Source organism: Triticum urartu, chromosome 1A (assembly GCF_056163025.1).
Source record: "Triticum urartu cultivar PI428250 chromosome 1A, HENAU_Tu73, whole genome shotgun sequence".
Lineage (NCBI taxonomy): Eukaryota > Viridiplantae > Streptophyta > Magnoliopsida > Poales > Poaceae > Triticum > Triticum urartu.
The window spans coordinates 444,286,162-444,430,340 of NC_141873.1; the positions used below are offsets into that span (position 1 = coordinate 444,286,162).

The 144,179-nt window shown below is 45.6% G+C and overlaps 2 protein-coding genes and 1 pseudogene across 3 annotated transcripts; all 3 read right to left on the reverse strand.

The window, feature by feature from the left end:
- Nucleotides 1–21,652: 21,652 nt before the first annotated feature.
- LOC125527798 (cell division cycle protein 48 homolog) lies at nucleotides 21,653–73,118 on the reverse strand (annotated as a pseudogene).
- A 2,899-nt stretch (nucleotides 73,119–76,017) lies between these two features.
- Nucleotides 76,018–89,448, reverse strand: SCY2 (SecY protein transport family protein). Of its 2 annotated transcripts, XM_048692306.2 has the most exons (13): nucleotides 88,888–89,447; nucleotides 88,674–88,762; nucleotides 86,772–86,851; nucleotides 86,577–86,666; nucleotides 86,138–86,229; nucleotides 84,642–84,725; nucleotides 83,839–83,980; nucleotides 79,551–79,670; nucleotides 79,354–79,483; nucleotides 78,311–78,434; nucleotides 78,126–78,232; nucleotides 76,708–76,843; nucleotides 76,018–76,610 (listed from the first exon to the last, which is right to left on the reverse strand). In XM_048692306.2, exons 1-12 carry the CDS (start codon nucleotides 89,327–89,329, stop codon nucleotides 76,754–76,756), a joined length of 1,590 nt encoding a protein of 529 aa, XP_048548263.2. In that variant the 5' UTR covers nucleotides 89,330–89,447; the 3' UTR covers nucleotides 76,018–76,610; nucleotides 76,708–76,753. The 2 variants fall into 2 exon arrangements, with proteins under 2 accessions (XP_048548263.2, XP_048548264.2); XM_048692307.2 differs by lacking the exons at nucleotides 86,138–86,229; nucleotides 86,772–86,851 and having other exon boundaries at nucleotides 88,674–88,715; nucleotides 88,888–89,448.
- A 4,179-nt stretch (nucleotides 89,449–93,627) lies between these two features.
- Nucleotides 93,628–94,760, reverse strand: LOC125535163 (CASP-like protein 1D1). The gene is made up of 3 exons (XM_048698213.2): nucleotides 94,437–94,760; nucleotides 94,177–94,303; nucleotides 93,628–94,079 (listed from the first exon to the last, which is right to left on the reverse strand). The coding sequence occupies exons 1-3, from the start codon at nucleotides 94,655–94,657 to the stop codon at nucleotides 93,858–93,860; spliced, it is 570 nt and encodes a 189-aa protein (XP_048554170.1). The 5' UTR covers nucleotides 94,658–94,760; the 3' UTR covers nucleotides 93,628–93,857.
- Between the last annotated feature and the right edge of the window lie 49,419 nt (nucleotides 94,761–144,179).

Here is a 144,179-nt window from a genome sequence, read left to right on the forward strand (position 1 = left end):
TATAACCCAACCGCGTAAGGAACGCAAAATCCGGGAAAATAACACCTATATGACAGAAACTAGGGCAGCAAGAGTGGAACAAAACACCAGGCATAAAGCCGAGCCTTCCACCCTTTACCAAGTATATAGATGCATTAATTAGATAAGAGATATTGTGATATCCCAACAAGTAAACATGTTCCAACAAGGAACAACATCTCCATGTTCCAACAAGGAACAAACTTCAATCTTCACCTGCAACTAACAACGCTATAAGAGGGGCTGAGCAAAGTGGTAACATAGCCAATCAACGGTTTGCTAGGACAAGGTGGGTTAGAGGCTTGGTTCAGCAATATGGGAGGCATGATAAGCAAGTGGTAGGTATCACAGCATAGGCATAGCAAAAGAGCGAGCAACTAGCAAGCAAAGATAGAAGTGATTTCGAGGGTATGGTCATCTTGCCTTAAATCCCGCAAGGAAGAAGAACGAGTCCATGAAGAAGATAAACAGACGAAGTTGAATGGATGCTCACAAACGGGACGTTATCGGAACTAACCCGAAGAAGCAACACCGGAAAGAAGCAAACAACATAGTAAACAACCCACAAAGACATGGCATGATGCACAACCAAGTATGATGCATGTCCGGTTTTAACGAGGCATGGCATGGCAAAGTGCACAAACAAAACTACAAGTTAAGTGGAGCTCATTACGCATCGGGATGCATATTGACAAAACACCACATTCCATTATTTAGTTCTCTCTCGGTTAGGTACTCAACAATATTAAATGTTGTTACCATGGCAAGAGGGTGAAGCATAATAAAACTAACTAACTAGGCAAGTTTAAATGAGGCCGGAAACAACGAACAACAAATTCCGGTAAATCCCCATATGCATATTTTAGATTTGGTGATGTTCTGACCTAAACACAATTTTAGACTTATTAAACATGCAAAGTAAAGCCATCATGTTAAACTAGGCATTTTTCTACCTCATTTACATATAAAGATTATTTAGTTCGGAGCTACGGTTATTTAGTTATGAATTAAAGCATTTTAACATGGCATAGGAGTAAATTTAACCAAACATCATTTTAGACATTTTAAACATGGATGAAAGTGACATATTAATAAACTAGACAAAATTCTGAGCAAGTTTCATATATAAATCATTTTAATCCGATGCACGAATTGTGAGTTATTATATGCATGAACATGAGGGTCTTTTCTGTAAAACTGTAGTCTCGGGATAAATGGCTAAAACGCAGATCTGAAAAAATACAGGAACTGGGCCGAATCTGGCCGGCCCCAAAAGTGCACAAGAGCGGGGGCTGCTCACCCTGGGCTGAGGCCCACTACGGAGAGGAGAGGGACGCGCTGGGCCTCGCTGGGTGGCGCTGGGCCGGAGGCGTGGCTGCGGTCCACGTAGGTGAAGGAAGGGCGCGGTCAACGGTGACGGACGAGATCCTCCCGTCTGAAGCAGAGGCGGGAACAGGCATGGCTGCGGCGGCCTCGAACGGGTCCGGGGCGGCGGAGCATGGGAAGATTGGCCGGATCCCGACGTGAACGCTGAGAGGGGGCGGATCCGCCGGCCGGCGCCTTGATCTGAAGCAAAGGAAGCCATGGCCTGGTTCTCTAGCGATGCAGCAGCGACAGGGAGGCAGCAACGGAGGGCGACGGGGTCCTGACGAGGACGGAGTGCTCCAGCGAGGCACCAGATCTAGGATCGATGGAGATGGCGGGGCGTCTCCATGCGACGGCGGGAGTTGGTCGGCACGAGCGTCGAGGAAGGAGCTCTGGCCATGCTCCATGGTGCTGCGGCTCCTGTGCGAAGAAACCAGAGAGAGAGAACCGGGTGAGAGAGGGCAACGAGGGAGAGAAGGGAAGGAGAAGGCCGGAAGGGAGGCAGGGCGCGCAGGGTCCTGCTGCAGGTGGTCGCCGGCTATGAGGGGGTTGGTCCGGTTAGAAATTCGAGGAGGATTTTGGATTTGGGGAGGATCCTGAGGTGGGAGATGCTGGTGGCGGTGGGATGGGACAAGGGTCCTAATTTTTAGGGTTTGTCCAAATAGACTAGGAGTGGGGTATATATATACCTCACAGACTAGGTTAGGGGCTACCTCGTCCCTACGATCGCAACCGGACGATCGCGGATAAAATAGTTAGGGAGCCCAAATAAGAAAACGATAACATTTTGTAGATGTTTGGGGATGATCCGGACACAACGGTGGCGACAGTCCGGGTCGGGTTCGGGGAAGTTTCGGACTAGGTTGCGAGGGGTCGATGCACTGTGCAAAGAGGGGTAGGCATGGGCCTAGGTGGATTGTGGAGAGCGGGTTGGTCTGAGAGAAGAGGGGAGAGATGCAGCCCGGCACGATTTCTGGAGACCGAAAACGTCCGACGAAAAGACCGGCTATACTGCCGCTATAGTTAATCGTTTGGGCTATCAAACGAACTCCGAATGTGATGAAACTTGACAGGTGATCTATCTACACTAAAATAAGACTGCACGCCAACTTTCAACCCATTCCAAGAACATTTTTCCAGCCACTTATAAAATACTATTTCGGACATGCCGCAGGCGCGTGCAAGTGTGGTTGGGCTCAGAACGGACAACGGACGGAATTGGGGGAACCCGGACGGATGCAGGTTTTGAAAACATGATGATGCAATGCACATGATGAAAAATAACACGCAAGCAAAAGACAAGGCAACAACAACGAATAACTGGAAGACACCTGGCGCAACGGTCCGGGGCACTACAACACTCCACCACTACGAGAGGATCTCGTCCCGAGATCTAGAATGGCACCGGAGGGAAAACGGAAGAGAAAAGAGAAGAGGTAAAACCAAGTTGCTTCTTTGACAAACGAGTGAAACCAAAGAACCTTGAGAAGTTAAACAAATTGAATGAAAGAATGTAATGGAGATGAACGAAGTTGAAAACACTCCGTTAGAAAAGAGGAACAAGGAAGAACAACTTCGGCAGCACTTAGATTGGAAAGAAAAGGAATTGAATAAGAACTTGGTAAGATGAGAAGATACTTGTTGAAATCACAACACACTGCCTCCGGAACTATTGAATGAATGGAACAAGGGGTAAGAAAAAAATCTCAGACAGCACTCCGGTTGAAAAGAGATGCAAGGCTTGATAAGGCGAAAAGAACTTGAGCAGAATGGCAGCACACTCCGGTTAAATGGATAGGCATGAAAAGAACATGATATTTGAGCAAACGAGATGATGGGTGAATATAGCAGGAATACAAAGCCTCCGGAAGAAATGAAAGAATAGAAGTTGGATCGTCGGAACAAAAGAACGGAGAAGAAAACAACATCTTCTACCTCCGATGAGCTTGAAAAGCATTTTAAAAAGAAGGGTCGCACGGAGTTGTTGGAAAACCAACAACGAAAAGAATAAGCTTGATATGGTCTTAAGGAATACATCTCAAATTATGAGGTGACAACCTGCCACTCACGAGAAAAGTATTGGATCGATAAGAACAAGGAGACGAGAAAGCTATTTCACCGGGAGGATAAAAGAAGAACTTGGGTCATTTATAAGCACCATAATAGCAACAAACCTTAGAGAAGGATTTATGTGAAATAGAACCCAAGATAACTCCAATGACGAGATTGATGGATTTAAAATACCTCATTCATGACAACATGTGAATCATGAAAGATGAATTAAAATTATCAAGAATGACATAATACCACCTCCAATGATACGGAAGAAAGAATTGCACTCCGGATTACAATATGAAGAAAGCTTCAGCTTCTTAGAAAAATCTCGATGAAAAACTTGGAGAAGAAATAACATCATTTATGAACCATCATGTAGAACCTTCATGAAGAACTCCGGTAACAAAAGGATGATCAAACAAAAGGAAAAAGAAGTTGAAAACACAAGGTGAAACCTTGTAATGTTTTAGATGGATCTCCGTGGTGATATAATTGCGAGAGCTTGGAACTCCGGAAAAGAAAAGATGAAACAAGCGAAACCGAGAATTTGAAGAACCTCCGGAATAGGGAATTAATCACTTGGATGAACAAGAATAAGAATTATGTTATGCTTGTCCTTCACCAATTAAATTGATGATATACCATGGATTTGGCACACTACTTATTCTCGTAGAAAGGATTAAGATAGATATGGAGCAAACTTGAGAAGGTCTTCAACAAGTCACCGGTAGGATTGAGAAGAACGAATTAATATATACGATAACGACTGACGAGAACTCTTGCATGAACCACTGTTAGGATTGACAACGAATAAATAGATATGATAGCAAGGAAGAAAAATCCTGAATAGCCACCGTAAGAATTGGAAATGAACAAAGTAAAGGGATGAATCACTGGTAAGAATTAGCAAATGAACGAAGATGCTTGAGGGAATTTAGATGCAAGTGAGCGAAAAGATCACGAGCTGATTAGAGGATATTTGATTGATGCACCGGTAAGATTTGGAGAATGTGAGCTGCCAGCTGAAATGAGTAATGTTTGAAAAGATGGCCTTCGGAGGAAAGAAATGGAAAACAACTCATGAAATGCTCCGGATGGGTGAAAAGAATTCTCATGATCAAAACAATTATGAGAGGATGGCCTCGAACTAGAACCATGAATCTCTGAGAGAGCGGATAAGATATGGAGGAAAAACTCTTCTTCGGTCATCAAAATCTGAGAATTACGACGAGAAACACCACCATGAATTATTTAGACACTTCGGAATGAAGAATGGAAAGGTTGAGCCAACGATGAAAAGAATTTGAAATATCTTGGAGAAACCCTCTGACTGATGAAAATTCGTTCTTACGTCACACTTCAAAAGATTTGAGAATAGCTCCGGTGAAAATAAGAAGAGTCAGGTAAGATCCTGGGAAAGACCTGTGGGTTAGGGCCCACTGAAAAGAAACACCGTTGAACGATTGCTTGAAGGAGAAATTGCACCAGTAAGAATTAAATGGCTTTAAAGAGATAACAACCTCGAAAAGAGCTTGAACGAAAGCAGAGTGGAAACACGAATCTTCGGGATATCTTGAGCACTCCGGAACAAATGAATAGCAAGCGAGGAATGATTATGAGCTGCACCGGCATAAGAAAAGCATTGGGCAAAAAGAAAAGACTATGCTCAATACCAAAGCTTGAATTGAATCCACCGGAGAAGAAAACGAGTGAAGAGTGACGAACTTGAAGCTCCGTTAGAATCTTCATGAGAATCACTGGGTAAGAACATGAAGGAAAAGAATGGAGAGGCTTCACATGAATCAAAGGATACTTGATTAAGAAATCTGAGTCCTTGAAGAAAAAGGGTGGGTGGGCGGGAAACAAAGACAACTTGGGGGTGGATGAAACGAGCACCGTTGAGAGAACTTAGAATTGAACTTGGAATGTTGAAGTGATCGGATCCACTTGAAGAGAAACACGCTAGTGAAAAAGATTGACAAGACAATCTCGATCATCAAGAAGGATTGGTGTCCACATCGGAGTATGAGAACACCGTTTGGGGAAGGTATGGAATCAACATTTGACTTCGAAGCAACTCGAATACCACAACTCAAAACAAAACAAAGGATTAGCTTGCAGAATAAGCCGGAACAAACATATGATAGAGATTTCGTCCGAAGTTTTCGTGGTGGGGCCTACACGGGCTCGATCGTACAGCACCGTCATGTACAGGGCAGTGCACATGACATACGAAGCATCCCCGAGTCGGCATAGCCAAGGACTCTTTAAGACACAACGAGACCACAGTAAAACCAACCGTGGATAGGCGGACCACTAGACGTTGAACCCCAATTTCATATCATACATCTGTCGGAAAGATATCCTAAGAGCTACTTGAATTCTCACCTATGAAACTCCTGAAATTTTCCCGGTTATGCAATCAGGTGTTGGGGATACAGGGGAAGCATAATATCTCACCCAAAACTAGCAAATCCTACATCCAGCTGTATCCATCCTTCAACACATAACCAAGAAACCTTCGGAAATCATCTACCTCAACCTTCAAAAGGATCCGTTATACGAGTTATGGCAATACTCCCGAACTCCCGCCCCAGTACTGAGTGGCGTCGAGGTTATCTCACCAAGAACTGCATAAAAGAGATTTTCGATGTCGGCGAAACTAAACTCAGGTATTCCAGAACTGCAACGATAAAATTGTGACGACAACACCTCGGAGCTCAACTCCCCGGGACACTGCCACAACCCCTAAATGTCAGGAGGCACCAAGAACAATGTTCTCGTCACAAAACCATCGGAACGATTCCAAGATACCCGTGTGATCCTAAAAAAATTTAGTGAAATTTGAGAAGAGAAGAGTCAAAACTCTACGTCAGGATGCCTTACCAGAGCGATGAGGAGACTGGGAAGTAAAAAGAATTCCTAAACTCTCCGATATATAATTTCTAAAATACTCAAAACATTTTTCTAGACTCAACAATGGCTGCTAAAAACGATCAAGCAATGGGGGATCCTAAGGTCGGGGAAGGCTCTGATTACCAACTTGTAACGCCCTCGATGCGGCTATATCTCCCACGTGTCGAAGCATGACTTAGAGGCATAACCGCATTGAAAGCAATATCGCAAGTGAGGTAATCTTCACACAACCCATGTAATACATAAGGGACAGAGATACATAGTTGGCTTACAATCGCCACTTCACACAATTACATGTATAAAGCATTACATCAACCAGTTACAATCAAGGCCCGACTACGGAGCCAAAATAAAAGAAGAACCCAAAATGCGACAAGTTCCCCCGATCGACCCCAACTGGGCTCCACTACTGATCAACTAGAACGAAACAACACAAAGGACAAGATCTTCATCGAGCTCCTCCTTGAGCTTGGTTGCGACATCTGCATGGTTCAACGGCACCTGCAAGTTGGTTTTGGAAGTATTTGTGAGTCACGGGGACTCAGCAATCTCACACCCTCGCAATCAAGACTATTTAAGCTTATGGGTAAGGTAAAGGTATGAGGTGAAGCTGCAGCAAGCGACTAGCATATATGATGGATAACCTATTCGCAAAAGAGAGCGAGAAGAGAAGGCAAAAGCACGGTCGAGCAACTATGATCAAGAAGTGATCCTAGAACAACCTACGTCAAGCATAACTCCAACACCGTGTTCACTTCCCGGACCCCGCCGAGAAGAGACCATCACGGTAACACACACAGTTGATGTATTTTAATTAGGATGAACTTCAGGTTTTCTACAACCGGACATTAACAAATTCCCATCTGCCCATAACCGCGGGCACGGCTTTCGAAAGTTCAAAACCCTGCAGGGGTGTCCCAACTTAGCCCATCACAAGCTCTCACGGCCAACGAAGGATATTCCTTCTAGCGGGAAGACCCGATCAGACTCGGAATCCCGGTTACAAGACATTTCGACAATGGTAAAACAAGACCAGCAAAGCCACCCAGATGTGCCGACAAATCCTGATAGGAGATGCACATATCTCGTTCTCAGGGCACACCGGATGAGCAAGACGTCGGGTAAGCCAGCCCAGAGTTACCCCTGGTAGCCTCGGACATCGCTCAGTTGGACCAACACTTAGAGAAGCACTGGCCTGGAGGGGTTAAAATAAATATGACCCTTGAGTCTGCAGAACCCAAGGGAAAGAAAAGGCTAGGTGGCGAAAGGTAAAACCAATGTTGGGCCTTGCTGGAGGAGTTTTATTCAAGGCGAACTATCAAGGGGTTCCCATTATAACCCAACCGCGTAAGGAACGCAAAATCCGGGAACATAACACCTATATGACGGAAACTAGGGCAGCAAGAGTGGAACAAAACACCAGGCATAAGGCCGAGCCTTCCACCCTTTACCAAGTATATAGATGCATTAATTAGATAAGAGATATTGTGATATCCCAACAAGTAAACATGTTCCAACAAGGAACAACATCTCCATGTTCCAACAAGGAACAAACTTCAATCTTCACCTGCAACTAACAACGCTATAAGAGGGGCTGAGCAAAGTGGTAACATAGCCAATCAACGGTTTGCTAGGACAAGGTGGGTTAGAGGCTTGGTTCAGCAATATGGGAGGCATGATAAGCAAGTGGTAGGTATCACAACATAGGCATAGCAAAAGAGCGAGCAACTAGCAAGCAAAGATAGAAGTGATTTCGAGGGTATGGTCATCTTGCCTGAAATCCCGCAAGGAAGAAGAACGAGTCCATGAAGAAGATAAACAGACGAAGTCGAACGGATGCTCACAAACGCGACGTTATCGGAACTAACCCGAAGAAGCAACACCGGAAAGAAGCAAACAACATAGTAAACAACCCACAAAGACATGGCATGATGCAAAACCAAGTATGATGCATGTCCGGTTTTAATGAGGCATGGCATGGCAAAGTGCACAAACAAAACTACAAGTTAAGTGGAGCTCATTATGCATCGGGATGCATATTGACAAAACACCACATTCCATTATTTAGTTCTCTCTCGGTTAGGTACTCAACAATATTAAATGTTGTTAGCATAGCAAGAGGGTGAAGCATAATAAAACTAACTAACTAGGCAAGTTTAAATGAGGCCGGAAACAACGAACAACAAATTCCGGTAAATCCCCATATGCATATTTTAGATTTGGTGATGTTCTGACCTAAACACAATTTTAGAGTTATTAAACATGCAAAGTAAAGCCATCATGTTAAACTAGGCATTTTTCTACCCCATTTACGTATAAAGATTATTTAGTTCGGAGCTACGGTTATTTAGTTATGAATTAAAGCATTTTAACATGGCATAGGAGTAAATTTAACCAAACATCATTTTAGACATTTTAAACATGGATGAAAGTGACATATTAATAAACTAGACAAAATTCTGAGCAAGTTTCATATATAAATCATTTTAATCCGATGCATGAATTGTGAGTTATTATATGCATGAACATGAGGGTATTTTCTGTAAAACTGCAGTCTCAGGATAAATGGCTAAAACGCAGATCTGAAAAAAGACAGGAACTGGGCCGAATCTGGCCGGCCCCAAAAGTGCACAGGAGCGGGGGCTGCTCACCCTGGGCTGAGGCCCACTACGGAGAGGAGAGGGACGCGCTGGGCCTCGCTGGGTGGCGCTGGGCCGGAGGCGTGGCTGCGGTCCACGTAGGCAAAGGAAGGGCGCGGTCAACGGTGACGGATGAGCTCCTCCCGTCCGAAGCAGAGGCGGGAACAGGCACGGCTGCGGCGGCCGGGAACGGGTCCGGGGTGGCGGAGCATGGGAAGATTGGCCGGATCCCGACGTGAACGCTGAGGGGGGGCGGATCCACCGGCCGGCGCCTTGATCTGAAGCAGAGGAAGCCATGGCCTGGTTCTCTAGCGATGCAGCAGCGACGGGAGGCAGCAGCGGAGGGCGACGGGGTCCTGACGAGGACGGAGTGCTCCGGCGAGGCACCAGATCCAGGAGCGATGGAGATGGCGGGGCGTCTCCATGCGGCGGCGGGACTTGGTCGGCACGAGCGTCGAGGAAGGAGCTCCGGCCATGCTCCATGGCACTGCGGCTCCTGTGCGAAGAAACCAGAGAGAGAGAGAACCGGGTGAGAGAGAGAGGGCAACGAGGGAGAGAAGGGAAGGAGAAGGCCGGAAGGGAGGCAGGGGCGCGCAGGGTCCTGCTGCAGGTGGTCGCCGGCTACGAGGGGGTTGGTCCGGTTAGAAATTCGATGAGGATTTTGGATTTGGGGAGGATCCCGAGGTGGGAGATGCTGGCGGCGGTGGGATGGGACAAGGGTCCTAATTTTTAGGGTTTGTCCAAATAGACTAGGAGTGGAGTATATATATACCTCACAGACTAGGTTAGGGGCTACCTCGTCCCTACGATCGCAATCGGACGATCGCGGATAAAATAGTTAGGGAGCCCAAATAAGAAAACGATGACGTTTTGTAGATGTTTGGGGATGATCCGGACACAACGGTGGTAACAGTCTGGGTCAGGTTCGGGGAAGTTTCGGACTAGGTTGCGAGGGGTCGATGCACTGTGCAAAGAGGGGTAGGCATGGGCCTAGGTGGATTGTGGAGAGCGGGTTGGTCTGAGAGAAGAGGGGAGACATGCAGCCCGGCACGATTTCCGGAGACCGAAAACGTCCGACGAAAAGACCGGCTATACTGCCACTATAGTTAATCGTTGGGCTATCAAACGAACTCCGAATGTGATGAAACTTGACAGGCGGTCTATCTACACTAAAATAAGACCGCACGCCAACTTTCAACCCATTCCGAGAACATTTTCCAGCCACTTATAAAATACTATTTCGGACATGCCGCGGGCGCGTGCAAGTGTGGTTGGGCTCAGAACGGACAACGGACGGAATTGGGGGAACCCGGACGGATGCAGGTTTTGAAAACATGATGATGCAATGCACATGATGACCTGATGAAAAATAACACGCAAGCAAAAGACAAGGCAACAACAACGAATAACTGGAAGACACCTGGCGCAACGGTCTCGGGGCGTTACAAATACATAGAGCTTGCAAGTACACACCAAATAGGGAAGATAGATTTTGCAAGAGGCATAAGTATTTGGAAACTAAATGGTTTCAAGAAAGGCTAGATGTTTGTGCTGAAAATTTAAAATTTCTTTGCCATCCTTGTGAACTTTGCAATGAGCGTGATCATTTAAATACCCAATGCAAATTGTTTCATGATCGTATCATGTCCAAAAATTGTGATGACTTGATTTCCCTTGCACATCATAATGAACTTAGTTTGCTTTTGGGTTATGAAGAAATGAAACGTATAACTAAGGATATGCCAGAATTTGTCCTTGATAAAGTTCTTGATTTTGATCTAGAAGAAATTTTTATGTATTGTGCGGTGAATTGCATTGAAAATCCTTTTATTGCCAATTACATAAAGACAAGAAAACAAATAGAAGATGAAGATAATGTTGATGAAAGGGAAGAGACTTCCCAATATCCTCCTATTATTTCTTATGATGAATCAGGTAACGAGGAGGAGCCTTCTAGTCAACAAATCTCATTAATAAGGAGCTCCAAAAAGATGATTAAACCCACGCATAATGTGAAGAAGAAAAAGAAAAGATGGAGAAGTAAAGGTGAAAAGGTATCCCTCCCAAATGATGTTACTCCTATTACTCATCGTGATGATGATAATTGCTATACTATTGGTGCTATTCATACTATTAATGATGAGAGTGATTATGCTTATGATATGAAAAGGCCCAAGCTTGGGGATGCTATGTTTAATGAAGATGATATTTTTAGCCTCCCAAGTTTTGATGAACAGATTTATTATGATGATAGCATGCCTCTATCATCATTCTGGGAACGGGGGTCCCCAGACTTGCCTGCCTGCGGCCCACGGCGCGACTGTGCTGCAGGCCTGTGCGGCCCATCTTCATCAACAAGGCATCGAAGACCCTCGCGAGGCGGACAATGCAAGACCTCCTCAGGAGCGGCCTCACCAGGCTGCCTCGCAAGGAGCGGAGAAATCAAGGCAGGGCAAACCTCACGAGGCTCTCGTGACGTGAGCCATGACGATCAAGATCAGGCGGGCGCTAGCGTGCGCAGCGTCCTTATTTCCTCTTTGGTGCTAAGGAGGCAAGCGCAGGCGCGGAGTACTGAGGCATCAAGCAAAGGTTTCCATATCAGTGCAAGGAGACCAAGACCAGCAGGACGGCAGGACGAAGGTCACCATGGAGCCCAAGACGGCGTCACCACCAGAGCCTTTCGCAGGCGAAAACCGCTTTTGTCAGGATAAGTTGTACTAGTTGTTCCCTTTCAAATTGGCCGTTGTTGGCTCCCTTCCCGCTCAATATTTGGGGAGAGAACCAGGGGCTATATAAGTAGAACTAGACACCACAGTAGCGGGCATCTGATAACCCATTGAGAGGCATCTCACCCACGCAAGCTCGCAGATCACAAGAACACCTCAACCTCAGGAGGTTGTTCTTCCCTTTGTAGTGTTCATCATCAGCCCAAGAGGCAATGCACCACCACCACACAGGAGTAGGGTATTACACCACAACGGTGGCCCGAACCAGTATAAATCTTGTGTCTTTGTGTTGCGAGTTCGCCGATTTCGTCCGCGAGATCTTAGCGAGCTAGGGCGTGGATCAGTAGGGAGGAAATCTCCGCGTGCACCCCAGTGTTCGAACCTTGAGGGTTTTGTCGGAACCCGTGATCCGCCATTTGGCGTGCCAGGTAGGGGTGCGCTGGAACTTCCTTTCCGTCGTTTCGCGTCTAGTTGCTCCGTTGTCTCCATGGCGGACGCTCGTCGTGCTCGTGCTGAGCGTCGGGCTGCCCTAGCCACCCGCGTCGCTCAGACGGCTCCCATCGATGGGCCACCTCGTCGTTCTCCGTCTCCTGCCGCCAACGCCGCCACCGGCCCGGCGGGGAACAAGCAGCAAGCATCCTCGTTGCACCCCTCGGTGCGACGGGACGGCCGTACCGCCACTCCATCCCTCACCCGGCCGGTTCCTCGTCCCATGCTCATCGCGCTCCCATGGACGCATGGGCCGCGCTCCTCATGGCGCACGAGCTCCTGCGCTACCACCCGAACGACGACCTCTATGAGGACTGGCTCGACCGCATCACCGAGCTCGTCCGCGCCGTAGGGGGCTCCCCTGCGTTGTCCCTCTCTCCGCCTCACCCTCCGCCAGCTACAGGAAACGTAGCTCACGGAGCGCCTCCACCACCTCTGCCCCAAGACGGCGCCCTGGCGCCAAGGCGCGTGGCTCCATGATGCGACCCGCCACGTCCGACGCCCGCGCATGAAGAAAGAAGCTGCCAAGAAGTCCCTCGACCGCAAGAGAACGCTCCGCCACTCCTCGCACCGCCGCGCCAGGATCGTCTGCCATGGCAGGGGCCCACGCCGCTCGCTGTGGCGGCACGTGGGCGTCAGGACCAAGCTCCACCTCCAAGACGGCCCCCGGCGACCACGACCAGTTGTCGCGCCTTCACCCCGAGCTACGTAGCATCGCCTGGCCGGGCAAGTTCAAACCAGATCTGCCTCCTCGCTATGACGGCACCCCCGACCCCGTGGAGTTCTTGCAGCTCTACGAGCTGAGCATCGAGGCGGCCAACGGCAAAGAGAAAGTCATGGCGAACTGGCTCCCTATGGCACTCAAAGACGGCGCCCGTTCGTGGCTCCTGAACCTGCCTCCGGGCTCGATCTCCTCCTGGGACGAGATGCGCGACCGTTTCGTCGCCAACTTCCAGGGCACTCGCGACCGCCTGCCGACCGCGGGTGACCTGCGCCGCACTAAGAAACAACCAGGAGAGACCCTCCAGAAGTACATCCAGCGCTTCAACAACATTCGTCTCAAGATCCCCAAGGTGACGGACGAGGCCATCATCTCCGCGTTCTCTGATGGCGTCTGCGACATCAAGATGAAGGAAGAGCTCGCTATCCACGAGGAGCTGTGCACATCTCAGGAGCTGTTCAACCTGGCGACCAAGTGCGCAAGAGCTGAGGAAGGGCGCCTCTCCCTCCTCGAGCTACCAGCTGCGGACCTGGAGGAGAAGAAAGCCAAGGCTAAGGACGTCAAGCGCAAGGGAGCAGCCGTGCTCGCGGCGGAGCCGGACACCAAGCGAGGCAGAGACCAGCCCGAGTCATCCAAGAGCAGCCGACCATTCTGCGCCTTCCACAACCTGAATGCCCACAACACTAGCAACTGTCAAGAGCTCAGAGCCATTCGTGAAGGACGCTTCGGTCGACGCCCCGAGCGCGGCGACCGGGGCTACGGCCGAGGAGGAGGACGTGGTGGCGGGCGCTGGGACGACCGTGGCCTGCGCCAGGAGTGGCGCGACCGGCCTCGTGAGGACCGCTGGCAGGATCATCCTCGCGAGGGCGCCTGGAGGGGCCAGCCTCGTGGGGATTGTCCTTAGGGCAATGCCAGTCTTCCGCCGCTACCACCACCGCCAAGAAGGAATGATGACCACCATCAGGACGAGGGGGCTGGGGGCTTCCAGGAGCCGCACGCTATCGCCTGCATCTTGGGCGGAGCCCAGGCCCCAGCCTCGCGGTGTATCTTCAAATAGTTTGCTCGTGAAGTGAATGCAGTCCTCCCCAAGCTTGAGGCCACACGTCCGCTCAGGTGGTCCTAGTGCGCCATCACCTTCGACTCGGTAAATCAGCTCAAGTGCGAAACCACCGCTGGCGCCCTCCCGATGCTTTGCTCCCCAGTCATCAGCAACGTGCAAGTCACCAAGACCCTCATCGACGGCAGTGCAGGGCTCAACGTCCTGTCCGTCGACACGTTCGACAACCTCCAAGTGTCGTATGACCAGCTCCAGCCTACCAAGCCTTTCTCAGCAGTGACCGACGGTTCCACCACACCGATAGGGCAGGTCCGCCTCCCTATCACCTTCGGAGAACGCAAGAACTACCGCACTGACTCATCGACTTCGACGTCGCGCACATCTGTCTGACATACAGTGCCATCCTTGGGTATCCAACCCTGGCCAAGTTCATGGCGGTGACCCATCACGGCTACAATCTCCTCAAGATGCCAGCAAGCGGCGGAATCATCACGGTCCCATGTAAAGAAAGAGATGCGGTGTGCTCCCTCGAGCGTGCCTTTCAAGCTGCAGCAATCGACGACCCCGACAGCAAGGGCGAGGGCCCTCCAGAGGCCATCCCCAAGAAGAAGAAGAAGTTGTGTCATGCCGGGCCTCAGGAGGGTGGCGTCGCAGCTGGAACCTCGTCAGGATCAGCGCCCGCTCCAGGGGCGCCTCCCTCCATCGCATAGGAAGACGCGCCCAGCGCCCTCCTTGGGCAGGGTTCGGGAGCTCTCTTCTGGAGGGCCTCAGACCTTGCCAACATCCGAAACCGATCTGGAATTGATGCAGCCCCAAATTCCCTGTCGTGTTCTTATTTTGTTCCCACGATTTTTGTACAGTGATTTTTTTCGATGGAAATAGGGTCTTTTATTCCAAACTCATAGAATTACAATCCTTAGCAATAAATTCAGAAATAAAAGGAGGGGATTGGTTAAGCCAGCACGTAGTGCTATCCCCAGATCTACCATAATTTGCTAAGCAATGTGCAACTTTGTTTTGATCACGAGAACCTTTAACACGAACAAACACCCGATTCTCCAGTAAACCTTTGATTTCTGCCAAGAGATGACCATATGTTGATCTGTCCAGTGAATCATTAGACAGTGCTGATAAAGCTGCCAAACAATCAGATTATAGCTGAACTGGTCGATTCGACCATTGAATTGCAAGACTTACTCCTTCCATAATCGCATGTAACTCCGCTTCCAGCGCCTCATTACAGTGATAAATGTGCCGGTAAGCCGCAAAAATAACACCACCCTTGTCATCACATAAAACCATACCTGATCCTGCAGCTCCGTCTTCCGCACAATAAGAACCATCAATAAAGAGAGCTACCCAGCCCGGCGGAGGAGCCAGCCAAGGAAGGCATGGCGATGATGACCGAGTTTTCTCGATCATTGGTTCCATCAACATTGGAACTTTACCTTTGATCACCTCTTCCACAATCCTAAGGTGGTCGCAATCGCCTGATCGAACGACAAGATATATCGGGAGCCTGGAGGTAGCGCACTCAAAAAGGGGCCGAGTCGATCGTGAGGATTGTGATTAACTGGTATGACTTACTATTTTGCCTTTTTAATTATTTTTTTGGAATTACTACACACACACGCATGAATCAGGTTTAAGGTGTTTGTTATTTTAGAGCTCGATACCTTTTTGTAACTTGTTGCAAAATCCACCTAAATTTGATGTACTTGTGATTGTCCTAGTCACCCAAATTTACATGTACCTTTCTACTCCCTCTGTTCCTAAATATAAGTCTTTCTAGAGATTCCAACAAGTGACTACATACGGAGCAAAATGAGTGAATCTACAATCTAAAATATGTCTAAATACATCTGTACGTTGTAGTCCATTTGAAATGTCTAAAAAGACTTATATTTAGGAATGGAGGGAGTATTTGTTAGGAGAGTGTGATGCATCGACTTAATCATGCACTAATCATACACGCAAATGCGGATGATTAAGATCATATACTCATGGGAAAATATCACAACACAACTTTAAACACAAATTAAAGTCATAAAAACTTTATATTACAAGCCAGGGGCCTCGAGGGTTCGAATACATAAGCTCTAATACAAACGAGTCAGCGGAAGCAACAATATCTGAGTACATACATAAGGTAAACAAGTCTACCTTAAGAAGGCTAGCACAAACATCAACAACGATTGAAAAGGCAAGACCTCCTACCTCGGAGCCTCCTAACTACTCCTGGTCGTCAGCGGCCTCCACGTAGTAGTAGGCACCCTCGGGGTAGTAGTAGTTATCGGTGGTGGCATCTGGCTCCTGGGATCCGTCATCTAATTGCAGCAATCCGGTATAGGGGAAAAGGGGTAGCAAAGCAACCATGAGTACTCATCCAAAGTACTCGCAAGACTTACGTCAAATCTAAACTAAGTATGCATCAGTATCAAAGGAATGGGACTATATCTTTAGTCTGGACTGCAGAAATGCCAGAAGAGAAGGGAAAGCCTAGCCTATCAAAGACTAGCATCTTGAAGCATCTTGTAGCATTAGAAGAGTGCAGACTAGCATAACATAAGTATGTTGTAACATTAATGCCCAAAGATCTTTTCTTGACTCCCTATGAGAAAGCAATCCCGGAGCCACCATATCCATTTAACATCTCTAGTATCCGGTTCTAGTTGTATCGATCAGGATATAACTCTGAGCATCCGTTACCATGGACACGGCTATTAGAATATATTAACTTCCCTGCGGGGATGCACAAACTTATCCAACACGCCCGATTAACTCCGGTCAGGCATACCATCAGATCATACACGGCCCCGGCTGATCGACACACCGTAGTCCTACATAGGCTCAACAAAGAGGCCAACACGCCGGTCTACATCCTAAGCGCGCAGGGGTCTTGGGCCCATCGCCCTTTGCACTCCTGCACATTGCGTGGACAATCGGGATCAGTCCTGGCTACCACTTTATACAAAGCAGATGCTTACGCAGACCACCCGAGTGCGTGCCGCTCAATCGCTGACGTCCAGAGAGCTTTCGGAGAAATGTACGGCGCAGAGTGCCCATACTTATTCCCGCATGGTGGTTAGTGCGAAAAGGCCAGAGGCCTACTCAGATCACATATCCAAACTGTGAGTGTCTTGGGAGCGCGCTGTAACGATCAATGATCCATGATATGTGGTCCTGTCACCCCGTCTCATGGACTTACGGCAAGGGCTAAGAATGCCCGGCCGTGCCGCGTAGTTATCTCGCGGGTACCCTCCAAGTCAACCTGACTCCACATCACTCACAGGTACCCTCACGGTCAACCCGACTTCACATTTCTCTCACAGGTACCCTTCGGGGCCGACCCAACTTCATCATGGTTCTGGGGTAAATTCAAAGTAACTGTGTGTCCATAACACCAAGGGAAACCCAAGGAATCACCCTCGATGGATTCCACTTGATGTAAACATCAAGGTGAACTTGGAGGAATCACCCTCGAGGGTTCACTCTTGATGTGTTGCACAACAGAGTCATTATCGAGAGTGGTGAAGGAGGAATCACCCTCTGTAGACCACAACTGATTAACCACACTACAGAGATCTCATAGGAAGTGCTATACGAGGTATTACCCTCGCCACTCGATAGTAACCCTGCAGTGTCGTACAACTAAGGGGTGTGATGTGATGTGATGTGTCAAGCTCTGTACATCGATCACATTGATCAAGTCATCGGTGGTAAAGCGGGGCCAACAGGGACAAGGTGAGGGGCCACTGGTGGATCACTAACCAACCTATACTAAGCATATATAGGATAAGAAGGTAAGGTAATAATAGAGGGTTACAAAAAAGAGGCTATGTATCAGAATAGGATCATACAAATACAGTAGCAAAATCTAATGCAAGCATGAGAGAAAAGGAACTGGGCGATATAGGAATTATCAAGGGGGTTTTGCTTTCCTAGAAGCTCTGTGAAAAGGGGTTGATTGTCAGGAGTGTAGTCGATCTCGGGAGCAGCGTCGGCCTTGGTGTCTACCGGAGAGAAGAGGGGGAAGAAACAATAAATATAAAGCAAACAAGTGCATCACGATGCATGACATGGCAATATGCAGTGCTAGGGTTGACCTAACGCGGTACTATACGTTATAGACGAAGCGGGAAAATATCTGGCAATGTTTTCCCGGCGTTTGGCATTTTTCGGACACATAAATCGGAGGGGAATGATCCATGTTCATCATTCTATAGGCATGTGAGAGATGAATGGATTGCATATTCGTATTCATTAGATTTTTCTGAGGAACTTTCGTATATAAATTATTTCCATCTGACTTATAGAATATGTTTATATGTTTTTCAAAGATGTAAACATTTTCTGAAATTATTATTATATAAAATAATTCGAAATTAGATTTACTGTGTCAGCATGATGTTAGCATGACGTCAGCAGTCAACCCAGCTGGTCCAGGTCAAACCTGACAACTGGGTCCCACATGTCATAGATAGAAAAGTTAACACAGTTTAATTTTAACTAAACTGGTTAATTAGGTAACTGGGCCCACCTATCACTGACTAATTAAGTTAATTAATTAATTTTAAATTGTTTTTTAGTTAATTAGGGGGTGGGCCCCACTTGTTAATGGCTGGAGCCGCCGAGTCAGCACAGTTGACTGGTCAGGGGACCCACTGGCAGTGACCCAGGTGGGCCCTAGTGGTCGGCCACATCAACGGGCAATGCCGGAGCTGCGCCGGCGGGCACAAAACGCGACAGAGGGCTCGGCTAGCGGGGAGATTCGGCTACGGGGTGTCTCCGGGCCCGTGGCTAGGGGCGTTCGATCGTGGGTGTCGAGTTGCGTCAAATCGCGGCGATGGCTGGGCTGGGGGTGGCCGGAAACGATGGCGGTGGGCGACGAGGGCGGCGGACGGAGTCGAGCGCGGTGGTGAACGGGGCACAGTTTTGCGTGGGGTCTGGCGCGTTCGAATAGGGCGATGAAGCCACGTCGAATGGAGGTGGTGGCGTCACCGGAGTTGGCTGGAGCTGGCAGCGGCGAGCGCAACGGCGATGGCGGGTTCGACCATGTCGTCGGGGGCGAGGTACGGGCACGCAGAGGGGAGATGGCGCGGGGCTCACCGCAGTTCTGTAGGCGAGCAAAGCGGGCGCGGGGGAGGCTCGAGGTGGCCCGGATCCTTGACAGCGTGCGGCGGACCGAGGAGGAAGACAGTGGCGCTGCGGGCGCTTCGGTGGCTCCCGGCCTGCGTGGGTGGTCGAGGAAGACGAAGCGGACGACGGCCAACGTGATGGACACGACAGCGCGGCTCGATAAGCTCAGTGGCCGCGGTGGGGTGAGGTGAGAGGAGGCAATGGCGCTCGGGCGAGGCGGATCCAAGGAGGGGAGAGGGAGGAGAGGGCGAGCGAGTGGGGAGAGCAAGCGGGGGCGAGTGGGAGAGAGGACCAAGGCGTCGGAGGGGGCGGCGTCCTTATCCTCCCGGCGGGGATGGCGAGGTGGTCGGGGGCGACCGCGGGTGCCCGGTCGGTCGAACAATGGAGGGGGGAAGACGACAGGGTGAGGTGCTGGGCCGGGCCAGCTGGCCTGTCCCTGTGGCCTTAGGCCCAGGGGCAGGGGGTGCTTTCCCTTTTTTTCTCTTTTTCTTTTTGTTTACCTTTTATTTCTAAAAGCAAAATAGTTTTATAAAATACAAAACTTGCTCCTAAATTAGTGTTATTGACTGCCACAAAAAGTTTGGCACTAAATAAAATAGTTTATTTTTTTAATTTAAAAATCATTTAAATTATTGTTTTGGCCCCTGTTTTAAATATTTTAGGGCAAACCAACACTTTACAAAATGTTGGTTTCTTCGCAATAAGTATCTATGGATTATTTGCCACATTATGAACATTTTAATTTTCATGTTTGTGAATTTATTTATTTTGCGAATATGTGAATTTTTTTATTTCACTTATGATTTGAATTTGAATTCAAAGTGGAATTTGAAATAAGATATTGAGACAGATGATCAAGCACTGTTTAGCAAATGAGTTAGCTTAATCAAGAGGGTTACTGTAGCTCATTACATAGGGGTGTTACGGAGAGGGACTTAGATTCAGACAAGTAAAAACCTGCACCTCTCCTTGTGTAGATTCAGATTGTTCTTTTTTGAATGTCCTATAGATTGCATGGCATTGTAATTAACCATTTCTATGTCCTTGAAAGAAAATCTGTAACTCGTGTTTTCAACCAACTTATTCTATGTTGTTCCTACATACAATTTTCTCCACTCCTTTTGCAGCTACGTAGTTAGTAAGCGACAAAACAAACATCGGGAAAAGTGGAGAGCGCATCCATAGCTCAAAAAACATCACACAAAGACAAACACAACCCACAAGGCCCAGACTAATGCCCAAAAGGGGAAAATACAATATTCGACAAGGAGGGCCGGAACAGGCTTACCCACATGCATAACATCAGCCGATTGAGACTTGATTTAGCCTGACTGTATTGAGTCCTAGCCACACCCATATTTTTATGCCATGTAGACTATCCACAAGACCACAAGCTTTTTTGGACTTTGTTTTTTTAATCTAATCTAGCAACCTACAACATCATAGCTCAATTTCAAATAAAAGTTGATTGCCACACATTTGTGGGCTGTCCTTAAGCTTAATGACTTATGGTCATCTCCCATGGTGTATAAGGATTTCCTGTAATGGTGCGGATTATCAGGGCATGGTTCTAGGCGCACCTGCTAAGCCATATAATTCTGAAAAATCTATTAAAAATCATACATTTGTGAAACTTTTTTTCCTAGCAAACATGGTTGAGTGTTCTACTCATGCATGAAGTTTCATGAAGAAATGACTTTGGTGTTCTTCTAGGCAAAAGAATATAAAATTTCAACTTTCAAAAAACTTGAGTACTAATTTTTATATATAACCAATTTTGTGTTCTCTCGCACAGAAGAACGGAAAGTCATTTCTTCACGAAACTTTACACGTGGGTATGACACTAGACCATATCCGTTACAAAAAAGTTTTACAATTGTTTAACTCTTTTTTGCTATTTTTAAATATTTTCTAATGTGGGTGTGCATAGACCCAGGTTCCATTGGATAGTTTTGCTGCCCTTGGGGGTACTTTATTGCTTATGGACAGCCTTTTTGCACACTGTGGATATACACTAACAAAGAACTTTCTGCAACTAAGACTTTTGGGATCCACAAGTTTTAGACACATTCACTAAGCACTGCAAGAAGTATTTGCCTTCATTCTTTAAAGTTCAATAAGAAAAGTTATCATGCAATTGTTTTGTGGCCGTTATATTAATCAGAAATTAATAAGGCCACTCAATTAAGTAAAATATTCAAGCGTATAAGTGTCCGAGAAACGAAAATAATAGAGGATCTTTCAGATCTTGTGCAGGAGCAGAGGGACGGTTCAGTTAACAGAAAAATAAGACGAAATCATGTACACTTTCTTTGCCAGAAGAAGGAGATTCTGATTTCACGAATTGTATTTGTATGATGTAAGTTCTTAGTTCTTACAAACGAAAATTATATACGTGAATGAAGGGATTCAACAATAAAAAGTGATCAACAAAGAGGAAGCAGAACAAAAACAGAGTCTATAATAATGTTCTAGTATTTCAGTTTCTATTAATATTCAGTTAACGCTTAGGCTAGTTTTCAGAGTCTAGGAAAGCACAACAAGGACCTTATTATTTATATGATGTATGTAAATTCTTATAAACAAAAATTAAATATACATGTAATGAGTGATGGACGAGAGGAAACAGAACAAAAACATAGCCTATAATATTTTGGCACTTCATTTTCTAACAATGGTTACTGGATCACTTGTACAGATCGTCTTCATCCTCATCAGATGCTACGATAGTGTCGGCAGGAGCTTCTGCTGCTTGTGGCTGCGCCGGGAAGTGGAACTCCGTACCAAACCCCCTAGATCGCTGCAGCATCTGCGCGAAGGCCTGGTACTTCCTGATGTCGGTGTCGCTCACGCTCCTCCTTGCGTACTTCATCGACTGCTCAAAGTGAGGCGCCTTTATCTCAGCCACCTCCTCCTCTTCCTGCCCGCCGTCCACCTCCATGGTGTCTTTCCCCATCCTCTGCCTCTCCATGTCCTTTTCAATGTCTTCTCTGATGGCGTACTTGCACGCCCTCTGGCAGATCTCCGTGATGTCGGCACCGCTAAAGCCGGCGGTGAACCTTGCGAGAGCATCGAGGTCCACGTCCTTGGCCATGGGAGACTTCCTGAGGCAGGCCTTGAAGATCTAGTGCCGTGAGGCCTCGTCCGGCAAGGGGATGTAGATGAGCTGGTCCAGGCGGCCAGGACGGAGTAATGCCGAGTCAATAATGTCCGGCCTATTGGTGGCGCCGATGATGAAGACCGTCTTCTTGGCGTTCATGTCGTCCATCTCGGTGAGTAGCTGGTGTCGTGGTTCTGAGTCTGACAGTAGAATAAGGGTAGGGATGTAGAGGCAAGATCCTAGCTATGGAGGAGTTGTACACGCGAGTTTTACGAGTTCATGCCCTTCTAAGAGGAAGTAACAGCCCTACGTCTCGGAGCCCGGAGGCGGTCGACTAGATTATATGCGTGTGTGTTACAGGGGGTGCGAACCCTTGTCCCTGAGGAGGGGGTGGCTTATATAGAGTTCGCTAGACCCCTCTCACCCTCAGTTACAAACGGTTTAAGGTACATAAATATGGAGACGTTACTGGTAATGCATGTATTTAGGTGCTATAAATGACAATTAATCCTACAAGTAAATGCTCGACCGTTGTTCGTGCAGAGTGACTTTAGCTCTTCTGCCCGTCGAGCCACTTTTGTGACGGTCGAATGAGATTGATTCTTCCGAGTGGAACATCTATGTTCGAGTGGATGATGGTACTCTTTGAATGATCCTGTCTTTAGGGTGCTGTCCTAGGGGAGGATGTCTAGGTCAGGTCCATGACCCTACCCTAGGTATATAGCTTCATCATTAGCCCCCGAATGGTTCAGGGTTCAAGTGGAGAAGGAGTTGATAACCCCTCCGATTCAGCCTTTGTGCTTTGAGAATATCTCGCCCAGAGGTCGAACGAACCTTCATGATGGCTTCAATTGCTTGTTCAGTCGCCTTGATCCATTCTTGGTTTTGTCGAGTGAACTTTTCGTTGTTAAGTTTCGAGTGTTGATATGGAACAAATCTTCCGTCTGGCAGGTTGTTCTGCCGTGTGCGGATTTCACGGGATTCGAATTTTTGGAAGCGCGTCGGGCGGGGGAGGCCGCGGTAATCGGGACGGATTAGGAAGGTCGCCTCAATTCCCGCGCCACCTTTTTTGCCACGTATCGCGCGCGTGACTGTTGCGGGATTTGATAAGATCGCCGGGGCCTACAAGTCAGTCACTCGGAAGTGTCCTTATATAAGGCACCGAACCAGGGCTTTTGAACAGTGCGCCCTCATTCCCCTTCCTCTTCCTCAGATTTCTCCGCTGCACCTGCTTCTACTCTCGGCGCCGTAGCTCCGCTCAGACTCGATTCGCTACCATGGGTAAGGAGAAGACAGTGGTGTTGGAGCGTGCGAAGAAGGCGACGACGAAGGCGAAAGGGAAGAGGACCAGCCGGGGTGGATCCTCGTCGAGGTCCGGCCTGCCGCCTGGCTGGATCCAGGGTGACTGGATCTGCTCGACGGTCAGACAGGATGACATCGACGATCTGGTTGAGGGGCGACTGATCCCCCACGAATCGGCGCGGCTCTCAGGGAACGAGACTGAGCCGCGGCCTCAGGAGGGTGAGTGCGTTCTCCTCGCCACTCATGTCGACCGCGGATTTTCTTTGCCTCCCCACCCTTTCTTTCGTGGTTTCTTGAACTTCTACGGGGCTCAACTCCACCACTTTACTCCAAACACCATCGTGTACCTTGCTGCTTTCGTGTCCATGTGCGAGAATTTCTTGGGCTGCCGACCGCACTGGGGTCTCTTCAAGCACATATTCACATGTCGCTCCCAAACGGTCAAGAAGGCCAACCCGAGTGACGAGAAGACGCACGTGATACATATGTGCGGGGGTCTTGGAATTCAAATGAGGAACAAGAGCACCTTCCCAGCTATGGTCCTACCCGACTCGGTCCGGGGCTGGCAGTCGACCTGGTTTTACTGTAAGGACCAGCCAACCCCGGGTCAGTCGACTGGACTTCCTCCCTTTTCCATGGCTTGAGTGGAGAAGCCCTTCTCCTTGAGAGTGATCCCGAAAGAGAAGGTGTAGGTGAAGGTGTTGGTCGAGCGGGTCGTCCAACTTGTCCGTGACGGAGTGACTGGCATGGACCTGCTGGAGGTCTTCCTCAGTCACGCATCCAACCACTCCAAGCTCGTGACCATCCGATGTGGATGTACTCGGGACTCGAGGATTCCACCGGATCCACCCAGAGGATGTTAGTGAGGACACAGTGGAGAAGTGGCTGAGAGGTATTACCGGCAACAAGGATAATCCCCGGGGGTCCAGGAGGGTGGTTCCATTCGACCATTCGCGCCAGCCAGAACAGGTACGATTCTACATTGTCGAGTGTCTTCTTGTTTTATTATGTAACATCTTGTTGACAGTCGACTGTCTTTATTTTGTTCATTGTCTTTTCAGGCTCTTATTGATATGTACTCGATGCCCAATGGAGTGCAGGAGCAAAATGTCAAGGAAGGGGCGAGCATCGGCGAGAGTGGCGAGTGGCACTCGGATGTAGAGGAGGACGAGGAGAGCGACGACCCGAGTGACAAAGAAGAGGTCGACTCGCCTCCTCGCAGGGAAAGGAGGTCCAAGCACGCTCACGACCCAGCAAACACCCCTGACCTGGTGGCTGCACCGACTGGGCAGTCTTCAAAGCGCCCTCGGACGTCTTCTCCGGTGACGATTGAGAAGGGACCGAAACAGCTCAAGACTACGCCGCCTCCTGCGCCGAAACTATTGAAGGCCACATCCTCCAAACCGCCGAAGGCTTTGCCCAGAATCAAAGTGACCATTCCCACCATCTCCGGGTAATCATCTGACCCGCTCTTTTGGTCGACTCGAGCAATAGAACTTAACCGACTGAAAGTTGACATTTGTAGTGCTGCTACCTCTAGAACTTCTTCCCGCTAATACCGAGACGAGGAAATGGAAGATGCAGTTACCTCCAACCCAGGTAAAATTCTCGTGATCTTGTTCTTGATTATTTGGTCGATCAGATTCTAGCGATTCACTTGGGGTCGACTGATTTATTTGCAGCCCCACCCAACGATATCGAGCTTCCGGATGATGATGAAGATGTGGCTCCGAGGCCCAGAAAGAACAAAAAAGTAGCGGCTGGCAAGACATCTCAGCCGGGACTGACGACGGAACTAACTATCCAACAACATGAAGATGCAGGTGGGGCCTCTGTGACTTTTGTTGTCCCATTGTCGAGTGAGCACCCTGCATCGTCGATTGTACCAGTGTTTCCTTCAGCCGCCCAACCCCATGCCTCGGAGCTCCAAGCTGCCGCATCTGGGCCGTCTGCCCCTTTCTTCACCAACTATCATGTTCCGGAAAGCCAGTCGGACGCCACCGCGAAGGCTATCCATTAGGCTAACGTGATGATGGAGCGGATGAAGACGGTGCACGAGAACAGCCAGGCTGCTTACGATGCCAGCGCGGCTCTTCGGGCCAGTGTCCAGGTAAGTTGGCTTTCGACTGACCTTGTTCTATTATGATATGCTACCTGAAATATTTTCTTTCATACAATATCTTATTGTTTGCGTCGAATCTGTCCACCCACTGGGTGTTTTGTTGTTTTTCGTATTTGCGCTCTGTCACTCGGCCTGGGCGAGTGGGATCTGAACCGGTGGGGGCACGCTAAGTGCACCCACTGGGTGTAGTCCCCGAGACCGCAGTCGACTGCGGGCAGTCGACTGGGGTCTGAGTACTTTTCAGTTTCCTTTCTTCTACTCGACCCGGGCGGACCGGCTGAGTGGGATCTGAACCAGTGGGGGCACGTCAAGTGCACCCACTGGGTGTAGTCCCCGAGAACGCGGTCGACTGCTGGCAGTCGGGCAGGGTCTGAATAGTTCTTCTCTCTTTCTTTCTTTTTTTTACTCGACCCGGGCGGACCATTCGAGTGGGGTCTGAATCAGTGGGGGCACGCCAAGTGCACCCACTGGGTGTAGTCCCCGAGACCGTGGTCGACTGCGGGCAATCGGCTGGGGTCTGAGCAAACTTTTAAGTTTTATTCAGTCGAAAGTAAATAATCTTTGATCTTGTCGATTGACATGTCTTTTAACTTCTGCAGAAATCTTGTACTCTCATTTCTAAGTTCACCGAATTTGAGGGGAAGCAGAGGCAACTTAACCTTGACTTGGAGCTGGCCCAACCAAAGTTGAAGAAAGCTCAAGATGAAGCTGCTGTTATGGAAGGTAACTGTAACGCCCCGAGACCGATGTGCCAGGTGTCCTCTAGTTATTCGTTGTTGTTGCCTTGTCATTTCTTGCATGTCATGCATTGCATATCACGTCATCATGTGCATTTCATTTGCATACATGTTCGTCTCATGCATCCGAGCATTTTCCCCGTTGTCCGTTTTGCATTCCGGCGCTCCTATCTCCTCCGGTGGTCATTTCTACCTTCTTTTCATGTGTGCGGGTTAAACATTTCCGGATTGGACCAAGACTTGCCAAGCGGCCTTGGTTTACTACCGGTAGACCGCCTGTCAAGTTTCGTATCATTTGGACTTCGTTTGATACTCCAACGGTGAACCGAGGGACCGAGAAGGCCTTGTGTGTGTTGCAGCCCAACACCCTTCCAAAGTGGCCCAAAACCCACCTAAACCTCCTCCATCATCTCAGTCGTTCGATCACGATCGCGTGGCCGAAAACCGCACCTCATTTGGACTCTCCTAGCTCCCTCTACCTATAAATATGTGTCCCTCCCAGATTTTGCATGCAGATGAAACCCTAAAGATTTCCCCGCACGCCGCTGGACATGTCCGCGCCCGCAGGACATGTCCGCGCCCGCCGGACATGTCCGCGCCCGCCGGACGCGTCCAGCCGCCACCTCACTCCGGCGAATCACGTCGCTACACGTCATCACCACCGCCTCCCACCTCCAATCATGCCTCGCCACCTCATCCGGCCGGCTCCTCTCTCTCTTCTCCGCCGCCGCGGCCCTGCGGGCCCAGGCGCGGCCCGCCCGGCCCGGATCTCGCCGGCCGCACCGCCCGGGTGCCCGAGACGTCGCGCCGCCCATCAACCGCCGACTCCGCCACCGGAGCATCGCCAGACTCCGCCGTCTTCGCCGAAGCTGCTCGCCGCCGGCCCCCGCATCCCGCCGCCTTGCTCGCACGCCGCCTTCGCGCCTCACCCCGGCCGCTCGCCGGAGCGCCGCAACCCGCGCATCGCCCCGCCCGCACCACGGGCCCCCTACTCGCCGGAGTGCTTCACGCTCGCCGGAGCGCCGCGGACTGCCCTCATCGGAGCTCCGCCATCCCGCCGCTGCTCGCCCACGGGGCCCGAGCGCCACCTTCTTGGACAGATCCGGACCCGGGGAGCCAAGCCCCGCCGAACCCGCCGCTCCTTTGCCTTCCCTGCCTCGCCGGAGTTCCTCCAACCGCCTCGCCGGAGTCCATGCCTCGCCGGAGAAGAAGGTGGACCGGATCCACCGGGAGTCCAACCAAACGGCCTCCCCGCGTCCCGATCCATTCCGTCCCGGATCCCTCCGTCCCGCGTTGACTTTCGCGGAGGTATAATTTCACTAAGTCCCCGAGATTTCCATGTTTCAAATGCCCTTGTTCATCATGTCGTAACTCCACATCCGTAGCTCCGTTTTGGGCGTGTAGCATTTGGGGTAGTCTTCTTTTATTTTGGTTCTGTAGTCGGACCTTGATTGTATTTGGTTGATGTAATGCTTTATTCATGTATTGTGTGACGTGGCGATTGTAAGCCAACTATGTATCTCTTTCCCTCAGTATTACATGGGTTGTGTGAAGATTACCTCTCTTGCGACATTGCTTTCAATGCGGTTATGCCTCTAAGTCGTTCTTCGACACGTGGGAGATATAGCCGCATCGAGGGTGTTACAAGTTGGTATCAGAGCCTTCCCTGACCTTAGGAGCCCCCACTGCTTGATCGAATTAGCTGACGTTGTTGAGTCTAGAAAAATGTTTTGAGTCAATTAGGAATTATATATCGGAGAGTTAGGAATTCTTTTTACTCCTTAGTCCCTTCATTGCTCTGGTAAGGCATCCTGACATAGAGTTTTGACTCTTCTCTTCTCAAATTTCACTAAAAAAAATTTAGGATCACACGGGTATCTTGGAATCGTTCCGATGGTTTTGTGACGAGAACATTGTTCTTGGTGCCTCCTGACATTTAGGGGTTGTGGCAGTGTCCCGGGGAGTTGAGCTCCGAGGTGTTGTTGTCACAATTTTATCGTTGCAGTTCTGGAATACCTGAGTTTAGTATGCCGACATCGAAAATCTCTTTTATGCAGTTCGTTGGTGAGATAACCTCGACGCCACCCAGTACGGGGGCGGGAGTTCGGGAGTATTGCCATAACTTGTATAATGGATGCTTTTTGAAGGTTGAGGTAGATGATTTCCGAAGGTTTCTTGGTTATGTGTTGAAGGATGGATACAGCTGGATGTAGGATTTGATAGTTTGGGTGAGATATTATGCTTCCCCTGTATCCCCAACACCTGATTGCATAACCGGGAAAATTTCGGAAGTTTATAAGTGGGAATTCAAGTAGCTCTTAGGATATCTTTCCGACAGATGTATGATTTGAAATTGGGGTTCGATGTCTAGTGGTCCGCCTATTCACGGTTGGTTTTACAGTGGTCTCGTTGTGTCTTAAAGAGTCCTTGGCTATGCCGACTCGGGGACGCTTCGTATGTCATGTGCACTGCCTTGTACATGATGGTGTTGTACGATCGAGCCCGTGTAGGCCCCACCACGAAAACTTCGGACGAAATCTCTATCGTATGTTTGTTCCGGCTTATTCTGCAAGCCAATTCTGTGTTTTGTTTTGAGTTGTGGTATTCGAGTTGCTTCGAAGTCAAATGTTGATTCCATACCTGTTCCTAAGCGGTGTTCTCATACTCCGATGTGAATACTAATCCTTCTTGATAATCGAGATTGTCATGTAAATCCTGTTCCATCGGTGTGTTTGTCTTCAAGTGGATCCGATCATTTCAACATCCGCAAGATCAAGTATCAGTTCTTCTCAACGGTGTTTGTTTCACCCGTCTCCAAGTTGCCTTTGTTTTTCCCTCCCACCCACCCTTTTTCTTCAAGGACTCAGATTACTTAATCAAGTATCCTTTGATTCATGTGAAGTCTCTCCATTCTTTCCTTCATGTTCGTGTCCGGTGATTCTCATGAAGATTCTAACGGAGCTTCAAGTTCGTCACCCTTTACTCATTTTTTCTTCTCCGGTGGTTTAAATTCAAGCATTATTGATCATATCTTTCTCCTCGTTTCAAATACCTTCTCATACCGGTGCACCTCATAATAATTTACTTCTCGCTATTCATTTGTTCGGGAGTGTTGAAGATATCTCAGAAGGCTCGTCTTGTCTTTCAAGATCAGTTCAACCTTTCTCGAGGTTGTTATCTCATTAAAGTCTTTTAATTCAACCAGTGCATTCTCTCTTTTAAATTGTTCAATGGTGTTTTTTTAGTGGCCCCTAACCCACAGGTCTTTTCCTAGGATCTTACCTGACTCTTCTAATTTTTCCCGGAGCTAGCCTAAATTCTTTCGAAGTTTGACGTAAGAATGAATTTTCATCAGTCAGAGGGTTTCTCCAAGATCTTTCAAATTCTTTTCATCATTGGCTCAACCTCTTTGTTTCGATTCTTCCGGAGTGTCTAAACAATTCATGGTGGTATTTCTCGTCGTAATTCAAAATTTGAAGACCGAAGAAGATTTTCTCTCAATCCTGCTCCATTCTCTTCAAGATTCGTGATTCTAGCTTATTGCCATCCCCTCATAATTGTTTTGATTATGAGAATTCTTTTCACCCATTCGGAGTAATTCAGGAGTCTTTTCAGTTTGTTTATATGAAGGCCATCAATTCAGGATTATTCATTCCAGCTTTCAGCTCTCATTCTCCAAATCTAACCGGTGCATCATTCAAGTATATTCTCTAATCAGTTCATGATCTCTTTGTTCTCTTGTATCTAAACTCTCTCATGTATTTTCGTTCATTCTCAATTCTTACGGTGGTTCTTCCAAGATTTTGTCTTCCTTCGTTCATCATATCAATTTATTCGTTGTTTCAACCCGACCGATGGTTCATGGAAGACCTTTCCAAGTTGACGCTATATCTATCTTAATCCTTTCTACGAGAATAAGTAGTATGCCAAATCCGTTGTTTGTCATCAATTTAATTGGTGAAGGATATGCTTAATATAATTCTTATTCTTGTCCCATCCAAGTGATTAATTCTTTTTTCCGGAGTGGTTCATCATATCATATTCTCAGTTCGAGATGCTTTACCTTTTTCTTTCCCGGAGTTCCAAGATCTATTTATCACGAAGATCCATCTAAATCGTTACAAGGATTCAACTTGTGTTTTCAACTTCTCTTTCCTTTCGTTTGACCATTCTTTTGTTTACCGGAGTTCTTCATGAAGGTTCTACATGATGGTTCATCAAGGATTTAATCCCTTCTCGAAGTGCTCATCAAGATTCTTTTCAGAGGAACTCAAGCATTCTTTATCTGGCATTTTAAAGTGCAATTCTTTCAACCGTATCGTTTGAGGTGGTATTATGTCATTCTTGATAATTTGAGTTCGTGTCTCATTATTCACATGTTGTTAATAATGAGCTATTTTAAAGCCATCAATCTCGTCATTGGGATTATCTTGGGCTATATTTCACCTAAAACCGTCCCTAAGGATTGTTGCTATTTATGGTGCTCATATAAGACCCAAGTTCTTCTTTCATCCTTCCGGTCAAATAAGTTTCTCGTCTCCTTGTTCTTATCAATCCAATTCTTTTTCCCGTGAGTGGCAGGTTGTCACCTCATAATCGGAGATGTATTCCATAAGACCATATCAAGCTTATTTTTTTCATTGTTGGTTTTTCCAACAAGTCCGTTCTAGCATTTGTTGTAAGCGTGCTCCCTCAAGATCCTGTTTCCCTTCGCTCATTCCATTCCATTCTATTCTTTTGTTCCGGAGTCATGGTGATGTTTTCTCTCTTCTCTCATCATCTTGGATAGTGTTCTTTTCGTGCCTATCCATTTAACCGGAGTGTTGTGCCATTTTGCTCAAGTTCTTTTCGCCTTATCAAGCCTTGCATCTCTTTTCAACCGGAGTGCTGCCCGAATTTGTTCTTACTTGTTCCTCTTTCTTAACGGAGTGCTTTCAACTTCGTTCATCTCCGTTGTATTATTCTCCCGGAGTGGCTTAACCTCTTCAAGGTTCGTGCTTTCACTCGTTTGTCAATGAAGCAACTTAGTTTTACCTCTCCTCTTTTCTCTTCCGTTGTTCCTCCGGTGCCATTCTAGATCTCGGGACGAGATCCTCTCGTAGTGGTGGAGTGTTGTAATGCCCCGAGACCGATGTGCCAGGTGTCCTCTAGTTATTCGCTGTTGTTGCCTTGTCATTGCTTGCATGTCATGCATTGCATATTATGTCATCATGTGCATTTCATTTGCATACGTGTTCGTCTCATGCATCCGAGCATTTTCCCCTTTGTCCGTTTTGCATTCCGGCGCTCTTATCTCCTCCGGTGGTCATTTCTACCTTCTTTTCATGTGGGGGGGTTAAACATTTCCGTATTGGACCGAGACTTGCCAAGCGGCCTTGGTTTACTACCGGTAGACCGCCTGTCAAGTTTCGTATCATTTGGACTTCGTTTGATACTCCAACGGTGAACCGAGGGACCAAGAAGGCCTCGTGTGTGTTGCAGCCCAACGCCCTTCCAAAGTGGCCCAAAACCCACCTAAACCTCTTCCATCATCTCGGTCGTTCGATCACGATCGCGTGGCCGAAAACCGCACCTCATTTGGACTCTCCTAGCTCCCTCTACCTATAAATATGTGTCCCTCCCGGATTTTGCGCGCAGATGAAACCCTAAAGATTTCCCCGCACGCCGCCGGACATGTCCGCGCCCGCCGGACGCGTCCAGCCGCCACCTCACTCCGGCGAATCACGTCGCTACACGTCATCACCACCGCCTCCCACCTCCAATCATGCCTCGCCACCTCATCCGGCCGGCTCCTCTCTCTCTCCTCCGCCGCCGCGGCCCTGCGGGCCCAGGCGTGGCCCGCCCGGCCCGGATCTCGCCGGCCGCACCGCCCGGGTGCCCGAGACGTCGCGCCGCCCATCAGCCGCCGACTCCGCCGCCGGAGCATCGCCGGACTCCGCCGTCTTTGCCGGAGTTGCTCGCCACCGGCCCCCGCATCCCGCCGCCTTGCTCGCACGCCACCTTCGCGCCTCGCCCCGGCCGCTCGCCGGAGCGCCGCAACCCGCGCATCGCCCCGGCCGCACCATGGGCCCCCTGCTCACCGGAGTGCTTCACGCTCGCCGGAGCGCCGCAGCCTGCCCTCGTCGGAGCTCCGCCATCCCGCCGTTGCTCGCCCACGGGGCCCAAGCGCTGCCATCTTGGACAGATCCGGACCCGGGGAGCCAAGCCCCGCCGGACCCGCCGCTCCTTTGCCTTCCCTGCCTCGCCGGAGTTCCTCCAACCGCCTCATCGGAGTCCGTGCCTCGCCGGAGAAGAAGGTGGACCGGATCCACCGGGAGTCCAACCAAACGGCCTCCCTGCGTCCCGATCCATTCCGTCCCGGATCCCTCCGTCCCGCGTTGACTTTCACGGAGGTATAATTTCACTAAGTCCCCGAGATTTCCATGTTTCAAATGCCCTTGTTCATCATGTCATAACTCCACATCCGTAGCTCCGTTTTGGGCGTGTAGCATTTGGGGTAGTCTTCTTTTATTTTGGTTCCGTAGTCGGACCTTGATTGTATTTGGTTGATGTAATGCTTTATTCATGTATTGTGTGACGTGGCGATTGTAAGCCAACTATGTATCTCTTTCCCTCATGTATTACATGGGTTGTGTGAAGATTACCTCTCTTGCGACATTGCTTTCAATGCGGTTATGCCTCTAAGTCGTTCTTCGACACGTGGGAGATATAGCCGCATCGAGGGCGTTACAGTAACTGCATGTCAACTGTTCACATCGATCTTCTTTTTTAAAATATTTCTTCGATCTCTTGTTTGATCCGATTGCTTATCTTGCAGAGAAAATGAGGTTGGCTCTTGAAAAGAAGGACTTGGACCTTGCGGCTGCGCAGAAGGAGGCTCAAGATAAGACTGCTCTTGCAGACCAGTAGCTGGCTTCGGTCGGAGTGCTGGAAGAAGTAAGCAAGCTGAAGTCCTCTCTCACTGAATCCAACCGAGAGGTAACTCGTCTGAAGAAGGATAAGATGGCTCTGAATGAGAAGTTGGAATCTGCGACTCGCAAGAGAAATGACGTGGAAGCTTATTTGAGAACTCTTGCCAAGAAGCTCTATCTTATGCTGGAAGGTACTCCTTTTAATCCGACTGCTTTACTGCTTGCGAGTTAATCCTGTCCAGTCGACTCACTAACTCTTTGACTACAGAATTCTGCCAAAACTTTGATGAGGAAACTGGACGGATCGAGACGGGTTTAGACCCTATCGTTTCTCCAGTCGGCGATGAGGTTGCCATGAATGTGCTTCGACTGGAATCCCGTGTTGCTAGTGTCACAAGTTACCTCGCTCGTCTGAAGGTGGCAGTTTCACGGATCGACTCCTCACTCTGGCCAAGGGCGACGCTTCAAAATGACCTCGAATCTCTAATGACTCGGCTGAACGAGGTTCCTGGTCGAGTGCAAGAGTGGAAGAAGTCCTCTGCCCAGTGTGGTGCTGACGTGGCGTTGTCCTTGGTAAGAGTCCACTGCAAAGAAGCTCGCGAAGACAAGCTGGCGGCGATCAAGGTCGCCAACACCAAAAGGCACGATTTCCAGTCCTTTATGGAGACTTTCATAGCTGCCGCCACTCGGATTGTAGATGGAATCGACTTGGACGAATTCGTTGAACCTACCAGCCCTCCTCCTGCCGAATGAGCAAACTTTGAGATTTAAACTTGCCTTAAATTTGCCTCGGGATGCCGAGTGGTTGATGTAACCATTAAACTCCTTCGGGCATGATGCTCGAATACTTTTGATCCGTCGCCTGGAATTTTTTGGATCTATCTGAACTTGGTTTATTTATGAATATGTTTGTATTTGCCTTCGCATGGAATTTGCTCTTTGGGATGTACCTGAAGTGGAGAGTTCAATCGACTTGTGCCTCATCGTCCCTGCGGGCAGGGATGGGTCGCACGTTGTATTTGTGGCGTAGCTCGGAGAAGAAGGTGCGGTCGACCTGGACCTCGTCATCCTTGCGGATGGGGATGGAGCGTTCGTTGTACTTGTGGCGTAGCTCGGAGTAGAAGGCCGCGGTCGACCTGCACCTCGTCGTCCTTGTGGATGGGGATGGAGCGTACGTTGTACTTGTGGCGTAGTCCGGATTTTACAAACTTAGGCGAGTACTCGACTGCAGCTAAGCCCCCGAGTGAGAGGATTGCTCACCACTCGGTAGGATTTTAAACTTAGGCGAGTACTGGACTGCAGCTAAGCCCCCGAGTGGGAGGGTTGCTCACCACTCGGTAGGATTTTACAAACTTAGGTGAGTACTGGAATGCAGCTAAGCCCCCGAGTGAGAGGGTTGCTCACCACTCGGTAGGATTTTACAAACTTAGGCGAGTACTGGACTACAGCTAAGCCCCCGAGTGGGAGGGTTCCTCACCACTCGGTAGGATTTTACAAACTTAGGCGAGCACTGGACTGCAGCTAAGCCCCCGAGCGGGAGGGTTGCTCACCACTCGGTAGGATTTTTTTTAAACTTAGGCGAGTACTGGACTACAGCTAAGCCTCCGAGTGGGAGGGTTGCTCACCACTCGGTAGGATTTTACAACCTTAGGCGAGTACTGGACTGCAGCTAAGCCGCCAAGCGGGAGAGTTGCTCACCACTCGCTTGGATTTTTTTTAAACTTAGGCGAGTACTGTACTGCAGCAAAGCCTCCGAGCGGGAGGGTTGCTCACCACTCGGTAGGATTTTAAACTTAGGCGAGTACTGGACTGCAGCTAAGCCCCAGAGTGGGAGGGTTGCTCACCACTCGGTAGGATTTTACAAACTTAGGCGAGTACTGGACTGCAGCTAAGCCCCCGAGCGGGAGGGTTTCTCACCACTCGGTAGGATTTTACAAACTTAGGCGAGTACTGGACTGCAGCTAAGCCCCCGAGCGGGAGGGTTGCTCACCACTTGGTAGGATATTTTTTTAACTTAGGCGAGTACTGGACTGCAGCTAAGCCTCCGAGTGGGAGGGTTGCTCACCACTCGATAGGATTTTACAAACTTAGGCGAGTACTGGACTGCAGCTAAGCCCCCGAGCGGGAGGGTTGCTCATCACTCGGTAGGATTTTTTTAAACTTAGGCGAGTACTGGACTACAGCTAAGCCTCCGAGTGGGAGGGTTGCTCACCACTCGGTAGGATTTTAAACTTAGGCGAGTACTGGCCCGCATCTAAGCCCCCGAGTGAGAGGGTTGCTCACCACTCGGTAGATTTTTTTAATCTTAGGCGAAACGGATTCGCAGCTAAGCCCCCAAGTGAGAGGCTTTCTCACCACTCGGTAGGATTTTCTTTTGAACTTAGGCGAAATGGATTCGCAGCTAAGTCACCCACTGGGGGATTTCAGTTGCAAATAAAAGCAACAACAATTGTTTAAGAGGACTGTAAAGCTCTTGTCTTTGATAAACAAATTACTAAGGTATTTCTTATTACATTTTATTCGAACGAGTACTTAAGTATAAAAGGGGTGGAGCAGCTCCGCATTCCAAGCCCGTGGCTCGTCCTTCTTATGCTCGACATCATAAAGGTGGTATGCTCCATTGTGGAGCACTCTGGTGACAATGAAGGGACCTTCCCAAGCCGGGGCGAGCTTGTGTGGTTTCTGTTGATCCACTCGAAGAACCAAGTCACCCTCTTGAAAGGCTCGACCCTTCACGTGTCTAGCATGGAATCAACGCAAGTCTTGCTGATAAATGGTCGACCATATCAAAGCCAGCTCCCTTTCCTCCTCTAGGAGGTCGACTGCGTCTTGCCGAGCTTGTTCTGCTTCATCTTCAGAGAAAAGCTCAACTCGTGGTGCATTATGAAGCAAGTCACTCGGTAGAACAGCTTCAGCCCCATAGACCAAGAAGAATGGAGTTCGACCAGTCGACCGATTGGGAGTTGTCCTCAATCCCCAGAGAACTGATGGAAGTTCATCAACCCAGGCGCCTGCTGCATGCTTGAGATCTCACATCAGTCGGGGTTTCAGTCCTTTGAGAATCAGGCCATTTGCTCTTTCCGCTTGTCCATTCGACTGGGGATGGGCGACTGAAGCATAGTCAACTCGTGTGCCTTGTGAGGCGCAAAAGGTTCTGAACTCATCAGAATCAAAGTTCGATCCATTGTCAGTGATGATGCTATGCGGAACTCCATATCTGAATATCAACTCTCTGATGAAGCTGACAGCAGTATTAGCTTCAAGATTCTTAATAGGCTTGGCTTCGATCCATTTGGTAAACTTGTCGACTGCTACAAGCACGTGAGTGAAGCCACTCCTACCAGTCCTCAGTGGACCAACCATGTCCAATCCCCAAACAGCAAAGGGCCAGACGAGTGGAATGGTCTTCAGGGTTGATGCAGGTTTGTGTGACATATTGGAGTAGAACTGGCAGCCTTCATATCTGTCGACTATATCTTTCGCCATTTCATTTGCTCGTGGCCAATAAAATCCAGCTCGATATGCTTTAGCCACGATGGTCCGAGAGGACGCATGGTGACCACAGGTCCCCAAATGGATTTCATCGAGGATCACTCGGCCTTCTTCTGGTGTTATGCATTTCTGGCTGACCCTAGTTGCACTTTCTCTGAACAGTTGTCCTCTTATTACAGTAAAGGCTTTGGATCGACGGACGATCTGTCGAGCCTCTTCTTCATCCTCTAGGAGCTCTTTCCTAAGGATATATGCAATGTATCGCACTGTCCAGTCAGGAGTGATGACCAACACCTCCATGATCAAGTCGACCACGGCTGGGACCTCGACTTCAGTCGGATCTGTGGCACTCTTAGGCTGCGGGGGCTCTTCAGCGAAGGGATCTTCTTGAACTGAAGGTGCATGCATATGCTCCAGGAACACATCACTGGGAATAGCTTCTCTCTTGGAGCCTATCTTTGCTAAATCATCTGCTGCTTGATTTTTCAGTCGAGGTACATGATGGAGCTCTAACCCCTCAAACTTCTTTTCCAACTTCCTCACCGTGTTGCAGTAACCAGTCATGGCTGGGCTTCTGACGTCCCACTCCTTTATCACTTGATTGACTACCAAATCTGAGTCGCCATAGACCATGAGGCAACGGACGCTGATGAAGGAAAGATGCCCTAGAGGCAATAATAAAGTTATTATTTATTTCCTTATAATCATGATAAATGTTTATTATTCATGCTAGAATTGTATTAACCGGAAACATAATACATGTGTGAATACATAGACAAACAAAGTGTCACTAGTATGCCTCTACTTGACTAGCTCGTTAATCAAAGATGGTTATGTTTCCTAACCATGAACAATGAGTTGTTATTTGATTAACGAGGTCACATCATTAGTTGAATGATCTGATTGACATGACCCATTCCATTAGCTTAGCACACGATCGTTTAGTATGTTGCTATAGCTTTCTTCATGACTTATACATGTTCCTATGACTATGAGATTATGCAACTCCTGTTTACCGGAGGAACACTTTGGGTGCTACCAAACGTCACAACGTAACTGGGTGATTATAAAGGAGCATTACAGGTGTCTCCAAAGGTAGATGTTGGGTTGGCGTATTTCGAGATTAGGATTTGTCACTCCGATTGTCGGAGAGGTATCTCTGGGCCCTCTCGGTAATGCACATCACATAAGCCTTGCAAGCATTACAACTAATATGTTAGTTGTGAGATGATGTATTACGGAATGAGTAAAGAGACTTGCCGATAACGAGATTGAACTAGGTATTGGATACCGACGATCGAATCTCGGGCAAGTAACATACCGATGACAAAGGGAACAACGTATGTTGTTATGCGGTCTGACCGATAAAGATCTTCGTAGAATATGTAGGAGCCAATATGGGCATCCAGGTCCCGCTATTGGTTATTGACCAGAGACGTGTCTCGGTCATGTCTACATTGTTCTCGAACCCGTAGGGTCCGCACGCTTAAGGTTACGATGACAGTTACATTATGAGTTTATGCATTTTGATGTACCGAAGGTTGTTCGGGGTCCCGGATGTGATCACGGACATGACGAGGAGTCTCGAAATGGTCGAGACGTAAAGATTGATATATTGGAAGCCTATGTTTGGACATCGGAAGTGTTCCGGGTGAAATCGGGATTTTACCGGGTTACCGGGAGGTTACCGGAACCCCCCGGGAGCCATATGGGCCTACATGGGCCTTGGTGGAAAGGAGAAAGGGGCAGCCCAAGGGGGCTGCGCACCTCCACCCTCCCCTAGTCCTATTAGGACTAGGAGAGGTGGCCGGCCACTCTTCTCCCTCTTTCCCCCTCGGGGAATCCTAATTGGAATAGGATTGGAGGGGAGTCCTACTCCCGGAAGGAGTAGGACTCCTCCTGCGCCTCCCTCCTTGGCCGGCCAGCCTCCCCCCCTCTACTCCTTTATATACGGAGGCAGGGGGCACCTCTAGACACACAAGTTGATCCACGTGATCTATTCCCTAGCCGTGTGCGGTGCCCCCTGCCACCATATACCTCGATAATACTGTAGCGGAGTTTAGGCGAAGCCCTGCTGCTGTAGTACATCAAGATCGTCACCACGCCGTCGTGCTGACGGAACTCTTCCCCGACACTTTGCTGGATCGGAGTCCGGGGATCGTCATCGAGCTGAACGTGTGCTCGAACTCGGAGGTGTCGTAGTTTCGGTGCTTGATCGGTTGGATCGTGAAGACGTACGACTACTTCCTCTACGTCGTGTCATCGCTTCCGCAGTCGGTCTGCGTTGGGTACGTAGACAACACTCTCCCCCTCGTTGCTATGCATCACATGATCTTGCGTGTGCGTAGGAAAATTTTTGAAATTACTACGAAACCCAACAGTGGCATCCGAGCCTAGGTTATTTATGTTGATGTTATATGCACGAGTAGAACACAAGTGAGTTGTGGACGATACAAGTCATACTGCCTACCAGCATGTCATACTTTGGTTCGGCGGTATTGTTGGACGAGACGACCCGGACCAACCTTACGCGGACGCTTACGCGAGACCGGTTCCCTCGACGTGCTTTGCACATAGATGGCTTGCGGGCGACTGTCTCTCCAACTTTAGTTGAACCGAGTGTGGCTACACCCGGTCCTTGCGAAGGTTAAAACGGAGTCTATTTGACAAACTATCGTTGTGGTTTTGATGCGTAGGTGAGATTGGTTCTTACTTAAGCCCGTAGCAGCCACGTAAAACATGCAACAACAAAGTAGAGGACGTCTAACTTGTTTTTGCAGGGCATGTTGTGATGTGATATGGTCAAGGCATGATGCTGAATTTTATTGTATGAGATGATCATGTTTTGTAACCGAGTTATCGGCAACTGGCAGGAGCCATATGGTTGTCGCTTTATTGTATGCAATGCAATCGCGATGTAATGCTTTACTTTATTACTAAACGGTAGTGATAGTCGTGAAAGCATAAGATTGGCGAGACGACAACGATGCTATGATGGAGATCAAGGTGTCGCGCCGGTGACGATGGTGATCATGACGGTGCTTCGGAGATGGAGATCACAGGCACAAGATGATGATGGCCATATCATATCACTTATATTGATTGCATGTGATGTTTATCTTTTATGCATCTTATCTTGCTTTGATTGACGGTAGCATTATAAGATGATCTCTCACTAAATTATCAAGAAGTGTTCTCCCTGAGTATGCACCGTTGCGAAAGTTCTTCGTGCTGAGACACCACGTGATGATCGGGTGTGATAGGCTCTACATTCAAATACAACGGGTGCAAAACAATTGCACACGCAGAATACTCAGGTTATACTTGACGAGCCAAGCATATACAGATATGGCCTCGGAACACGGAGACCGAAAGGTCGAGCGTGAATCATATAGTAGATATGATCAACATAATGATGTTCACCGATAAAACTACTCCATCTCACGTGATGATCGGACATGGTTTAGTTGATTTGGATCACGTGATCACTTAGAGGATTAGAGGGATGTCTATCTAAGTGGGAGTTCTTAAGTAATATGATTAATTGAACTTAAATTTATCATGAACTTAGTCCCTGATAGTATCTTGCTTGTTTATGTTGATTGTAGATAGATGGCTCGTGCTGTTGTTCCGTTGAATTTTAATGCGTTCCTTGAGAAAGCAAAGTTGAAAGATGATGGTAGCAATTACACGGACTGGGTCCGTAACTTGAGGATTATCCTCGTTGCTGCACAGAAGAATTACGTCCTGGAAGCACCGCTGGGTGCCAGGCCTGCTGCTGAAGCAACACCAGATGTTATGAACGTCTGGCAGAGCAAAGCTGATGACTACTCGATAGTTCAGTGTGCCATGCTTTACGGCTTAGAATCGGGACTTCAATGACGTTTTGAACGTCATGGAGCATATGAGATGTTCCAGGAGTTGAAGTTGATATTTCAAGCAAATGCCCGGATTGAGAGATATGAAGTCTCCAATAAGTTCTATAGCTGCAAGATGGAGGAGAACAGTTCTGTCAGTGAGCATATACTCAAAATGTCTGGGTATAATAATCACTTGATTCAATTGGGAGTTAATCTTCCAGATGATTGCGTCATTGACAGAATTCTCCAATCACTGCCACCAAGCTACAAGAGCTTCGTGATGAACTATAATATGCAAGGGATGAACAAGACAATTCCCGAGCTCTTCACGATGCTGAAAGCTGCGGAGGTAGAAATCAAAAAGGAGCATCAAGTGTTGATGGTTAACAAAACCACTAGTTTCAAGAAAAAGGGCAAAGGGAAGAAGAAGGGGAACTTCAAGAAGAACAGCAAGCCAGTTGCTGCTCAAGAGAAGAAACCCAAGTCTGGACCTAAGCCTGAAACTGAGTGCTTCTACTGCAAGCAGACTGGTCACTGGAAGCGGAACTGCCCCAAGTATTTGGCGGATAAGAAGGATGGCAAAGTGAACAAAGGTATATGTGATATACATGTTATTGATGTGTACCTTACTAATGCTCGCAGTAGCACCTGGGTATTTGATACTGGTTCTGTTGCTAATATTTGCAACTCGAAACAGGGGCTACGGATTAAGCGAAGATTGGCTAAGGACGAGGTGACGATGCGCGTGGGAAACGGTTCCAAAGTCGATGTGATCGCGGTCAGCACGCTACCTCTACATCTACCTTCGGGATTAATATTAGACCTAAATAATTGTTATTTGGTGCCAGCGTTGAGCATGAACATTATATCTGGATCTTGTTTAATGCGAGACGGTTATTCATTTAAATCAGAGAATAATGGTTGTTCTATTTATATGAGTAATATCTTTTATGGTCATGCACCCTTGAAGAGTGGTCTATTCTTATTGAATCTCGATAGTAGTAATACACATATTCATAATGTTGAAGCCAAAAGATGCAGAGTTGATAATGAAAGTGCAACTTATTTGTGGCACTGTCGTTTAGGTCATATCGGTATAAAGCGCATGAAGAAACTCCATACTGATGGACTTTTGGAACCACTTGATTATGAATCACTTGGTACTTGCGAACCGTGCCTCATGGGCAAGATGACTAAAACACCGTTCTCCGGTACTATGGAGAGAGAAACAGATTTGTTCGAAATCATACATACCGATGTATGTGGTCCGATGAATATTGAAGCTCGTGGCAGATATCGTTATTTTCTCACCTTCACAGATGATTTAAGCAGATATGGGTATATCTACTTAATGAAACATAAGTCTGAAACATTTGAAAAGTTCAAAGAATTTCAGAGTGAAGTTGAAAATCATCGTAACAAGAAAATAAAGTTTCTACGATCTGATCGTGGAGGAGAATATTTGAGTTACGAGTTTGGTGTACATTTGAAAAACTATGGAATAGTTTCGCAACTCACGCCACCCGGAACACCACAGCGTAATGGTGTGTCCGAACGTTGTAATCGTACTTTACTAGATATGGTGCGATCTATGATGTCTCTTACTGATTTACCACTATCGTTTTGGGGTTATGCTCTAGAGACGGCCGCATTCACGTTAAATAGGGCAGCATCAAAATCCGTTGAGACGACGCCTTATGAACTGTGGTTTGGCAAGAAACCAAAGTTGTCGTTTCTTAAAGTTTGGGGCTGCGATGCTTATGTGAAAAAGCTTCAACCTGATAAAGCTCGAACCCAAATCGGAGAAATGTATCTTCATAGGATATCCAAAGGAAACTATTGGATACACCTTCTATCACAGATCCGAAGGCAAGACTTTTGTTGCTAAATTCGGAAACTTTCTTGAGAAGGAGTTTCTCTCGAAAGAAGTGAGTGGGAGGAAAGTAGAACTTGACGAGGTAACTGTACCTGCTCCCTTGTTGGAAAGTAGTACATCACAGAAAATTGTTTCTGCGACACCTACACCAATAAGTGAGGAAGTTAATGATAATGATCATGAAACTTCAGAACAAGATACTACTGAACCTCATAGATCAAACCAGAATAAGATCCGCACCAGAGTGGTACGGTAATCCAGTTCTGGAGGTCATGCTACTAGATCATGATGAACCTACGAACTATGAAGAAGCGATGGTGTGCCCAGATTCCGCAAAGTGGCTTGAAGCCATGAAATCTGAGATGGGATCCATGTATGAGAACAAAGTATGGACTTTGGTTGACTTGCCCGATGATCGGCAAGCAATTGAGAATAAATGGATCTTCAAGAAGAAGACTGACGCTGATGGTAATGTTACTGTCTACAAAGCTCGACTTGTCGCAAAAGGTTTTCGGCAAGTTCAAGGGATTAACTACGATGAGACCTTCTCACCCGTAGTGATGCTTAAGTCCGTCCGAATCATGTTAGCGATTGCCGCATTTTATGATTATGAAATTTGGCAGATGGATGTCAAAACTGCATTCCTGAATGGATTTCTGGAAGAAGAGTTGTATATGATGCAACCGGAAGGTTTTGTCGATCCAAAGGGAGCTAACAAAGTGTGCAAGCTCCAACGATCCATTTATGGACTGGTGCAAGCCTCTCGGAGTTGGAATAAACGTTTTGATAGTGTGATCAAAGCATTTGGTTTTATACAGACCTTCGGAGAAGCCTGTATTTACAAGAAAGTGAGTGGGAGCTCTGTAGCATTTCTGATATTATATGTGGATGACATATTGCTAATTGGAAATGATATAGAATTTCTGGATAGCATAAAAGGATACTTGAATAAAAGTTTTTCAATGAAAGACCTCGGTGAAGCTGCTTACATATTAGGAATTAAGATCTATAGAGATAGATCAAGACGCTTAATTGGACTTTCACAAAGCACATACCTTGACAAAATTTTGAAGAAGTTCAAAATGGATCAAGCAAAGAAAGGGTTCTTGCCTGTGTTACAAGGTGTGAAGTTGAGTAAGACTCAATGCCCGACCACTGCAGAAGGTAGAGAGAATATGAAAGATGTTCCCTATGCATCAGCCATAGGATCTATCATGTATGCAATGCTATGTACCAGACCTGATGTGTGCCTTGCTATAAGTTTAGCAGGGAGGTACCAAAGTAATCCAGGAATGGATCACTGGACAGCGGTCAAGAACATCCTGAAATACCTGAAAAGGACTAAGGATATGTTTCTCGTATATGGAGGTGACAAAGAGCTCACCGTAAAAGGTTACGTTGATGCAAGCTTTGACACTGATCCGGACGATTCTAAATCGCAAACCGGATACGTGTTTACATTAAACGGTGGAGCTGTCAGTTGGTGCAGTTCTAAACAAAGCGTCGTAGCGGGATCTACATGTGAAGCGGAGTACATAGCTGCTTCGGAAGCAGCGAACGAAGGAGTCTGGATGAAGGAGTTCATATCCGATCTAGGTGTCATACCTAATGCATCGGGTCCAATGAAAATCTTTTGTGACAATACTGGTGCAATTGCCTTGGCAAAGGAATCCAGATTTCACAAAAGGACCAAACACATCAAGAGACGCTTCAACTCCATCCGGGATCTAGTCCAGGTGGGAGACATAGAGATTTGCAAGATACATACGGATCTGAATGTTGCAGACCCGTTGACTAAGCCTCTTCCACGAGCAAAACATGATCAGCACCAAAGCTCCATGGGTGTTAGAATCATTACAGTGTAATCTAGATTATTGACTCTAGTGCAAGTGGGAGACTGAAGGAAAGATGCCCTAGAGGCAATAATAAAGTTATTATTTATTTCCTTATAATCATGATAAATGTTTATTATTCATGCTAGAATTGTATTAACCGGAAACATAATACATGTGTGAATACATAGACAAACAAAGTGTCACTAGTATGCCTCTACTTGACTAGCTCGTTAATCAAAGATGGTTATGTTTCCTAACCATGAACAATGAGTTGTTATTTGATTAACGAGGTCACATCATTAGTTGAATGATCTGATTGACATGACCCATTCCATTAGCTTAGCACACGATCGTTTAGTATGTTGCTATAGCTTTCTTCATGACTTATACATGTTCCTATGACTATGAGATTATGCAACTCCTGTTTACCGGAGGAACACTTTGGGTGCTACCAAACGTCACAACGTAACTGGGTGATTATAAAGGAGCATTACAGGTGTCTCCAAAGGTAGATGTTGGGTTGGCGTATTTCGAGATTAGGATTTGTCACTCCGATTGTCGGAGAGGTATCTCTGGGCCCTCTCGGTAATGCACATCACATAAGCCTTGCAAGCATTACAACTAATATGTTAGTTGTGAGATGATGTATTACGGAACGAGTAAAGAGACTTGCCGATAACGAGATTGAACTAGGTATTGGATACCGACGATCGAATCTCGGGCAAGTAACATACCGATGACAAAGGGAACAACGTATGTTGTTATGCGGTCTGACCGATAAAGATCTTCGTAGAATATGTAGGAGCCAATATGGGCATCCAGGTCCCGCTATTGGTTATTGACCAGAGACGTGTCTCGGTCATGTCTACATTGTTCTCGAACCCGTAGGGTCCGCACGCTTAAGGTTACGATGACAGTTACATTATGAGTTTATGCATTTTGATGTACCGAAGGTTGTTCGGGGTCCCGGATGTGATCACGGACATGACGAGGAGTCTCGAAATGGTCGAGACGTAAAGATTGATATATTGGAAGCCTATGTTTGGACATCGGAAGTGTTCCGGGTGAAATCGGGATTTTACCGGGTTACCGGGAGGTTACCGGAACCCCCCCGGGAGCCATATGGGCCTACATGGGCCTTGGTGGAAAGGAGAAAGGGGCAGCCCAAGGGGGCTGCGCACCTCCACCCTCCCCTAGTCCTATTAGGACTAGGAGAGGTGGCCGGCCACCCTTCTCCCTCTTTCCCCCTCGGGGAATCCTAATTGGAATAGGATTGGAGGGGAGTCCTACTCCCGGAAGGAGTAGGACTCCTCCTGCGCCTCCCTCCTTGGCCGGCCAGCCTCCCCCCCTCTACTCCTTTATATACGGAGGCAGGGGGCACCTCTAGACACACAAGTTGATCCACGTGATCTATTCCTTAGCCGTGTGCAGTGCCCCCTGCCACCATATACCTCGATAATACTGTAGCGGAGTTTAGGCGAAGCCCTGCTGCTGTAGTACATCAAGATCGTCACCACGCCGTCGTGCTGACGGAACTCTTCCCCGACACTTTGCTGGATCGGAGTCCGGGGATCGTCATTGAGCTGAACGTGTGCTCGAACTCGGAGGTGCCGTAGTTTCGGTGCTTGATCGGTTGGATCGTGAAGACGTACGACTACTTCCTCTACGTCGTGTCATCGCTTCCGCAGTCGGTCTGCGTTGGGTACGTAGACAACACTCTCCCCCTCGTTGCTATGCATCACATGATCTTGCGTGTGCGTAGGAAAAAATTTGAAATTACTACGAAACCCAACAGCTGAGTGAGATGGCCATACGCAACCCATACAAGAGTGCTTCATATTCTACTTCGTTATTGGAGGAATCAAAGTCAATCTGCAGGACATATCTGAGCTTGTCTCCTCGGGGGGATACCAGTACCACCCCAGCACCGGAACCATTCAGCATCTTGGAACCATCAAAGAACATGGTCCAGTGCTCCGAGTGAACTTGGGTCCGCAGTTGTTGTTCAATCCACTCGGCGAGGAAATCCGCTATTGCTTGGGACTTGATAGCTTTCTTTGCCTCGAACTTGATATCTAAGGGAAGGAGTTCAATCGCCCACTTTGCCACTCGACCAGTTGCATCTTTGTTGTTCAGAATCTCTGATAACGGAGCGTCACTAATGACTGTAATGGAGTGATCAGAGAAGTAATGTGAAACCTTCTTCGTGGTCATATAAATCCCATAAACAAGCTTCTGATAATGTGGATATCTTTGCTTTGATGGAGTCAAAACTTCAGAGACATAGTATACTGGGCGCAGAACTTTGTAGGCTTTTCCTTCTTCCCGCTCGACGGTAAGTACTGTACTGACGACTTTTCCAGTGGCTGCAATGTAAAGCAGTAAAGGTTCTTTGCTGATTGGAGCAGCAAGCACCGGCTGGGTGGAAAGTAGGGCTTTGAGCTCTGCAAATGCTGCATCAGCTTCAGGAGTCCACTCGAACTTATCTGACTTCTTCATCAGTCGGTAAAGAGGCAGTGCCTTTTCACCAAGGCGAGAAATGAATCGACTTAGGGCGGCCAAACAACCAGTAAGCTTCTGGACATCATGCACACGCACAGGGCGTTTCATCTGGAGTATGGTACCCACTTTCTCTAGGTTAGCGTCGATCCCTTGTTCGGAAACGAGAAAACCGAGTAATTTTCCGCCTGGAACTCCAAATGTGCACTTTGATGGATTGAGCTTGATATCATACCTTCTGAGCTTGGCAAAGGTTTCAGCAAGGTCAGCCAGTAGGTTGGAACCTTTACGTGACTTGACCACAATGCCATCCATGTATGCTTCCACATTCCGACTGATCTGAGTGAGCAAGCACTTCTGAATCATCCGCATGAATGTGGCTCCAGCGTTCTTCAAACCGAATGGCATAGTGACATAACAGAAGCACCCAAATGGGGTGATGAAAGCTGTTTTTATCTCATCGCGTCCATACAGACGGATCTGATGATACCCAGAATAAGCGTCCAAAAAGGACAAACGCTCACACCCCGCAGTCGAGTCGACTATTTGGTCAATGCGAGGGAGATGAAAGTGATCTTTCGGGCAGGCCCGATTGATATGTTTGAAGTCGATGCACATGCGAAGTGAGTCGTCCTTCTTTGGGACCATGACAACATTAGCTAGCCACTCGGAGTGGTAAATCTCTCGGATCAACTCAGCTGCCAGAAGCCGAGTCACTTCTTCACCGATTACCTTCCTCTTCTGTATGGCGGACCGTCGAAGATGTTCTTTGACTGGTTTCACTTTTGGGTCGACTCGCAAACGATGCTCAGCCAGTCCCCTGGGAACACCTGGCATGTCAGAAGGTTTCCATGCAAAGATGTCCCAGTTCTCACGAAGGAACTGGATGAGCACTTCTTCCTATTTGGAGTCGAGTGTTGTTGAAATGTGAGTTAGAGCAGCATTGGGATCCATTGGATGAATATGAATAAGCTTCGTTTCACCAGATGATTGGAATGCTAAATCTGTGGCAGGCTTCTTAGCTCGCAACAAATCACTTGGATCTGCATTTTTTGATACTCCTGCAACTCCACTACTGCCATCTATGCATCTGCGATCTTTGAGCCCTTCTGGAAGCACTCTTCTGCCTTCTTTCGACTGCCAGTGATAGTGATCACCCCTTTAGGACCAGGCATCTTCAATTTGAGGTACACGTAACATGGTCGAGCCATAAAACGTGCATAACCTAGCCTGCCTAGAATAGCATGATAAGCACTCTGGAAATCCACAACTTCAAATGTCAACTTTTCTTTGCAGTAATTCTTGGAATCACCGAAAACTACATCAAGGGCGATCTGACCGAGTGACGCAGCCTTCTTGCCAGGAATGACTCCATGGAAACTCATATTACTTTTGCTGAGTCTGGACATCGGAATGCCTATTCCTTTCAACGTCTCTGCATATAGTATATTCAGACCACTGCCACCATCCATCAGAACCTTAGTCAATCGAGTGCCTTCGACTACTGGGTCGACCACTAACACTTGCCTCCCAGGGGTGGCTATGTGCACTGGGTGATTGGATTGGTCGAATGTAATGGCAGTCTGAGACCACTTCAAATAACTGGGTGTCACCGGAGCGACCATGTTCACTTCTCTGTTGATGACTTTCAGTCGACTCTTACTCTCAACGTCAGCGAAAATCATCAGAGTGGAATTGACGTGGGGGTAACCATCATCGTCCTCCTCCTCATCCTCAACTTTGTCTGCTTCCTTCTCCTTTTCCTTGGGTTGTTTCTCTCGGAATTGCAAGATTAGGAGTCGACACTGTCGAGTGGTATGCTTCGGGTAAATGAGATTACCCTCTTCATCTTTTTTGGTGTGAATGTGGCATGGTAAATCTAGCACATCATTTCCATCTTGATCTTTTACTTTCTTGGGGTTCCACGGCCCTTTGGGCTTCCCTTTGAACTTTCCTTGAGTCACGACTAAGGCTTCACCAGGAGTGGCTGGCTCGGCTTTGCGCTTCTGCTTCTGATTGGAGTTTCCTCCTCCGGTTTCATGGGCGACTGTTTTGTGCTTGCCACTCCGGAGTCGGTCTTCTTCTTCACCATTGGCGTACTTGGTGGCAATCTCCATCATCTGAGTCAGAGTCATATCTCCTGTCCGACCGAATTTCAGAATCAACTCCCGATACTTGACGCATTCTTTGAGGGCACAAATTGCCTGGTGATCAGACACGTTCTCCACTATGTGGTGCAATGTGATTCATCTCTGGATATAATCCCTCAAAGTTTCATTCGGTTTCTGAATGCAACACTGTAATTCTGTCAGCCTTGCCGGCCGTTTGCAAGTACCTTCAAATGTTCTGACAAATACTCGGGCAAGATCTTTGTAACACCCCAGATGTAATTTACCTTATATGTATTCCAACTCTTGCCGTTTCCGGCACTAAGTTATTTCATTTTGTCGTTGTCGGGTTTTTGCCTCCGTGTGTTGTTGTCTTTGTCATGCATCTCATATCATGTCATCATGTGCATTGCATTTGCATACGTGCTCGTCTCATGCATCCGAGCATTTTCCCCGTTGTCCGTTTTGCATTCTGGCGCTCCTATGTCCTCCGGTGGCCCTTTCTACCTCTTTTCATGTGTGGGGGTTAAACTTTTTCGGATTGGACCGAGACTTGTCATGCGGCCTTGGTTTACTACCGGTAGACCGCCTGTCAAGTTTCGTGCCATTTGGACTTCGTTTGATACTCCAACGGTTAACCGAGGGACCGAAAAGGCCTCATGTGTGTTGCAGCCCAACACCTCTCCAAACTGGCCCAAAACCCACCTAAACCTATCCCATCATCTAGAGCGTTCGATCACGATCGCGTGGCCGCAAAACGTGCTCAATTTGGAGACTCCTAGCTCCTCCTACCTCTATAAATAGATCCCTCCACAAAAATTTCGGATCCCTACACACCCCAAACCCTAGTCCCTTCTTCCTCCGCGCGCCGGACAAAGTCCGCCGGCGCCGGACGTGTCCGCCCGCCGCCGCCGACCAATCCGCAGGTGCCACCTGTCCCGGGCGGGACCGCATCGCCGCCGACCGTGTCAGGCCCGCAGGGCCCGGAGCCGGCCCTCCTGGCCCGTTCCTTCCGCCGCCCGCGCCTCGGAGGCGCGCCCGCGACGCTCTCTCGCCGGCTCGCCGGCGCCGCCGCCCGCCATCGCTGCCGACCAGAGGCGTCCTCGCCGCCGCCCGGCCGCCGCCACCGCGTCGCCGCACCACCACCGAGGCGCGCCGCCCCGCCGCCTCTTCCTCTCCTCGCCGGCGCACCTCCGTCTCCGGCCACCTCCTACAGCTCTGGCGTCGTCCCCGTCTCCGACGAACCTCGGGAGTCGTGCACAGCTACAGTGCCCCGGCCAGATCCAGATCTGAAACCTCCCTCGGTTGACTTTTTCGTCCCTAACCCTAGCATTTTTGCATACTTTGGCATGCCAAAACTCTGCATCCGTAGCTCCGATTCATGCGTGTAGCATATCAAAATGTTTGTCTCGACGAGTACATCATTTCATCGCATTGCATCATTTTCATTTGAGCTCATCTTGATGCCTGAAATGCTGTTGGAAGAGGGCTATGTGAGGAATATTTCAGATCTGTTTCAGCAAATGGCCTTTTGTCATTTTTCCATGATTAATGTGTGCATGCTATGATCCAGAGCTCTACATGTGTTTTGATGAATGTCATATTATCTTTACAGAGGTGCTTGCCATGTATTTTTGTGATCTATGTGGTGACTATCACAAGCATGCAAAGTAGCGTAATCGTTGATGCTGATTTCAGGGACTTCGTTTTTCACTAAGTCCTTGTCCTGCTTTTGTTTTTATGTCATATGTTCATGTTGTTTCCTAGTGATCCGTGCCTCTTTTGAGGATGATCAGTAAGGATGTTTTGTTAACATTGTGGTGCTCTATCCATCCATGTCTTTGTTTGCAATTATGGAGCACCCTAGCTTGAGTCAATCGAGTTCTACTTTTGCTATAAAATGATCCTAGCAGATTGTTGACATGTTTAGCAATTTTGCCGGGGATGTTTCTATTGATCTGTACATGCTATGTTGTTGTTCTTGCCATGTCTAGCTTCTATGCCATGTCTTCTTGATGGGTGTATGCTTAGTTTGTCATGTCATGCTCTGTAGTGAGTGCATCGAGCTCGTAAACATGCGTACTTCTTAACTGTTTTGCATGCTCCAGTTTTTCACTACCTATGAATCTGTTTATGTTTTTGCTATGTTCACATGCTTGCAATTGTATTTTCTGATCCCTTTTGGCTCAAGGTCACTAAGGGACTTTTGTTATATGCTTAGAGTAGCTTCATGCCATGCCTTTATTTTCCATGATATGTTCTTGTAGCATGTAGTTTTCGTGCTCTAAAGATGGCTTCCTGATGATAAATTCCAGACTTGTGTTAATTTCACTAAGTCTGAAACCTGTTATCATTTGCACTTTTGCCATGCTTGTTTGAACCTGTTAATGGATGAATTAGCCGTAGCTCAGTGTTCTTATTTTGTCAAGCTTCATGAGTGGATCCCTTCCATGTATGTTGTTGTTATGTTTGAGTGCTGTAGCATGTTGTTCTTGTTGCATTTAGATGGCTACTTGCTGATTATCGCAGACCGGTGCCATATTTGTTTTGCTTGCCATTTCCAAACCGTGCATCCGATTCCGGTGATCTTTATATCGATTTCAACCGAAATCAACTCACCTTTCCATTGGCACTCTTGGTTTTCCAAGTTGAGGCCAGGTTCAGTCATTCCTTTGCAAATCTTGCATATGCATCACATACCGCATCCCGCATATCATACCATGTTGCATCATGTTGCTCGAGCATTGCACGTGGTTGATTGTGCTCCTTTTGCTTGTTGTTCTTGTTTGGGTAGAGCCGGGAGACGAGTTCGTGAACGAGGAGCCCGTTGAGTTCGCTTACGAGGATCAAGGCAACTCGGAGCACTTTACAGGCAAGATGACCATACCCTCGAAATCACTTCTATCTTTGCTTGCTAGATGCTCACTCTTTTGCTATGCCTATGCTACGATACCTACCACTTGCTTATCATGCCTCCCATATTGCCATGTCAAACCTCTAACCCACCCGTCCTAGCAAACCGTTGTTTGGCTATGTTACCTCTTTGCTCAGCCCCTCTTATAGCGTTGCTAGTTGCAGGTGAAGATTGGAGATCGTTCCTTGCTGGAACATTGTTTATTGTTGGGATATCACCATATTATCTTGTTTATCTTAATGCACCTATATACTTGGTAACGGGTGGAAGGCTCGGCCTTATGCCTAGTGTTTTGTTCCACTCTTGCCGCCCTAGTTTCCGTCATATCGGTGTTATGTTCCCGGATTTTGCGTTCCTTACACGGTTGGGTTATAATGGGAACCCCTTGACAGTTCACCTTGAATAAAACTCCTCCAGCAATGCCAAACCTTGGTTTTACCATTTGCCACCTAGCCTCTTTTTCCCTTGGGTTTCCGGAGCCCAAGGGTCATCTTTATTTAACCCCCCCCCCCGGGGGCCAGTGCTCCTCTGAGTGTTGGTCCAAACAGAGCCACTTGCAGCGCCACCTCGGGGAAACTTGAGGGTTGGTTTTAGTTGTACGTAGTGTTCATCTGAGTGTGCCCTAAGAACGAGATATGTGCAGCTCCTATCGGGATTTGTCGGCACATTCGGGCGGTGTTGCTGGACTTGTTTTACCATTGTCGAGGATGTCTTGTAACCGGGATGCCGAGTCTAATCGGACTGTCTTGTGAGAAGGAATATCCTTCGTTGACCATGAGAGCTTGTGATGGGCTAAGTTGGGACTCCCCTGCAGGGATTTGAACTTTCGAAAGCCGTTCCCACGGTTATGGGCAGATGGGAATTTGTTAATGTCCGGTTGTAGATAACCTGAAACTTAACTTAACTAAAATGCATCAACCGTGTGTGTAACCGTGATGGTCTCTTCTCGGCGGAGTCCGGGAAGTGAACACGGTGTTGGAGTAATGCTTGACGTAGGTTGTTCTAGGATCACTTCTTGATCATAGTTGTTCGACCGTGCTTTTGCCTTCTCTTCTCGCTCTCTTTTGCGAATATGCTAGCCACCGTATATGCTAGTCGCTTGCTGCAGCTCCACATCATACCTTACCTTACCTTTAAGCTTAAATAGTCTTGATCGCGAGGGTGTGAGATTGCTGAGTCCCGGTGACTCACATATTCCTTCCAAAACCAGATGCAGGGACCGATGATACCGTTCCAGATGACATGACCGAGCTCAAGTGGGAGTTTGATGAAGACTCTCGCCGTTACTACGTGTCTTTCCCAGATGATCAGTAGTGGTGCCCAGTTGGGGCGATCGGGGACTTTGTCGCATTTGGGGGTTGATCTTTATTTTGGTACCGTAGTCGGACCCTGATTGTATTGGATGAATGTACTGTTATTTATGATATTTGTGTGACGTGGCGAGTGTAAGCCAACTATGTACCTTTCCCCTTTACTTATTTACATGGGTTGTTGTGATGATTACCTCACTTGCGACATTGCTTTCAATGCGGTTATGCCTCTAAGTCGTGCTTCGACACGTAGGAGATATAGCCGCATCGAGGGCGTTACAAGTTGGTAATCAGAGCCTTCCCCGACCTTAGGAGCCCCCTGCTTGATCGAATCATTGGTGTTGTTGAGTCTAGAAAAATGTTTTGAGTCATTTAGGAATTATATATCGGAGAGTTAGGCATTCTTTTTATTCCCCAGTCCCTTCATCGCTCTGGTAAGGCATCCTGACGTAGAGTTTTGACTCTTCTCTTCTCAAATTTCACTAAAAAAAATTAGGATCACGCAGGTATCTTGGAATCGTTCCGATGGTTTTGTGACGAGAACATTGTTCTTGGTACCTCCTGACATTTAGGGGTTGTGGCAGTGTCCCGGGGAGTTGAGCTCCGAGGTGTTGCCGTCACAATTTTATCGTTGAGATTCTGGAATACCTGAGTTTCGCCGACATCGAAAATCTCTTTTATGCAGTTGTTGGTGAGATAACCTCGATGCCACCCAGTACTGGGGCGGGAGTTCGGGAGTATTGCCATAACTTGTATAACGGATGCTTTTCGAAGGTTGAGGTAAATGATTTCCGAAGTTTTCTTGGTTATGTGTTGAAGGATGGATACAGCTGGATGTAGGAATTGCTAGCTTTGGGTGAGATATTATGCTTCCCCTGTATCCCAACACCTGATTGCATAACCGGAAAGGTTCGGGGGTTTCATAGGTGGGAATTCTTGTAGCTCTAGTTCTTCTTCCGCGGATATTTGGTTTGGGATTTGGGTAATCCTCACCAAGTATTTGTTCTTGTCCGTACCTTGTTTTATATTCTTCTACCTCAATTCTAAGTGGCTTCTCAATTTATGGAAATGTGATCGTTTCAATTGGAATGCATTCATTCATTTTGTTCGGATGTGAAGACTTTAAGTTGCAATTTCAATCCATTTGATTCAGCTTGAATATTTGTCTGTCAATATACTAACGGATGTCACCCTCTTCAGGATGGCTCCTGCTAAGGGCAACAATCAGAATCAGGATCCGCCACCACCACCTCCACCTCCAGAGGCATGGCAAGCTGTGATGGCCGCTACCAATGCAAACGCGCAGCTGATCATGCAAATTCTGCAAGAGCGCAACCAGGGCCATGGCAACAATCAGAATTAGTTTGCTACACTCAACCAGTTCCTCGCTAATCAGCCAAAGACCTTCAGCAATTGTGTTGAGGCAACAGACGCTGATGATTGGCTTGTGGACATATGCAAGCATTTTGAGTGCAGTAACGTCAGGCCTGAGGACTTTGTCAAGTTTGCCTCCTTCCAACTCAAAGACCAAGCTGCAGAATGGTTTCAGCAATACAAAGATTCCAGAGGAGGCCGTGCGATTACCTGGGATGAATTCCGTCAAGACTTCAGAGCTCATCACATTCCTCAGAGTGTGGTTGAGAGCAAGCGTGAGGAATTCCGCAACCTGAAGCAAGGCACTATGTCTGTTTACCAATACAACATCATGTTTCAGAAGCTCGCCCATTTCGCTAAGCAAGACGTCCCTGACGAGAAGAGCATGATTTACCAGTTCAAGGGTGGTCTCAGAGAAGAACTCCATCTAGCTCTCGTCCTCTTTGAGCCCAAGAAGTATGATGAGTTTTACAACATGGCAATGAAGCAAGAGGCTGCCCAACTGAAGTGCGATGCTTCTAAGAAGCGAGTCAGAGATGCAACTCCTTCCTCAACTCAAGTGGCTAAGCAGCAAAAGTATTGGCTGCCTCCTCCTCCGTGCCGTCAGCCTTATCAGCAGAAGAGCAAAGGTGGCAATGGATCTTCCCACCCACCCAACCCTGGCTTTCAGAACAAGACTTCGTCTCAAGCTCCAAGATCAAGTGCTCCGTATCACCGTCCACTTTCAGAGGTCACGTGCAACAAGTGCCAACAGAAGGGTCACTATGCCAACAAGTGCTTCAATCAGAGGCGTCTTCCTCCTCATCATCCTGTGAGATCGGCAAGTACAGCTGTGGTCAAACATAACCCCAAGCACGCCAAGGTCAACTTGCTGAATGCAGCTCAGGCAGAGGACTCGCTAGATGTGATTATGGGTAACATTCCTGTTAACGATGTTCCTGCAAAAGTACTTTTTGACACCGGTGCATCGCTTTCTTTTATTTCAAGACCATTTGTTGCCAAGCATGAATTTGTGACCGAAAGGATTCCTTTCCCGTTGAAGATTGTGTCCCCGGGCAAGCAAATGACATCTAACAATTGCGTCCCGGATGTTACTATCACGTTGGGTGACTATAAGTTTCTATCCTCTCCAGTGGTCCTTGGTAACTCGGATATTGATTTTATTCTTGGAATGGACTGGCTTTCTAAGCACAAGGCTCGGCTTGATTGTGCTGCTAGGCAGATTCAATTGACTCATTCGTCTGAGGATGTAATTGTCTTTGCCGCTAATGACGATACCATCTGTCTGTTTTCTCTCAATGAGAAGGGTGAACTGGATGCCATCTCTCAAATTCCAGTCATTTGCGAATATCAAGACGTCTTTCCAGAAGAGCTTCCAGGAATGCCTCCGCACTGGCCAGTTGAATTTGTCATCGATCTTGAGCCTGGCACGGAACCTGTTTGCAAACGTCCTTACAAGCTGGGACCTAAAGAGTTGAAAGAGCTGAAGAAGCAACTCGATGAACAAGAGCGTATGGGTCTCATCCGACCTAGTTCTTCTCTGTGGGGTTGTGGAGTTCTTTTTGTGAAGAAGAAGGATGGAACGGACCGACTTTGTGTCGACTATCGTCCATTGAACAAGAAGACTATAAAGAACAAGTACCCACTTCCCAACATCAACGAGCTGTTTGAACAACTCAAAGGTGCTCAAGTATTCTCCAAGCTTGATCTCCATATGGGCTATCATCAGATTCGCATTCGTGAAGAGGATATCCCCAAGACAGCGTTCAGAACAAGCTATGGTTCATATGAATACATTGTCATGTCTTTTGGCCTCGTCAACGCTCCGCCAACTTTCTCTCGCATGATGAACTTCATCTTCAACCCTTACACAAATGACTTCGTCTTGGTCTACCTTGATGACATTTTGGTCTTTTCCAAGAACAAGGAGGATCATGCCAAGCACTTGCGTTTGGTGCTGGATAAGCTCAGAGAACATCAGTTCTATGCCAAGTTTTCAAAGTGCGAGTTTTGGCTCAATGAGGTTCTCTACCTTGGGCATATCATCTCTGCCAAGGGCATAGCGGTTAATCCTGAGAAGGTGTCTGCAATTGTGAATTGGGAACCACCTCAGAACGTGAAGCAACTCCGCAGCTTCCTTGGTCTCGCAAGCTATTGTCGAAGGTTCGTTGAGAACTTCTTTAAGATCGCGAAGCCTCTTTCCAACCTTCTCCAGAAGCACGTCAAGTATGTTTGGTCTCCTGAATGTGACATCGCTTTCAACACCCTGAAAGAGAAGTTAGTCACTGCTCCAGTTCTGACTCCTCCTGATGAATCCAAACCGTTCGAGGTCTTTTGTGATGCCTCTCTTCAAGGTCTTGGTGCAGTGGTGATGCAAGAGAAGAAAGTTGTGGCTTATACCTCTCGCCAGTTGAAGCCCAATGAAAAGAACTACCCCACTCATGACCTCGAGTTGGCGGCAGTTGTGCATGCTCTTTTGACTTGGAGACATCTCTTATTGGGAAGAAAAGTGGACATCTTCACTGATCATAAGAGTCTCAAGTACATCTTCACTCAGCCTAATCTCAACCTCGGGCAGACTCGTTGGGTCGAAATGATTCAAGAGTATAATACGAGTATCGAATATACTCCAGGCAAGGCCAATGTAATTGCTGACGCATTGAGCAGGAAGGCTTACTGCAACAGTTTGATTCTCAAGCCTTACCAACCCGAGCTTTGTGAAGCTTTCCGCAAACTCAATCTGCAAGTTGTTCCTCAAGGTTTGCTCGCCAACCTTCAAGTCTCTCCTACTTTGGAAGATCAGATTCGTGAGGCTCAACTTCTTGATGCTATGGTGAAGAAGGTGAAGATTGGGATTGCCAAGAGTCAATCCAAGTACAAGTGCTATCGCCTTGATGACAAGGATACTCTATTCTTCGAGGATCGCATTGTTGTGCCTAAAGGTGACCTTCGTAAAGTCATTATGAACGAGGCTCACAATTCACTCCTCTCTATCCACCCTGGAAGTACAAAGATGTACCATGACCTCAAGCAGTCGTATTGGTGGACTCGAATGAAGCGCGAGATTGCTCAGTTCGTGAATGAATGTGATGTCTGCAGAAGAGTGAAGGCAGAACACCTACGACCAGCTGGTCTCCTCCAACCTCTTGCCATTCCAAAATGGAAGTTTGACCACATTGATATGGACTTCGTGACTGGGTTTCCAAAGTCCAAGCGTGGCAATGATGCTATCTTCGTTGTCATCGACAAACTCACTAAAGTGGCTCATTTCCTTCCTATCAAAGAATCCATCACAGCAGCTCAATTGGCAGAGCTATACACCTCTCGGATTGTCTCGCTACACAACATTCCGTAGTTGATTTGTTCAGATCATGGCAACATCTTCACCTCCAAGTTTTGGGATTCTTTTCAGAAGGACATGGGCACCGACATCCGTTTCAGCACAGCTTTTCATCCTCAAACTAGTGGCCAAGCTGAGCGTGTCAATCAGATTCTTGAAGATATGCTCAGGGCTTGCGTCATCTCCTTCGGTATGAAGTGGGAAGATTGTCTTCCATATGCCGAGTTCTCCTACAACAACAGCTTCCAAGCGAGTTTGGGCAAGGCCCCATTTGAAATTCTCTATGGCAGGAAGTGTTGTACTCCTCTTAACTGGTTAGAGACTGGTGAACGTCAACTTCTTGGCAATGACTTGATCACAGAGGCAGAGGAGATGTGCAAAGTCATTCGCGATAACCTCAAAGCCGCGCAATCGCGCCAGAAGAGCTACTATGACAGTAAGCATCGTGATTTGGCTTTCGAGATCGGAGACCATGTTTACCTCCGCGTCTCTCCAATGAAAGGTCCTTGTCGCTTCGGTATCAAAGGGAAGCTTGCCCCTAGATACGTGGGTCCTTTCAAGATCGTCAGCAAGAGAGGCGATCTCGCCTATCAACTTGAGCTTCCCTCAAACTTTGCAAACGTGCACGACATGTTTCACGTGTCTCAACTCCGCAAGTGCTTCAAAACCCCTGACCGCACTGTCAACTTCGAAGACGTTGATCTCCAAGAAGACCTATCTTATCGTGAGCACCCAGTTGCTATTCTTGAAGAAACTGAGCGCAAGACTCGCAACAAGTCAATCAAATTCCTCAAAGTCAAGTGGTCACATCATTCCGACCGTGAAGCCACCTAGGAACGCGAGGATCACCTCCGTTCTGAGTACCCGGAGTTTTTCCAGTCCTAGATCTCGGGACGATATCCTTTCGTAGTGGTGGAGTGTTGTAACACCCCGGATGTAATTTACCTTATATGTATTCCAACTCTTGCCGTTTCCGGCACTAAGTTATTTCATTTCGTCATTGTTGGGTTTTTGCCTCCGTGTGTTGTTGTCTTTTTCATGCATCTCATATCATGTCATCATGTGCATTGCATTTGCATACGTGCTCGTCTCATGCATCCGAACATTTTCCCCGTTGTCCATTTTGCATTCCGGCGCTCCTATGTCCTCCAGTGGCCCTTTCTACCTCTTTTCGTGTGTGCGGGTTAAACATTTTCAGATTGGACCGAGACTTGTCATGTAGCCTTAGTTTACTACCGGTAGACCGCTTGTCAAGTTTCGTGCCATTTGGACTTCGTTTGATACTCCAACGGTTAACCGAGGGACCGAAAAGGCCTCGTGTGTGTTGCAGCCCAACACCTCTCCAAACTGGCCCAAAACCCACCTAAACCTCTCCCATCATCTAGAGCATTCGATCACGATCGCGTGGCCGCAAAACGTGCTCAATTTGGAGACTCCTAGCTCCTCCTACCTCTATAAATAGATCCCTCCACAAAAATTTCGGATCCCTACACACCCCAAACCCTAGTCCCTTCTTCCTCCGCGCGCCGGACAAAGTCCGCCGGCGCCGGACGTGTCCGCCCGCCGCCGCCGACCAATCCGCAGGCGCCACCTGTCCCGGGCGGGACCGCATCGCCACCGACCGTGTCAGGCCCGCGGGGCTCGGAGCCGGCCCACCCGGCCCGTTCCTTCCGCCGCCCGCGCCTCGGAGGCGTGCCCGCGACGCTCTCTCACCGGCTCGCCGGCCTCCGCCGTGCAGCTCCTCGCCGCCGACCAGAGGCGTCCTCGCCGCCGCCCAGCTCGCCGCCCGGCCGCCGCCACCGAGGCGCGCCGCCCCGCCGCCTCTTCCTCTCCTCGCCGGCGCACCTCCGTCTCCGGCCACCTCCTGCAGCTCCGGTGTCTTCCCCGTCTCCGGCGAACCTCGGGAGTCGTGCGCAGCTACAGTGCCCCGGCCAGATCCAGATCTGAAACCTCCCTCGATTGACTTTTTTGTCCCTAACCCTAGCATTTTTGCATACTTTGGCATGCCATAACTCTGCACCCGTAGCTCCGATTCATGCGTGTAGCATATCAAAATGTTCGTCTCGACGAGTACATCATTTCATCTCATTGCATCATTTTCATTTGAGCTCATCTTCATGCCTGAAATGCTGTTGGAAGAGGGATATATGAGGAATATTTCAGATCTGTTTAAGCAAATGGCCTTTTGTCATTTTTGCCATGATTAATGTGTGCATGCTATGATCCTGAGCTCTACATGTGTTTTGATGAATGTCATGTTATCTTTACAAAGGTGCTTGCCATGTATTTTTGTGATCTATGTGGTGACTAGCACAAGCATGCAAAGTGGCGTAATCGTTGATCCTGATTTCAGGGACTTAGTTTTTCACTAAGTCCTTGTCCTGCTTTTGTTTTTATATCATATGTTCATGTTGTTTCCTAGTGATCCGTGCCTCTTTGGAGGATGATCAGTAAGGATGTTTTGTTAACATTGTGGTGCTCTATCCATCCATGTCTTTATTTGCAATTATGGAGCACCCTAGCTTGAGTCAATCGAGCTCTACGTTTGCTATAAAATGATCCTGGCAGATTGTTGACATGTTTAGCGATTTTGCAGGGGATGTTGCTATTGATCCGTGCATGCTATGTTGTTGTTCTTGCCATTTCTAGCTTCTATGCCATGTCTTCTTGATGGGTGTATGCTTAGTTTGTCATGCCATGCTCTGTAGTGAGTGCATCGAGCTCGTAAACATGCCTACTTGTTAACTGTTTTGCATGCTCCAGTTTTTCACAAAGTCTGAATCTGTTTATGTTTTTGCTATGTTCACATGCTTGCAATTGTATTTTCTGATCCCTTTTGGCTCAAGGTCACTAAGGGACTTTTGTTATATGCTTAGAGTAGCTTCATTCCATGCCTTTCTTTGCCATGATATGTTCCTGTAGCATGTAGTTTTCATGCTCTAAAGATTGCTTCCTGATGATAAATTCCAGACTTGTGTTAATTTCACTAAGTCTGAAACCTGTTATCATTTGCATTTTTGCCATGCTTGTTTGAACCTGTTAATAGATGAATTAGCCGTAGCTCAGTGTTCTTCTTTTGTCAAGCTTCATGAGTGGATCCCTGCCATGTATTTTTTTGTTATGTTTGAGTGTTGTAGCATGTTGTTCTTGTTGCATTTAGATGGCTACTTGCTGATTATCGCAGACCGGTGCCATATTTGTTTTGCTTGCCATTTCCAAACCGTGCATCCGATTCCGGTGATCTTTATATCGATTTCAACCGAAATCAACTCACCTTTCCAGTGGAACTCTTGGTTTTCCAAGTTGAGGCCAGGTTCAATCATTCCTTTGCAAATCTTGCATATGCATCACATACCGCATCCCGCATATCATACCATGTTGCATCATGTTGCTTGAGCATTGCACGTGGTTGATTGTGCTCCTTTAGCTTGTTGTTCTTGTTTGAGTAGAGCCGGGAGACAAGTTCGTGAACGAGGAGCCCGTTGAGTTCACTTACGAGGATCAAGGCAACTCGGAGTACTTTGCAGGCAAGATGACCATACCCTCGAAATCACTTCTATCTTTGCTTGCTAGATGCTCGCTCTTTTGCTATGCCTATGCTACGATACTTACCACTTGCTTATCATGCCTCCCATATTACCATGCCAAACCTCTAACCCACCCGTCCTAGCAAACCGTTGTTTGGCTATGTTACCGCTTTGCTCAGTCCCTCTTATAGCGTTGCTAGTTGCAGGTGAAGATTGGAGATCGTTCCTTGTTGGAACATTGTTTATTGTTGGGATATCACCATTTTATCTTGTTTATCTTAATGCACATATATACTTGGTAAAGGGTGGAAGTCTCGGCCTTATGCCTAGTGTTTTGTTCCACTCTTGCCGCCCTAGTTTCCATCATATCGGTGTTATGTTCCCGGATTTTGCGTTCCTTACACGGTTGGGTTATAATGGGAACCCCTTGATAGTTCGCGTTGAATAAAACTCCTCCAGCAATGCCCAACCTTGGTTTTACCATTTGCCACCTAGCCTCTTTTTCCCTTGGGTTTCCGGAGCCCAAGGGTCATCTTTATTTAAACCCCCTCGGGCCAGTGCTCCTCTGAGTGTTGGTCCAAACAGAGCCACTTGCAGCGCCACCTCGGGAAAACTTGAGGGTTGGTTTTAGTTGTACGTAGTGTTCATCTGAGTGTGCCCTGAGAACAAGATATGTGTAGCTCCTATCGGGATTGGTCGGCACATCCGGGTGGTGTTGCTGGACTTGTTTTACCATTGTCAAGGATGTCTTGTAACCGGGATGCCGAGTCTGATCGGATTGTCTTGGGAGAAGGAATATCCTTCGTTGACCATGGGAGCTTGTGATGGGATAAGTTGGGACTCCCCTGCAGGGATTTGAACTTTTGAAAGCCGTGCCCGCGGTTATGGGCAGATGGGAATTTGTTAATGTCCGGTTGTAGATAACCTGAAACTTAACTTAACTAAAATGCATCAACCGTGTGTGTAACCGTGATGGTCTCTTCTCGGCGGAGTCCGGGAAGTGAACATAGTGTTGGAGTAATGCTTGACGTAGGTTGTTCTAGGATCACTTCTTGATCATAGTTGTTCGACCGTGCTTTTGCCTTCTCTTCTCGCTCTCTTTTGCGAATATGTTAGCCACCGTATATGCTAGTCGCTTGCTGCAGCTCCACATCATACCTTACCTTACCTTTAAGCTTAAATAGTCTTGATCGCGAGGGTGTGAGATTGCTGAGTCCCCGTGACTCACAGATTCCTTCCAAAACCAGATGCAGGGACCGATGATACTGTTCCAGATGACATGACCGAGTTCAAGTGGGAGTTCGATGAAGACTCTCGCCGTTACTACGTGTCTTTCCCAGATGATCAGTAGTGGTGCCCAGTTGGGGCGATCGGGGACTTTGTCGCATTTAGGGGTTGATCTTTATTTTGGTACCGTAGTCGTACCCTCATTGTATTGGATGAATGTAATGTTATTTATGATATTTGTGTGATGTGGCAAGTGTAAGCCAACTATGTACCTTCCCCTTTACTTATTTACATGGGTTGTTATGATGATTACCTCACTTGCGATATTGCTTTCAATGCGGTTATGCCTCTAAGTCGTGCTTCGACACGTAGGAGATATAGCCGCATCGAGGGCGTTACAATCTTCCCAAGTATAAATACTACCAGGCGCTAACTGATTCAGCCACGCTCTGGCTGAGCCCTCCAACATCAAAGGAAGGTTCTTCATGGACACTTCATCATTGCCACCACCAATCTGTACAGCCACTCGATAATCCTCAAGCCAAGTATCAGGCTTGGACTCGCTAGTGAACTTACTGACTCTAGTCGCCAAGCTGAAGTTGGGAGGAATCACCGTAGCCCTGATGGCTCTGCTGAAGCACTCTGGACCTGAGACATGTACCCTGCTGCTGGTTGGGAAATCTCTGTCATGACCCTCTCTGTGAGCTTTGTTTCTGTTGACCAGACCCTGAACGAGAATAGATCTCGCATCAAAGCCCGGCTCCCTGGGGTCGACTGCAATCCTTCGCCCACCACTGTGAGGACGTCTGTCATCATGCTGCCGAGGCACGTATGACCCACTCCTTGGGGGAGGCGTGGGCACTCGACGACAATCATCGTGATCGAGTCGGTGATCATACTGCTCGCGGTTTCTGTACTGATCTCGCCGGTCTTCACGTCCTTCACGCCTCGGGGGCGATCTCGGGCTGTGAGCCGGCTGGGCTGTGTCTGCAACCGCGGATCTGCTATGGATCCTATTCCGCGACTGAGATACTGCTGTATTCTGCTCTCCCGCCGCATGGAGCAAAGCCCGGATCTGCAGCAGACCTCGACCAGCTTCTGACTGGGAAGGTTGGATTGACTCCGCTATTCGGGCCGCAGCTGCGAGATTCTGGATCGGAGTTCGGTATACCTGAGTCAGAGGCAGAAAAAGTTGACATCAACTGGACTCGGGGATACGCTGCCGAGCACGCTCATCGAGTGCGCGCTGGAGGTTCTCCAGTCAAGTCCGCTCAGCCAAGTTGGCCAGGCGCGCCTCCTCCAAGGCCTGGGCCTGAGGGGTTTCTCCAACGATAGGAGTGTGAAGCGCATCCATGTTCCGGCGGCGAAGTTCTTCCCTTCGCTGCGAAGAGAGGGGTTCTGGGCGGTACTCTTCGTGAACATGCGACGGATCGCCGCCCCCGTCGCCTCCGTCTTCACGAGTGAAGCCAGGAGGACTGCGTGGTCCATTGACCATCAAAACTTCTGCCGCGGGGTCGCTGTTGTCGCACTCGGATGCAGTCTCTACGGAGCCAGTCGAACAGGCCGTAGAGAGTTTCATCAGGCTCGATTGCCGCGACTTAGGGGGTGACCGACTGGTGAGCCACCGCATGCTTCACCCACCGTTGAAGCCTCGATCGACCGGAACGCTTGCTCCGGCGGGCGGCAGGGAGGGGGATCAGCACAGGAGCTGACCGATACTGAGTCGACGGCTGCCGTAGGACGACGCCACGGATGCACGCGCGAAAGTGCGTTGCCCCACGGGCGGGGAGCGCCTCGACGTCAAGTGGCGCTTCTTGGAGCCAAGCGGAGTCGTCGGCGATGAACACGAGCGCACCAAGACGGATCTCGCGGCCCTCGGCCAAATCTCCGCCCGAAACCATGTTGATGGGGATCGGAAAAATCGCAACTTCTCCAACAAGTCGCTAAGACACCTGCCCCACGGTGGGCACCAACTGTCGTGGTTCTGAGTCTGACAGTAGAATGGGGGGTAGGGATGTAGAGGCAAGATCCTAGCTATGGAGGAGTTGTACACGCGAGTTTTACGAGTTCAGGCCCTTCTCAGAGGAAGTAACAGCCCTATGTCTCGGAGCCCGGAGGCGGTCGACTGGATTATATGCGTGTGTGTTACAGGGGGTGTGAACCCTTGTCCCTGAGGAGGGGGGTGGCTTATATAGAGTTCGCCAGACCCCTCTCGCCCTCAGTTACAAAGGGTTTAAGGTACATAAAGATGGAGACGTTACTGGTAACGCCTGTATTTAGGTGCTATAAATGACAATTGAGCCTACAAGTAAATGCTTCACCGTTGTTCGTGCAGAGTGACTTTAGCTCTTCTGCCCGTCGAGCCACTTTTGCGACAGTCGAATGACATTGATTCTTCTAAGTGGAACGTCTATGGTCGAGTGGATGATGGTACTGTTTGAATGATCCTGGCTTTAGGGTGCTATCCTAGGGGAGGATGTCTAGGTCAGGTCCATGACCCTACCCTAGGTACATAGCTTCATCAGCTGGTTCAGGACCCTATCCGTCGCACCACCAGCGTCGCCCACTCTGCCACCTCTTTGGGTTGCGATGGAGTCGAACTCGTCAAAGAACAGCACACACGGCGCAGACTGGCGCGCCTTGTCGAAGATCTCGCACACATTGGTCTCGCTCTCACCAAACCACATGGTGAGCAGCTCTGGCCCCTTGATGCTGATGAAGTTGGTCTGGCACTCGTTGGCGATCACCTTCGCCAGCAAGGTCTTGCCGCATCCTGGTGGCCCGTAGAAGAGGACGCCCTTGGACAGCGACATACCGAACTTCTTGAATTTCTCCGGGTGCTCGACCGGGTACTGAACGGTCTCTTGCAGCTCCCTCTTGACGCTATCGAGGCCGCCGATATCGTTCCAGCTGACGTTGGGCACCTCCACGACGGTCTCACGTAGCACGGACGGGTTTGTGCCGACGAGGCCCGTCTTAAGGTGGTCATTGGTGACGGCCATGGAGTTCAAGATCTCGCCGTCGATGGTGTCATCCTCTAAGTCGATCATGTCCATCTTCTCCCTAATGCACTCCAGCGCCGCCTCGGTGCAGAGCGCGGCCAAGTCGGCGCCGATGTAGCCGTGTGTATCCTTGGCAACCACCTCCAGGTTGACGTCCTTGTCCAGCTTCATGTTTTTGGTGTGGATGCGAAGCACTTCGAGACACCCGACCTCGTCCGGCAGGCCGATGTCGATCTCGCGATTGAACCTCCCAAAGCACCTCAAGGCAGGGTCGATGCTATTGGGGCGATTCGTGGCGCCCATGACGATGACATGCACGTGGGCCTTCATGCCATCCATCAGTGTCAGCAGCTGGGAGATGATGCGCCTCTCGATCTCACCGTGAGTCTGTTGGGCTAAGTCCCTCCACATGGAGGTGTGTTGGCAGCCCAACATCAGCCCATAAGTCCAACACATGTCAGCCGTTGATCCTCACTGCATCCAACAGTTGAGAGTGCTTCCAAGTGAAGTGAAGCAAGGAGAAACCCCTAGCCACTCCACCCCTGCTGGTGGCAGCTGCCATTCGTGGGAGTGAGAGTGAGAGCACACAAGAGAAAACACAACCTGAGAGAGAGGAAGAAGAAGAAGCAGAGGTTCTGTCCAGATCTGTTGCATCTGACTAGACAGTGTTCAACCTGGTGGTTGGAGGCTCAAATGTGCTTGGATCGACCCCAAACTTGGTGAGCTCGTTCCTTTACTTTGAGTACTTCGATCTGGTTAGCTGGTTTGAGGATTCGATCAGTGGAGCATCAGATTTGAGAGTGGTTTTGTAAGCTCTGACTGCTGCAATTTCAGAACAGAGTAGTTTTGGGAGACGAACAGTTTGGGTAGGAAAATGATGTCCGATTGAGCTGAAACTTGGAGGAGATGTCAAGAACGCATGTGTCTACTTGTCTGCCAAATTTGGTATTGTTTGGTTCAGTGGTTTAAGAGAAGTTTGCAAAACAGTGAAGGATACTGAAGCTGTGTAAATTCTGCTTTGCTGAAATCTTGCTTCTTATGGTTGTTGTTGCTGTTGCCGGTTGGCAACATGGAGAGTGTGTTGTAAATCTCTCTAGAAGTTCTAGAGAAAACTTTGTACTCATCATTCTCATAGTGAAGTTTTGTGGACCGGTCGGTCCACAACCGTGGTTTTTTACTCCTCAAGTTGAGGAGGTTTTTCCACGTTAAATCCCGTGTCACATGTGCATGTTGTTTGTGTTATTTCACTGCTTACTTGTTGGTTGAATCTGTCCTCAAAGTTCATCACAAGTGGAAGGGTCTGTGTAGTGTGCATATTTGCCGTGTCGGTGAATTTGTGTAGCGCATTATTGCTGTCAAGCACCCAACAAAGTGGTATCAGAGCCTTGGTTTGCTTGTGCAAATTGCTGAGTTTCTTGTGGTGAAAGATGGAAGTGAATACCAGCAGGATGATATCTTTGAATGGTACAAATTGTCGAGCATGGAAGGGCAAGATGGAGAACTTGTTGTATGTGAAAGAATACTGGAAGCCAGTGTTCTCCACTGAGATGCCGGAGGGCATTGAGGAAGGTCAGTGGAAAGTACATCATCGCCAAGCTTGTGGGTTCATTCGGCAATGGGTCGATGACAATGTTTTGAGCCATATCATTGATGAGACACATGCACGCACCTTATGGCAGAAATTGGAAGAGTTGTTTGCCCAAAAAGAAGGTACAAACAAGATGTTCTTAATCAAACAATTGATGTGCTTGAGGTACAAAGAGGGCATTCTAATTGCAGATCATGTGAATGCATTCCAAGGCATTATAAATCAGCTTTCTTCAATGGCAATAACATTTGAAGATGAAGTGAGAGCTTTGCTACTACTAGGCTCATTACCGGACAGCTGGGAGACCTTTAAGGTCACGGTTTGCAATTCAGCACCTAATGGAGTTGTCACTTGGAATCTTGTGAAAACCAGGGTACTAAATGAAGAGTCCAGAAAGGTGGCTGAAGCTAGTTCTTCCTCACATTCAGAGTTGCTGGTCACTCAGTCCAGGGGGAGAAGTAAGAGCAGAGGTCCAGGTAAAGGGGCAGAAAGAGGTAGGAGCAAATCAAAAGGTAAGTATGCTGATTATGAGTGTCATCACTGCCATCAGAAGGGCCACATTAAGTGGCAATGTGACAAGTGGAAGAAAGACAAAAGGAAAAAGAAGAAGCAAGATCAGAAGCAAGTTGACAGTGATAGTGATATAGAGGGCAACCGAGTTACTGCAGTAGAAGAGGACATCATGCTTGTTATGCATGAAGAAAATGAGGGCAGATTTGGTTCCACTATTGAGGAGAAGGTCACTGTTGTTTCTAATGAAACCGTCAACCTTGTGGATGGTGACGAGATGATTTGGATACCGGACAGCGGTGCTACCATTCATGCTACATCTCGCAGAGAGCTCTTCACTAACTATATATCAGGTGATTTTGGTGTTGTGAAGATGGGGAACAATGATAGAGCAGCCATCATTGGAAAATGAGATGTGCATTTGGAGACTGCAAATGGTACAAGGTTAGTCCTCAAATTTGTGAGGCATGTCGAGGCACTTCGTCTCAATATTATTTCAGTTGGTTTGCTTGATGGAGATGATTACTTGAGCAGTTTTGGAAAAGGGCAGTACAAGCTCACCAAAGGCAACATGATTATTGCAAGAGGTAAAATGGTCTCAGTGTTGTATCATGTTCATGCTAAGCTCTTTAGTGCTTCTGTCAATGCACTAGAGAATGATGATCAATGTGCTCTATGGCACAAGAGACTTGGGCACATCAGTGAGAATGGGATGACAGTGCTAGTGAAGAAAAAATTGTTGAAGGGTGTGAAAGGAGTTCACATCAAGAAATGTTCAGATTGTCTAGCAGGGAAGCAACACCGAGTTGCCTTCAAGAATCTACCTCCTCACAAGAAGCCCGAGAAGCTGGACTTGATACATTCTGATGTTTGCAAAATGTCGGTAAGATCTCTTGGTGGTGCTAAGTACTTTGTGACTTTTATTGATGACTTTTCCAGGAAAGTTTGGGCCTTCACTTTGAGGACCAAAGATCAAGTACTAGGTGTATTCAAGCAATTCCAAGCCTCGGTTGAGAGAGAAACTGAGAAGAAGATCAAGTGCATTCACACTGATAATGGAGGAGAGTACATTGGGCCATTTGATGCATATTGCAAGCAGCAAGGTATTAGGCATCAATTTACTCCCTCGAAGACACCACAGCTGAATGGTCTTGCTGAGAGGATGAACAAGACAATTGTGGAGAGAGTTAGATGCTTGTTGTCAAGTACAAAGCTACACAAACACTTTTGGGGTGAGGCTTTGATGACTGCAGTTTATCTTATTAATCTCTCACCAAGTTATCCTTTGCAGGGAGATGTTCCTAACAAGGTCTGGTGTGACAAGGATGTCCCATATGACCACCTGAAGGTTTTTGGGTGCAAGGCCTTTGTTCATATTCCTCAAGATGAAAGGTCAAAGCTTGATTCGAAGACACGGCAGTGTATCTTTCTTGGCTATGGTGGTGATGAGTTTAGCTACAAGCTATTTAACCCTATAACAAGGAAAGTTGTGAGAAGCCGTGATGTTGTGTTTGTTGAAGACCAAACGATTGAGGATATTGTGAAGACAAAGGGGCAGGTTCCTCCTCAGCAGCAACAAGACATGATTGATTCTGACCTAGTTCCTGCAGCTCCAGCTCCCGTGTAAGTTGAAGTAGATGCCGAAGATGTACAAAATGATGTACATGGTGGTGCAGGTGAAGAAGATGCTCCCCAGCAGCAACAACAAGAGTATGATGCTGAAGTTGGTGATCTGGATCAGCAGGAAGCACCAGCACCAGAAAGTCCACCAGCTGCTCCACTCAGAAGATCCAACAGGGGTCGAATTCCTTCCAGCAGGTATCCCTCAGATCAATACGTGGTGTTATTATCTGATGGTTCAAAACCTGAATGCTTTGCAGATGCAATGGAAGATGAGCACAAGAAAGAGTGGAAAAATGCTATGCAAGAAGAGATGTATTCCTTGCATAAGAATCATACTTATGAGTTGATGAAGTTGCCCAAGGGCAAGAAAATTTTAAAGAACAAGTGGGTCTACAGAATCAAGCAAGAAGAGCACACATCACATCCAAGGTACAAGGCCAGGCTAGATGTAAAAGGATTCGGCCAGAGAAAAGGCATTGACTATGATGATATCTTTTCCCCGGTTGTGGAGATGGCATCCATAAGAGTAATCCTTGGCATGGCAGCAAGTCTCAACTTGGAGGTTGAGCAAATGGATGTGAAGACTGCACTCCTTCATGGTGAGTTGGAGGAAGAAATATACATGGAGCAACATGAGGGGTTTCTTGTGATAGGCAAAGAAGACTATGTGTGTAAGCTGAAGAAAAGTCTCTATGGCCTGAAACAAGCACCAAGATAATGATACATGAAGTTTGAAACTGTCATGGGGGAGCAAGGCTACAAGAAGTGCAGCTCAGACCATTCTGTGTTTATTCAGAGGTTCTCAGGTGATGATTTCATCATATTATTGCTCTATGTTGATGATATCCTGATTGTTGGCAAGAATGTCTCTAGGATTGCTAAGTTAAAGAAGGAGTTGAGCAAATGTTTTTCTATGAAAGACTTAGGTCCAGCAAAGAACATTCTCGGGATGAGAATTGAGCAAGACAGAAATTGCAACAAGTTGTACTTGTCTCAAGAGAAGTATATTGAGAAGGTACTTCAGAAGTTCAGGATGGAAAATGCTAAAGTTGTGAGTTGTCCACTAGCAGCCCATTTCAAGTTGAGCAGAAAGCAATGTCCTACCACTGATGAGAAGAAAAAGGAAATGCATCATGTTCCTTATGCTTCAGCGGTAGGGAGTTTGATGTATGCTATGGTATGTACAAGGCCTGACATTGCTCATGCGGTTAGTACTGTCAGCAGATTTATGTCCAATCCAAGAAGACCTCATTGGGAAGCTGTGAAGTGGATTTTGAGATATCTCCGGGGCAGGACAAATATGAAACTTTGCTTTGGTGGTGGTGAAGCCAAGCTGGTTGCTTTTTCAGATTCTGACATGGCTGGAGATGTTGACAGAAGGAAGTCTACTTCAGGTTACTTGGTTACCTATCCAGGGAGAGCGGTGTCATGGCAAAGCAGGCTGCAAAAGTGTGTAGCATTGTATACAACTGAAGCCGAATTCATTGTAGTAACAAAGGCGAGCAAAGAACTATTGTGGCTGAAACGGTTGGCTTGTGAGCTTGGTTTTAAGTAAGACAAATATGTGTTGTTTTGTGACAACCAAAGTGCTATTCACTTAAGTAAGAATTCAATCTTTCGTTCAAGGTTTAAGCATATAGAGGTCCGTTATCATTGGATTCGAGATGTGTTGTATTCCAAGAAAATGCAACTTGAGAAGGTTCACACCGATGACAATGGGGCTGATATGCTGACTAAACTGGTGACAATGAAGAAACTTGAAGTATGCCGCCGTCTCGCTAGCATGGCTGCCGGAAGGCAGTGAGACCCTCCATGATGTCGGGAGGGGGAGTTTTTTGGGCTAAGTCCCTCCACATGGAGGTGTGTTGGCAGCCCAACATCAGCCCATAAGTCCAACACATGTCAGCCGTTGATCCTCGCTGCATCCAACGGTTGAGAGTGCTTTCAAGTGAAGTGAAGCAAGGAGAAAACCCTAGCCACTCCACCCCTGCTGGTGGCGGCTGCCATTCGTGGGAGTGAGAGTGAGAGCACACAAGAGAAAACACAACCTGAGAGAGAGGAAGAAGAAGAAGCAGAGGTTCTGTCCAGATTTGCTGCATCTGACTAGACAGTGTTCAAGCTGGTGGTTGGAGGCTCAAATGTGCTTAGATTGACCCCAAACTTGGTGAGCTCGTTCCTTTACTTTGAGTACTTTGATCTGGTTAGCTGGCTTGAGTATTGGGTTAGTGGAGCATCAGATTTGAGAGTGGTTTTGTCAGCTCTGACTGCTATAGTTTTAGAACAGAGTAGTTTTGAGAGACGAACAGTTTGGGTAGGCAAATGATGTCCGATTGAGCTGAAATTTGGAGGGGATGTCAAGAACTCATGTGCCTACGTGTCTGCCAAATTTGGTGATGTTTGGTTCAGTGGTTTAAGAGCAGTTTGCAAAACACTGAAGGGTACAGAAGCTGTGTAAACTCTGCTTTGCTGAAATCTTGCTTCTTGTGGTTGTTGTTGCTGTTGCCGGTTGGCAACGTGGAGAGTGTGTTGTAAATCTCTCTAGAGGTTTTAGAGAAGACTTTGTACTCATCATTCTCATAGTGAAGTTTTGTGGACCGGTCGGTCCATAGCCGTGGTTTTTTACTCCTCAAGTTGAGGAGGTTTTTTCACGTTAAATCCTGTGTCACATGTGCATGTTGTTTGTGTTATTTCGCTACTTACTTGTTGGTTGAATCTGTCCTCAAAGTTCATCACAAGTGAAAGGGGCTGTGTAGTGTGCATATTTGCCGTGTCGGTGAATTTGTGTAGCGCATTGTTGCTGTCCAGCACCCAACAAAGTCTTCTCCCTGTTCGGAGCAATGGAGTCGATCTCGCCGATGAATATGATGGAGGGCGCGTTCTTCTCGGCTTCTTCGAAGGCCTTCCTCAGGTCGCTCTCACTCTCTCCGTCCATCTTGGACATTATCTCCGGGCCGTTGATGAGGAAGAAGAAGGCCCCGGTCTCGTTGGCGACCGCGCTGGCGATCAGCGTCTTGCCCGACCCGGGAGGGTCATAGAGGAGGATGCCCTTGGGAGGCTTGACGCCAATGCTCTTGAAGATCTGCGGATGCCTGAGCGGCAGATCGACGAGCTCCTGATCAGAGTGAGCGGTTTTCCCATGCCACCCACGTTGCCGTAGCCGACGCCGTCGAGCCTCTCCTCGTCCTCCCGCTTGACCGGGTCGCCCTCGCAGAATATCTCCGTGTCGGGCGCCACGACGCAGTAGTCCACCACGGGGTCGATCTCCATGACCTTGAACTCGACGCTCCGCATGCCGCCACGCACAAGGAAGAGGTCACCCTTGTGGACCGGGCGGTAGGCGTCCACGAAGTAGGGCTTGAGGTAGGCGTCGAAGAGGTTCTCCGCGATGCCCTCGACGGTGTCGTCCAAGGGGGGGATGTGCACGCGTCTGCCGAACTTGGCGTCGTGGCACAGGTGCACCGACACGACGCCGGCGATGCGCACGCGTAGGTTGAAGCGGGCCACCTTGTTGATTAATGATCCCGAGCTTGTGCCCCTCGCAGGTGTCATCGGGCAGTGCCATGCAGACCGTGTTGTGGCGGCGCTTGCCCTTGAGCAGCACGACGTCACCTTTGAATATGGAGAGCTTCTCCATGGTGGCGGGGTGGAGGGTGCACACGGAGTTGTCGTCGTTGGTGGTGGCCTCCTCCACCACCAGCCGGTTCGCCGCCTTCTTCGACGCCGCCACGCTCGCCATCCCGTTTTGGTCGATTCGCTGCGTCTCTCGTGGATTACTACTCTCGTTTGATGTCGAGGGCTTAGCTTCGTGTTGCGGTGAAGAGGGTACCTGGGGGTGAGGCGGTGAGCCCCCCTTTTGAAGGCCCGGCCTGAAGAAATCGACTCGGGTTGGAAGGCCCGTACGTTCCGAGTCGAGATCGTTCGCCTCATATTCGTCCATGTGTACGTAGCTGCAAAGTAACGCTGAGATGGATGTGCACGTGAGTGGCAGGGGCTTGCTCCATGGACAGCGGTGAGCGCTGAGAGGAGGAAGGCCTGCTGTCCTACAACGGCAGGAGGTAGGGGAAAGGGTGGTACGGGGAGGAGGAGGTCGGAAGAGCTCTCCCGCCGGGCTCGCCATCAGCCTTCACCCGTTGGGCCCGTCTCCGGCGGCGATCGGAGCTTCTTCTTTTCTTTTCCCTCTGCCAAATTGATGCGGTGACAGAGACAGACGCTTATTCTTCCTCTCCCTCCGTCAACATCACGTGTGCTCATGCCCTTCATGTTCTCTCCCAATCGGTCTGTCTTTATTTTTCTGCCCAAATGCTATCTACATTTACGTGTTGTGGCAGTGGGAAGATGGAGCCTGGCCGAGGGGGAGATAGATGAAGGATGCTGCTAAAGTGGTTCCCGATCGGTTATCCCTCTTTTGATTCCCATCCCCAATTTCATTTCGCGCAGTTTGTGTTTGTTATGCTGTTCTTTTTCTTTTTCTAAAGGAGTGTGTCAATACTGGATGAATGCTCCAAAACTAATTAATTATTTTCGTAACCACGTTGAAAGAAATTAGTTTGTTGCTTTGATACCATGTTTGTTTGTCAATGTTGATTTTGCAGGTTGGATCGTCATTTGTGAGCGCATTCTTAGTATTTGGCGGTTCAGTCTATTTACCCTTCATTTGCTTGGTTGTTTGTAAGAAGGAAGATTTGACAAGGGATATCTACACTTCTGCCATAGATCGGAAGAGAGATTAGAGGAATTGGCTCGTTTAGTTCTGACTGGTACACGTCACTTGTGGTGGATTGCTTTCCATAGTTATGTTGGGATTCTGCCAACAATCGAGCACGCAAGCATATGTTGTTCCCCTGCAGCTTAGCTTATCATCAACTTAATTTATTAGTTCCTATTCATTTAGTTCTTCATTATCATTTATCCACATCTGAAACTAGCATTTAGTATTTAGATTCAGATGGGCACTTAGCATTGAAACTGCATGTCCACTTGTTTCTTCAGTATTCAGTCCATTATATACCTATCTTCCTCGCCCTTTCTATTACCCAATTTCACACAAAGAATCTCTTAAGTCGCGTTTATATACACTTGCTCATTTGTTTGTGTGTTAATTCATTCTTCAATCAACCTTCAGATGAAGAAATTTATATTGTTCGTATTCATCTAGTGCCATCCCTAATTGGTTTTGGAGTATTAATGGTAAACTTGGTTGGAGGGACTAATGTGTTTGTGAGATGCACTGGAGAACACAGATAGAAGTCCCTATTGATTCGATTTACCAATCAAAAATGACCCCTAAAAATATATGAAGACGTTGAAGACATTGGTGGTTCGCGAAGACATACGTGTCGAAGATAATGACACGTGAAGACATTTGCTTTTAGACAATGGAGTGCGAAGACATAGTTTCTTTCATAGTTTCATTTTCTTCTTTCTTGAGTCATAGGAACCACCGAACTGTCAAGTGGGGTCCAAGTGAACAAAGTCAGAAAACTGACGTGATGCTCAACCCAAATCCGATGCTTTCAAGCGAAGACAAATGAGAGAAAATCTTATCCTGAGTTGGATGAGTCAGCTTGGCTTGCAGCCCAAGTCAAGTTGTCGCGTGTGTTTGACCGTTGGACACGTGTCGGTTCCCCAATGACCAAGGATCATTTCGGACAAATCATGTCGGGTTATCCCTTGGCTATAAATAGCCACCCCTTCCACCATAAATTGGTGGCTGCTCAAAATTAGTACACGGCTTTTATCGTTTGAGAGTAACTCACCTCCAAAGCCTTTGAGAGAGAATCCTTGCGAGGACAAAACCCAAAACACCCAAAGCCCAAAGAGTGTTCGGCATCACTGAAGTCTTTCTGTTTTGCGTGATCTGAAGACTTATTACACTTGAAGACTGTGATCTTCCAGTCGGTTAGGCGCTGCGTTATGAGGATCCAAGAGTCATTGTGGATCGCCGGTGAACGAAGTCTATGAAATGTTTAAAGTTTATCTTGAAGACTTACCCGAGGGATTGGACGAGGACTAAGTGACCTTAGCTCAAGAGGAATAAGGTGAAGGCGTGGTCTTCTGAGTTCAATCTCAGCCTCCCTAACCAGACATACAGTTGTCACAGCAGCTGAAACTAGTCTACCAAATTCTTGTCTTCTTCGGGCAACTGGCTCTATCACTTCACCTCTTACCTTTCTGTTTAACTTCGTGAAGTCATTGTTTGTCTGCTCTGGTTGAATACTTGTATGAAGACATTCACTCTGATTGCATATTTAGCTTCACACTGTCTTCCTATTTTGATCTGTTCTACCTAGCTGCTACTTGTCCTCATGCTTTCTCAGTACTATACCTTGACTATTACATTGCTAGTGTAGCTTACCTTCCGTTGTATTTTGTTTAGGCTTTGTTTCAACTGCCCGACTTCAAAGACATTGTCTGTTTCAAAGTCTTTCATAACAATCACCTATTCACCCCCACTGTAGAGAAGAGAAGAGCGCCACCGGCAAGAAGGGTAGGAGGGTGGCCTTGCTTTGACACCATCAATCTTCGTCTTTCCTGGGAATCTTTTCATTCATGCCGTCACTTTTGTGGTTGTTTCAATGCTGGTTTCAATCATACGAGTACCAGAATCGCTCAAATCATTGAGAGGAGTACACGTGTTTTCTTAGGGAAAAGTACACGTGTTAATGTCATATAAAACATAATCCGGATTGCCAGGTATTAGCAAATTATTACATCAACCGAACTTGCCCTACTACGCCTACAAAGAGATTCCAGTCATACATAAACACAGCAAAATCTTGTTAGTACACTGTTTCGCACCGAAGTGCAGGTCACATTCGATATCTTCATACTATGTTGGAAGCAGTTACTACCCAACCAATCTGTGTCCGGCCTTTCAGAGGCGACTACAATCTACCTTCATATTAGCTGTTCAGCGATATGAAACGCTAGAAATATATACGTACAACAGGAACAGGATGAACCGGGTACGGGGTACCCAACCTTTTTCGTTGGTCCGCAATGAGACAATTCGTCAACCATTGCAGTGCACCCAAAGGCACGACGGCGCAGCTCCTTCATCCTCCCTGTACTAAAACCAGAACAACTGGATATCCTTCAGTAAAAAACAGTTGGGTATCCTAATTGGTTCTTTAGTCCAAGTATGGCCTTGAAGACAAAGAAGACCGATCCAGAACCAATTCTCTATCATTCCAATCCAAACCAACAGCAGCTTGTGAGGTACTTCAAGCTGTTGAAAACAATATTCACTCAAAAGTTTGCAATATAGAGCGAAGTTGTAAGCCTGTAAACCCTGATAAAAGATAGCAACAGAGTGGAGAAACTACCTGCAGGAATGGAACCGTCATCACCACCATATGTGCTTGCATAACCTTAAGCACCATATCTCTTCAAAACTTTGCTTAGTGCTGGCATCACATTATATGCTTGATAGGACCTTCTAAGTTCAATGATTGAGCCCACCTGAATGATCATTATAATACAGGCCAAAATTAGTATCTAATGCCCATTACTGAATAAAAAACACACTGTTAAATCTAATGTAGCAGCTCACAATCAGAGGCTCAGTGGTAGAAATTCTGCAAGGCTTAGTTTGATCAAATGTAATGCTTCAAGGTTCTGACATATTGTTAGGTCTGTAGCTAACTATATGGTACCTGTCAGCTAGACCCCAATTTTTATTTTATTTTGAGCTGAGCTATACCCCAGTTTTGGGAGTTGCTTTATGTATCACTGAAAAACGCCCAGTTTCATCAAAGGCCACTGAAAAACGCCCAGTTTCATCAAAGGCCACTGAAAAACACTATCCATTGTATATGACTCACTTACATAATCTCTTCATTCTTTTCTTTCCCTGTTAGCTGGGTGGGTGTTATGACTTCTGTCAAGTAAGTAAAGTGACCATTGTCTCCTGGTTTAGCAGTGTTGCTGCTGCGTTGGCCACTTAAGGAGTGCTAGTCCACTGCCACCATGGGTGCCTTACAGAGGTGAAGCCTCACATACAGGAAGCCATGGGGGAGCACTGAACCAGACAAGGCCTATTAGTTGTTTATCATGGCCAATTAGGCAGTTATAAGTGAAAATACTGACATCTATTTACCCCTTAATGGAAGTACACAAACATCACACTAATGGTGGTGGCAAATAGTGAAGTTTCGGAAGTGGGTTGGTATAGAATGAATTGGGAATCTTCCAGTGGCATATGATAAACTGGTAGTAATTCAGTAGCATATAAACAATTATCTGTTTTCAGAAAATAAGCTTCAGGACACAGCAGAAGTGTCCCAATTTCTAGAGGATGAAAAATCAATGTTGGTGGATGGAACTATACTCATTTAACAAAAACACCACATGCATTAAATATTGTTATTTTGAATTAAGAAGAGAGGAACATGCATTATTTTTTTTCTACCAAAGGCAGCAAAACAAACAGCAAAATAGTTAGTGGGTGGCATCTATATAGTTATATATGGTAGCACACAACATGACATCATTAGTATTGTAAAACTGCAAATCATCTGAAATCCCTGCAAGCACTTCGGCAAGTTTGATTTCATTAAATTTGAAGTCCTCTAGAATTTAGAATTTTAGATCCAGCTACCTAGATCTGATTCAGCTCCATTATATCTACACAATCTATGTTTACAAAATAGGCAATAGCTGATGAAGTCAACATAAACTTGCAAATCACAACTATATTTTTTCGAGATATCAATAATGAAGAATTTGTTTGAGATGAACTCACAATAATCAAGACTGATGTGAAACCTATAGAAAACCCCTCATTTATTTGTCTGAGATATCTGTCAAGTAATAACGAGGAAGTTGCCAGCAAGCTCAGTAGTAGACCTCCTACAAGGGATAGATATAGACAAAATGAAATGTGCGCAGGAGGTAAAACCAACGAAAAGTTTCACCATGTGAACCTACCCCAGAAACGTGTCGATGTTTGTATCTTTGTAAGATAATCCACTGTTGCTCTTCCAGGTTTTATCTTTGGCACTCTGGCACTCATCTTATTCAGGTAGTCAGATATCTCTTTTGGCAAGTTGGCCTGCGGTGCATGGTATGTAGATTAAGGTACCATTTCGTTAGCGCATGTACAAATGGAAGTGTGCCTCAGAATCTAAAATAAGGATATCATGCTCCTAAAAAATGTAAAAAACAAGCATCCACTACTAATTTATAAGAGTTAAGATTGAAGATCATAAGAATTTGTGAAAATTGATAAAAGTAACATCCTAAATGCTACAGTATGGTAGTACTTGGTTCCATATATACTAATAGCAAGCAACTATTATAGAACAGCAGGCAACTATAACAGTAATACAACATCATGACAACAAGATAATCAAGGTATAGGTTTATCCTGGGAAACAAAATGCACTAGTATTCAATCTTCACAAGCACGAAGCAGGTGCACGCAGAGAAGGCAAATTTTAATGTTTAGCATAACTTTAAGTGTTAGTACAAAGGTATTCATAGCAGCCAAAAGAAAAATAATTCTTGGCTGTCTCAAGAGGGTGCACATTATAGCAGCCCAAAGCTAACTAGACAGAAACATGAACCCTGTTGCGAGAGTCTTTACCTTTTAGTTTAGAAGTCCATACCAATACATTAGTGTGACATGATGCATAACTGTATTTTGTGAAAAATAGAAATGAAAAAAGTATATTCATAATTTTCACGCACTTGTGTGTGTTGTAGTGTTGGCAGGTTATTTTTTGTTGTTTTGGTGAAACAACATTGGTCACTTTGTTCCTTCCATCATTTGAAAAGTTCAAGCTAGCAATGACTAAACCCTTCCCGGACTATAATATATTTAGAACTGACAGTTTAGTTGTGTGTGCTTTCTATAATTGTTAAGCCAGTTTCCACAATAGCACTTCAAGGTAGGAATGCCACTCGTTAACTGCTTACTGTTATTCAGGATGTTGGTTAAAAACGAGTTATGAAGATTAAAACAAACTTACAATGTCAAAAATGTTGAAGACGAAGACGAAAAACGCATAGGTCAAATAATAAATCCAAGGACTACCACCAACTGAAGTCATTGGATTCAAAATTTCCTTCAAATTTTCCCAAAATGGCGAACGAAAAATGCTGCAGAAAATCCACATCAGAATTGAAGGAAAAGTGAACATGCACACACACGGAAACAATGGATTACCTGGCCATAATGCTTGGAAAAGCAAGTAAGTATGAGGTTGTAAGCAAAGGCTGCATCCCTGTTGGGTTTATATTGAAGGGGATATATGGCTCAACCTCTGTAACTGGGGAGTTTTCATTCCTACAAAAGAATGGGAAAGGGAAATAGAAGGGAAATTATAAGGTTTCTAAAAACATAAATCTACTATCAGCAAAAATTTCGTTCGATGAACAGGTGATGGTAACCATCAAGTAATTTCTGTTGGTCAAAATGCATCCAGCCATTTCTGTTGGTAACCATCATTGTCAAGCTAAACAGTTGGTAGAAGAGTACAACAAAAATGTATAGACGCTAAAAGTACACCGAAGAAGCACTGTGGTTTTCTGAGTGATGTAAAATATTTCTTATTAAGAAAGTTTGTAATAGAAGTAACTCCGCCTATGTTGTCTCAACATAGCCGGTCCCGAAGCCCGGGTAAAGGAGGAGGGTTGTGATAGGCTTGGCGAGCCAACGTAAAAACTCAGCCACTCTTATGGAGATGAAACCCAAAAGATTTTCTTTGGGGCGTAACCCTCTCAGCGACGCGCCACATCGGAACCCGGGTGTGGTGGAAAATGGGCAAGGGCCGGGCTGTCACCCCCCAGGTGGCGCGCCGTATCTTGATCCGGATACGGTGGCAAGTGAGCGAGGATCGGGTCGTGGCATCCTTAGTGGCGCGCTACATCGGCGCCCGGATGTAGTGGAAAATGAGCAAGGGTCTTCGCATTTGACTCGACGAGTGCGAAGGGTAAGGAAGCTAGCCGAGCCTAGGAGGATTCGCTTAGGTAGCTGGAACGTAGGGTCTCTGACAGGGAAGCTTCGGGAGCTAGTTGATGCAGCGGTGAGGAGAGGTGTTGATATCCTTTGCGTCCAAGAAACCAAATGGAGAGGACAAAAGGCGAAGGATACCGGCTTCAAGCTGTGGTACACGGGGACGGCTGCAAACAGAAATGGCGTAGGCATCTTGATCAACAAGAGCCTCAAGTATGGAGTGGTAGATGTCAAGAGACGTGGGGACCGGATTATCCTGGTCAAGCTGGTAGTTGAGGACTTGGTTCTCAATGTTATCAGCGCTTATGCCTCGCAAGTAGGCCACAATGAGAACACCAAGAGGGAGTTCTGGGAAGGCCTAGAAGACATGGTTAGGAGTGTACCGATTGGTGAGAAGCTCTTCATAGGAGGAGACCTCAATGGCCACGTGGGTACATCTAACACAGGTTTTGAGGGGGCGCATGGGGGCTTTGGCTATGGCATCAGGAATCAAGTAGGAGAAGATGTCTTAAGCTTTGCTCTAGCCTACAACATGATTGTAGCTAACACCCTCTTTAGAAAGAGAGAATCACATCTGGTGACTTTTAGTAGTGGCCAACACTCTAGCCAGATTGATTTCATCCTCTCGAGAAGAGAAGATAGGCGTGCGTGCCTAGACTGTAAGGTGATACCTGGAGAGAGTGTTGTACCCCAGCATAAGCTGGTGGTTGCTGACTTCCGCTTTCGGATTCGTGTACAGCGGGATAAGCGTGCCAAAGTCGCTAGAACGAAGTGGTGGAAGCTCAAGGGGCAGGTAGCTCAGGCGTTCAAGGAGAGGGTCATTAAGGAGGGCCCTTGGGAGGAAGGAGGGGATGCGGACAATGTGTGGATGAAGATGGCGACTTGCATTCGTAAGGTGGCCTCGGAGGAGTTTGGAGTGTCCAGGGGAAGGAGAAGCGAAGATAAGGATACCTGGTGGTGGAATGATGATGTCCAGAAGGCGATTAAAGAGAAGAAATATTGCTTCAGATGCCTATACCTGGATAGGAGTGCAGACAACATAGAGAAGTACAAGATGGCGAAGAAGGCTGCAAAGCGAGCTGTTGGTGAAGCAGGGGGTCGGACATATGAGGACCTCTACCAACGGTTAGGCACGAAGGAAGGCGAAAGGGACATCTATAAGATGGCCAAGATCCGAGAGAGGAAGACGAGGGATATTGGCCAAGTCAAATGCATCAAGGACGGAGCAGGCCAACTCTTGGTGAAGGACGAGGAGATTAAGCATAGATGGTGGCGGGAGTACTTCGACAAGCTGTTCAATGGGGAGAATGAGAGTTCTACCATTGAACTGGACGAGTCCTTTCATGAGACCAGCATGCGTTTTGTGCGGCGAATCCAGGAGTCTGAGGTCAAGGAGGCTTTAACAAGGATGTAAGGAGGCAAGGCGATGGGCCCTGATTGTATCCCCATTGAGGTGTGGAAAGGTCTCGGAGAAATAGCGATAGTATGGCTAACCAAGCTTTTCAACCTCATTTTTCGGGCAAACAAGATGCCAGAAGAATGGAGACGGAGTATATTAGTACCAATCTTCAAGAACAAGGGAGATGTTCAGAGTTGTACTAATTACCGTGGAATTAAGCTAATGAGCCATACAATGAAGCTATGGGAGAGAGTCATTGAGCACCGCTTAAGAAGAATGACAAGCGTGACCAAAAATCAGTTTGGTTTCATGCCTGGGAGGTCGACCATGGAAGCCATTTTCTTGGTACGACAACTTATGGAGAGATATAGGGAGCAAAAGAAGGACTTGCATATGGTGTTCATTGACTTGGGGAAGGCCTATGATAAGATAGCGCGGAATGTCATGTGGTGGGCCTTGGAGAAAAACAAAGTCCCAGCAAAGTACATTACCCTCATCAAGGACATGTACGATAATGTTGTGACAAGTGTTTGAACAAGTGATGTCGACACTGATGATTTCCCGATTAAGATAGGACTGCATCAAGGGTCAGCTTTGGGCCCTTATCTTTTTGCATTGGTGATGAATGAGGTCACAAGGGATATCCAAGGAGATATCCCATGGTGTATGCTCTTTGCGGATGATGTGGTGCTAGTTGACGATAGTCGGATGGGGGTAAATAGGAAGTTAGAGTTATGGAGACAAACCTTGGAATCGAAAGGGTTTAGGCTTAGTAGAACTAAAACCGAGTACATGATGTGCGGTTTCAGTACTACTAGGTGTGAGGAGGAGGTTAGCCTTGATGGCGAGGTGGTACCCCATAAGGACACCTTTCGGTATTTGGGGTCAATGCTGCAGGAGGATGGGGGTATTGATGAAGATGTGAACCATCGAATCAAAGCCGGATGGATGAAGTGGCGCCAAGCTTCTGGCATTCTCTATGACAAGAGAGTGCCACAAAAGCTAAAAGGCAAGTTCTACAGGATGGCGGTTCGGCCTGCAATGTTGTATGGCGCTGAGTGTTGGCCGACTAAAAGGCGACATGTTCAACAGTTAGGTGTGGCAGAGATGCGTATGTTGAGATGGATGTGTGGCCACACGAGGAAGGATCGAGTCCGGAATGATGATATACGAGATAGAGTTGGGGTAGCACCAATTGAAGAGAAGCTTGTCCAACATCGTCTGAGATGGTTTGGGCATATTCAACGCAGGCCTCCAGAAGCTCCAGTGCATAGCGGGCGGCTAAAGCGTGCGGAGAATGTCAAGAGAGGGCGGGGTAGACCGAATTTGACATGGGAGGAGTCCGTTAAGAGAGACCTGAAGGATTGGAGTATCACCAAAGAGCTAGCTATGGACAGGGGTGCGTGGAAGCTTGCAATCCATGTGCCAGAGCCATGAGTTGGTTGCGAGATCTTATGGGTTTCACCTCTAGCCTACCCCAACTTGTTTGGGACTAAAGGCTTTGTTGTTGTTGTTGTTGTTGTTGTAAAGTTTGTAATAGAAGTAGCTTCCTTGCCTCCGTAAACAACTGACAGTTAAGGCCAAAAAAAAAGCTCCTGGCAAAACATTTCTTTGACCTGGACCGTAGTACAGCAGACTAACTTAAGAATTCAGCTTAGCCTAGGCAACGACATGATGAGAGGTGACGGCAGTCATGAGCTAAATGCCGCGTATGCGTATCCTAAGATCAGTATATGATGTAAGCAATGCAACCCTTTTTTTAATAAATACAATTATAAGCAAATCTTTATACATCAATGCAACCCTTTTTTAATAAATACAATTATAAGCAAAGCATGCTAACTTAATAAGTAACAGGTAACCATTTCCATCTTGCGCACATAATATTCTAGTCTCTAGTGTGACATAATAATTTTTGCAAGTTCGAAAGAAAGTGCAGCGTTAAGCAACATAAGAAAAAACTAATAGGTAACCATTTTGCAGATAATGTTCCAAAGTTAGCTGAGAGTTTTTGCGAAGTTATTGTCTTATTGCCGCAAATAACAGCATTCAAAATTGTGCTTCAACAAAAATTAATGCAGAATCAAACTACTTTATTACCCTGCAATAGAAGCCAACTTGAATCCATAGTACTGAAGCTTTATCTTCCTACATCCTTCAGTCACCAACACTGCCCCCATGGTAACCATCATAAAGATCCCAGCTACTCCCAAGATGTAGGGCCAAGATGTGCACACATTTCCTGCTCCGAAAGGCAAGTTCAATTGTTCAAATAAGAGAAAACAATATGAAACAGAACCGTCACACTATCAGTTACTGCATATTCTACTATACAAACTGACACAAATGTTCAACTGAAGCACTTTGTGTTATAAACACGATGTTGACATAAAACATGTCAAGATTAAATAGGCACTAACTGTTCACAGCACACACGATACTGGATGAGCTACAATATGTTATGTTGAGCTAAGGAGATAGATCTGATGGCGTAGTTAGAAAAGATAGTGTCACTGCCAAGATATCACAAAAGAGGCAATATGGCAACATTCCCTACAATTTAAGTGCAAGTTTCAACATAAGATTTTCCTAAGCTTAATTAATTAAAACACAACCAAAAGAATAAATTGAGGGAATTCTTTAATTTATTCCAGTAATCTTGGCAGAATATATGATAATTTGATCTACCAAGGAATATTAGAATTTAATAAGGTTTCAGCCGTGATTTTTTGTTGCCAGTATGAAAGGCAGCCCAAAATAAGCAAGAAAAAAGGGCACGTAAAAGTAACAAATACAGTCCAGCAATATACAAATCACTGTCTCTAAGGTTTATAACTTGCGTGGAAGACTCAATTAATAAATGAAACATATAAACAAACATTTAGCAAGTTAGGAGGGATTACCTGAAAATTGAGTTAGCATCTTGTGTAGTGTATTTGTGTAACCAGTCAATATTCCAACACAGATAATCAAAGATGAGCCATGCCCTGTACGGCAAAATACACAAGAAGCAGTAAGCATGAAATTGCTAGCCAATAACAAGATATGCACTGCTATTTGATGATAATAAACATGGTAAAGTTTTACCTCACCACATCATCCACATAAACATTTCCAGAAATGATTTCGCATATGTTATTTTTCAAGTCAGGAGGAAATACTCATTGATTTTCATATATAGCGAAATCCTACTCATTGCACAGTTGAGTAATCAGCACATGAACTAGAACAGAGCAAATCCCAATTCAAAATCACTATTTTATTTTTCTCGGCAACAGCAGTACCAGCAGTTACATTGGTTGGGACCCAAATAAGTTAGGAAAAATGAAACAAAGTGTGGAATTATTTCTGTCATGAACAGACGCTCCCATACAAAAAAAATGACCAAAATGGGAAGCTCTTCCACAACATGAGTATGCCTTTTTTCCGTTAGACATACTGTTAGGGATAAATATCACAGAAAGTAGACCGACTGCGACGGTTTGAAGAACAGACCCGCGCTAGGGTGGAAAGAAACTAGAGTAGAGAGAGAGAGAGAGAGAGAGAGAGATTTGAGGACTGGGTCTCATTGATAATTCTTACTACATCCAACTTGCGGGCCTTCTCATCCCTAAATAGGAAGATACCTAGCAAGCAATCTAATTGAGCATGCTAGTACTAGATAACAGATGCCATACAATCATTTCCCATCGTGTTTACCTCAAACATAACAACCTAGCATCAGCACTAACTTTTGTTGACATTCCATTGGACTATTGGTACTGTACCAAAGGCCGCAGGCCCACATAACATGCTGACCACAGCTGCCAGATTGCAACACCTAAACTGCTGCTGCTGCTGTTGCACATAGACTGCCCAAAAGGATGTATCTATTCAGCCTATACAGTAGAGGTTCAGTTTATTTGGTGCAAACAGTATGCAGAACAAAAATATCTCATTCAGACGAAAACAACAATCAAATGGTCAGAACTTAAGGATACAATGCATAGATATGTACTCCCTCCATTCACAAATATAAAATGTTCTAACTTTTCTGTGAATCGGATGTATATAGACATGTTTTAGTGTGTTTGTTCACTCATTTCAGTCCGTATGTAGTCCATATCCAAAACATCTTAGATTTGTGAATGGAGGGAATACTATACTAGTAATATGAAAAATGTGACTCAAAACAGACTCTTATGAATAACCATTCAAGACTTCCAAAGGGCACCATGTACATGACAGAATGTTGAATAGTACTCCCTCCGTAAGGAAATATAAGAGCATTTAGATCACTAAAGTAGTGATCTAAACACTCTAATATTTCTTTAGAGGGAATACAACATAATAACACAAAAGAGTCAACTCATGCAGCAAATGGCGCTAAAACAAAATATGAATGAAATGAAAGTACTACCAAAGCCAGATTCCGTTATGGTGTCACAGATCCAAGTCGTTGACATTGCACCGAGGACAAGCAGAAAGCTTGTTAATATGACATGCTTAACCCTGAGACAGATGAAAGCAAAATAAATAGAGCAACAGAGAGAACAGAAAAGCATCCCTCCAGGTCAATCAAATTATGAAAACTTATAATGTCTCATCACTCTACAAATGAGTCAGGGCATGCCGTAAATGACATGATAAGTTATATGCAAACTCTGATAAAAGCATACATTTGTGCTAGTTCTAATTTTAAAGTGCCTCCATCTTCCATCAATGGATGGCAAAAGAAAAGGAAAAACCAAAGGAAGAAGCATGAGGTGGACAATGGTGGAGCACTTCAGCAAGCTTGCCAGATACGAGCAAAACAGAAGTCAAAGTATAATATCATATACGCAAAAAAGGTAATTTACCTGTAACTTGCTGCATATATGGAGTACTGCAGCGAATAGCATGACACAGTACAAGCAGCCACAATTGCAAAACCCAGTGATAGCCACCATCTGAACATCAAGATGGAGGAGCTCAAACTAGATGAAGATATAGAAAATGGAACAGTTCCCAAAAGAAATTCAATCTCGCTGTTAAAGATAGGCAACTAAACACACATATAGCTTTTGATCTTCTCATGCCCGTCTAATCCTTCCTTGCGAATCTTTTCAAGTGATGGAAGAACATGGCAAAGAACCTAAAACAGACACAAGTTGTTATTGTAATAGTAGTATAAAGGGTTGTTATATCTTGGAATGAAAATTGTCTTCAGCTAGTACAGTCAAAAGACACTCTGAAGCTATCCAAGTACACTTTTAAGTGGCTTGATTGTCATAGTTACAACTACTGGTGGTTGTTTGTAAGGATTCTGGTTTTCTGTAAATGGAAAACTAAGGTCTAGGAGACATTCCAGCTTCCTTTGTCCCCCCCAAAAAGGGAACATCTTGCTTGTGCCACTAGCCACAGCTTAAATCTCAATTTCACGCTCTTCTTTTCAGACTTGCCACTGTTGCAATCACACTGTTGCCTGAATACATGATATTCTCTTTTTGGCCTAGACAGCCCAAAATTAAGACCAAAACGCCCCCAGTTGTATGACAATAGACCTCATTTTATTGCTCCATTGTGCTAAGGGTATGTTTGGAACTTCGGATGGTCACCAAAGCTCACGCTGGCAAAATTTTGGCCTCTTTGTTTGGAGGGTTGCCAGTGTTTTGCCATGGCAATGGCTCTTTGCCCACTCTAGTTCATTTTTCTTGCCAATGTTGACACCAACTCATGGGCAACCAAAAGCTTAATAAATTTTTTGGCTAGCCAAATATTTGGTAGGGCAAGCTTGGGCAAGAACCAAACATATGCAGCTTCTCTCTGCTACTTGACCTTATCTTATGTGCAGCTGTAATGGTGTGTACTAAAGGCAAAAAAAGTTGAAATTATGCTCTGTATGGATGAAATGGAGCCTAACAGATACAAAAACCTGAACTTTTGTTATGTTTGGAATTTTAAGTGTGGATTTGGTTATCGTCCATGGCATGTTGAGGTCAGGTGCATAAAACCCTTTGGTCGTGTTCATTTTGGTTGCGCCAATAAACTTCTTTGCCACTGCATAACATATGTCGCAAATTATCTTTGGCTGGGGATTCAGGCCTTGAGGGTTTAAGGGGGATTAACAGCTGGCTGCCGCTTCTGTCCATGCCGTCCCACATGTGTTATGTGGGCATTTGCGGCAACCCACAAAGCGGCACCGTCTAGTATGTATGCTATGTGTTCCAGCAAAGTATGCTAGATTGGACACACAGTAACTTTCTCCTAATTGAAATCAGTCGATTAACAAACAGAGATACGCATAGTTAAGCTCACTATGCCAGGATAGAGACGGTAATTGATGGGGACGCTCATGTATCAATAAATCAATTTCGGTACTTCTTAAGACCAGTCTAGATGTTGCATATGAACATGAATCAATCGGGGTGACGCACATCATCAACAGATGATGTCACAATAAGAGTGGAGAGAGGCTGATGTGTTCACGCTTGTGTTCAGATTTGACTTCAATGTCGAAGCTGCAGCATGCAATGGGTCGATTCGGCTGTTCGTACAGACCACGCGGAACAAGTGGCCTTAGTTGTGACCGAGCGGGTTGATCCACAAGTTCCGCATCTGTTGTGCGTTAACCTGCAGTCATCCATGTACCATCTTATGTGGGATGGCCGGATGGTTCATGCAGCACTGGCCCGCTCCCACTTGGGACCTTAAAGTGGGGTTAATGGGATCTGAACCTAGTTGAACCCCAAAATATGTCAGGTTCTAACTCTTGAACAAGCAAAACAAACCAGCTCTGATGAAACGGTAATTGGTAGGGATGCATGAATGTAAATTCAAACAACAGTGTAACGGCAATAGTGAGTAGGCAAAAAAGAAAACGATACATATGAGATTTCTGATGTGGCTAATGACATTGGAGTATTGCTATCAGAAAACAAAAGCACGTGACAGGACAAAGGAAGAGAGTATCTAACCTGCATTACAATCGACGCTGAGATCTGATGACTGATTCCCAGCTGGAAAAACGACAGCTTCAGTTCAGAAGCAAAATCAACGAGGTCATCTGCATAGATGAAGGCGCATTGCAAAGTGCAATTTAAGACATTTGCTAAAATCCCGTGACATGCCTACACGCTTCAGCACGTGTGCAGGTAGCAGGAAGGGATAATCCGGAGGGGACAGTAGTACCTGCAGGGAGCGGGGCGAAGCTGAGATAGGAGTCGGGGATGAGGCGGCGGTCGAACCCGGGAAGCGGGACGAAGTAGCCTACGCGGCTGAGCACGATGAGCACGGCCGTGACGGCAAGCCGCCGCCGGATTTCGCTGCGGAAGAAGGCCTCCGCCGCGCCCTCCGCCACGGCCCCGAGCCGCGCCAGGTCCAGGAACCTGTTCCGGAACCCGGGCGCCTTCTTCCCGCCCGCGCCACCCTCACGCGCCGGCTCGGCGGGGGATGCGGCGTACGACGAAGCCCTAGGGGCGAGGAGGAGGCGGCGAGGCGGGGGGAGCGTGCGAACGAGGAGGTGGCACTGGTTGGCGCGGAGAGATGGGTGCTTGGGAGCGAGGTGAGGTGGCGGGAGGGGGAGCGCGCACCGGGGTGGGAGCGGGAGCGAGAGCGCGAGGGAGGAGGACATGGCGGTGGTGGCCGGCGAACGAGCCTCCGCCTCGTCGCGCGGCCGCAATCCGCAGGGACGGGAGGTTTGGGAAAGCCAACGATGCAGACTCGCTAACAACTACGGAGCGGTCGTTCGGTCGCTGGACTTACACGGCGACTCTGCCCGAACCCCGAGTCGCCGGCCTCCCTCGGTTGCTCCTACATTCCTTTTTTTTTCTTTTTTTTTCTCTTTTTTCTTGAACATCCTTTTCCTTTTTCCTTTTTATGAATATATGAATATACTCTCCGCTCTTTATCCAATCGGCAAAGGCATATTAGATTACAACACACAATCCAGAAAGTCGGGGATTACATCATAGTTGTGTACAATGTTATCAATGTCCAAAACTTCTATCGCAATGCGATGAGCTGCCTCATTCGTTTGCCTACGAACATGTAAAAGGTTAAACCCTGAAAATAAGAAACTACCTCTCTAATTTCATGGAGTACTTGACAGGCACTCGAACATTCTAAACCAATCATTTCAGAGTGTATAGACCTCCTGACAACCAGTCTCCATGCGTATCTTTAATATTCCTTTGTTGTGTGCAAATAGCACTGCATCCCAACATGCAAGTATCTTATCGGTGAGAGGGGCTAGAAACTAGAATACCATCGTATCTCGCTCCTGCCGCTGCCACAAAGGTTCCAGAGTAGTCTTTGCCAATAAAGTCAATTCCCCCTCGCCATCGGCCTAAATCGGTTGCTCCATCAGCATTGATCTCAACCCACCCAGCTTTCGACGGTTTCCACTTTACCTGCACTACACCTTCTTGTGTTATTTCAGGTGCCGGTACCTCAAGGGCACGCACAGTATCATCGATGATGATCATCGATTTGTGCGGCGGCCACTGCTCTTCACCGTGCGCGGACTTATTTTTCGAATGCCAAATTGCCCACATTACCATGATCGTGATTGCCTCGTCATGTTTGGGATCATCTTTACATCCAGCATATCTTTTGACCATGTGTACGGGTGTAGTTTGGATGCTTTTGATGTTGAACTGAACCAGGGTAGCCTCCCAAAAACGTCTCGCATGATCACATGACAATAGGCTATGATAAGGACTCTCCTGCTCATGACAACACATCAGGCAGTGAGCCTAGGTCTTAATATGTCGCCAGTTTAATTCTCCAAAGCAGGGTAGCATATTATTGACCACCCTCAACCAAAAGACTCTGATCCTTGGTAAGACATTTACAATGGGTTTGGTTATTGCTCAGGTAATGTAATGGGTTTCGTATCATGAAGCACTGCTTTTGATCTCTTTTTACCAGATACGAGCTTTGTTTGGTTCGTGAGGTTGGGTTCGGTTTTCTAATCAGTTGTCGTTCGGTTGTTTTCAACTCTGCGAAGCGGTGTATCAAAATGCACTGTTACCGAAGACGTAATACCCGAACCAAACGTCATCTACGATTGTTTAAAGCATAGGAATCGAAAACCGAGCGACCGAACCAAACGTGTCGTTAGTTTTCATGGGGCTTTCCAAACAACAGTATCATCACATGAGTTGCCCACTGGAAACTTTTCTTTCATACCACCGTCCATGACTTCTCTGTACGTCGATCGTACTGAAAAGATGTCATTCTTCCCCCATGCACATGCCCATATATCCTCCTTGGCTCTTCTTGATCTCGGCATATTAAGGATAGCATCAGTATCAGGCACAAGGAAAGTCTCCCTTATATGTTCAATGTTTCATTATCCTATTTCTTCCTGAATCAAATTAGACACAAGTTGAGATGAATTTTCCTTAAGCCTCCCATCGGTTTCATGGTGTTGGTCCCGACAATCCAAATACTTCTTCTTTCAAGTCGTCCCCAATTCGCCTAATAAGACCTTTCTAAAGCATGTTTCTCACACTCATGATAGTTCAACATGTTGGTGAACCGTTTGGAACTCCCCATGTGGGTAATAGTGCCCCTTCAGTACACGCACACATAAGCTTTGCGTGTTGTCCAAGAGTTGCCATGCCTGCATAGCTAACATGGCATCATTGAATAGTTCTAGATCCTGAAAGCCCAACCTTCCTTTAGACTTTGGAAAAGCCATATTCACCCATGACTTTCAATGCATACCTTTCCGTCCAGTGATCCATCCCACCAGTATTTGGGTATGAATGTCGTTAATTTCTCGCACAAGACTTTCGTGAGTTTAAAGCAACTAATAGAATAGGTTGGAAGTGCTTGAACCACAATTTTAAGGATAACCTCTTTCATCACACAAGACATAAGTCTCACACCACCTTGCACCCCCAGACCGTGATCTTTCATGAATATGCTCAAATTGGTGCTCCGTTGACCTCCTACCACGGTCGGTAGGCTAAGGTACTTCCTAGACAATGCCTCCGTCCGGATATTTAAGGCGTCTTGACCCTTCTCTTAGCCGAAGCCCCATAGTTCGGACTAAAGAAAATTGAGCTTTTCCGTTTATTCATCCTCTGTCCAGAACCAATACTATAGTTACTCAAAATATCATTTAGTTGTGGTGCACTCCTACTATCCGCTTTCATAAACACCAAGCAATCCTTAGCAACTAATAGGTGGGATACCCATGGAGCATGAGTGCTAACACGAATGCTTGTGTCTATCCAACCCCCATCACAGTTCTTGATGATGCAAGATAAACCTTCTCCACATTACTCATATAAAGGATGATAGAGTACCCGCCTTCTGGGGGCCTTCGAGGGAGAAGAGGCCTCTACGTCGTTGGTTTTTAGGTGGCATGCTCCGAGGAGCTCTCGGGTGCTCTCCGCGCTGTCCGATCTGCCCGGATGGCACGGACCCAGGCAACCCGACTGGGAGGTCCATGACGGGCGAACCGAGGGATCGCGTGGGGGGCACCGTCATGTGGGTGCCCGTGCCACGCGCACATGCGACATCTCACACGCTTGTCCACACACGAGGGGCCACCCGGACCTGCCTGTCGGCCTCTTTGCCCCCCGGTGGGCTGGTTCGGTTGCGCTAGGCGGGGCCTGCGTCAAGTCTGTCCGGCTGCACCCTGTGTCGATGGCGTCGTGGCGCGCTCCTGTCCATCGGGCCGCCTTGTCCGATCTGCCCAGACGACGAGTGGGCGGTCCATGACGGGTGCACCAAGGGCTCGCGCGAGCCAATCATCATGTGGTGGCTCATGTCGCACACATGCAACGTCTCGCACGCGCTGCCCATGCGCATGGTGCCAGCCAGACCTGCCTGCTAGCCTCTTCACCACCCGGCGGGCTGGTTCGGTTGCGCCAAGCAGGGTGTGCGTCGAGTCTGTCCGACGGCTTCCCGCGTCGATGGCTCCATGGCATGCTCCTGTCGGTCAGACCTATGCATTTGGTACGTACTTGGACGTTTTTGCTCGGGGGTCCATGGCGCGTGGGGCGCATGCGCGACCGGTGCCTCCTCCTCCTCTAGCCATGTCACCTTATCTCAACAAGTGGAGGAATTCGAGGAAGAGGAGGAGAATGACGATGAATAGAATCCACGAGACAAGGACTGCAACAAGTTAACATTTCACAAACTGCCAGATGGACCTTCACTCACTCAACCATCCCAAACGAGGGGGCATGTAGAGGATCCTTAAGAGTCCATCGCCTTTCCAGAGAGAGCGTGCTCGAGGAGGCCTAAAACCAAATGAGGGTCGCACAAAGAGAGTTGAGGATCGTCTAAGCAAGAGGGAAAGAAAGTAATATGGACACTTGCTTGCTATGTAGTATTTGAGAACCTTCTATTTGGTCGTGTCCAACTTTGTATGTTGAACACGCTATGTTGAACTTGGTATGTTGAACTATTTGTGATCAAATTGTTGTGTGATGGACAATTGTTGTGTGGTGAAATTTGAATGTTAATTATGTACTAGACAAAATGGTAAATGAGCTCTAGAGTGACTACATGGGCCCATCATCAAGGTTCTTGGTGGCAGGGTTACATGTCCTCCCGCCTGCAGAAACGTACGGAAACTTTCAGTACCATTTTGGGCTAAATTTACTACCGTACCGTGAGGACCTTGGTGGTAGGGTTGCCCTACCGCCCACCCATTCCCCATTCACTTACCCCCTCTAGGTGCCTACCGTATGCCGGCCTAGGGTTTAATGTGCTAACCACTTGCCCGCATGAGCGTGACGACGACTAGGTTTCTGGTGCCATAGACCCTGGTGGTACGTTAAATCCTACCACCGCTGGCGATAGCAAAAAGGTTAAATCCATTTTTCTCAAAACGGGGTTAATTAAATCATGCTAAACTATGCCACAAAGGTTACAACAGTGATTTTGGCCGATAAAAGTCGTGCTTACTGTCACAAAGCAACGTGTTGTAGAAACAAACAAGGATAAACGTCAACGCACATGTACACGCACGCACACACGCATGTCGTAGAGCACTCCACAGCCACAGGAACACGTAGCATCTTTTATACAACTGACCGCCGGCCGGCAGAGCTCACAAAGCCGACGGATGACATGCACGGCACATGAAATTTGTCCCGCCAGCCGGAGGAGGGAGCGGGGCTGGACGCCTAGTTCGATCAGCGGCTTCTCCGGTAGAGGGAGTAGGCGTTGAGGACGACGAGGAGGACGAGGATGATGGAGGCGATGAGGCCGAGGCAGGTGGCGCTGCCGATGTGCCGGCAGAACTTGTCGTAGATGTTGCAGATCTTGTTCCACCGCGTGTGCGAGTTGCCCTTCAGCCCCACCCAGGCCACGGCCCCCGCCGTGCCCGTCGCCGACGCCATGATGCCCGCGTAAACCTGCCATGGTTATACATAGGATTGTTACATCAAGCTGTGCCCTGCGTGCAACTACAGTACATGTGAGAACAAATCATTCAAGGCAGAAGATACTGACCACATCAAGCAGAATGAGGACGAAGATCCCCTTGGCACAGGAAGCCGAGCTTGACATGGACTTGACCGAGGTGGCGGCCGTCAGAAGGCTATACAAGCTCGTCATGCACAGCGCCACAAGAAGATAACTGCAAACCACACGTAGACAGGGCACACAATAAGCATCAGCAATCCATGTTATTATACGCACCGTTCCTACGCGGAAGTTATCAATTCCCGTAGGAGAGGAGAGACGTATGACATGACGATCAACTCACGTACATGAGCGCTGGCGAGTCTTTGAACTGGGCGGGCACCGGCCCGAATCTGAACGGCGGCGTCAGGACCAGGGGCACCATCTCCGTCTGCTTGGCGGTGACCAGCACGACGAGCCCCGACAACGAGACGGCGAACAGAAGCACCCTCAGGGCCAGGTCGGCGCCGCGGAGCCCGGCCGGCGACGACGGCGCCGTGTTCCCGCTGTCCTCAACGGTGCCGGCCATCCCTTCGATCGGGGCGCGCGCTTGTCTATAGCTGGGCGGGGAGTCTGCGGTTTCCGAGCACTAGAAGAGATTCAATGGATTGATCGCCGGGACGCCCAGGCACGGCAGTGCGTGGTTTTATAGGCTTGTAGCCGCCGCCGGGGTGGGGTGGGGTGGGGCACGTACGTGAGAATGCACAATGTCATTGCCATTGTTTACACGCAGGCTGCTGCAAGTACGCATGCACTTCTGACTTTGACTTGCAAGTAGCCCGCTTTGTACGCAACTTAGTATGATCGTGTTGACAGCCTCATCCACACCGTGAATATGTTTGGGTTTGGGTGTGTTCACGTGCTCTCCGTTAATTGGAATTCAGCACTTGTGCTTCTACATTGTGTGTGATACCGGTAGGGAAGGTGACATCCATATACCGACCCTAATAAAATGGAAGTTGTACACCAGTTGGTCAGTCAGACAAGCAATGGTAATGTTGACGTGGCTAGCTGTTCTCCAAATGCATCCATCGCTTTCACGCGCCGATCGCATTCATGATTCTCGTTAGGGGTTGCTTATCTAGTTTGTGTTAGTCAACGTGCTCTATCTGATAGTACGGATTATATGTTTATGTTTCGAGAAGCCTATCTCATCGGGCCGTATTGGTATTACTTTTTTTTTGAAACTTCCATATTGGTATTACTAATACTACCAATACGACGACGCTTGATCGTGTACAAGATTACGACAGATCGTGGGGATCAAATCGTGAACACAACTGGTCATGCTACAATATGTTAATTCGCATACATATATTATCCTAACCTCCCACAGACACACAATGTCAGCATGTTAGCACGGTAAGATTGCGAGGTAATCCATCAAAGCATCACCTTAGTTGCTCGTTTAGTAAATCCTGAGCAACGTGACACTGGAGAGCGCCTAGAGCAACCTTCCCTCTGATAAAAATGAAAATCAACTTCGGTGAGCTTTGATCGAGCGTGAAACAAAGGATTATTCCATTATACTTGTAAAAACAATTTCAGGCCCAATTCGGCAGCTATGGGATTGCTCAGCTACGGGATAGGGAGAAATTCCTGCTCGACTTGCCGGTGCTGGCAACGACGGCACATGCGGGTGTCGTTTTCTTTTTGGAGACGTTGCCAAGGCCTTCAGTTGCGTCCCTCTTCAAGCTCAGGAAAAACCCTAGGTCTGGTTCCTCCAGACCGGATGGCGACGGCTTCTCGACGTCGTTTTCCTTCTTGAATGCGCTATCTTACTCGCTTGCGGTGTCTGTCGTATTGGCTCACGTGATGTTGGAGTTCTGTCTGGTTCGGCTTGGCCACTCTTGGTTTTGGGTTTGGTAGGTTTAGTTGTGTTGTATTTGGGTCGAGCATCCCTTCTCTCTACTCCGGGTACCATGTTCACGTCTGTCTACATTCATGTCATGTGTTGTATTTCTCATTGTACTCATTGTATTCCTTCTATCAATGGAAAGATACGCAAGCTTTATGTATTCGCGAAATAAAGTTAAAACAATTTCACAAAAAGAAAAACAATCCCTGTTGACTTTGTTTATAAACAAAATTTCCGACCAAAATATTGTCAATAGTGACCTGTAATAATGATATTTTTTTCTAAAGACAATGTTGGTTTCTTATTCGTGAAATTTTATATACTAGTAAAAAAAGTCAGGTTTATCCTTGCACAGAAAAGGCCAATTATAATACCAATGGCGTCATAAGAAGTGCTTTCATCAAAAGAAGATGTACTCACGATAACTTCATGTATATGCGCAATCTGGACATGCGTTTCCACCGCAACAAAACACCGGCTCTGCTCTTCAAGCTAGACATTAAAAAAACGTTTGACTCGGCGTTGGGACTACCTACTTGATCTGCTTAACCATCTGGGTTTTCGTCCATGTTTCTGAGGTTTGGTCTCGGCCCTCCTGTACTCGGCGTCGTCACGGGTTCAACTCAATGGGGTTCCTGTTTGTTGGAAATATACCCTAGAGGCAATAATAAAATGGTTATTATTATATTTCTTTATTCATGATAATTGTCTATTGTTCATGCTATAATTGTGTTATCCGGAAATCGTAATACCTGTGTGAATTCATAGACCACAACACATCCCTAGTGAGCCTCTAGTTGACTAGCTCGTTGATCAAAAGATAGTCATGGTTTCCTGACTATGGACATTGGATGTCATTGATAACGGGATCACATCATTAGGAGAATGATGTGATGGACAAGACCCAATCCTAAGCTTAGCTCAAAGATCGTGTAGTTCGTTTGCTGTAGCTTTTCTGAATGTCAAGTATCATTTCCTTAGACCATGAGATTGTGCAACTCCCGGATACCGTAGGAGTGCCTTGGGTGTGCCAAACGTCACAACGTAACTGGGTGACTATAAAGGTACATTACAGGTATCTTCGAAAGTGTCTGTTGGGTTGGCACGAATCGAGACTGGGATTTGTCACTCCGTATGACGGAGAGGTATCTCTGGCCCACTCGGTAATGCATCATCATAATGAGCTCAATGTGATCAAGTGGTTGATCACGGGATCATGCATTACGGTACGAGTAAAGTGACTTGCCGGTAACAAGACTGAACAAGGTATTGGGATACCGACGATCGAGTCTCGGGCAAGTAACGTACCGATTGACAAAGGGAATTGTATACGGATTGATTGAATCCTCGACATCGTGGTTCATCCGATGAGATCATCGTGGAGCATGTGGGAGCCAACATGGGTATCCAGATCCCGCTGTTGGTTATTGACCGGAGAGGCTTCTCGGTCATGTCTGCATGTCTCCCGAACCCGTAGGGTCTACACACTTAAGGTTCGGTGACGCTAGGCTTGTAGAGATATTAGCACACGGTAACCCGAAAGTTGTTCGGAGTCCCGGATGAGATCCCGGACGTCACGAGGAGTTCCGGAATGGTCTGGAGGTAAAGATTCATATATAGGAAGTCTAGTTTCGGCCATCGGGAAGGTTTCAGGGGTCACCGGTATTGTACCGGGACCACCGGAAGGGTCCCGGGGGTCCACCGGGTGGGGCCACCTATCCCGGAAGGCTCCATGGGCTGAAGTGGGAGGGGAACCAGCCCCTAGTGGGCTGGTGCGCCCCCCTTGGGCCTCCCCCTGCGCCTAGGGTTAGAAACCCTAGGGGTGGGGGCGCCACCCTTGCCTTGGGGGGCAAGGCACCCCCTTGGCCGCCGCCCCCCTAGGAGATTGGATCTCCTAGGGCCGGCGCCCCCCCTAGGCACCCTATATATAGTGGGGGGAGGGAGGGTTGCGCACGCAAGCCCCTGGCCTCTTCCTCTCCCTCCCGTGACACTCCTCCGTCTCCCTGCGCTTGGCGAAGCCTTGCCGAGATCACCGTTGCTTCCACCACCACGCCGTCGTGCTGCTGGATCTTCATCAACCTCTCCTTCCCCCTTGCTGGATCAAGAAGGAGGAGACGTCTCCCAACCGTACGTGTGTTGAACGCGGAGGTGCTGTCCGTTCGGCACTTGGTCATCGGTGATTTGGATCACGTCGAGTATGACTCCATCAACCCCGTTCTCTTGAACGCTTCCGCGCGCGATCTACAAGGGTATGTAGATGCACTCCTCTCTCCCTCGTTGCTAGATGACTCCATAGATTGATCTTGGTGATGCGTAGAAAATTTTAAAATTCTGCTACGTTCCCCAATAGTGGCATCATGAGCTAGGTCTATGCGTAGTTACTATGCACGAGTAGAACACAAAGTGGTTGTGGGCGTCGATATTGTCAATTTGCTTGTCGTTACTAGTCTTATCTTGATTCGACGGCATCGTGGGATGAAGCGGCCCGGACCAACCTTACACGTACGCTTACGTGAGACCGGTTCCACCGACTGACATGCACTAGTTGCATAAGGTGGCTGGCGGGTGTCTGTCTCTCCCACTTTAGTCGGATCGGATTCGATGAACAGGGTCCTTATGAAGGGTAAATAGAAATTGGCAATTCACGTTGTGGTGTTGGCGTAGGTAAGAAACATTTTTGCTAGAAACCTAGAGCAGCCACGTAAAAACTTGCAACAACAATTAGAGGACGTCTAACTTGTTTTTGCAGCAAGTGTTTTGTGATGTGATATGGCCAACGGTTGTGATGAATGATGAATGATATATGTGATGTATGAGATTGATCATGTTCTTGTAATAGGAATCACGACTTGCATGTCGATGAGTATGACAACCGCAGGAGCCATAGGAGTTGTCTTTATTTATTTATGACCTGCGTGTCAACATAAACGTCATGTAATTACTTTACTTTATTGCTAAAGCGTTAGACATAGTAGTAGAAGTAATAGATGACGAGACAACTTCAAGAAGACACGATGATGGAGATCATGGTGTCATGCCGGTGACAACGATGATCATGGAGCCCCGAAGATGGAGATCAAAGGAGCAAATGATATTGGCCATATCATGTCACTATTTGATTGCATGTGATGTTTATCATGTTTTACATCTTATTTGCTTAGAACGACGGTAGCTTAAATAAGATGATCCCTCGTAATAATTTCAAGAAAGTGTTCCCCCTAACTGTGCACCATTGCGAAGGTTCGTTGTTTCGAAGCACCACGTGATGATCGGGTGTGATAGATTCTAACGTTCGAATACAATGGGTGTAAGCCAGATTTACACACGCAATACACTTAGGTTGACTTGACGAGCCTAGCATGTATAGACATGGCCTCGGAACACAGAAGACCGAAAGGTCGAGCATGAGTCGTATAGAAGATACGATCAACATGAAGATGTTCACCGATGTTGACTAGTCCGTCTCACGTGATGATCGGACACGGCCTAGTTAACTCGGATCATGTTATACTTAGATGACTGGAGGGATGTCTATCTGAGTGGGAGTTCATTGAATAATTTGATTAGATGAACTTAATTATCATGAACTTAGTCTAAAATCTTTACAATATGTCTTGTAGATCAAATGGCCCACGTTGTCCTCAACTTCAACGCGTTCCTAGAGAAAACCAAGCTGAAAGACGATGGCAGCAACTATATGGACTGGGTCCGGAACCTGAGGATCATCCTCATAGCTGCCAAGAAAGATTATGTCCTAGAAGCACTGCTAGGTGACGCACCCGTCCCACAGAACCAAGATGTTATGAACGCTTGGCAGACACGTGCTGATGATTACTCCCTCGTTCAGTGCGGCATGCTTTACAACTTAGAACCGGGGCTCCAAAAGCGTTTTGAGAGACACGGAGCATATGAGATGTTCGAAGAGCTGAAAATGGTTTTTCAAGCTCATGCCCGGGTCGAGAGATATGAAGTCTCCGACAAGTTCTTCAGCTATAAGATGGAGGAAAATAGTTCTGTCAGTGAGCACATACTCAAAATGTCTGGGTTGCATAACCGCTTGACTCAGCTAGGAGTTAATCTCCCGGATGACGTGGTCATTGACAGAATCCTTCAGTTGCTTCCACCGAGCTACAAGAGCTTTGTGATGAACTTCAATATGCAGGGGATGGAAAAGACCATTCCTGAAGTATTTGCAATGCTGAAATCGGCAGAGGTAGAAGTCAAAAAGGAACATCAAGTGTTGATGGTGAATAAAACCACTAAGTTCAAGAAAGGCAAGGGTAAGAAGAACTTCAAGAAGGACGGCAAGGGAGTTGCCACGCCCGGTAAGCAAGCTGCCGGGAAGAAGCCAAAGAATGGACCCAAGCCCGAGACTGAGTGCTTTTATTGCAAGGGAAGTGGTCACTGGAAGCGGAACTGCCCCAAATACTTAGCGGACAAGAAGGCCGGCATCACGAAAGGTATATGTGATATACATGTAATTGATGTGTACCTTACCAGTACTCGTAGTAGCTCCTGGGTATTTGATACCGATGCGGTTGCTCACATTTGTAACTCAAAGCAGGAGCTGCGGAATAAACGGAGACTGGCGAAGGACGAGGTGACGATGCGCGTCGGGAATGGTTCCAAGGTCGATGTGATCGTCGTCGGCACGCTACCTCTACATTTACCTACGGAACTAGTTTTAAACCTCAATGATTGTTATTTAGTGCTAGCTTTGAGCATGAACATTGTATCAGGATCTCGTTTAATACGAGATGGCTACTCATTTAAATTCGAGAATAATGGTTGTTCTATTTATATGAGAGATATGTTTTATGGTCATGCTCCGATGGTGAATGGTTTATTCTTAATGAATCTCAAGCGTAATGCTACACATATTCATAGTGTGAATACCAAAAGATGTAAGGTTGATAATGATAGTCCCACATACTTGTGGCACTGCCGCCTTGGTCACATAGGTGTCAAACGCGTGAAGAAGCTCCATGCAGATGGACTTTTAGAGTCTCTTGATTACGAATCATTTGACACGTGCGAACCATGCCTCATGGGTAAAATGACCAAGACTCCGTTCTCAGGAACAATGGAGCGAGCAACCAACTTATTGGAAATCATACATACTGATGTGTGCGGTCCAATGAGTGTTGAGGCTCGCGGTGGCTATCGTTATGTTCTCACCCTCACTGATGACTTGAGTAGATATGGGTATGTCTACTTAATGAAACACAAGTCTGAGACCTTTGAAAAGTTCAAGGAATTTCAGAGTGAGGTTGAGAATCAACGTGACAGGAAAATCAAGTTCTTGCGATCAGATCGTGGGGGAGAATACTTGAGTCATGAATTTGGCACACACTTAAGAAAATGTGGAATAGTTTCACAACTCACGCCGCCTGGAACACCTCAGCGTAATGGTGTGTCCGAACGTCGTAATCGCACTCTATTGGATATGGTGCGATCTATGATGTCTCTTACCGATTTACCGCTGTCATTTTGGGGCTATGCTTTAGAGACTGCCACATTCACTTTAAATAGGGCTCCGTCGAAATCCATTGAGATGACACCGTATGAATTATGGTTTGGGAAGAAACCTAAGCTGTCGTTTCTAAAAGTTTGGGGATGGGATGCTTATGTCAAGAAACTTCAACCTGAAAAGCTCGAACCCAAGTCAGAAAAATGCGTCTTCATAGGATACCCTAAAGAAACTGTTGGGTATACCTTCTACCTCAGATCCGAAGGCAAGATCTTTGTTGCCAAGAATGGGTCCTTTCTAGAGAAAGAGTTTCTCTCGAAAGAAATAAGTGGGAGGAAGGTAGAACTTGATGAAGCATTACCTCTTGAACCGGTAAGTGGCGCAGCTCAAGAAAATGTTCCTGAGGTGCCTGCACCGACTAGAGAGGAAGTTGATGATGATCATGAAACTTCAGATCAAGTTGCTACTGAACTTCATAGGTCCACAAGGACACTTTCCGCACCAGAGTGGTACGGCAACCCTGTCTTGGAAATCATGTTGTTAGACAACGGTGAACCTTCGAACTATGAAGAAGCGATGGCGGGCCCGGATTCCGACAAATGGCTAGAAGCCATGAAATCCGAGATAAGATCCATGTATGAAAACGAAGTATGGACTTTGACTGACTTGCCCGTTGATCGGCGAGCCATAGAAAATAAATGATCTTTAATAAGAAGACAGACGTGGATGGTAATGTGACCATCTATAAAGCTCGGCTTGTCGCTAAGGGTTATCGACAAGTTCAAGGGGTTGACTACGATGAGACTTTCTCACCCGTAGCGAAGCTGAAGTTCGTCCGAATCATGTTAGCAATTGCCGCATTCTATGATTATGAGATATGGAAAATGGACGTCAAAACGGCATTCCTTAATGGTTTCCTTAAGGAAGAATTGTATATGATGCAGCCGGAAGGTTTTGTCGATCCTAAGAATGCTGACAAGGTGTACAAGCTCCAACGCTCGATTTATGGGCTGGTGCAATCATCTTGGAGTTGGAACATTCGCTTTGATGAGATGATCAAAGCGTTTGGGTTTATGCAGACTTATGGAGAAGCCTGCATTTACAAGAAAGTGAGTGGGAGCTCTGTAGCATTTCTCATATTGTATGTGGATGACATACTATTGATGGGAAATGATATAGAATTCTTGGAAAGCATAAAATCCTACTTGAACAAGTGTTTTTCAATGAAGGACCTTGGAGAAGCTGCTTATATATTAGGCATCAAGATCTATAGAGATAGATCGAGACGCCTCATTGGTCTTTCACAGAGTACGTACCTTGACAAGATATTGAAGAAGTTCAAAATGGATCAGTCAAAGAAGGGGTTCTTGCCTGTATTGCAAGGTACGAGATTGAGCACGGCTCAATGCCCGACCACGGCAGAAGATAGAGAAAAGATGAGTGTCGTCCCCTATGCCTCGGCCATAGGGTCTATCATGTATGCTATGCTGTGTACCAGACCTGATGTAAACCTTGCCGTAAGTTTGGTAGGAAGGTACCAAAGTAATCCCGGCATGGAACACTGGACAGCGGTCAAGAATATCCTGAAGTACCTGAAAAGGACCAAGGAAATGTTTCTCGTTTATGGAGGTGACGAAGAGCTTATTGTAAAGGGTTACGTCGATGCTAGCTTCGACACAGATCTGGATGACTCTAAGTCACAAACCGGATATGTGTATATTTTGAATGGTGGGGCAGTAAGCTGGTGCAGTTGCAAGCAAAGCATTGTGGCGGGATCTACATGTGAAGCGGAGTACATGGCAGCCTCGGAGGCAGCACAAGAAGCAGTCTGGGTGAAGGAGTTCATTACCGACCTAGGAGTCATACCCAATGCGTCGGGCCTGATGACTCTCTTCTGTGACAACACTGGAGCTATTGCCCTTGCCAAGGAGCCCAGGTTTCACAGGAAGACCAGGCATATCAAGCGTCGCTTCAACTCCATTCGTGAAAGTGTTCAAAATGGAGACATAGAGATTTGTAAAGTACATACGGACCTGAATGTAGCAGATCCGTTGACTAAACCTCTCCCTAGAGCAAAACATGATCAACACCAGAACTGCATGGGTGTTCGATTCATCACAATGTAACTAGAATATTGACTCTAGTGCAAGTGGGAGACTGTTGGAAATATGCCCTAGAGGCAATAATAAAATGGTTATTATTATATTTATTTGTTCATGATAATTGTCTATTGTTCATGCTATAATTGTGTTATCCGGAAATCGTAATACATGTGTGAATACATAGACCACAACACATCCCTAGTGAGCCTCTAGTTGACTAGCTCGTTGATCAAAAGATAGTCATGGTTTCCTGACTATGGAGATTGGATGTCATTGATAACGGGATCACATCATTAGGAGAATGATGTGATGGACAAGACCCAATCCTAAGCTTAGCTCAAAGATCGTGTAGTTCGTTTGCTGTAGCTTTTCTGAATGTTAAGTATCATTTCCTTAGACCATGAGATTGTGCAACTCCCGGATACCGTAGGAGTGCCTTGGGTGTGCCAAACGTCACAACGTAACTGGGTGACTATAAAGGTACATTACAGGTATCTCCGAAAGTGTCTGTTGGGTTGGCATGAATCGAGACTGGGATTTGTCACTCCGTATGACGGAGAGGTATTTCTGGGCCCACTTGGTAATGCATCATCATAATGAGCTCAATGTGATCAAGTGGTTGATCACGGGATCATGCATTATGGTACGAGTAAAGTGACTTGCCGGTAACGAGACTGAACAAGGTATTGGGATACCGACGATCGAGTCTCGGGCAAGTAACGTACCGATTGACAAAGGGAGTTGTATACGGATTGATTGAATCCTCGACATCGTGGTTCATCCGATGAGATCATCGTGGAGCATGTGGGAGCCAACATGGGTATCCAGATCCTGCTGTTGGTTATTGACCGGAGAGGCTTCTCGGTCATGTCTGCATGTCTCCCGAACCCGTAGGGTCTACACACTTAAGGTTCGGTGACGCTAGGGTTGTAGAGATATTAGCACACGGTAACACGAAAGTTGTTCGGAGTCCCGGATGAGATCCCGGACGTCACGAGGAGTTCCGGAATGGTCCGGAGGTAAAGATTCATATATAGGAAGTCCAGTTTCGGCCATCGAGAAGGTTTCAGGGGTCACCGATATTGTACCGGGACCACCGGAAGGGTCCCGGGGGTCCACCGGGTGGGGCCACCTATCCCGGAGGGCCCCATGGGATGAAGTGGGAGGGGAACAAGCCCCTAGTGGGCTGGTGCGCCCCCCCTTGGGCCTCCCCCTGCGCCTAGGGTTAGAAACCCTAGGGGTGGGGGCGCCACCCTTGCCTTGGGGGGCAAGGCACCCCCTTGGCCGCCGCCCCCCTAGGAGATTGGATCTCCTAGGGCCGGCGCCCCCCCTAGGCACCCTATATATAGTGGGGGGAGGGAGGGCTGCGCACCCAAGCCCCTGGCCTCTCCCTCTCCCTCCCGTGACACTCCTCCGTCTCCCTGCGCTTGGCGAAGCCCTGCCGAGATCACCGTTGCTTCCACCACCACGCCGTCGTGCTGCTGGATCTTCATCAACCTCTCCTTCCCCCTTGCTGGATCAAGAAGGAGGAGACGTCTCCCAACCGTACGTGTGTTGAATGCGGAGGTGTTGTCCGTTCGGCACTTGGTCATCGGTGATTTGGATCACGTCGAGTACGACTCCATCAACCCCATTCTCTTGAACGCTTCTGCGCGCGATCTACAAGGGTATGTAGATGCACTCCTCTCTCCCTCGTTGCTAGATGACTCCATAGATTGATCTTGGTGATGCGTAGAAAATTTTAAAATTCTGCTACGTTCCCCAACACTGTTTGCCCCATCAAGCCGGGCCAAGATCTTAGGCAAAGAGATCCATTGACCCCTCTCCTACTTGTGTTTGCCATCGATCCTCTCCATTATATTCTTTAGAAGGCCACCGAGCAAGGCAAGTTGCAAACCCTTGGCAGAAATGCGATGGCTGTTAGAGCCTGTCTTTACGCGGATGATGCCACTGGTTTCCTTGCACCCATTAAAGCTGAGGTAGAATTCTTCGGGACTCCCTTGCGCGCTTCGGAGAGGTCACTGGTCTGGTCACAAATTATTCTAAAAGCTTGGTTGCCCATATCCGTTGTGCACCTTTATGATATCCTTCACTCTTTTCCGGCGAACTGCTCATCCTTCCCTATGAAATACCTTGGGTTGCCTTTGTCGGTCAAAAGATTGAAAATAATTCACTTCCAACCCCTTGAGGACAATATCGCTGCCCAACTCATTCCCTGGATTGGCAAACATGTGGAATCACCGGGCAGGGCTATTTTAGTCAAGTCGGTCATCACGGCCATTGCCATATACATGACAACGCTAAATCCTCTGATTGAGGTGATGAATAAGATTGATTTGCTACGTCGTGCCTCCCTCTGGGCTGGTTGTGACAAGGTCATTGGTGGTAAATGCAAGATCAACTGGGAGCAGGTTTGCAAATCCAAAATACAAGGTGGCCTGGGGATTCTAAATCTGGAAAAAATTGCTACTACTCTTCACATCTGTTGGCTTTGGGCTGAATGGTTGGACCCTATCAAGCCTTGGGTCGGCTTGGGGAATGATACGTCTCCAACGCATCTATAATTTATGAAGTATTTATACTGTTATTTTATCATTCTTGGGTGTTTTACAATCATTTTATAGCAACTTTATATCATTTTTTGGGACTAACCTATTGACCTAGTGCCCAGTGTCAGTTGTTGTTTTTTGCTTGTTTTTTACATTGCAGAAAATCAATATCAAACGGAGTCCAAATACCGTGAAACTTTACGAAGATTTTTTGGGATCAAAAGGAACCTAATGGGTCAGAGCTGCACTTGGGGGTGCCCCGAGGGGGGCACAACCCACCAGGGCGCGCCAGGGCCCCCTGGCGCGCCCAGGTGGGTTGTGCCCACCTCGATGGCGTCCCGCACCTCCTATTTGCACTATAAATTCCCAAATATCCCGAAACCCTTCGAGGTTAACCTAGATCAGAAGTTCCGCCACCGCAGGGCTCTGAAGCCACCAAAAACCAATCTAGACCCGTTCCGGCACCCTGCCGGATGGGGGAATCATCTCTGGTGGCCATCTTCATCATCCCGACGGCCACCACGATGAGGAGGGAGTAGTCCACCCTCGGGGCTGAGGGTTTGTACCAGTAGCTATGTGATTCATCTCTCTCTCTCTCTCGTGATCTATATCATGGGCTTTGTTAATATAGATGGATCATATGATGTTTCTCCCCTCTATACTCTTGTTGTGATGAATTGAATCTTTACCCTTTGAAGTTTTATCATGTCGGATTGAATGTTCAGATTTGAGAACACATGATGTATGTCTTGCGATATGAATACTTGAGGTGACAATGGGGTATCTTGTTGATTCACTTGATATGCGTTATGGCACTCAACTTGCGGATTTCCGTGGTGATATTGGGGTAATCTATGCATAGGGGTTGATGCACATTTTTATTATCTTTTCTCCGATAGAAACTTTGTGGTCACTTTATAGTTCTTTGTGTGGATTGAGTATTATGAATATGGACTTGCTTTGGTGTTATCTTAGTACGGACTCTAGGATAGATCGAACGGAAAAAATAGCTTTGTGTTATTTTAGTATGTACTCTTGAATAGATCGAACGGAAAGAATAGCTTTGAGGTGGTTTAGTACCCTACAAACAATTCCTATCTTTTGTTCTCCGCTAATAGGAACTCGGGAGTGATTTTTCGTTACACTTTGAGGGATAATCATATGATCCAACTATGTTAGCATTGTTGAGAGATTGCACTAGTGAAAGTACGGACCCTAGGCCTTGTTTTTAAGCATTGCAATACCGTTTTGTGCCCGTTTACTATTTGCTACCTTGCTGTTTTATTTATTCAGATTATAAATATATATTTTTATCATCAATATTACACTTTTATCACCATCTATTCGTCGAACTAGTGCACCAGTACAATTTGCCATTGTATTGGGTGTGTTGGGGACACAAGAGATTTCTTGTATTTGGTTGCAGGATCGTTTGAGAGAGACCACCTTCATCCTACACCTCTCACGGATTGATAAACCTTAGGTCATCCACTTGAGGGAAAATTGCTATTGTCCTACATAACTCTACGCTTGGAGGCCCAATATGTGTCTACAAGAATAAAGTTGCGTAGTAGACATCAAGCTCTTTTATGGCGCCGTTGCCGGGGAGGTGAGTGCTTGAAGGTATATCTTTATATCTTGCAATTGAATCTTTTAGTTTCTTGTTTTATCACTAGTTTGGTTTATAAAAGAAAACTGCATAAAAATGGAATTTAGGTTGCATCATATTATTGATCATCTTTATAATATCTTTATTGAAAATGATGGATCGGAAAGTTGTGCTCAATTGTTAGAATAAGAAGTCAATAAAATGCTTGGCCCAAAATATTTGAATGATGAGCATGATTGCAATGTTGTTAGTATGAATTCTTTGAATATCCAAAATGCTAGTGATGATTGCACAAGTCATGACAAAAATGTTTCTTATAAGCATGTCACTTTTTGCGGAGTGAATTGGGAGTGCCTTTGCACACCAAAAAGGGAAGATGGATTTTGTAAGAAGCATAAATATTTAGAAACAAAAAGGTTGCAAGAGAGGCTAGATGATTGTGCTGAAAAATGAAATTTTTTTCGCCATCCTTGTGAATTTTGCAATGAACGTGGTCATTTAAATCTCCAATGCAAATTGTTTCATGATCAAATCGTATCCAAAAATTGTGATAACTTGATTACCCCTGAGCATCATAAAGAGATTAGTCTTCTTTTGGGGTATGAAGAAATGAAACATATAACTAAGGGTTTCCAAATCTCGAGAGGTTCCTTGATTTTGATCTAAAAGAAATTTATATGTTTTGTATGGTAAATTGCATTGAGAATACTTATATTGAAAAATATCTAAAGTCAAGAAAACAAATGGAATATGAAGGGAGTACTAATGAGAGGGAAAATATTTCCCAATACCCTTCTAGTGTTTATTAGGATGAATCAGGTAACGAGGAGGAGCTTCCTATCCAATCAATATCTTCAACAAGAAGCTTGAAAGAATTAATTAAACCCACACATGGTGTGGTGAAGAAGAAGAAAAGAAGAAAGAATAGAGGTAAAAAGGTATCTCTCCCAAATAATGTTGCTCCCATCACCATCGTGCCTCATGAAAGTGAATCAAATATGTTGATGGAGGATGATGATATTGATGATGATTTTGTTATGCCTATTGCTTATTGTGATGATTATGATTGGGAAGACAACGATATCAATTATGATCTTGAAAATATTTTTAGCACTTGCTTGGAAGAATATGATAATAATGTTTGCTATACTATTGGTGCCATTCATGCTATTGATAAGAATGATTATGATGATATGCAAAACCACAAGCTTGGGGATGCTATGTTTGATGAGTATGAAATGTTTGAAGATTTATTTGCTGAAAATAATGCTTGTCCTAAGCTTGAGGATGCTTTGCTTAATGAATATGATCCTTTGATTCCTTCTACTTTCGATAAGAAAATTTATTATGATGATAGCATGCCTCCTATTTATGATGATTACATTGGTGAAAATGGGTTCGGAAGAGTGTCAACTCTAGGTTGTAGTGATCCCACTATTTTGGAGGGTGTTGAATCTTATTACAATGTTGATGAAACTGGATTTGGAGAGTCATGACTTTATTTAGTGATACATCCACTATTTTGGAAGAGGTTTCAATTGATTATGACAATGAAGTTGCTATTGTTAGGGAACGTAGTAATTTCAAAAAAATTCCTATGCACACACAAGATCATGGTGATGCATAGCACTGAGAGGGGAGAGTATCGTCTACGTACCCTCATAGACCGTAAGCGGAAGCGTTATGACAACGCGGTTGATGTAGTCGTACGTCTTCATGATCGACCGATCTAGTACCGAAGATACGGCACCTCCGCGATCTGCACGCGTTCGGCTCGGTGACGTCTCGTGAACTCATGATCCAGTAGATCTTCGAGGGAGAGTTTCGTCAGCACGGCGGCGTGATGACGGTGATGATGTTGCTACCGGAACAGGGCTTCGCCTAAGCACCGCTACGATATTACCGAGGTGGATTATGGTGGAGGGGGCACCGCACACAGCTAAAGATCAATGATCAACTTGTGTGTCTATGGGGTGCCCCCCTCCCCCGTATATAAAGGAGTGGAGGAGGGGGAGGGGGCCGGCCTCTCTAGGCACGCCCCAAGGAGTCCTACTCCCACCGGGAGTAGGATTCCCCCCTTCCCTTTGTTGTTTCTAGGAGAGAAGGATGGAGAGGGAAGAAGGAAGGAAAGTGGGGGCCGGCCCCCTTCCCAATTCGGATTCGGCTTGGGGGGGGCGCCCCCTCCTTTGCTTCTTTTCCCTCTCTTCCACTAAGGCCCAATAAGGCCCATATACCTCCCAGGGGGTTCCGGTAACCTCCCGGTACTGCGGTATACTCCCGATTTCACCCGGAACCATTCTAATGTCCAAACATAGGCTTCCAATATATCGATCTTTATGTCTCGACCATTTCGAGACTCCTCGTCATGTCCGTGATCAAATCCGGGACTCTGAACTACCTTCGGTACATCAAAACACATAAACTCGTAATACCGATCGTCACCGAACGTTAAGCGTGCGGACCCTACGGGTTCAAGAACAATGTAGACATGACCGACACATGTCTCCGGTCAATAACCAATAGTGGAACCTAGATGCTCATATTAGTTCCTACATATTCTACGAAGATCTTTATCGGTCAAACCGCATAACGATATATGTTGTCATCGGTATGTTACTTGCCCGAAATTCGATCGTCGGTATCTCAATACCTAGTTCAATCTCATTACCGAAAAGTCTCTTTACTCGTTCCGTAATGCTACATCCCATAACTAACTCATTAGCTACATTCCTTGCAAGGCTTATAGTGATGTACATTACCGAGATGGCCCAGAGATACCTCTCCGACAATCGGAGTGACAAATCCTAATCTTGATCTATGCCAACTCAACAAACACCATCGTAGACACCTGTAGAGCACCTTTATAATCACCCAGTTACGTTGTGACATTTGGTAGCACACAAAGTGTTCCTCCGGTATTCAGGAGTTGCATGATCTCATAGTTATAGGAACATGTATAGTTATGGAGAAAGCAATAGCAACAAACTAAACGATCATCGTGCTAAGCTAACGAATGGGTCAAGTCAATCACATCATTCTCTAATGATGTGATCCCGTTAATCAAATGACAACTCATGTCTATGGTCAGGAAACATAACCATCATTGATTCAACGAGCTAGTCAAGTAGAGGCAAACTAGTGACACTCTGTTTGTCTATGTATTCACACATGTACTAAGTTTCCGGTTAATACAATTCTAGCAGGAATAATAAACATTTATCATGATATAAGGAAATATAAATAACAACTTTATTATTGCCTCTAGGGCATATTTCCTTCAGTCTCCCACTTGCACTAGAGTCAATAATCTAGATTACATTGTAATGATTCTAACACCCATGGAGTCTTGGTGCTGACCATGTTTTGCTCGTGAGAGATGCTTAGTCAACGGGTTGCACCATTCAGATCCGTATGTATCTTGCAAATCTCTATGTCTCCCTCCTTGACTTGATCGCGGATGGAATTGAAGCGTCTCTTGATGTGCTTGGTTCTCTTGTGAAATCTGGATTCCTTTGCCAAGGCAATTGCACCAGTATTGTCACAAAGGATTCTCATTGGACCGGATGCACTAGGTATGACACCTAGATCGGATATGAACTCCTTCATCCAGACTCCTTCATTTGCTGCTTCCGAAGCAGCTATGTATTTCGCTTCACACGTAGATCCTGCCACGACGCTCTGCTTGGAACCGCACCAACTGACAGCTCCACCATTTAATAAAAACATGTATCCGGTTTGTGACTTAGAGTCTCCAGATCAGTGTCAAAGCTTGCATCGACGCAACCGTTTACGACGAGCTCTTTGTCACCTCCATATACGAGAAACATATCCGTAGTCCTTTTCAGGTATTTCAGGATGTTCTTGACTGATGTCCAGTGATCCACTCCTGGATTACTTTGGTACCTCCCTACTAAACTTATCGCAAGGCACACATCAGTTCTGGTACACAGCATTGCGTACATGATAGAGCCTATGGCTAAAGCATAGGGAACACCTTTCATTTTCTCTCTATCTTCTACAGTGGTCGGGCATTGAGCCTTTCTTTGCCTGTTCCATTTTGAACTTCTAAAAAACTTTATCAAGGTATGTGCTTGTGAAAGTCCAATCAAGCATCTTGATCTATATATATAGATCTTGATGCCCAATATATAAGCAGCTCCACCGAGGTCTTTCATTGAAAAATTCTTATTCAAGTATCCTTTTATGCTATTCAGAAATTCAGTATCCTTTCCGATCAACAATATGTCATCTACATATAATATCAGAAATGCTACGGAGTTCCCACTCACTTTCTTCTAAATACAGGCTTCTCCAAAAGTCTGTACAAAACCATATGCTTTGATCACACTATTAAAGCATATATTCCAACTCCGAGAGGCTTGCACCAGTCCATAAATGGATCGCTGGAGCTTGCACACTTTGTTAGCACCTTTTGGATCGACAAAACCTTCTGGTTGCATCATATACAACTCTTCTTTAAGGTATCCATTAAGGAATGCAGTTTTGACATCCATTTGCCAAATTTCATAATCATAAAATGCGGCAATTGCTAACATGATTCGGACGGACTTTAGCATCGCTACGGGTGAGAAGGTCTCATCGTAGTCAACTCCTTGAACTTGTCGAAAACCTTTTGCAACAAGTCGAGCTTTGTAGACAGTAACATTACCGTCAGTGTCAGTCTTCTTCTTGAAGATCCATTTATTCTCTATGGCCTGCCGATCATCGGGCAAGTCAACCAAAGTCCATACTTCGTTCTCATACATGGATCCCATCTCAGATTTCATGGCCTCAAGCCATTTTGCGGAATCTATGCTCATCATCGCTTCCTCATAGTTCGTAGGTTCGTCATGGTCAAGTAACACGACTTCCAGAATAGGATTACCGTACCACTCTGGTGCGGATCTTACTCTGGTTGACCTACGAGGCTCGGTAGTAACTTGATCAGAAGTTTCATGATCATCATCATTAGCTTCCTCACTTACTGGTGTAGGAATCACTGAAACTGATTTCAGTGATGAACTACTTTCCAATAAGGGAGAAGGTACAATTACCTCGTCAAGTTATACTTTCCTCCCACTCACTTCTTTCGAGAGAAACTCCTTCTCTAGAAAGGATCAATTCTTAGCAACAAATATCTTGCCTTCGGATCTGTAATAGAAGGTGTACCCAACAGTCTCCTTTGGGTATCCTATGAAGATACATTTCTCCGATTTGGGTTCAAGCTTATCAGGTTGAAGCTTTTTCACATATGCATCGCAACCCCAAACTTTAAGAAACGACAACTTGGGTTTCTTGCCAAACCACAATTCATAAGGTGTCGTCTCGACGGATTTAGATGGTGCCATATTTAACGTGAATGCAGCTGTCTCTAAAGCGTAACCCCAAAACGATAGCGGTAAATCAGTGAGAGACATCATAGATCGCACCATATCTAGTAAAGTACGATAATGACGTTCGGGCACACCATTACGCTGTGGTGTTCCAGGTGGCGTGAGTTGTGAAACTATTCCGCATTGTTTCAAATGAAGTCCAAACTCATAACTCAAATATTCGCCTCCACGATCAGATCGTAGAAACTTGATTTTCTTGTTACGATGATTTTCCACTTCATTCTGAAATTCTTTGAACTTTTCAAATGTTTCAGACTTATGTTTCATCAAGTAGATATACCCATTTCTGCTGAAATCATCTGTGAAGGTGAGAAAATAATGATATCCGCCGCGAGCTTCAATGTTCATTGGACCACATACATCAGTATGTATGATTTCCAATAACTCTGTTGCTCGTTCCATTGTTCCGGAGAATGGAGTTAGTCATCTTGCCCATGAGGCATGGTTCGCAAGTACCAAGTGATTCATAATCAAGTGATTCCAGAAGTCCATCAGAATGGAGTTTCTTCATGCGCTCTACACCAATATGACCTAAACGATAGTGCCACAAATAAGTTGCACTATCATTATCAACTCTATATCTTTTGGCTTCAATACTATGAACATGTGTATCACTACTATCAAGATTTAGTAAAAATAGACCACTCATCAAGGATGCATGACCATAAAAGATATTACTCATATAAATAGAACAACCATTATTCTATTATTTAAATGAATAACCGTCTCGCATTAAACAAGATCCAGATATAATGTTCATGCTCGACGCTGGCACCAAATAACAATTATTCAGGTCTAAAACTAATCCCAAAGGTAGATGTAGAGGTAGCGTGCCGAAGGTGATCACATCGACGTTGGAACCATTTCCCACGCGCATCGTCACCTCGTCCTTAGCCAATCTTCGCTTAATCCGTAGCCCCTGTTTCGAGTTGCAAATGTTAGCAACTGAACCAGTATCAAATACCCAGGCACTAATGCGAGCATTAGTAAGGTACACATCAATAACATGTATATCAAATATACCTTTCACTTTGCCATCCTTCTTCTCTGCCAAATACTTGGGGAAGTTCCACTTCCAGTGACCAGTTCCTTTGCAGTAGAAGCACTCAGTCTCAGGCTTAGGTCCAGACTTGGGTTTCTTCACTTGAGCAGCAACTGACTTGCTGCTCTTCTTGAAGTTCCCCTTCTTCCCTTTGCCTTTTTTTGAAACTGGTGGTCTTGTTGACCATCAACACTTGATGCTCCTTCTTGATTTCTACCTCCGCAACCTTTAGCATTGCGAAGAGCTCAGGAATCGTCTTATCCATCCCTTGCATATTATAGTTCATCACGAAGCTCTTGTAGCTTGGTGGCAGTGATTGAAGAACTCTGTCAATGACACTATCATCAGGAAGATTAACTCCCAGTTGAGTCAAGTGGTTGTGGTACCCAGACATTCTGAGTATATGTTCACTGACAGAACTATTCTCCTCCATCTTGCAGCTATATAACTTATTGGAGACTTCATATCTCTCAATCTGGGCATTTGCTTGAAATATTAACTTCAACTCTTGGAACATCTCATATGCTCCATGACGTTCAAAACATCGTTGAAGTCCCGGTTCTAAGCCGTAAAGCATGGCACACTGAACTATAAAGTAGTCATCAGCTTTGCTCTACCAGATGTTCATAACATCTGGTGTTGCTCCTGGAGCGGGCTTTGCACCTAGCGGTGCTTCCAGGACGTAATTCTTCTGTGCAGCAATGAGGATAATCCTCAAGTTACGGACCCAGTCCGTGTAGTTGCTACCATCATCTTTCAACTTAGCTTTCTCTAGGAACGCATTAAAATTCAATGGAACAACAGCACGGGCCATCTATCTACAACAACATAGACATGCAAAATACTATCAGGTACTAAGTTCATGATAAATTAAAGTTCAATTAATCAAATTACTTAAGAACTCCCACTTAGATAGACATCTCTCTAATCATCTAAGTGATCACGTGATCCATATCAACTAAACCATGTCCGATCATCACGTGAGATGGAGTAGTTTTCAATGGTGAACATCACTAGTTTATCATATCTACTATATGATTCACGCTCGACCTTTCAGTCTCTAGTGTTCCGAGGCCATATCTGCATATGCTAGGCTCGTCAAGTTTAACCGGAGTATTTCGCGTGTGCAAAACTGGCTTGCACCCGTTATATGTGAACGTAGAGCTTATCACACCCGATCATCACGTGGTGTCTCGGCACGACGAACTATAGCAACGGTGCATACTCAGGGAGAACACTTGTACCTTGAAATTTAGTGAGAGATTATCTTATGCTACCGCCGAACTAAGCAAAATAAGATGCACAAAAGATAAACATCACATGCAATCAATATAAGTGATATGATATGGCCATCATCATCTTGTGCCTTTGATCTCCATCTCCAAAGCACCGTCATGATCACCATCGTCACCGGCTTGACACCTTGATCTCCATCGAAGCATCATTGTCGTCTCGCCAACTATTGCTTCTATGACTATCGCTGCCGCTTAGTGATAAAGTAAAGCAATTACATGGCGATTGCATTTCATACAATAAAGCGACAACCATATGGCTCCTGCCAGTTGCCGATAACTGTGTTACAAAACATGATCATCTCATACAATAAAATTTAGCATCATGTCTTGACCATATCACATCACAACATGCCCTACAAAAACAAGCTAGACATCCTCTACATTGTTATTGTAAGTTTTACGTGGCTGCTATGGGCTGAGCAAGAACCGTTCTTACCTACGCATCAAAAACCACAACGCGGTATAGTGATTGCTTTTTGATATTCAGAAAGAACCCTGTTCATTGAATCCGATTCAACTAAAACTGGAGAAACAGACACCCACTAGCCACCTGTGTGCGAAGCACGTCGATAGAACCAGTCTCGCGTAAGCTTATGCGTAATGTCGGTCTGGGCCGCTTCATCCAACAATGCCGCTGAATCAAGAATCAACTAGTGACGGCAATCAATATGTATATACCCACGCCCACAACTCCTTTGTGTTCTACTCGTGCATATAACATCTACACATAAACCTGGCTCGGATGTCACTGTTAGGGAACGTAGTAATTTCAAAAAAAAAAAACCTACGCACACACAAGATCATGGTGATGCATAGCAACGAGAGGGGAGAGTATCGTCTACGTACCCTTGTAGACCATAAGCGGAAGCGTTATGACAACGCGGTTGATGTAGTCGTATGTCTTCACGATCGACCGATCTAGTACCAAAGATACGGCACCTCCGCAATCTGCAAACGTTCGGCTCGGTGATGTCCCGCGAACTCACAATCCAGTAGAGCTTCAAGGGAGTGTTTCGTCAGCACGAAGGCGTGATGACGGTGATGATGTTGCTACCGGAACAGGGCTTTGCCTAAGCACCACTACGATATTACCGAGGTGGATTATGGTGGAGGGGGGCACCGCACACGGCTAAAGATCAATGATCAACTTGTGTGTCTATGGGGTTCCCCCTCCCCCATATATAAAGGAGTGGAGGAGGGGGAGGGGGCCGGCCTCTCTAGGTGCGCCGCAAGGAGTCCTACTCCCATCGGGAGTAGGATTCCCCCCTTCCCTTTGTTGGTTCTAGGAGAGAAGGAAGGAGAGGGAAGAAGGAAGGAAAGGGGGGGGGGTGGCACCCCCCTTCCCAATTTGGATTGGGCTTTGGGGGGGTCTCCTTTGCTTCTTTCCCCTCTCTTCCACTAAGGACCAATAAGGTCCATATACCTCCCAGGGGGTTCCGGTAACCTCCCGGTACTCCGGTATGCTCCCGATTTCACCCGGAACCATTCCGATGTCCAAACATAGGCTTCCAATATATCAATCTTTATGTCTCAAGCATTTCGAGACTCCTCGTCATGTTCGTGATCAAATCCGGGACTCCAAACTACCTTCGGTACATCAAAACACATAAACTCATAATACCGATCGTCACCGAACGTTAAGCGTGCGGACCCTACGGGTTCGAGAACTATGTAGACATGACCGAGACATGTCTACGGTCAATAACCAATAGTAGAACCTGGATGCTCATATTGGTTCCTACATATTCTACAAAGATCTTTATCGGTCAAACCGCATAACGATATATGTTGTTCCCTTTGTCATCGGTATGTTACTTGCCCGAGATTCGATCGTCGGTATCTCAATACCTAGTTCAATCTCGTTACCGGCAAGTCTCTTTACTCTTTCCGTAATGTTACATCCCATAACTAACTCATTAGCTACATTGCTTGCAAGGCTTATAGTGATGTACATTACTGAGAGGGCCCAGAGATACCTCTCCGACAATCGGAGTGACAAATCCTAATCTTGATCCATGCCAACTCAACAAACACCATCGTAGACACCTATAGAGCACCATTATAATCACCCAGTTACGTTGTGACGTTTGGTAGCACGCAAAGTGTTCCTCCGGTATTCGGGAGTTGCATGATCTCATAGTTATAGGAACATGTATAGTTATGGAGAAAGTAATAGCAACAAACTAAACGATCATCGTGCTAAGCTAACGAATGAGTCAAGTCAATCACATAATTATCTAATGATGTGATCCCATTAATCAAATGACAACTCATGTCTATGGTCAGGAAACATAACCATCATTGATTCAACGAGCTAGTCAAGTAGAGGCAAAGTAGTGACACTCTGTTTGTCTATGTATTCACACATGTACTAATCTAGTTAATACAATTCTATCATGAATAATAAGCATTTATCATGATATAAGGAAATATAAATAACAACCTTATTATTGCCTCTAGGGCATATTTCCTTCAGCTATCTATGATGACATGTATGCCATAAAGAGTGATAAATCTTCTATGCTTGTGCATCATAAAAAGAGTGATGTATGGATAGTTATATTGTTGAATCCATTCATGATTCCTCTCAAAATTATTATGAGAAAGAAACTTATGCCCTTACATATCTCAATAATATCAAGTTTCTTCTCTATGTGTTGATAGTTTTGAAGTTACACTTGTTTTGCTTTACTATACAAGTTGATTCTTGTTCCCATAAGTTGTTTGCTCACAAAATCCCTATGAATAGGAAGTGGGTTAGACCTAAATGTGCTAGTTATGCTTCATTATGCTCTCTTCATGTTTCAATTCTTATCTTTTATGCGAGCATCATCAAAATCATCATGCCTAGCTTAAAAGGCATAAAAGAAAAGCGCTTGTTGGGAGATAACCCAACACTTTTACCTACTGTTTTGTGTGTTCACATGATTATTCTACTTTATTGATCATGTTTTATGCTTTTGTTTCAATAAAGTGCCAAGTAAAGCCTTTAGGATCATGTTGGGTGATAGTTGCTTTGATCTTGCTGAAAAACAGAAACTTTTGCGCTCAGGAATACAATTATATTTTTTAACAGATGCGTGATAAAATGCTAATTATTTTTTCTGAAGATTAATAGACAAATTGCTTAGGCTATCCTAATTTTTCAGAATTTTTGGAGTATTAGAAATATGGTTGGAGTACAGATTACTACAGACTGTTCTGTTTTTGACAGATTCTGTTTTCAATGCATAGTTTGCTTGTTTTCTAGTTTCTATGGCTTATTTTGCTGAATATAAATTGTGGAAATGATATTCTACAGTAGGCATTGTGTGAGAACAATTATGAATCTTGTCTTTAACAGTGACAAAAGTGGAATGGTTTGCTCTTTATCATACTAACCTATCTTGCAAAGTTCCATTAAGTTTTGTGTGATTGAAGTTTTCGAGTTTTGGGTGAGACATCGATATGAGGAGAATAAGGAGTGACAAGACCATAAGATTGGGGATTCCCAAGGCATCCCAAGTTAATATCTAAGGAAGATCCAAGCAACTAAGCTTGGGGATGCCCTGGAAGGGATGCCCCGGAAGGCATCCCCTCTTTCGTCTCCAACATTATCGGTAAACTCACTTGGAGCTATGTTTTCATTCGTCACATGATATGAGTTTTAATTGGAGCATCAATTTATTTTGCTAGGATTTTCTTGCTTGTATTTAGAATAATGTTTTGCATCTTTTATTTCAATAAATGTGGCAATGATAGCCTTTGCCATGCTTATTTTGCAAGTATACATGTTGCTATTTGAAAACAGAAAGTTTACCGCTGTTGAAAAAATTCCCTAGAAAATTCAGAATGTGATAAAATGTTGAAACTTTTTGCAAAGTAAGCTCTGATAAATTTTCTACAGCGTGGTAAATTTTCATAATTTTTGGAGTTAAAGAAGTATTGATACTCTTGCATTCTTTACAGACTGTACTGTTTTGACAGATTGCTGTTATGTTTGCTTGTTTAATGATTCTATTTGAGGATAGGAGTATTAAATATGCAGAGGCATTTAGTGTGAAATGTTGAATAATAATTTTAGTGATTTTCTACAGTAGAGAATGATAAGGTTTTTGCATTGGTTAATACTAACTTATCTCACGAGTTCTTGTTGAGTTTTGTGTGGATGAAGCTTTTGAGATTTAGGGAAACCGTGGTATACAAGGAATTAAGGAGACACAAAAACTCAAGCTTGGGGATGCCCAAGGCATACCGAGATAGTATTTCAAGAAGTATCAACCATCTAAGCTTGGGTATGCCCCGGTAGGCATCCCACCTTTCTTCTTCAACAATTATCGGTTAGTATCGGTTGAGCTAAGTTTTTGCTTCTTCACATGATGTGTACTATTATAGAAATGTCATTTTGTTTTGTTTTGCTTGCTGTTTTAATAAAATGCTTAGATCTAAAAGTTTTTAAATAAAATAGAGTCCTCAAATAGTTGCCTGGGAGGCTAAGTAAGCGGTATTCACATCCCGTTAACGAAGCTCTTTCCTATGTCATTTACTCTTGTGCTTCACTTATATCCTATGAGTAAATTGTTGAATAAATTGAATATCATGAAGTTGAAATCATATCATGCCTAGTGGTAGCTTCACATTGGGTTTATAAAGTGAAATCTTTTGAGGCTTGACAATCACAATATTGGTCATACAAGCAATTCACGAATAATTAGTACAAGGAAGAGAACTTTCACATATAAATACACAATCATGGAAATCTTTTATGATTGTGAGCCCCCATCAAAATATTATATACCAAAATTGTTGACGTTGGACAAGGAAGACAATGTAATGATTTATGTTTGTTCATATTCACATAGAAGTTATATTGTCATAGATCCTTCAACATGTGGTGCTTGCCCCCCATCTTTGCTAGCCAAAAATTCCGCACCAAGTAGAGATACTACTTGTGCATCCAAAAACCCTTAAACCCAAATATTATTTTCATGAGTCCACTATATCTACCTATATGCGGTATTCTTTTGCCGTTCTAAGCAAATTTGCATGTGCCATCTCTAATTTTCAAAATAAACTTCTCTTTTGTGTGTTTGTTTCGCTCGCGGAGCGGTGAGGGGTGGCTAATATTTCCCATGCTAGATGTGTTATTCTCAAGGTGAGTGTTTATTCACTTGTCATTGCACGAGAGTAAGGCAAAGGTATTAGGGATGCCTAGTCCTAAAATGCAAAAAAATGAATTTACTTTATGTTGTCAAATAATAAATTCCTTGGAAAGTGTTGGTATGGAGGGAACACGTGGATACGGTTAGCCACGGAAAGTGAAAGTATGGTGGAAGAAGGAATAAACTTTATTTTCTGTTTGGGAACCGCCTATGATATATCTAAGCATGGAAAGTATTGGGAACTCTAAGTCATTTTCGTTGGTGGGATGGATACACCTCTCAAAATGTTTTTATCTCTAATTTTCGGTTTGAGCACTGGCACCTCTAGAAATCCCTACTTCCCTCTACGAAGGGCCTATCTTTTACTTTTCAGTATTTACTTTTATGCAAAGAGTCAAAGTATTCCTCTCTATTATTTTTTATTTTTCTCCTTTGTCAAGCATCATGTGGTGAGGAAAGATCTAGGCACATATGTCCAGTTGAATATGGGTAGCATTAGTTATTATTTTTGACATCACCCTTGAGGCGAATACGTTGGGAGGCAAAACAATAAGCCCCTATCTTTCTATGTGTCCGGTTGAAACGTTTTGCTCATGTGTACAAGGTGAGTGTTAGCAATCATAGAAGCCTATATGATGGTTGAGTATGTGGAGCTTAAAGGAAATATGCCCTAGAGGCAGTAATAAAGTTGTTATTTATATTTCCTTATATCATGATAAATGTTTATTATTCATGTAGAATTGTATTAACAGGAAACTTAGTACATGTGTGAATACATAGACAAACAGAGTGTCACTAGTATGCCTCTACTTGACTAGCTCATTAATCAAAGATGGTTAAATTTTCTAGCCATAGACATGAGTTGTCATTTGATGAACAGAATCACATCATTAGAGAATGATGTGATTGACATGACCCATCCGTTAGATTAGCACTATGATCATTTAGTTTATTGCTATTGCTTTCTTCATGATTTATACATGTTCCTATAACTATGAGATTATGCAACTCCCAAATACCGGAGGAACACTTAGTGTGCTATCAAACGTCACAACATAACTGGGTGATTATAAAGATGCTCTACAGGTGTCTCCGATGGTGTTTGTTGAGTTGGCATAGATCGAGATTAGGATTTGTCAGTCCGATTGTCGGAGAGGTATCTACAGACCCTCTCGGTAATGCACATCACTATAAGCCTTGTAAGCAATGTAACTAATGAGTTAGTTGCAGGATGATGCATTACGGAACGAGTAAAGAGACTTGCCGGTAACGAGATTGAACTAGGTATGATGATACCGACGATCGAATCTCGGGCAAGAAACATACCGATGACAAAGGGAAAAACGTATGTTGTTATGCGATTTGACCGATAAACATCTTCATACAATATGTAGGAACCAATATGAGCATCCAGGTTCTGCTATTGGTTATTGACCGGAGATGAGTCTCGGTCATGTCTACATAGTTCTCGAACCCGTAGGGTCCACACGCTTAACGTTCGATGACGATATGTATTGTGAGTTATGTGATTTGATGTACCGAAGGTTGTTCGGAGTCCCAGATGTGATCACGGACACGACGAGGAGTCTTGAAATGGTCGAGACATGAAGATTGATATATTGGAAGGTTATGTTTGGACACTGGAAAGGTTTCAGATAGGTTCGGGCATTTTTCGGAGCACCGGGGGGTTACCGGAACCCCCCGGGGGGTTAATGGGCCTTATGGGCTTTAGTGGAAGAGAGGAGAAGGCGGCCAAGTGGAGGGGCGCGCCCCCTCCAAGCCTAGTCCGAATTGGGAGGGGGCGCCCCCCTTCCCTTTTCTCCCCCTTCCCTTTCCTTCCCCTCCTAGTTGGACTAGGAAAGGGGGGAACCTACTCCTAGTAGGAGTAGGATTCCCCCCTTGGGGCGCACCCCATGAGGCCGGCCAGCCCCCTCCTCCACTCCTTTATATACGGGGGAGGGGGCACCCCATAGACACACAAGTTGATTTCTTAGCCGTGTGCGTTGCCCCCCTCCATAGATTTCCACCTCGGTCATATTGTAGTAGTGCTTAGGCGAAGCCCTGCGTTGGTAACTTCATCATCACCGTCAACACGCCGTTGTGCTAACGAAACTCTCCTTTGGCCTCAACTGGATCTAGAGTTCGAGGGACATCACCGAGCTGAACGTGTGCAGATCATGGAGGTGCCGTGCGTTCGGTATTTGATCGGTTGGATCACGAAGACGTTCGACTACATCAACCGTGTTAATCAACGCTTCCACTTTCGGTCTACGAGGGTACGTAGACACACTCTCCCCTCTCGTTGCTATGCATCTCCTAGATAGATCTTGCATGATCGTAGGAATTTTTTTGAAATACTATATTCCCCAATAGTGGCATCCGAGTCAGGTCTATGCGTAGATGTTATATGCACGAGTAGAACACAAAGGAGTTGTGGGCATGGGTATATACATATTGCTTGTCGTCACTAGTTGTTTCTTGATTCGGCAGTATTGTTGGATGAAGCGGCCCGGACCAACATTACATGACCGTGTTCATGAGACTGGTTCTACCGACGTGCTTTGCACACAGGTGGCTGGCGGGTGTCAGTTGCTCCAACTTTAGTTGAATCAGATTCAATGAACAGGGTTCTTTCTGAAGATCAAAAAGCAATCACTATACCACGTTGTGGTTTTAATGCGTAGGTAAGAACGGTTCTTGCTAGAAGCCCGTAGCAGCCACGTAAAACTTGCAACAACAAAGTAGAGGACGTCTAACTTGTTTTTGCAGGGCTTGCCGTGATTTGATATGGTCAAGACGTGATGATATATAAATTGTTGTATGAGATGATCATGTTCTGTAAAAGTTATCGGCAACTGGCAGGAGCCTTATGGTTGTCGCTTTATTGTATGAAATGCAATCACCATGTAATTACTTTACTTTATCACTAAGCGGTAGCGATAGTCATAGAAGCAATAGATGGCGAGACGACAACGATGCTTCGATGGAGATCAGGTGTTAAGCCGGTGATGATGGTGATCATGATGGTGCTTTGGAGATGGAGATCAAAGGCACAAGATGATGATGGCCATATCATATCACTTATTTTGCTTGCATGTGATGTTTATCTTTTTATGCATCTTATTTTGCTTAGTACGACGGTATCATTATAAGATGATCTCTCACTAAATTTCAAGGTACAAGTGTTCTCCCTGAGTATGCACCATTGCTACACTTCGTCGTGCCGAGACACCACGTGATGATTGGGTGTGATAAGCTCTACGTTCACATACAACGGGTGCAAGCCAGTTTTGCACACGCAGAATACTCGGGTTAAACTTGACGAGCCTAGCATATGCAGATATGGCCTCGGAACACTGAGACCGAAAGGTCGAGCGTGAATCATATAGTAGATATGATCAACATAGTGGTGTTCACCATTGAAAACTACTCCATCTCACGTGATGATCGGACATGGTTTAGTTGATATGGATCACGTGATCACTTAGATGATTAGAGAGATGTCTATCTAAGTGGGAGTTCTTAAGTAATTTGATTAATTGAACTTTAATTTATCATGAACTTAGTACCCGATAGTATTTTGCATGTCTATGTTGTTGTAGATAGATGGCCCGTGCTGTTGTTCCATTGAATTTTAATGCGTTCCTAGAGAAAGCTAAGTTGAAAGATGATGGTAGCAACTACACGGACTGGGTCCGTAACTTGAGGATTATCCTCATTGCTGCACAGAAGAATTACGTCCTGGAAGCACCACTAGGTGCAAAGCCCGCTCCAGGAGCAACACCAGATGTTATGAACATCTGGCAGAGCAAAGCTGATGACTACTTGATAGTTCAGTGTGCCATGCTTTACGGCTTAGAACCGGGACTTCAACGATGTTTTGAACGTCATGGAGCATATGAGATGTTCCAGGAGTTGAAGTTAATATTTCAAGCAAATGCCCAGATTGAGAGATATGAAGTCTCCAATAAGTTATACAGCTGCAAGATGGAGGAGAATAGTTCTGTCAGTGAACATATACTCAGAATGTCTGGGTACCACAACCACTTGACTCAACTGGGATTTAATCTTCCTGATGATAGTGTCATTGACAGAGTTCTTCAGTCACTGGCACCAAGCTACAAAAGCTTTGTGATGAACTATAATATGCAAGGGATGGATAAGACAATTCCTGAGCTCTTCGCGATGCTAAAAGCTGCGGAGGTAGAAATCAAGAAGGAGCATCAAGTGTTGATGGTCAACAAGACCACTAGTTTCAAGAAGAAGGGCAAAGGGAAGAAGGGGAACTTCAAAAAGAATGGCAAGCAAGTTGTTGCTCAAGTGAAGAAGCCCAAGTTTGGACCTAAGCCTGAGACTGAGTGCTTCTACTGCAAAGGGACTGGTCACTGGAAGCGGAACTGCCCCAAGTATTTGGCGGATAAGAAGGATGGCAAAGTGAAAGGTATATTTGATATACATGTTATTGATGTGTACCTTACTAATGCTTGCATTAGCGTCTGGGTATTTGATACTGGTTCTGTTGCTAATATTTGCAACTCGAAACAGGGGCTACAGATTAAGCGAAGATTGGCTAAGGACAAGGTGACGATGCACGTGGGAAATGGTTCAAAAGTCGATGTGATCGCCGTCGGCACGCTACCTCTACATCTACCTTCAGGATTAGTTTTAGAGCTGAATAATTGTTATTTGGTGCCAGCGTTAAGCATGAACATTATATCTGGATCTTGTTTGATGCGAGACGGTTATTCATTTAAATCAGAGAATAATGGTTGTTCTATTTATATGAGTAATATCTTTTATGGTCATGCACCCTTGATGAGTGGTCTATTTTTACTAAATATTGATAGCAGTGATACACATATTCATAGTATTGAAGCCAAAAGATATAAGTTTAATAATGATAGTGCAACTTATTTGTGGCACTGCCATTTAGGTCATATTGGTGTAAAACGCATGAAGAAACTCCATGCTGATGGGCTTTTGGAATCACTTGATTATGGATCACTTGATACTTGCGAACCATGCCTCATAGGCAAGATGACTAAGACTCCGTTTTCCGGAACAATGGAACGAGCAACAGACTTATTGGAAATAATACATACTGATGTATGCGGTCCGATGAGTGTTGATGCTCGTGGCAGGTATCGTTATTTTCTGACCTTCACATATGATTCGAGCAGATATGGGTATGTCTACTTGATGAAACATAAGTCTGAAACATTTGAAAATTTCAAAGAATTTCAGAGTGAAGTGGAAAATCATCGTAACAAGAAAATTTAGTTTCTACGATCTGATTGTGGAGGTGAATATTTGATTTATGAGTTTGGTCTTCATTTGAAACAATGCGGAATAGTTTCGCAACTCACGCCACCTGGAACACCACAGCGTAATGGTGTGTCCGAACATCGTAACCACACTTTATTAGATATGGTGTGATCTGTAATGTCTCTTACTGATTTACCGCTGTCGTTTTGGGGTTATGCTTTAGAGACAGCTGCATTCACGTTAAATAGGGCACCATCAAAATCCGTTGAGACGACACCATATGAACTATGGTTTGGCAAGAAACCCAAGTTGTTGTTTCTTAAAGTTTGGGGCTGCGATGCTTATGTGAAAAAGCTTCAACCTGATAAGCTCAAACCCAGATCGGAGAAATGTGTCTTCATAGGATACCAAAAGGAGACTGTTGGGTACACCTTCTATCACAAATCCGAAGGCAAGATATTCGTTGCTAAGAATGGATCCATTCTAGAGGAGTTTCTCTCGAAATAAGTGAGTGGGAGGAAAGTATAACTTGATGAGGTAACTGTACCTTCTCCTTATTAGAAAGTAGTTCATCACAGAAATTAGTTCCAGTGATTCCTACACCAATTAGCGAGGAAACTAATGATGATGATCATGAAACTTCTGATTAAGTTACTACCGAACCTCGTAGGTCAACCAGAGTAAGATCCGCACCAGAGTGGTATGGTAATCCTGTTCTGGAAGTCATGTTACTTGACCATGACGAACCTACGAACTATGAGGAAGCGATGATGAGCCCAGATTCCGCAAAATGTCTTGAGGCCATGAAATCTGAGATGGGATCCATGTATGAGAACAAAGTGTGGACTTTGGTTGACTTGCCCGATGATTGGCAAGCCATAGAGAATAAATGGATCTTCAATAAGAAGACTGATGCTGACGGTAATGTTAGTGTCTACAAAGCTCGACCTGTTGTGAAAGGTTTTTGACAAGTTCAAGGAGTTTACTACGATGAGACCTTCTCACCCGTAGTGATGCTTAAGTTCGTCCGAATCATGTTAGCAATTGCTGCATTTTATGATTATGAAATTTGGCAAATGGATGTCAAAACTGCATTTCTTAATGGATATCTTAAAGAAGAGTTGTATATGATGCAACCAGAAGGTTTTGTCGATCCAAAAGGTGCTAACAAAGTGTGTAAGCTCCATCGGTCCATTTATGGACAGGTGCAAGCATCTCGGAGTTGGAATATACGCTTTGATAGTGTGATCAAAGCATATGGTTTTACACAGACTTTTGGAGAAGCCTGCATTTACAAGAAAGTGAGTGGGAGCTCTGTAGCATCTCTGATATTATATGTGGATGACATATTGTTGATCAGAAATGATACTGAATTTCTGAATAGCATAAAAGGATACTTGAATAGGAATTTTTCAATGAAAGACCTTGGTGAAGCTGCTTATATATTGGGCATCAAGATCTATAGAGATAGATAAAGACGCTTAATTGGACTTTCACAAAGGACATACCTTGATAAAGTTTTGAAGAAGTTCAAAATGGATCAAGCAAAGAAAGGGTTCTTGCCTGTGTTACAAGGTGTGAAGTTGAGTCAGACTCAATGCCCGACCAGTGCAGAAGATAGAGAGAAAATGAAAGTCATTCCCTATGCTTCAGCCATAGGTTCTATCATGTATGCAATGCTGTGTACCAGACCTGACGTGTGCCTTGCTATTAGTTTAGCAGGGAGGTACCAAAGTAGTCTAGGAGTGGATCACTGGACATCGGTCAAGAATATCCTGAAATACCTGAAAAAGACTAAGGATATGTTTCTCGTTTATGGAGGTGACAAATAGTTTGTCGTAAATGGTTACGTCGATGCAAGCTTTTGAAGGAAATATGCCCTAGAGGCAATAATAAAGTTATTATTTATTTCCTTATATCATGATAAATTTTTATTATTCATGCTAGAATTGTATTAACCGGAAACATAATACATGTGTGAATACAATGACAAACAAAGTGTCACTAGTATGCCTCTACTTGACTAGCTCGTTAATCGAAGATGGTTATGTTTCCTAACCATAGACATGAGTTGTCATTTGATTAACGGGATCACATCATTAGGAGAATGATGTGATTGACATGACCCATTCCGTTAGCTTAGCACCCGATCGTTTAGTATGTTGCTATTGCTTTCTTCATGACTTATACATGTTCCTATGACTATGAGATTATGCAACTCCCGTTTACCGGAGGAACACTTTGTGTGCTACCAAACGTCACAACATAACTGGGTGATTATAAAGGTGCTCTACAGATGTCTCGAAAGGTACATGTTGGGTTGCCATATTTCGAGATTAGGATTTGTCGCTCCGATTGTCGGAGAGGTATCTCTGGGCCCTCTTGGTAATACACATCACTTAAGCCTTGCAAGCAATGCAACTAATAAGTTAGTTGCAATATGATGTATTACGGAATGAGTAAAGAGACTTGCCGGTAACGAGATTGAACTAGGTATTGAGATACCGACGATCGAATCTCGGGCAAGTAACATACCGATGACAAAGGGAACAACGTATGTTGTTATGCGGTCTCACCGATAAAGATCTTCGTAGAATATGTAGGAGCCAATATGAGCATCCAGGTTCTGCTATTGGTTATTGACCGGAGACGTGTCTCGGTCATGTCTACATTGTTCTCGAACCCGTAGGGTCCGCACGCTTAACGTTACGATGACAATTTCATTATGAGTTTATATGTTTTGATGTACCGAAGGTTGTTCAGAGTCCTGGATGTGATCACGGACTTGACGTGGAGTCTCGAAATGGTCAAGACATAAAGATCGATATATTGGACGACTATATTTGGACACCGGAAAGGTTCCGGGTAGGATTGGGACAATACCGGATCACCGGGAGGTTATCGGAACCCCCCGGGAGGTATATGGGCCTTATTGGGCCTTAGTGGAAAGGAGGGGAAAGGAGCAAGGGAGGGGGCACGCCCCCCAAGCCCAACCCGAATTGGGAAGGGGGCCGGCCCCCCTTTCCTTCCTCCCTCCTTCCTCTTCCTTCCCTCTCCTACTCCTAATAGGAAAAAGGGGAGTCCTACTCCCGGTGGGAGTTGGACTCCCCCCCTTGGGCGCGCCACCCTCCTTGGCCGGCCCCCTCCTCCACTCCTTTATATACGGGGGCAGGGGGGCACCCCAGAGACACAACAATTGATCATTGATCTCTTAGCCGTGTGCGGTGCCCTCCTCCACCATAATCCTCGATAATATTGTAGCGGTGCTTAGGCGAAGCCCTGCGACGGTAGAACATCAAGATCATCACCACGCCGTCGTGCTGACGGAACTCTTCCCTGACATTCTGCTGGATCGGAGTCCAGGGATCATCATCGAGCTGAACGTGTGCTAGAACTCGGAGGTGCCGTAGTTTCGGTGCTTGATCGGTCGGGCCGTGAAGACGTACGACTACATCAACCACGTTGTTATAACGCTTCCGCTTTCGGTCTACGAGGGTACATAGACAACACTCTCCCCTCTCGTTGCTATGCATCACCATGATCTTGCGTGTGCGTAGGAAATTTTTGAAATTACTATGTTCCCCAATAGCGGTATCAGAGCCTAGGTTTTATGTGTTGATGTTATATGCACGAGTAGAACACAAGTGAGTTGTGGGCGATATAAGTCATACTTCTTACCAGCATGTCATACTTTGGTTCGGCGGTATTGTTGGATGAAGTGGCCCGGACCAACATTACGCGTACGCTTACGCGAGACTGGTTCTACCGACGTGTTTTGCACACAGGTGGCTGGCGGGTGTCAGTTTCTCCAACTTTAGTTGAACCGAGTGTGGCTACGCCCGGTCCTTGCGAAGGTTAAAACAGCACCAACTTGACAAACTATCATTGTGGTTTTTGATACGTAGGTAAGATTGGTTCTTGCTAAGCCCGTAGCAGCCACGTAAAACTTGCAACTAACAAAGTAGAGGACGTCTAACTTGTTTTTGCAGGGCATGTTGTGATGTGATATGGTCAAGGCATGATGCTAAATATTATTGTATGAGATGATCATGTTTTATAACCAAGTTATCGGCAACTGGCAGGAGCCATATGGTTGTCGCTTTATTGTATGCAATGCAATCGCCCTGTAATGCTTTACTTTATCACTAAGCGGTAGCGATAGTCGTAGAAGCATAAGATTGGCGAGACGACAACGATGCTACAATGGAGATCAAGGTGTCGCGCCGGTGACGATGGTGATCATGACGATGCTTCGGAGATGGAGATCACAAGCACAAGATGATGATGGCCATATCATATCACTTATATTGATTGCATGTGATGTTTATATTTTATGCATCTTATCTTGCTTTGATTGACGGTAGCATTATAAGATGATCTCTCACTAAATTTCAAGATAAAAGTGTTCTCCCTGAGTATGCACCATTGCCAAAGTTCGTCGTGCCCAGACACCACGTGATGATCGGGTGTGATAAGCTCTACGTCCATCTACAACGGGTGCAAGCCAGTTTTTGCACACGCAGAATACTCAGGTTAAACTTGATGAGCCTAGCATATGCAGATATGGCCTCGGAACACTTAGACCGAAAGGTCGAGCATGAATCATATAGTAGATATGATCAACATAGTGATGTTCACCATTGAAAACTACTCCATTTCACGTGATGATCGGTTATGGTTTAGTTGATTTGGATCACATGATCACTTAGATGATTAGAGGGATGTCTATCTAAGTGGGAGTTTGAAAGCACAAGTGCTCCCTGGGTGGTTTTGGTAATTAATGTCAACATATCTCTTGTTGGACTAACACTTTTACCTAGTATGTTTCAGATAAGTTCAACAATGGAGTGGCATGGACTAGAGGATGTGGAACCCCTTCAAGATGCTAAGGACAAAGGATTGGCTCAAGCTTCAAGATCAAGACTCTACATTTTCTATTTTAGTGATCCAAGGTCACATTGAGTCTATAGGAAAAGCCAATACTATCAAGAGGGGATGAGGTGTTGCTTAATGGCTTGCTTGCTCAAAGTGCTTAGTGATATGCTCCAAAACCCTCAACTACCTTCCCACATCCACATATGACCTAAACCAAAAGTCAAACTCGGCCCCACCGATTCTTTCTATCCAGAGCCACCGAGTTCAGTTAACGTAGCCACTGCCAGAAACCCTAATCAGTTCGGTCTCACCATGGGATCTCGGTCTCACAGAGATGGGCTTGCAAACTCTCTGTTACCTGTTGCAATATTTTCGGTCCCGCAATCGGCCCCACCGAGTTTGCTTGGCCAACTCTCTGTTTCGTTTATTACCCAAATCGGTCCCACCGAGTTTGAGTAATCGGTCAAACCAAGTTTTGGTTTTACCCTAACCCTAGCACATCGGTTCCACCGAGTTGAACTAGTCGGTCCCACCGAAAACCCTAACGGTCACTAGGTTTACTAAATCGGTCCGACCGAGTTTTTCCCTTCGGTCTCACCGAGATTGGTAAATTGAGTGTAAAGGTTAGATTTTTTGTGGAGGGTATATATACCCCTCCACCCACTCTTCATTCGTAGAGAGAGCCATCAGAACATACCTACACTTCCAATACACATTTTCTGAGAGAGAACTACCTACACTTGTGTTGAGGTCAAGATATTCCATTCCAACCATATGAATCTTGATCTCTAGCCTTCCCCAAGTTGCTTTCCACTCAAATCTTCTTTCCACCAAATCCAAATCCTGTGAGAGAGAGTTGAGTGTTGGGGAGACTATCATTTGAAGCACAAGAGCAAGGAGTTCATCATCAACACACCATTTGTTACTTCTTGGAGAGTGGTGTCTCCTAGATTGGCTAGGTGTTACTTGGGAGCCTCCAACAAGATTGTGGAGTTGAACCAGGGAGTTTGTAAGGGCAAGGAGATCGCCTACTTCGTGAAGATCTACCGCTAGTGAGGCAAGTCCTTCATGGGCGACGGCCGTGATGGAATAGACAAGGTTGCTTCTTCGTGGACCCTTCGTGGGTGGAGCCCTCCGTGGACTCGCGCAACTGTTACCCTCCGTGGGTTGAAGTCTCCATCAACGTTGATGTACGATAGCACCACCTATCGGAACCACGACAAAAACATCCGTGTCTCCAATTGCGTTTGAATACTCCAAACCCTCTCCTTACATTCTTGCAAGTTGCATTCTTTACTTTCCGCTGCTCATATACTCATTGCATGCTTGCTTGATATGTATTGTGTTTGTTAAACTTGTTCTTAAACTCCACTTAAACTTAAGAATTTTAAAAACGGCAACTTTTGGCACTTAGTGTCTAATCACCCCCCCTCTAGACACCTCTTCTCGATCCTTTCAATTGGTATCAGAGCATTGGTCTCCATTGCCTTGGTTCAAACACCATTGGAGGAAGATGGATGTGTCTACTTTGGGGAGTCTTAGACATAGAGTGCCTATTCTTGATGGAGAGTATTTTCATGAGTGGAAAAATGAAATGCTTGAGATTTTCAATGAATATCATTTGAACAAGTACATTACTAGCCCTTGTGCACCTCATGTTGATCCTTTGCACCCTATGCTAGATGAAGATATTGACATGATTCACAATCTTAGAACTGTTAATCTTATCACTAGAGGCTTGCCTAGAAACTTGATTGGATGTTTGCCGACTCTTAAGTGTGCCTACACCATATGGAAATTCCTTGAGGAACTCTTTCCTAATTACTCCTTGAAAGATCTAGATGAAATCCTCCATAAGTCTATTGCTTTGATTAAGATGAGTTCCAATGATCCCAAATTTGGTGACTGCATATTTGAGCTTACTGATCTTACGAGTGCCAAAGGGGATGTTGGAATCATTATCAATATCATTTCCAGAGCTATTAGAATTCATAAAGATAACTATAGAAATGATCATTTATCTAATGAATTGCCCTCTCTAGGAATTGATCAATCACAAGATGATGCTGAACATGAATACTCGGATGAGGATGATGATGATGATGATGATAGTGACTATGATCTCGATGATGCGATGAGACACTTTGGTCTTATGGCAAATCTTCATGGCTACATGGCTGGAGGAAAGGAATGGGTCCTTGATAGTGGATGTACTGATCATATGACCGGAGATAAAGACACGTTCTGTGAGCTTGCTGAAAATGATGGCCCTCGAAAGTATGTCACTTTTGGTGATAATTCAAAGGGTAAGGTGGTTGGCCTTGGTAAGGTGTCCATCTCACATGATAGCTTCATACAAAATGTCATGCTCGTTAAATCTCTTGGCTACAAATTACTTTCAGTATCTAGACTTGCTGATTTCGGTTTCAATGTCCTATTTACTGAAGTAGACTGCCAAGTGTTTCGTAGAGATAATCATAAAATGGTCTTTACCGGTATATGTAGATGAGATCTTTACATTGTTGATTTCACTAAAAAGGCTCAACCTAAAACTTGCTTAATTGCCAAATCTTCTAAAGGCTGGTTGTGGCATAGAAGACTAGGTCATGTTGGTATGCGAAATCTTGATAAGCTTATTAAAGGTGATCATATCCTTGGAATAAAAGATGTCATATTTGACAAGGATAGACTTTGTAGTGCTTGTCAAGCAGGGAAACAAGTTGGAGGAAGTCACCGTGCGAAGAACATCATGACCACAAAAAGACCACTCGAGCTACTTCACATGGATCTCTTTGGTCCAAATGCCTACAGGAGTCTCGGTGGTAACTCATTTGGTATAGTCATAGTTGATGATTTTTCAAGATTTACGTGGGTGTTCTTTCTTGATGACAAATCGCAGGTCCAAAAGATCTTCAAAAACTTCGCTAGGAAGGCCCAAAATTAGTTTTACGTGAAGATCAAGAAGGTTCGGAGTGACAATGAAACAGAGTTCAAGAACGCAAATGTGGACACCTTTCTTGACGAAGAAGAGATTTCACACGAGTTCTCGGCTATGTACACACCTCAACAAAATGGAGTTGTTGAAAGGAAGAACCAGACTCTTATCGAGATGGCAAGAACGATGCTTGATGAGTACAAAACGCCAAAGCACTTTTGGGCGGAAGCGGTTGAGACAACTTGTCATGCAATAAATCGCTTGTATCTTCACAAGCTACTCGGCAAGATGGCATACAAGCTCCTCACCGGTAACAAACCTCAAGTTGGATACTTTCGAGTATTCGGCTCAAAGTGCTACATTCTTGATAAGCATCATCGTTCTAAATTTGCTCCTAAATCTCATGAAGGTTTCCTACTTGGTTATGGCTCAAACTCTCACACTTACCGTGTCTACAACAATTTCACCCGAAAGGTTGAAGAGACGGTAGATGTGAAGTTTGATGAATCTAACGGCTCGCAAGTAGAGCAATTGCCAATTGATGTAGGAGACAAAGACCCTTCGGAAGCAATTCAAGACTTGTCCATTGGCAAGATTCGTCCAACGGAAGTGAAGGAGAGTACCTCGTCCGTCCAAGTGGAAGCTTCTACCTCACGACAAGGTGAACCAAGAGTTGATACGGAAGCATCCACAAGTGGGACACACCAAGATGAAGAAAACGAGGGAGCACACCAAGATGAACATCAACAACCTCCTTCTCCACCACGACAAGAGAACGACAACGTCAACAATGAAGAAGGCCAAGAAGAAGAACAAGATGAAGAGGATGTTCCACCCCGACCCAAGCAAAAGCTTTCACGAGTTCGAGCAAGAATTGCTAAGGATCATCCCGTCGAGCAAATCTACAATGATATCCAAACCGGGAGAATCACTCGCTCTAAAACTCGTTTAGCTAACTTTTGTGAACATTACTCATTCATCTCTAGCATTGAACCTATGAAGGTTGAAGAAGCATTGGAGGATCCAGATTGGATAAACGCTATGCATGAAGAGCTACACAACTTTGAGAGAAATCAAGTGTGGACTTTGGTCGAGAAGCCCGACAACAACCACAACATCATTGGTACCAAATGGGTGTTTCGCAACAAGCAAGATGAAGATGGACAAGTGGTTTGCAACAAAGCACGTCTCGTCGCCCAAGGCTACACACAAGTTTAAGGTATGGACTATGGTGAGACATATGCTCCCGTTGCTAGACTTGAGTCCATTCACATCTTACTTGCTTATGCTAATCACCATGATATCACCTTGTACCAAATGGACACTAAAAGTGCTTTTCTAAATGGCAAAATCGAAGAGGAAGTTTATGTTAAGCAACCTCCCGGCTTCGTCAATCCTAATAAACCTAATCATGTTTACAAACTTCACAAAGCCCTTTATGGCCTTAAACAAGCTCCTAGAGCATGGAATAAATGCTTGACCAAGTTCCTTATTGAAAAAGGCTTTGAAATTGGTAAAATTGATTCTACTCTTTTTTACTAAAAGGGTTAATGGAGAACTATTTGTGTGCCAAATTTATGTTGATGATATCATATTTGGTTCAACTAACCCTCATTTTAGTGAGAAGTTTGGAAAGCTAATGTCGGAAAAGTTTGAGATGTCTATGATGAGTGAACTCAAATTCTTTCTCAGTTTGCAAATCAAGCAAACTAAGGAAGGTACCTTTGTCTCTCAAACAAAGTACACCAATGACTTATTCAAGAAGTTCAATATGCAAGAATGCAAATGTATGACTACACCCATGCCTACTAGTGGACATCTTGATTTGACCAAAGATGGTGAACCGGTTGATCAAAAGGTTTATCGCTCTATGATTGGTTCATTGTTATATCTATGTGCCTCTCGTCCCGATATTATGCTAAGTGTATGCATGTGTGCACGATATCAAGCTGCTCCTAAAGAATGTCATCTTAATGATGTGAAAAGGATAGTGAGATACCTAATCCATACACCAAATTTTGGCATTTGGTATCCTAAGAGGTCCTCTTTTGATCTTGTTGGCTACTCCGATTCGGACTATGCCGGAGACAAGGTTGATAGAAAGTCCACTTCGGATACTTGTCAATTCCTTGGTAGATCTCTTGTGTCTTGGTCTTCCAAGAAACAAAACTTGGTATCCTTATCCACCGTCGAAGCGGAATACATTGCCGCTGGTTCATGTTGCGCTCAATTACTTTGGATGACCCAAACTCTTAAAGATTATGGGATATATGTGAAACATGTTCCATTGCTATGTGACAATGAAAGTGCTATTAAGATTGCTCACAATCCCATGCAACATTCTCGAACTAAGCATATTGAAGTTCGTCATCATTTCATTCGAGATCATGTTGCAAAAGGGGACATTAACCTTAAGCATGTTCGCACCGATAAGCAGTTGGCGGATATATTCACTAAACCACTTGATGAGAAAGTGTTTTGCAGGTTGAGAGGTGAATTGAACATCATTGATGCTTCAAACTTGGAGTAGGAACTCCATTTGATACATGCGGGGCATGAGCCTATGACTAATCCTCGATATTTCTCTTATGATGCTATTCATATGTCTTGGATATATTTGTAGCTTGCATGTTATCTAACCCATGTAGGTACTTGGTTGAATCTAAATATATGAGATTGCAACTCACTCACATCTTGAGCAATCTCTACATCACCAAGTCTCTACACAATGGTGGTTGAAGACAAGGAAGCACGAAACCATTCAAACATATCCTTTGGCAAATTCCATGTTGAGTCTCATGATTGTCATTTTGGATACACAAGTGCTCTTCCTTGCAAAGCTAACCCATGAAGGTAGATGAACTCAAACTCCAAGTGGTGCTCCCAACCCTTGATGAACTACATCAACCTTGAGCAACCTCCTTGCAAAGCTAACCCATGTAGGTAGATGAACTCAAACTCCAAGTGGTGCTCCCAACCCTTGATGAACTACATCAACCTTGAGCAACCCACACAAGTTCAACTACATGAACAAGATCAACACCACCACCCAAGGTATGTTATTCCATCTTAGAGAAGCTTTACTCCAAGTCATGAGTCAAAGCAACTTGACAAGATGTGAATACATCAAAAGGCTTAAACGAAAAATGGTAACCACATTTTGAGCTTAAACAATGAGTATGACCTATGATCAAGTGCTCTCACTTGACTCCTAAGTCAATATACTCTAACATAGGTGACTTTGTCACCGACCATTTCTAGATGAAGTTCTCTAGTGTTTCTCCGTGCTTTTGCATTTACATATTTGTTTTCCCTTAGAACTTCATCTAGAACTTTTAGTTTATTTTCTTTCCTTTTTGTTCTGCATTTTCTGCATCCAATTCATTGCAAATCTTTCAGTTAATTCCTTGCATATCCTTGTGAGATCTTACTTGTCTAGTGAGCTGAGGTGACAAGTGGTTTCACTCTGATGAACTCGGTCACACCGGTTTGTTCTCTTCGGCCCAACCGAAATCCTTCGGTGCAACCGAAGAACACAACTCGGAGTCATCGATTTCATCGCAGGAAAGCCATCTTGCCACTTATTCCTGATTTCTGTTTGCTCCAGCTTCACTCAATGATTCTTGTCCTCTGCCAGCATCATATTAGACATGCTGCTTTGCTCTGTGACTCAAGGACCAACCCATTTGTATCACATGTCCAGAAGAGCCCCACTTGGAAATTGATGTCAAAGGGGGAGAGAGAGATCACATCAAAGCTTAATCCTTCCTATAGGGGGAGAAATAGAGAATACTCAGGGGGGGAGAGTTTCTCAACTAGGAGAAAGTAATATCATCAAAGACCCTAGATGCTTGGTGTTCAAGAGGAGAGATGTCACATGTCTTTAAGAGGGGAAAGACATGTTTGGTTGCTTGCTTTAGCTCAAGCTCTGTTGTTTCTTTTTTGTTGCTCTGATTTTCTGTTCCCTATCTTCTCCCAATATCCCATGCAGATTCAGGGGGAGCAAGACATCTAAGGGAAGGAAATCTCTGATCTTATTGCATATCTTTACCTTTGGAGGCATGTCTATATCCAATGTGGTACTTAGTACTCACTCTACATGTCATCCCAGTCTTGGTTCTCTTGTGGTTTCTCTTGTTTTGCTCTGGTCAGTAGGTGTATCCGTGTTACTTAACCTTGTTTGCGCAGGTTCATCCCATCCTAAGCCAACTCAAGACCACAAGGTAAGTATATGCATCACAGTCATGTGAATGAGAAGTTCTTGCTGATGTACATACTGTTTGCAAGAAGGACTCATGAGCATGAAGGTACATTTCTCACATTCACATCATTTTCTCTGATGCATATAGCCAAGATACATGTAACACATTGCTTACTCTGTCATGTTTACACATTCACATGCTCCTATATTCAACATTCACATGATTGCATACATGTAGGGGGAGCCTATGCATGTTACATGTCTTTCCAAAGCTTTACTTGCTATTCTCTATATCTTTATCTAAAGCTTTGATGTATGTTGTCATCAATTACCAAAAAGGGGGAGATCGAAAGCACAAGTGCTCCCTGGGTGGTTTTGGTAATTAATGTTAACATATCTCTTGTTGGACTAACACTTTTACCTAGTATGTTTCGGATAAGTTCAACAATGGAGTGGCATGGACTAGAGGATGTGGAACCCCTTCAAGATGCTAAGGACAAAGGATTGGCTCAAGCTTCAAGATCAAGACTCTACATTTTCTATTTTAGTGATCCAAGGTCACATTGAGTCTATAGGAAAAGCCAATACTATCAAGAGGGGATGAGGTGTTGCTTAATGGCTTGCTTGCTCAAAGTGCTTAGTGATATGCTCCAAAACCCTCAACTACCTTCCCACATCCACATATGACCTAAACCAAAAGTCAAACTCGGCCCCACCGATTCTTTCTATCCGGAGCCACCGAGTTCAGTTAACATAGCCACTGCCAGAAACCCTAATCAGTTCGGTCTCACCGATGGGATCTCGGTCTCACCGAGATGGGCTTGCAAACTCTCTGTTACATGTTGCAATATTTTCGGTCCCACCGAGATATGCAATCGGCCCCACCGAGTTTGCTTGGCCAACTCTCTGTTTCGCTTATTACCCAAATCGGTCCCACAGAGTTTGAGTAATCGGTCAAACCGAGTTTTGGTTTTACCCTAACCCTAGCACATTGGTTCCACCGAGTTGAACTAGTCGGTCCCACCGAAAACCCTAACGGTCACTAGGTTTACTAAATCGGTCCGACCGAGTTTTTCCCTTCGGTCTCACCGAGATTGGTAAATTGAGTGTAACGGTTAGATTTTGTGTGGAGGCTATATATACCCCTCCACACACTCTTCATTCATAGAGAGAGCCATCAGAACATACCTACACTTCCAATACACATTTTCTGAGAGACAACTACCTACACTTGTGTTGAGGTCAAGATATTCCATTCCAACCATATGAATCTTGATCTCTAGCCTTCCCCAAGTTGCTTTCCACTCAAATATTCTTTCCACCAAATCCAAATCATGTGAGAGAGAGTTGAGTGTTGGGGAGACTACCATTTGAAGGACAAGAGCAAGGAGTTCATCATCAACACACCATTTGTTACTTCTTGGAGAGTGGTGTCTCCTAGATTGGCTAGGTGTTACTTGGGAGCCTCCGACAAGATTGTGGAGTTGAACCAAGGAGTTTGTAAGGGCGCGGAGATCGCCTACTTCGTGAAGATCTACCGCTAGTGAGGCAAGTCCTTCGTGGGCGACAGCCGTGATGGAATAGACAAGGTTGCTTCTTCGTGGACCCTTCGTGGGTGGAGCCCTTCGTGGACTCGCACAACCATTACCCTCCGTGGGTTGAAGTCTCCATCAATGTGGATGTACGATAGCACCACCTATCAGAACCACGGCAAAAACATCCGTGTCTCCAATTGCGTTTCAATACTCCAAACCCTTCTCCTTACATTCTTGCAAGTTGCATGCTTTACTTTCCGCTGCTCATATACTCGTTGCATGCTTGCTTGATATGTATTGTGTTTGTTAAACTTGTTATTAAACTCCACTTAAACTTAAGAATTTTAAAAACTGCAACTTTTGGCACTTAGTGTCTAATCACCCCCCTCTAGACACCTCTTCTCGATCCTTTCAGAGTTCTTAAGTAATATGATTAATTGAACTTTAATTTATCATGAACTTAGTCCTGGTAGTATTAGCATATCTATGTTGTAGATCAATAGCTCGCGATGTTGCTCCCCGTTTAATTTTTATATGTTGCTAGAGAAAACTAAGTTGAAAAATGTTAGTAGCAATGATGCGGATTGGATCCGTGATATGAGTTTTATCCTCATTGCTGCACAGAAGAATTATGTCCTTGATGCACCGCTTGGTGACAAATCTATTGCAGGAGCAGATGCAGATGTTATTAACGTTTGGCTAGCTCAATATGATGACTACTTGATAGTTTAGTGCACCATGCTTAAACGGCTTAGAATCGGGACTTCAAAGACGTTTTGAACGTCATGGACCATATGAGATGTTCCAGGAGTTGAAGTTAACATTTCAAGTAAATACCCGAGTTGAGAGATATGAAGTCTCCAACAAGTTCTATAGCTAAAAGATGGAGGAGAATAGCTCAAGCAGTGAGCATGTGCTTAGATTGTCTGGGTACTACAATCGCTTGAATCAAGTGGGAGTTAATCTTCCAGATAAAATAGTGATTGACAGAATTCTCTAGTCACCATCACCAAGTTAGTAGAACTTCGTGATGAATTATAATATGCAAGGGATAACGGAAACGATTCCCAAGCTCTTCGTGATGCTGAAATCGACGAAGGTAGAAATCAAGAAAAGCATCAAGTGTTGATGGTTAACAAGACCACTAGTTTCAATAAAAAGGGCAAAGGGAAGAAGGGGAACTTCAAGAAGAACGGCAAGCAAGTTGCTGCTCAAGTGAAGAAGCCCAAGTCTGGACCTAAGCCTGAGACTAAGTGCTTCTACTGCAAAGGAACTGGTCACTGGAAGCGGAACTACCCCAAGTATTTGGCGGATAAGAAGGATGGCAAAGTGAACAAAGGTATATTTGATATACATATTATTGATGTGTATTTTACTAGTGTTCGTAGCAACCCCTCGGTATTTGATACTGGTTCAGTTGCTAAGAGTACTAACTCGAAACGGGAGTTGCAGAATGAACAAAAACTAGTTAAGGGTGAAGTGACGATGTATGTTGGAAGTAGTTCCAAGATTGATATGATCATCATCGCACACTCCCTATACTTTCGGGATTAGTGTTGAACCTAAATAAGTGTTATTTGGTGTTTGCGTTGAGCATGAATATGATTTGATCACGTTTATTGCAATACGGTTATTCATTTAAGTTAGAGAATAATTGTTGTTCTATTTACATGAATAAAACCTTATATGGTTACACACCCAATGAAAATGGTTCATTGGATCTCGATCGTAGTGATACACATATTCATAATATTGAAGCCAAAAGATGCAAAGTTAATAATGATAGTGCAACTTATTTGTGGCACTGCCGTTTAGGTCATATTGGTAAGCGCATGAAGAAACTCCATGTTGATGGGCTTTTGGAATCACTTGATTACAAATCACTTGATGCTTGTGAACCATGCCTCTTGGGCAAGATGACTAAAACGCCGTTCTCCAGAACAATGGAGCGAGCAACAGATTTGTTGGAAATCATACATACTGATGTATGTAGTCTGATGAATATTGAGGTTCGCGGCAGGTATCATTATTTTCTGATCTTCACAGATGATTTGAGCAGATATGAGTATATCTACTTGATGAAACACAAGTCTGAAATATTTGAAAAGTTCAAAGAATTTCATAGTGAAGTGGAGAATCATCGTAACAAAAATAAAAGTTTCTACGATATGATCGCAGAAGTAAAATATTTGAGTTACGAGTTTGGCCTTCAGTTAAAACAATGTGAAATAATTTCACTACTCACGCCACTTGGAACACCACAGTGTAATGGTGTGTCCGAACGTCATAACCGTACTTTATTAGATATAGTGTGATCTATGATGTCTCTTACCGATCTACCACTATCGTTTTGGGGTTATGCATTAGAGACAGCTACATTCACGTTAAATAGGGCACCATCTAAATCCGTGGAGATGACACCGTATGAACTGTGGTTTGGCGAGAAACCTAAGCTGTCATTTCTTAAAGTTTGGGACTGCGATGCTTATGTGAAAAAGTTTCAACATGATAAGCTCGAACCCAAATCGGAGAAGTAAATCTTCATAGGATACCCAAAAGAAACTGTTGGGTACCCCTTCTATCACAGATCCGAAGGCAAGATATTCATTGCTGAGAATGGATCCTTTCTAGAGAAGGAGTTTCTCTCGAAAGAAGTGAGTGGGAGAAAAGTGGAACTTGATGAGGTAACTGTACCTGCTTCTCTATTGGAAAGTAGTTCATCACAGAAACCGGTTTCTGTGACGCCTACACCAATTAGTGAGGAAGTTAATGATGATGATCATGGAACTTCAGATCAAGTTACTACCGAAACCTCGTAGGTAAACCAGAATGATATCCGCACCAGAGTGGTACGGTAATCCTGTTCTAGAGGTCATGTTATTTGACCATGACAAGCCTACGAACTATGAGGAAGCGATGATGAGCCCAGATTCCGCGAAATGGCTTGAGGCCATGAAATCTGAGATGCGATCCATGTATGAGAACAAAGTATGGACTTTGATTGACTTACCCAATGATCGGCGAGCCGTTGAGATTAAATGGATCTTCAAGAGGAAGACGGACGCTGATAGTAGTGTTACTATCTACAAAGCTAGAATTGTCGCAAAAAGGTTTTCGACAAGTTCAAGGTGTTGACTACAATGAGAATTTCTCACTCGTATCTATGCTTAAGTCTGTCCGAATCATGTTAGCAATTGCCGCATTTTATGAAATCTGGCAAATGGATAAACAAAATTGCATTCCTTAATGGATTTATTAAAGAAGAGTTGTATATGATGCAACCAGAAAGTTTTGTCAATCCTAAAGGTACTAACAAAATATGCAAGCTCCAGCGATCCATCTATGGACTGGTGCAAGCATCTCAGAGTTGGAATATATGCTTTGATAAGTTGATCAAAGCATATAGTTTTATACAGACTTGCGGTGAAGCCTGTATTTACAAGAAAGTGAGTGGGAGCACTACAACATTTCTGATAAGTATATGTATGACATATTGTTGATCGGAGATAATGTAGAATTATTCTGCAAAGCATAAAGGAATGTTTGAAAGGAGTTCTTTCAAAGAAAGACCTCGGTGAAGTTGCTTACATATTGAGCATCAAGATCTATAGAGATAGATCAAGACGCTTGATAAGTTTTTTCAATGAGTACATACCTTGACAAGATTTTGAAGTAGTTCAAAATGGAACAGTCAAAAAGGAGTTCTTGCCTGTGTTACAAGGTGTGAAGTTGAGTAAGACTCAAAACCCGACCACGGCAGAAGATAGAGAGAGAATGAAAGTCATTCCCTATGCCTTAGCCATAGGTTCTATAAAGTATGCCATACTGTGTACCAGACCTATTGTATACCCTGCCCTGAGTTTGGCAAGGGAGTACAATAGTGATCTAGGAGTAGATCACTGGACATTGGTCAAAATTATCCTTAGTGGAATAAGGATATGTTTCTCGATTATGGAGGTGACAAAAGGTTCGTCGTAAAGGGTTACGTCGATGCAAGTTTTGACATTGATCTAGATGACTCTAACTCTCAATCTGGATACATATTGAAAGTGGGAGCAATTAGCTAGAGTAGCTCCGTGCAGAGCATTGTTGACATAGAAATTTGAAAAGTACATACGGATCTGAATGTGGCAGACCCATTGACTAAACTTCCCTCACAAGCAAAACATGATCACACCTTAGTATTCTTTGGGTATTAATCACATAGCGATGTGAACTAGATTATTGACTCTAGTAAACCCTTTGGGTGTTGGTCACATGACAATGTGAACTATGGGTGTTAATCACATGGTGATGTGAACTATTGATGTTAAATCACATGGCGATGTGAACTAGATTATTGACTCTAGTGCAAGTGGGAGACTGAAGGAAATATGCCCTAGAGGCAATAATAGAGTTATTATTTATTTCCTTATATCATGATAAATGTTTATTATTCATGCTAGAATTGTATTAACCGGAAACATAATACATGTATGAATACATAGAAAAACAAAGTGTCACTAGTATGCCTCTACTTGGCTAGCTTGTTAATCGAAGATGGTTATGTTTCCTAACCATAGACATGAGTTGTCATTTGATTAACGGGATCACATCATTAGGAGAATGATGTGATTGACATGACCCATTCCATTAGCTTAGCACCCGATCGTTTAATATGTTGCTATTGCTTTCTTCATGACTTATACATGTTCCTATGACTATGAGATTATGCAACTCCCGTTTACCGGAGGAACACTTTGTGTGCTACCAAACGTCACAACGTAACTGGGTGATTATAA

Bases quoted from the DNA above. Each gene is read 5' to 3' on its own strand.
- SCY2 (XM_048692306.2), bottom strand. From the start codon at position 89,329: ATGTCCTCCTCCCTCGCGCTCTCGCTCCCGCTCCCACCCCGGTGCGCG. The intron at 86,852-88,673 runs GTTAGATACTCT...TGTCTGTTTTAG, and splicing joins CAGCGTCGATTGTAATGCAG to GTTCTTTGCCATGTTCTTCC. The intron at 84,726-86,137 runs GTAGTACTTTCA...TTTGCCGTACAG, and splicing joins CATAACGGAATCTGGCTTTG to GGCATGGCTCATCTTTGATT.
- LOC125535163 (XM_048698213.2), bottom strand. From the start codon at position 94,657: ATGGCCGGCACCGTTGAGGACAGCGGGAACACGGCGCCGTCGTCGCCG. The intron at 94,304-94,436 runs GTACGTGAGTTG...TGTGGTTTGCAG, and splicing joins AAAGACTCGCCAGCGCTCAT to TTATCTTCTTGTGGCGCTGT. The intron at 94,080-94,176 runs GTCAGTATCTTC...TAACCATGGCAG, and splicing joins TCCTCATTCTGCTTGATGTG to GTTTACGCGGGCATCATGGC.